At 36.8% G+C, this 104062-nt stretch overlaps 1 protein-coding gene across 5 annotated transcripts; it reads right to left on the bottom strand.

Moving 5' to 3' along the window:
* Positions 1–5487: 5487 nt before the first annotated feature.
* Positions 5488–89271, bottom strand: CAMSAP2 (calmodulin regulated spectrin associated protein family member 2). 5 transcript variants are annotated; one of them, XM_082054802.1, is made up of 18 exons: positions 88496–89271; positions 76409–76668; positions 46919–47080; positions 46209–46292; positions 40498–40530; positions 36557–36698; positions 33677–33816; positions 24320–24413; positions 23154–23247; positions 19422–19492; positions 18848–18917; positions 15895–18100; positions 14663–14799; positions 13882–14102; positions 12763–12862; positions 10830–10945; positions 9101–9219; positions 5488–7583 (listed from the first exon to the last, which is right to left on the bottom strand). In XM_082054802.1, the coding sequence occupies exons 1-18, from the start codon at positions 88632–88634 to the stop codon at positions 7275–7277; spliced, it is 4497 nt and encodes a 1498-aa protein (XP_081910928.1). In that variant the 5' UTR covers positions 88635–89271; the 3' UTR covers positions 5488–7274. The 5 variants fall into 5 exon arrangements, with proteins under 5 accessions (XP_081910928.1, XP_081910929.1, XP_081910930.1 ...); XM_082054803.1 differs by having other exon boundaries at positions 12763–12835; XM_082054804.1 differs by lacking the exon at positions 40498–40530.
* Between the last annotated feature and the right edge of the window lie 14791 nt (positions 89272–104062).

Genomic DNA, 104062 nt, shown 5'->3' with positions numbered 1-104062 from the left:
CTGTTGCAAAAAGAACGCATTTTTTTTTGTAGAAATCATGTATATATGTTATGCATATATTTTATGAAGATGTAGTGATATATAATTTGACATGTGGTTACATTTAATGTGTTTTTGTAATTGCCAGAAGATTATAGCATCTAAGAATGACCATGATGAACAGTAAGCAAGCTTTCTCTGTGCTTGAATATAGCTGTGAGATGAGATACAAAACTGTTAGAATGCTAGTACAGCACTTGGGCAAAACCCACATGGGCAGGCCACGGCAAAATGGAGATGGTGCACATTTTTGACAAAGGATGTAGCAGACACCTGATTATTACTATAATGATTTTTATTTTTAATTATGCATGTGTAACATATGTTAGTATTCCAGGAAAGGTTGTCCGGGATTTAACAGACACTGTACTGGGTTCTCTGTCATGCTGATGGTTAAAAACCACAGTGAGTTCAAGTCTGCTTGCAAACTGTTTTGCCGAGGATCAGCTGAAGGGCAGAGGGGAATCACACTGTTATTCTCTCTTTTCTGTCTGAAAGGGAATGCAGGGAAACGTCCCGAGGGCTGCCTGGCCAGGCATGCCACCTGCTGCACAGCAGCAGCTCCGCCAGGGATGAGCAAGGAACTTCTGTGACGCTCAAGCCCCAGCACCGCATCCCAGGAAGCTCAATATGCCAGTTAAACAGTGAATCCTTCCGGTTACTTAGAAAGCTGTCACTTGTTGCTTAGTTGCCTTTGGAGGCACTGATTAATAGGAAATGTAATTATAGAAATGAAACCATTTCCCAATGCATGTAATAGAGATGATAAATCAGAGGGAGTGCAGAAAACCAAGATGACTTTAATTGTCTGAACAACGCTGTATGCCTGACCTTGCTGAATGTACACTTAGACTAGAAAAGTCCATTTTAAACTTTGTTTCATCTACAGGACACTAGGTAAACACACATATGCTTCTAAATTTAATCTTGATTTCACAATGGTGTTACTGTGGTTTACTGCTCTTTTGTGCAATAGTTTTGTTTCCAGTGGAGGTCCTGAGATCAGATTTGTGAGACTGTATCTCTGGAAGGCAAGAGTTCTGGGGTTAAAGAAAGGTAATGCTTCTCCCCAGTTCTGGACCTGAAAGGATGAGTGAATTCTGAATTTAAAAGTATTCTGTTCCCTGCTCAGAATGTTGGGCCTTTCACAAGGAAGTAGCAAATTCCTATAGTCTGGAAAGAGATTTTGAGAACCAGGTACATCAGGAAGTAGTATGGAAGAACAGGTAGCATTGCTTGATGCACCTTCTTTGGAGGGAAATCATACTACTCTTTAAATATTTGGAGAGGGTAGGTAGTATCTTATTGGAAAAGGGCAGATGGAAGACCCTGTTCTCTGGCTGTTCATGACTTTTTACTCGGGCATAGAAAGATGTCTTTGGGATGGTCTCAGCCTGCTTTGAACTCCCTAGTCATTTGTGCAAAGAAGGTAACTCCCATGAAAAGCACAGCTGTTGGGTGTGGGGTTTAGATAGCTTGAAAATCAGGATTAGTAGAAGAGGAGTTCTGCATTGCCAAGTGACAAGGTGGCACTGCAGTCTCTTCTTGGAAATTGTGTGACTATTTTATACACATTGCATGTGGCCAATGGCAGCAGAGCTGGATACATTCTTAGAATCATTCCCCAGTGCTGACCTTGTACAAGATCTGCCAGTGGAGTCCAGCAGTTCATGCAAAGCACCTTTGTGGCATCCATCATAAAAATGGGCCTGATATTTAGTGATTATAACAGAGCCATTCAACTATTTACATTTTATATTATGTTTACATAACCCTGTAAAAAGTTGCAAAAAACCCCAACTCTAAAATTTAACTTCTGGAAACAGTTTTCACTTATTTTGAAGATTTCCAGAACTTTAGGGTGACAATTCAGCAAAATTCTTGCATAATCTCTAGGAGAATTGTTTATGTCAGCAGCATAGCTCCAGTTTCAGGTAGCTGAAACAAGAAAAATTCTGAGCCAAGTATAATCTAGCTTCAGGTAATTTAAATAATTGCAGGCTTGTGGGGCCTTGCCAGGTCTTGTAATGCAGACATTTAGATCAGTGATGATGGAGAAAGGATAGGATAGAGCTGCCTTGATGGAAGGCTTCCTATTAGCTTTTAGTCTTTCTCCAATGCTCTACTAACAGATTAACAGTGACATAAAAATGCCTATAGGTATTACTTTGTATGTCTTCATAAAGATCACATAGCATTAACTGAAAACTTAAAACACATCTTACCTGAAAAAAAATTATTTCACTATCTTGCTTAAGAAATTTGTCAATGGGTAATGAATTACTCCCAAGTATTTTATACATCCAGTCATATGTAATGTTGCATAAGAGTCTGAAGAAAGTTTTAAGTAACATTTTTCAGTGAAATGCTCAACTCTTTTATACAGTTTTCTATCTTTTCTTGAAATCGTACTTGTTACTAGCTTTTCTGAACAGAGGCAGTTCTGTCTGGCATCCGTCAGTGTTATCATTGAAATGAGAGATAAATTAGAGCTGGTTTACTTTCTTGCTAGAAGGAAATAAGCTACAGTAATTTCACTACCATATTTAACTCTGTTGTGGTTGTCTAAATAAAGCGTGATTCTTTTTATATCTGTGTGTAAGCAAGTATGTCAGAAAGTATATGTGCATTTATGTGCATGCATACACAGACACACTTCACATCTTTTTTCCTAAATAGAATAGTTTGCTTTTAAAAAAAAATTGCTTATAAATGAACAAAGATGCTGTGCATGTTTTTTTCTGCCATCACCCTGGAATAAGATAATTTGTGTGGGTTTTTATTTTTGTTGTTATGGTTGGTTTTGTTTTAATTCTTTAGAAAATATTAAAGCAGATATAAAGGGCTTCAAACCACTTACTCAGCTCATTCAATTAGTAACCAGGCAGCAAACACACACTAATATGTTATTTGAAAATATTACAAATATTTAAATGTTCAGTCCTTACAAAGCTGTGTCTTATTTATTAAGTTGTTGGACAAAAAGACATCTAATACCTACATCTGATTGCTCCAGCTGGATTTGAGGAACAAAACTACTTTTTACACACCTTTCTGTGGTGACAGATCCAAAAGCTTAGGTTTCAAGTGTAATGGAGATGCTTATTCTGCAGTTGGGAATACCAGATCTCTGCACTGGATCCCACAGCAGCACACATTTTGATTCACAAATTCTGTACAAATTCAGACACACAGCACAGTCATGTTCTGTCCAATTAACCGAGGTATGCTCTGAAGTTTCTCAAGTATGGTGTTACTTGCTGAAGAACACAGAAAATGAGGCCTGTTCTAAAGACTGTTTGTACAAAGGCTGTTGTTAGACAAAAATTTTGAGCTGGGCTCACCACTGTAAAAATAGCTTTACTGGGTGCAACTGGGTGTTTGTCTTCCAACATAATTCCTTGCTTGTGTGAGCCTGTTTGTGATGCCATACAGGGAACCAATTGAGCTGGCTGAAAAACAACCAGTTTTGCGGGGGAGGGAAGGCTATTCATTTTAATCCACATTAGTTTTCAATTTGCTACTAAAAGCTCTGCTGTTAGATTTCCTGTATTCTTGAAGCTGCCCTCTAAATAGCTCTGAAATGTACAAGTTCTTTATCTGCCTAAGTCAGCTCAACAATTCAGTCTACCTATTGACAAGGCAAAGATCTCATATCCCCTTCCAGCAAGTCCTTGCTCTACAACACAGCAGTATAACACAAAACCCCCCAAAAGGCATGATTTGGACTGGAATACATTGCTCATCTACAAATCTGGAAGAGAGACCTTATTTTTTTGGATACTATTTCTGTCCAGGATTGTACCACTAACAAGTTATTTCACTAAAAGTCCTATTCTTTATGAGCTGTCTTACTGAAGAGAAGGCTTCTGTTCACCTTGAAAACATCCCCATCTGAAGCAATCCCATGACTGCAACCGGTACATTTCTGTGGGTTTGGAGCAACAGAAGGCAACAGGGGTTTACCAGTGCACTTGCTATTGTGAAACTCCCTTCTCAAGAGGACAGGTTACACCGCGGTGTTCTCAAGGATGACATGAGAAGCCTAATTTCTTCAAGAGCCACCCTCTGGTAACATCAGAAAACTAAATTATACATGAAAGTAAGACAAACAATGGGGAACAAAAGAAGAAATAGAAATTATAGGAAATAAGCAAAATTTTTATGTTGCTGAAATATGAGAAGAAACAACATTTAAACATTATTGTGAACTTTTTATAGTTTCAGTTTATATTTAGAAGTAAGCAAGAAAACAAAAAAAAAAGTACTTTTGGTGCCATGCTTTTATTTAAATGAAAGGAAAAAACTACACTGTACCACATAAGTAGCAATGACAATATTTTACAGCACAGCATTTGAAAAAATATGGAAGCTATGCTCCGTAGAAGTGGACAAGTAAGCACACAATACACTGTACATTTTTCAACAGTGCCCATTAAATCATAATTAAATAGCTGAATTTGGCTTTAAACAGCCAAATAATAAAAACTAACAGTCATACTAACATTAAAAAAAAAAATCAGTAGCTATTATGACTGTTAGAATATGAAATCTTGCTCAAAAAAACTAAGACGAGTTTGGCAATTGAGTTGTAGCAACAATAATAATACCCCTGATGAAAGCACCAGTGTGTTCTGAAAAGGTCAGTGATAAATACTGGCCTTTATGGAAAGCTTCCTTTTTTTTTTCCTTTTTTTTATTTTTTTAAACATGATCCCAACCAAAGATCCACTGTAATTAGAAAATTTGCAGGCTTAAAAAGGAAAAGTGTATCTAGCTTTACTTTTCCTGTATTAAGTAAAACTTTATACTGCGAGCAATGAAATTTTCAACTGCATTATTCACATTCTACTTTTAAACATTGCACAAATCTCTTACCTGTTGACAAACGTAGATTTCATAATACATTCAGATATATTTAAAATTACTGAAAGAATTCCTGTCATGTATTTAAGCTCACTTTGATTAGATTGATGTGTGTGTGTCTTTAAGGTGTTGCAAATTTTCGGTTAAATCATAGTACAGATTTTAGAAATAAAACACCTCTCATGATACAACTTCTTTTCAAGTTATTCACCACATGTGTTATCAGTGAATTCCAACCTCCTGATTTCTTGAATCACTGTATATGATACACAGTTTCATATTGTTTTTCAACATGCTCCTACAGTGGTATTCGTAGGAACTGTCTAACAGGCAGAATGTGCAAACCCTCTTCCCCTTTTTAATATTTATATCTTATATACACAATATGTATACACTTGAAATATAAGAGTTACATATCCTGGTGATATACATGCACACAGTAGGAATCATCTAACCACAAATAGTTTTGAGCCACATACATATTAAACATGTATTTTAAAGTGTTTTTTTTCTTTTTTTTTTTTACAGTTTTAACAAATATACATAAATATAAGAACATAAATTACAGTAAAACTGACAGCATTTTTGAGAAAATGTTTATAATCAGATGCATTGATGCCTAAGGCCTTATAATAATTTAAAAAAAGTACTGTTCTAAATTGCTAAATGACATCTCATTCCTGTGCATCTTTTGTATAAGTAAATGAGCACATCATAGTAGTGAGAGATAGTTTCTCTCAAACCAGTTTAATGAGAGAAACATGAACATAGTTTTAGTCTCCCCATGAAACAGAATGGACTACATACTTACAGAACAATACTGTCTTATGTTAATGTAGTTGTCACGACACTGAAACAGAACAGAATCACAAATCATTCAAGTCTTTTCCTGAGAATGAGATTTTTTTTTTCCCCCAACAAATCCTCTGGTGTACATTATCAAAATAGCCACAGATTTAGGGAGGCTTCAAGTTTGTAGTTTCTCTTTTTTTTTTTTTCTTTTTTTTTTTTTCTTTTTTTTCAGAACAGTGCTATGTTAGAAGCAAATTATAAGAGAAACAAACACTGAAACGGAATAGTGATCTATAAAATAATCAAACACTGTTTTGAAATAAAATGCAGCCCTTTATAAATAATACTGAAATCTGCCTAGAATTTGTTGTTGAGAATGGCCATATTATAAGTTTATTGAAATGTCATTTAGGCTTTTTTGACATATGTATTTAAACTCACTAAGAGTCACAAGACATCATCTGTTAGATCACATCAAGAAAACAATTTACTAAGCCACTGAAAATCCTTAGCAGAAGCCTGTTCTCTAGAAAATTGATTTACATCTGAAGGCAGGAAGAACAGACAGTGGCCTGGATCTTAAAATCAATGGGAATTAGATACATGACTTCTGAAAGATCTGTGACTTAGTGAATTCTGTGATTCTTCTGAATATTTTTAGTGTTCTGTCAGGCAAACCTCAGGGATCTCGTTCTGAGTTTCACAAGTTCCTTCCTTGGAGCAGCAGTGCCTGACCGCGTGTTTGCTCTTATCTGGAACAACGCAAAATAATGCATGTTTGCTCAAACTGCTTTAGAGGTCTACCTAGTCTTTTTACTTTGCATTTTATTGGTGTCATACACATGCACATGGTCAGACACTACATCTCAAATGGTAACTTACTGAAACAGGAATGATTGCACCACCTAATTATACCCTGAGTTTTTAAATAATTCATTTGAAGGAAACTTCAAGCAGTTCAAAGGCTTTTCCTTTAGTGTTTAGTCTACAAGCAAATCAGTATTATTTAATTGAAAAATAACTATAAATACTTAGGGAAACGAATCTTGATTGTGTTACGGCACACAATAAGGATCTTGCAGAACAGACCCATTCAGCTGCTCCTCAGTGACATACATCTTATCGTTTAGTCTTTATAGTAAGTCAGTATGCAAAGTTCAATGGTTTTGAGAATACTAAGTATTTCTTTAGTGAAAGAAAAAATATTTCCAGACAAGCACAAATACAAACATGTAAGGCAACAGATGTAACAAAAATGTAGTTTGAGTCACTAACGATGAACATTCAGTGCTTCAGTGTATCTAATCAAAATACAGAGCAAATATACTCCATATTGTATTAGCACATACAAACTCCACACAAGTCAAACATTTCCGTAATCACTCAATTATTCGCCTAAGCGGTAATCTTCTGCACTCCTAAACACTGTGTTTACATTCCAGTTGGACATGATAATAGAACTTGGTGTCCAGTTTTAAGTTCTAGAAGTTTTGTTGGCAACTAGAAATCTATTTCCTATAGGCAGTAAAGATGAAGTGCAAGTTTATCATAATTGTCTGAAGCAAATTCTTCCCCATCTACGATGCCTTCGTGGGTAAAAGTTTCTTAGGAGTTACAGGTCTCTTGGTTTGCCACAAATGGCTGTGGATGGTGATTGCATCAACACTGGCAGATAAAGTTTTAGCAGGTATGTGGCTAAACTGCTTCCTGTCAGAGTTGTATTTATACAGTCCCTCTATCATTTTCTTTGTGATAGATTTGGGACCTATTCCTGTTAATTTATTGATTTCTTCAGTATCAGGGCAGTATGTATATAGCGATCGGAACTGGCAGCCCGAATCCCGGAACAAGATTAAGAAATTATTTGCATCGGATTTTTCCATTTCCTTTAAAAGAAAAAAGAAAAATATTCACAATATGAATTTTGCATTGTAGTCAGAAAATATTCAGTATCATTAGATTGTCATTTTGAATTTGTTTTCTATTAGAACTGAAACTTACGTCTAACACTTTCCACAAAAAGACCTTATTTTCAATCATTACCATTTGCTAAGCTTCACCTATCTGAACTTCAGTTAAGTAGCTACATTTCTCAAGCAAACCCTTATTTATTTAGACAATTTCAGCTACACTTGTTTAGTTGTACTTCAAGAAGAGACATCCTAACAGATTTATTGTAGACCAAATATAAATTCTTTGATCTGTTTCATCAAGCAGGTCTAACAGTTGCAAGTTTGGCAACAGGTAATTTAGATCTCTCTAGATGTGCCTGAAGGATCCTCCAGAGCTAAAATGGGGTTTCAATCACCCCTAAATCCATTCAAGTTTGGTCAAACCATAAAGTAAGTAGAAGTCTTTTAAGCAAAAGTTTTTTATTAGCTGAAATCTTCAGATTCCTGTTCCACTCAACACAACTTCTACAGGACAGGTACCCTGAACATGTACAGCTCCACCAACTGACGTATGCTGTTAATACATCCTCAAGTTAGGTGTAACCTTTTTACACCTGTCCTTTCCTGGGATTTCTGGGGGTTACCATGCTCCCAGTTATATGAACTGAAAGAGGCTGTCTTGATTTCTCACTTGTTATTTCCCAAAAGTAGCTGGAAAGGCAGAGAAGGCAGCAGCTAGACATGAATGCAGAAGAATTACAAACAGAAGAAAGGGCAAGAAATGCTGCTGTGGAATTTGCCGTGGAAAAGGATTTAAATCCAGATTCCTAGTGCCTGTGTTCAATGATCTATTTAATCTGTCAGATCTGTCACAGTTGGTAAAAGGAACAGTTCAATTTCTCTCAGCCCTCAAGCTCCAAGTTATTCCTTTTGCATGGAAACACAGCTGGTCCCTAAGTTCTCAACCCTTAAATGTTTATGCATCTTCAGAAAGGTTTATACCAGCATAAGACAAAAGGCTGGAAGACACTCTTCTGTAGTAGAAAGTCCTAGATTTGCCCTACTGCTTGGAAACTGCAGAAAAGCGTAGGAGGGATGTACTTCAGTTCTTTCTGCTCACGCAACCAGTGTGCTTTAGTTCTAAAGGTCCCAGTCCGAGGATCAGTACGTGCAAGATGAATATTTTACATGTTACAGAGACGTTTGTGAGCAAATTATAGAAGTCTCCATAATGAAGTTCCCACATTAAACAAGCAGTAACAATTAACATGTCAATTAATTCAGCTTCCTGTGCTGTACATACAATGCAACAGCTGCTTTTTCTACAGCACTAGAAAACCTTTCTGGCTACACAGGAAGCAAGTCTCAGAAGTTAATCAAATCTTTCACCAGGGGCTGCCATAACCTCAGAAGGTCCCTTTCAATATTTGCATTTATAGTTGAGTGTCTTCCTAATGCCCGACTGTGATTTGATGTAGGTGTTTATGTGTTTAGTGGAAAAATACCCTTACCTCCAGTATCTTTTTCTTTTGACCTTCATTTACTTTTCCAGCCAAGCAGCAATGTGCCAGCGCATTCTGAATTATATACTTATTGGATTTAGCACTGGGTTCTTTGAAGAGCTTTGGTCCTATGGAGGAGGAACGACAAATCAGCTAAATTAATCAATAAGCCAACAAAGAGTTACTTCGAATACTGTGAAGTGCTTCTGGTATGGATCTTTTGCATGCATAAAAATACAAATCCAGGAATAAAATAGAATTAGGCTAGAGACCACAAATTTCACAAGCAAATAAAATGTCATTCTTTCAGCTGTTACTGCATTTGCTTACAAATGTGTCTTTCATTATTAAATCATTATTATTGGCAGTCTTGGGAAATGTATTTTCTTTCAGAGGACCTCTTCTATGAACAACAAAACTTTCTGGGTTTTTTTAACTAAAATTTCAGTCATCCAGGAGGGAGCCAAATCTTTTTCTTCATCTACACCTGTGATTTCAAAGGTGAGAGGCAAAACAATGAAGCTGATGCAGTGCTTAGAGAAATCTCCTCTCTTTTAATTTCTTAAATATATGTATACTTGTATCATTAAAAAACAAACAAACCAACCCCACAACATTTAAGTACCAATTCCAAATCTTAGAAAGGAGCATAACATACAAGCAATTAACAATTAAATTTAATATTGCATCTCAGTTTGTCCATGCCTTGGGAAAAAAGCCTAGAATCAACACAAAAAAAGCTGTATGAAATCTGACTGTGAAGATATTAAAATATGTGAAAAAAAGCCTTCTGTTCAGTTCCTAAGAAATGTATATTCCTTAATTTAAAAATAAAGGTCTATAATAATGATTAAAAGACGATTTTCAGCACTATGGCTCTCATGAGAAAACTCTGGAACAGCACCCAGGCAAAATCTTACTGTCTCTCCTGTGATTTAATTGACATACATGTGGCATAAACTGACACAAACTGACTGAAGTTTCAGGGTTTAAAAACAGGCAAGTAGTTTTTGATTTTTAGAATGAACACTTTGCCTCTCCAGACTTTAGTAATTTCAGCAGAAAGGAGATAATCTTGTTTTCAAAACAAACATTTCCCAGCACAAACAGAGCTACACGGGCCCATCAATCAAACTCGATCTCCCTAAAAGTTATTTTAGTCTCTACCAAACAAAGTGATATTAGGTGGGCAAAAATGGAGCTTTTATAATCCCGATGATGCACATACTGTGTATTTGGAGAAAAGGGATAAGTATACAAATACTATTTGATTCATAATATAACAAAGAATTAGAATTCAGATTGTGAAGTTTTTAATAAACAACAAAGGATCTGTTTGGAAACAAAGGGTGCAGAATACTTAAATTTACATTACTAAGAGATTTTTTTTTTCCCCTGTTGCAATTTGGTTTTTGCTTTTTGTAACTCTATTCTAAATTGAGCTTAAATTTCAACTCTTCTTGCCTTGCTGTAGAGACTCCTGAAGTGCACAGTGACCTGGGAGCCCATTTGCTGTTCTGAGCCCAACTGCGGTTTGTTCTGGTTATACCAAACGCTACTGGGTCAGTACTTTTATTTTGGATTTAAAATTTTAACCCTGTATTATTACCATCTATTTTAAAGACATTTCTGTGGAAGTGTCCTCAAGTTTTACGAAACCAAATAAAGATAACTGAAAACTTCTCATGCATAAAACCACTAATAGCCAGGTACTTTTCTGAATATTGTTGCTACTGACCTGTGTATTCTGTAGCAGAGGCGACTGAAGAAGTTGTAGATGCATTTTCCCAATCTTTTTCTCCATTACGACTACCACAACGACTTGGAGATAAAAATCCTTCCACAGACTCAGACCTAAACATTAATTTTAAACTCTATTAAAAAAAATTCAATATGAAAGGAAGGCAAACTGTATTAGGGTAGAACACAATGATTTGAATTGTAGACTATAAACCTAAAAGTACAGTATTTAGACAAGAAATTAACAGATAACTGAGTTCATATTCTGTATGAAGTATTTTGAGTGATGCAAGAAATTGGTATTTAGGTGAGGCAGATGTTAGAATGATTTTGAGCTACATCTGAGGGACAGAAACCTAATGGACATTTTAGACTGTAGAATATTATTACTAAGTGGGAATACTTCTACAGTGCTACTAGCAAAACAATGTTCTCTCATGTAGCAAACAAACCAGTTCTTGGCAGAATGATGAATGCGAAATAAAAATTTAATTAATTTATACTTATTACGGTTGGCAGTGAGAACTGCTGTATTTAAGACAAAACAATTTCCTTTCTCATTTTTGTTTTCACAAGCAGCGACTTGTGTGTTTTTTAGTTGGTGGTGTGGTTTGTTTTGTTGCTTGTTTTTTGTGGGGTTTTTTAAATTATTGTGGCTACTAGCAAAGAATAAGAAAAAAGTGGTATTATAATAACATTATCTGCATGCTAACTTCCAGTAATATAAGCAATAGCTGAAAATTGAATTTATAATCTAACCTACACTTCTTATGACTAGCACTTGCATGAAGAAGAGCTGAGAGGTATCACTGAAATTCACTCAGTGTGATCATCAAAAGACAAGGAAAAGGTGAAAGTATGGGTTTGGAAAGATATTGAAAATTTTTTCACCTCTGTTACTTTCAGCAATCTGTACTGAACTTTATCACATTAAAAATCTCAACCCCCTGAATCAAATCCAAAGCCAGAGGTTCATTACAAGCATAGTCTCCTCTAAAGTGTGTGTAGATAAGCTAAATCAAGCCTTTTCTAATAACCAATATAGCTGGAAGAAATCCGCCTTTCAATTAAAAGTGATCACTTGAGAGATGACAAGAGATATTAGGATATCTGGGTCATCATATTAAAGTTTCTTATGTAATAACAAGAGAGTTCTCAAAATATCAAAGAAATTGAAAAGTCAACCACAACCAGCTGCAGGCTTGTCAGAGTTGATGATCGATGCACAGCGGCCATGGAAAGATGACACGTGATATTGTAAGATGTAGCACTCCTTATCAAATCCCTTTTCCTAGTTTGCCTTTCTTTCCTATTTATTTTCCATTAAAAACAGTATTCCTCTGAATAGAATTAAGTAGTTATACAGAAGTAATATTTTTCCTCTGAATTCTAATATAGATTTTGTATATAAAATTAAGAATTTTTTATTATTTTTATATCTTCTTATTTCATTTTCAGGTGATTTTTAATGCAAAATAAATTCAGGTATTTAGAAAAGGCTGAAGTCCTAGTGAACATTTAATACTACCCTGTATGACTGTTAAGGGGCTAAAAAAAAAAAAAAAAGAGAAGAAACTTCTATGTTAAAAAAAGAAAAGCAGGTTTATAGCTGCACATAGCATACAGGTCTAATAAAATATCCAGAAATTGAGACTTAAATACAAGCAGGTGAATTGAAGAGGCTGTGTGAATTGCATTTTGTTTTGATCTCACTTATAGCTGCCCAACTGGTTTACCTGGTAAAATTTGTGAAACAAATGATCGTGGCTTGGCTTCCTGATGCCTGACAGTGCAAACAATCAACATCCTAATGTAGGAAAACATACCTGTTCTCGGAGTACACAATATATACATGACCTCTTTAAAATTCATGCTAGTTTATACAGCTGATCATCAAATTTTATTAAATAAAATGGTGATTTTAGCTTTACCTGGGTGTTCTCTTGCCTGACTGCACACTCTCATTGTCCCCTGTATTCAGCGATGCCAATGAAAGACTAGATACTGAAAAAACACGATAAAGCTGTGAACCTGGATAAAAACAAAGTTAAGGCTTATAAACCTATGCAAGTAGTAGAGTCTGTTCATTAGACCCAACACCAGCATCAGAAAGTCAGTAGGAGCTTTTATCTAAGAGTCTGACACCCATACTTGATATACCTGCATGCATATGGGGTGCTCTTCAGCTATTTTAAACACTTGCAGACAGCCAGGCACCTACAGCCCCCTGGGGTGGTCTCAGACTACACATCAATGTGAAGCATGGACATGGGAATATTTGCAGTATTGAATCAAAGTTAATAAGTTCTCATAAAACAGAGCTTAAGAGACTTAATTTAAAGCTTGGGATGGATTTTTGGAAGGTGTTAAGGCAATACCTTAAATTACACTAGAAGATGGAGGAAAGCAGCTAGAGAAAATAGAGCAGAATAACAAGGCTATGCGATGCTGTAACAAAAAGGATCACTGAGCAGTCTGGTTACCTTTTTCTAATTGTAAATTTGCAGCAATTCTTCCAATCATTACTACAGTTACATGATATCTAAAAGAATGCTAAATTGTTCCAAGTGATTAGTGTTGTTATGTTCATAACTATACATGTAGCAGGTGAGTGAAATAGAAAAAACACATGAAATACAAAAGTAACTTAAATTTTAGTTTAGTCTGTATTAGTGGGAGCCTCAGTACTCTTAATAATCACCATTTTATTTATCCATCTTTTATCTCCCAACTTTCATTCATTTTAGCTCTACAGGTGCAAGAAGAGATTAATGAAGAAAACACAGGTGTGTATGAAACTTGCAACGCAGGTTGGTGCTTCGCCTGGGTTTCCATACAGTTAACCTTTTTGTTTGTTGGTATATGCATGCATGCATAGCAGGTAAGTGACATTCATCTTTTCATTTCTACTGGCAAATTTTGCTTTCCAGTTTGGTCACGTGTAGCTTCAGTTTAGCACAAGACACTAATAAATGCACGTGCTTGTTAGTACCAAGAAACAAGCTGGTGTTCTAGCATGAACAGACTCTTTCCACATTAACGTTTGTTACCTGGTGGACCTTTGATTGGCGTCTTAGGTGATTCAATATGATCTCTATGAATAGACTTTGGACGTGGCTTTTTTTGTTTGATTGAGAGGGAACGTGGCTTTATGACCGTATCCATTTCTTCCATAAGCTTTAGCTGCTTCCTTCTCATATATTCTTGCTTAATAAATTCTCGTCGTGCTCGTTCATCCTCCTTCTTCTGACGTTCTTCTTCTGTTTTGCGTCTAAAAAAAATTATCAAATCAAGTCAGCAGTAGAAATTTTCCAAATTAACAGTTGTAGCTAGCGCAGCGAGGACAACACATGCAACAGATTTTTGGACCTTTGGAGTTCTCAGACACCAGCAAGGGGAATATATATATCTTTTTCTTTTTTACAATTTTCAGACAGTTTAAACTTTTTAGGATACTGTTACTACTAAAATGAAACTCATGTTTATTAGCTTGACTGCTGTAACTGAGTGAGCCTTGTGCATTCACGCACAAAGAAGCCCAAAGCGATGTGCTGTCCCTCCGGACACAAAGCGCGGGGCAGCGCTCTGCGGAGCTTCGCTCAAGCCAGTGGGACCCACATGTTGAGTCTGAGCTACAGACTGATGCCACCTGCTGACTTTCCAGGACCAGGTGGCCTGTGTCATCAGCTGGGCTCCTCAGCACATCTGGCTCTAGGATTAAGTATCCTGCATACAAAGATGCAATTTTTGGCATAGAAGTTACACTTCTAACTAAACCAGATGTTTTTACATTCAGTTACTGCTGATTTGGATCCGGACATGCAATTTTACCTTGTCTCTTCCTTCTTATGTTCTAGTTCCGCTTCCAGCTGCTGCTTTCGAAGCAGAGTCTCTCTTTCCCTTCTCAAACGTTTCTCCAACAATGCTGCTCGCTTCATTGCCATATCATTTTCTGCCTTTTGATCATCCTAGCAGCAACAGTATTTGAAGGAAAAGGAGCCAAAAATATTAAGATCTCTGAATTCAGCAACAGATTTTGCTAAGTCATTAGATACTCAATTCTGTACACTGGGTTGCAATATCCTAACATACTTTTGCAGTATTTGAAATAAATTTATTTTAAAAGATTTTTCTTAAGACTACTAAAAACTTTTCATAAAGGAATTTTTCCTTCCAAAGTCAAACATAAAATTCAACACTGATATCAGAAAACTTGCTAAGTGAAATATTTTAGTTTAGAGTCAGATCCCACACCACATCAACTCCTGTGTTCAGCTTCAGAAGATTCTATGTGTATGGAGATGAAGGTAATTTATCACAAAAGCAATAACTATGCAGCATATAGAAGTAACTTCTGCTGACCAAACCAGGTATTTTGTGAACAGACAACCAAGTTGCCCCTCAGACAAGTGATAGGAGGTTTTGGGGTATTCCAAGATGGAAATTCAAAAGCTTGATGGCTTTCAGTGTCTAGACCACTCTCACACCAAGTGCATTATAGTTAAAAGTCTGTCTGAATATACGTCTTTAATAAGACAACAGGGAGTGTCCCCAAATACCAACTTCAAAAGGGAGTCTTGAAAGACTGTACTTCCTTAGCCAACCAAGTGACGGAAAAAGACTTTCCACAGGACAACATTAACAGTCTGCATTTTTAAAAAATGTTTATGTACTTCAAAAACCTTTTAGTTAAAGCTGGGGGTGGGACAGGGAAGCAAGGGTGAGATGTGAGATGTTTAATTAAGGTCACCAAAGCTTATGTTAAAAATAATTCTATATTCAGCATACATCTTCCCTCACCCAAAACCCCAATCACTCTTCTACATGAATGAATGAAAAGGGATACTCTGGCAAGCTCAGAACTGCAGTATGGTAGAATATCACTACTCTCACGACGCCAAATTAATCAAGTGCACAAGATCCACTTCTACATCTAGAGTTACAGAACCATCTGCTCTGACTTCAATCACTCTGACTTCATCCCTGAAATCTGTATCTGAATTAACAACTTCCCTTTCAAAGGAAGCTTAATAGCAGACATATGCATCCACTAGTTTTCTTACCTTAAAAAAGAATCCACAACACACTTTCTGGTCATCCTCAAATTGTTCTCTATCACTCTCACCTTCATATTTCTCAACAGATACTTCGCCTTTTTCTGGTGGCTTCAAATCTGACAGGGAAACTTCAATTAAGTTTGCTGTTTTGGGAGCTGGTGTTGGTACAATGGGTTGGCTTAGCTGATCTTCATTTGGGGTGAGGCAAACAGTTTCTGTTATAGGCTGAGATAATACTTCAGAAACAGTAGATTCAATAGGTTTAATCTCCTTTTCCTCCAACTTCTGTTCAGGCTCTTTCTGCAATTTTGGTCCTTCTTCTTTTGCTACTTCTTCTGAAGGCTTGACTTCCTTCAAAAGGTTTCCCCTTAACTGAGGTTCACTTACATGCTCACCATCATCTCCAAAGCAAACAAATGATCTAGTCTGAATGGGAACCTGACTTGGAGAAAATCTCCTCAAACGGGGAAGACTATCCACAGACCGCGGGGCAGTCAAGGTTCGGTTTAGAGGTGTTATTTTCAGTTCATTTGGCCTAGGAGTCCTTTGCATTTTAATGTGAAAAGAGGCATTCTTCCTATTGGAAGACTGTGGAGATTGATGTGTAGAGCGAGGAGATTCCTGTGAGAAAGGCGCAACAGGGGATGGAGTTCCAATTTGCCTTGATGAAGACTTAAAGTCCCGAATCTGCTTCTGAGGAGAAGGCTGAGGAGGAGAAATAACCCAAGCCTGTTGCTCTCTCATCTGCATTAACATCTCCTGTTGAAGGGACAGACGTTGCATTTCTTGTTGTAGAAAGTGTAGGGAAGAATTTAGTTTTTCAATAGATTTTGTGTATTCTAAGAGGTCTCCTTCATTTAAATTTTCTTCTGAGGGGCTTGCTAAATTCCATTGCTTTTCAGCATCCATAGGAGTAGCAGGAGATTTTGACCACTTGCCATGAGAATTTTCAGGGTTTCCTTTTATTAATTCTGAAGTCTTACTAGGTTCATCCAATTTTTGAGTTTCTTTTTCTTTCAACTGATTACTGTCAGTGAATACCTTCTCATCTTCAGCTCCTGCTGCTTCTTCTCGGAGAGGCGATACTCCATCACCTTTCTTTTTCACAACATTAAGAAATGCCGTTCTTCCCATTTTCTGCCGCTGCTTTGTGAATGCAGCTTCAACTTTCTTCTTCTGCGCTTCAATGGCTCGCCTCTTTTCCTCTAGCTTCATCCTCAGATGTACCATTTCAGAAGCCAGTAACTGTGTAGTGTCTCTTCCTTGTGGAACAGATGCCTCCTCAGGAATATGAGTCCAAGCAACCACATGAGGGATGTTCAGCTCAGAACCTTCTGGCGTGGTTTTCTGAGAACTGCTTCCACTGCTTCTACTGTCTGTGTGATTCAGCTTCCTGAATTTCTGCTCTGCAAAGCTAGTCATTTTAACCCCTGAACTTGAAGAAGCACTACTGCCTGCCTGTGATTTAGTACTTACTGAGCTGGGACAGGGACTTAATTGATCTCTGTGGTTGCCAGCTCGCATGTCATAATCCTGGAGAAATTTAGATGGTTCTTCCATGTCAGAGTCCATGCTTACAGTATAATCCCTCAATGAAGAATCCTCGTCCATCGTCTCTGGAATATCTTCTGAAGGGACATGTATTCCAGTATCTACTTCTGTGTTGTCAGTCACAGGACTCAGAGCACCTTTTGTGTCTGTAATTATATCAGGGGTAGACTGATTTGGTTTAATGTTTGAATTCAAGATACTCATTTCCTGATTGTGAAGAAAGAACCCATTCGTAATTTGGTCTGATTGGATAACTCCAGGAGATTTTTCAGTGTCATGAATTATTTGCAGAGCCTCTTCAATGCTTGGTGTCTCAATCTGATTGCCAAAGTCATCCAGAACTGCTCTGTTTTGCAGAGCTCCATTTGGAAACCTGTAGTGGCTGCTCTCATTGGCATTTTTTTGATTTGTGTTAAGAGACTGACTGGCCTTTGAATCTTTATGAGCTATCACGTCCTTTTCCTCTTCAATATCTTGATTTCCCTCTTCTCCATTTAATGGCCTGAAGGACAGACTTTTTCTATGTTTCGGCATGCGGTTGATGTTTGCTGTGAGGCCTTCATTGCTCACTGATCTCGTCATTCCTCTGTTTGGAGTAGTTACTGGAATGCTTTTTTCTTTGTCAAAAGAAATGTCAAATGAAACTCCATGTAGTGATGACCTAATAGAGATTAGAATAAAGGGAATAACTGAGCAACTCATGGCTATTAACAATGAAATATTCACAGTTTTAAAATTATTTTAAGATTGCAGCATTAAGGGCACTGTTAGGTGTATTTTGCCTAGCTTCATATGCAAACATAATAAATACAAAATACACAATAAAACAGAATATAACAACATTTTCTTTAGAAATAGCCAACACTTCTTATTATGTTGGAATCAATTCTGGGCACTTTAGGAATATAGGAATTGCCATAGTAGATCGGAAGGAAGGTGTGAAAATTTGCACTTACTGAATAACCCACCGCTATAACTCTTACCAATTTAAATTCGTTTACATCCTACAGATTAAGAGTTTATTACCGATCTAACTGTTCTTACTATCCACAAAATAATACAAGTTTAAATACTACTGAGCTCATTAGCCATGAGTCTTACCACTGCTAGTTGATTGCATGAGTAAATGTGAACATATTTAATCCCAACCATTCAAATATCTCAAATACACTTCATTTCAATGTAAAAAAAAAAAAAAAAAAGGTGATTTATTTCTGAAGTTTGTTTCCTATTACTGAGTACTTGATCCATGATACAGTGTTCTCTTTCTTTTTCTACTTTTGCAAGTTGCTTACAAGGACTCTTTATTACAGGATTCTGAAAATCCAAACTCTAATGGGGCATTTATTACTATTTATAACCAATACATAATCATTTTTTAACCAACTTGTATGGTAAGACTACTTACCTTTTTTCTTTGGGCCATGTCCCTACATACCCATCTACGTAAGACATTGATGTGGACCTTTTGATGACTCCTAAGTGAAAGTAAAATAGAAACCAAGGTAGCTGCTATGGAAATATGATTTTAACATCACCTCCTGTTGCTTTAACAAATTAGTTTGCTTCATTACTTAGAAGACTGAGATGGCAAAAAAATGATTTTGCATTAAGAATACAAGCTAAGTCACTTTCATCCTGAATATATATTACACCCCTCATCCCTAAAAGAATTTACTATTGAGTAAAATGTACTACAAATACTATTAAAAATATACTACAAATACTTGTTGAAAGCTATATTCCACATTACCAAAACAGAAGTCAAATTAAAAAAAATATACACAATATAAGAAGTAGAAACACAAACTTTCCATTTGTACGCTTTATAAATTACAGAACCCATTCATTAACCTTTAATGTAAAACTCTCCTAGTAATTTCTGCATAAACACTGTTTGAATAAATTTAAGTAAGATAGCAATTTACTCAGAAGACAACACCTTGTCTCATTGTTTCTTCCACCCATTTGTAAAGTGTTACCTGGAACAGATGAATAAGGCTGTTGGGGTGTTTGCAGTTGCTGAGATGGTGTGTAAGTTGGACTCTCCAATCTATAAAGCAAGAGACATTAACTTATAAGAAATACATCACATCATAAGGGCAACCAGACTTCATGTCCTGGGCCAAGACAAAAACAGATTTATTTTTTGTGACCGGGAAGAAAGGAAGGTGTAATTATTTTATTGAAATACTAACGTATTAACTAAAAAGAGAACACTTATTACCTTTAACTGGACCTAGTGCAGATAGACATAAAAAGTCAAAAAGTTATTTCTCCTACACAAATGGTCACTGAGCACTGATAGTTCTGTTAACATATTTGTTTTCTGATTTATTTAATGTAAACGTCACTATTAGAAGGTTCTCATTTTTAGGGCTGATTTTAGCAAAAAACCCAAACATAAACATGAACAAAATGAGGCAGTTCCTACTGGCCTCAAAACTGAGTGACTGCAGCTAAGATCACACACTTTTCATGCATCTCTCTTTTCAGTTGCTTAGTCTGAAATTTCTACTTTGTGTCTGGACTGAAATACACACTATATGTGGATAAAGGAGATCATGGGACAGATAGGAATTTATAACTATAAGAAACATATTGACTACTAAAACAGTAATTACAAAGATTTCCTCTGTTTCTACCTAAAACAGATACTTTTGTTTGTTTATCGAGAAGGTCTGTAATAGACTAGCTGTGTTAATCCAGAACAGGATTAACATAATTCAGAGTTTTGATCAAGGTGCTTCTTCATGATCAAAGACACGTGCACAGAGACGCATGCATTTGTATGTAAAACGCTTCTACAGAAGCCAGACTTCAAAACCACACTGCATTAAATCCTTTCACGTTTTGAATTTTGTTCACAGAGTTGAAGAGCATGCTCTCAAACTTCCTTTTCTCAATGTGTAATTTGCAAAATATTTGTTCAGTGCTTTTATAGTTTATATGCAGTATGCTCTAGAAATGTTTCTAAATATTATTTGTGGGAAGGACATTCACATCAATTTACGAAAAATATTGTTGTTTTACAATCCACAAAAGCATCTTTTATAAGCATATACCAAATTACTCAAAAAAGGTTCTCATATATGCCTGATTTTTTGGTGTTAATAACACTACACACCAGCTACATGACAAATCTGTTTGGAATCGCATTTGAGATTTCTGTGAAAATTTAAAAATCATAAAGTCTATAACTTATCTTAAAAGAAAAGCATGCATTCAAAATTTCATCCAGTAGCCTGTGAAAGTTTGCTACCACAAATGAAATCTATACACTTCATTTCTCAAAAAAACACTGATTTGGGCAGCACGACTGTGGTTCCATGGCAACCTCAGCCATCATAACCACTCACTGCCACAGTCCCACTCCCTCCCCTGCACTGGATCCAGCTCTCCAGCCTGGCCTCTGAGTCACTGCAACAAGCTAAGCCAGCAGAAAAACATTCGCTTTTTCTGACTGCCTTAGTTTTTTCCATCTCTGTACACTGAAATGACGCTGTCAAACAGCCCAGGGGACAGGAACGTGCAGTTGGAACAAGGAGGAAGGTCAGAAGCAGGACATCCTGTGGTCGGGTCTGCTCTGCCAAGGAACCTGCAGCCCCCGTGTCAGATTCCCACCGTCTGAGAACGCTTTTTAGGCGCCTCCTTTGTCCTACAATGCCGTGAAGTATCATCAAGTTGGATGAAGTACATTGGTTTATGAGGATTACTCTCAACACTCCAGCACAAATCCATTTCCATGACTTGTACAGACATTAAAGCAGTGTGGCGATGAGATACTAGAATACGCAACCCACCACCCACAAGGGGTTCACTGTAATTTTTACTGTGTCTCTGAATAAGTCTCAGGAAACATGAGCAATACTACAAAACACCTTAGTGGCGACTTAGAGACTTAAATTTGCAATGGTAATGGCACTAAGGAACATAAGTGCTTTTGTAAGTATGAACTGAATTCCGATGCTTGTCCTAAAACTTCCAGTCAGTTCTATTTAGAGGCCAAAACCATCTACACAGCTAAAAATGTACACAGAGAAAACACAGGTTTAAGTTGATGAAAAATAGAATATCTTACTGACAAAATTTGTTAGAGAAGGGATAAATGCAGGGTTAATGGCTTCAGCTGCAGGGATCTAAAAAGATCTGAGTAAAACACAGTCAAGACCACAGATAGACTTGTGTTTTCTCCAGTATTCACCTACTAGCTTTCTTTAAATGTAAAGAAAAATCTTCTCCACAGTGATCGCTACAGCACAAGAGAAAATACGGCACAGAACTCTGTTCCTTAAGTCTAGTTTGTTTTCAAGTATAACTGACATTATGATTTATTATCTTCATAGAAAATCTAAAAGATAAGTCACTGAAGTTTTTTTTATGAAGGGCTCTTAAAGGGGGATGTCAGGTTGGAACCCACATAAAAATAGTGATATTTACTGCAAAGCTTTCTTTGTTCTGTTGGACAGTCATAGTTACAAGTGTTTGCTGGACTGCCTGCAGTGGCTTTGCAAAGTGCAAATGGCCTTGGAAGTCCCTGTTCCAAAAGACATCTTCTAAACTACTGTTTCCTTTTCTCCTGGTTTATATGCTCAGTTTACACTAAAATAACCTCATTGTCTACAAGGGAAACGTTTCAGATACACACAGGAAAAAGAGAGTCAGAATCATAGCATTTAATAATAGTAAGAAATACTACTCCCTGACCAAAGTCAGCATCGATTCCTAATGGCTAAAAAAAAAAATTAAAAATCCCCAAATCAACCAAACACTCCCTGCGCACAAACCTCATTGAAAAACAACAGAAAAGGCTGACTGGGATTAGCTTGGTTGGCAACCAACGACTTGCTGAATAACCAATTAAAATGCTAATTTTGTCCTTCTCCTCTGTATCAGCTCAGACACAACGAGTAAACCTTTGCCCCCAAATATAAAATATAATGCAATGCTACTCCTCATCCACTCTGTTCACACCACATCACTGGAAGGCTTTCTTTTCCCTGTTAAAAGATTAAAAAGAAGGCCTAACATGCAATTTCTGCCTCTTATCAAACAGGGGAAACAGGACACTTTATATCGCTTCCAAACCTGTAGCATTAATATTAAAAATAAAGTTTCACATGTATTTACAAAAAATAGAAATAATGCAGAACATATTTAATAAGCAGTTAGCTTTTCATTCTTGATGCTCGCAAGACTTGGGAAGTTCATTGTAAGTATTTATTTTTATCTATTTGACCTTCGTGGTACTTAAGTAACATAATCAGACCAAATTAAAATGCCCACTCAGTGGTTTTCTTGCTGTTATCTTAGTTTACTTCCTTTACCATTTTTGAAAATTGGTTGTGAATTCCAGCAAAATAGCTCGCTCAGAGCAGACTTGGTCAGCAGCCCCTGGTGAAGCTGAGGAGGACAAGGAGGCTGTGTGACACTTCCCTGCGGAATGGTAAGGGTTGTTTTGGAAACTGGTGAGACAGCAGCGCGCTGGCCGAGCTGCAAACACCAAGAGTGCAAACGTGAACATGCTGCCTGCCACCCACGGGGCAGCGGGGAAACAGCGAAACTACGGGATCTTCCACCAAATTCTACAGATTATATTGGGTGACTCGATCCTTGAGCATTACAAAAAGGCAACAAAATGAAATAAAAGACTGTTTGTTTTTTAATGGGAAGGAGAAGATTGTGAAACAGTACTAGTGATTCTCTGACATTACCTGGCTCCGAAGTCAGAACCAGATGGGCCATCCACATAATTTCTTCTGTTAGCATTCAAGCTGTGAGCAGAAGCTGTATCTTTTGTGGGTTCAGCTGCCAGGAAGAACAAAACTCTAGTTATTACAGTTTAGTATTCAATTAAAATCCATAGTAGAAAAGCTGTCTGAAATAACCTGAAATAATTATTTCCAACAACTTAAAAATTTTTCATTGGTTTCCTTATTTAGATTAAAACCCAGTTACTTCCTTTCAGCTTTACCTCTTCCAAAGTTCCCATATGGGCTCTAATTAAAGGAATGGAGAATGACAAAAATAACTAGGGAAGGAAAGAAATAATAAAACAAAAAACCTGAAAAAGCACCACAAAATCAAAAGCAAGCAAACTTTTCAGCAAAAATAAATATTCTTCTTCTGGAATAAGTTTTTCTAATTTTTTTTTTCCCCAAACCCATCAACTGAATTTTCAGCTAGAAAATAGTAGTTTTATCATATCCTAAATTAGTTAGCAATGATTAAAAGACTTAAATAAATTTTTTATGCGTTTTAAAGCATATAAATGAAAAAAGGCATAAAAGCCATGCAATGAAAATCTATTCCTAGCTCTTGGAGAGCCACTGATAGCACTACTGTATGAATGTTTAAGCTACCATGACTCTATACTCATTAACAGATCTCAAGAGCTACCTGAGGTGGATTTTTAAATTCCAGAATTTACTGATGGAAGACTGTGCCTTTGCACCCAGGTACAAAAAGCAATTTTACAATTAACTATCTGTCCACTTTCCCCAGATCTACACTCCTTTATCTCAGCATAATTTCCTCAGCAATACAAGCTCTTCAGGCTAAATTCTGTTCTTAGCTCCTTATTATGTTTGTAATCCCTGCATGGGCATAAATGGATTCTAGGCTTGTTCAGGTCAGGAAAATTTGCAAGTGATTATACCACAACAATTCAAATGAGTTTTTGGTAATAGATATCAACATCTAATTATGATTTATGAGATGAAGATTAACATGAGGAAAGAGTACTTTGCTGCTTCTTAAAGGGGGTTGTATGCCACCAAATCCTGTTAGCTAAAATGTTCACTGTATTTGTGAACACAACGGCAATCTGTACACATACATTAAAAACATGCATATTAAAACTGATCCTTAATATAATTACCTTGGGGATGCACAACAACACGAGGTTGTACAAATGATGGCTTCACCACTTCGAACCACCAGAACAATTCTGCCATGAACACCATGTAGTTGCTCTACCAAAAAAGAAGATATGTTTATGGTAAAAGGCAAGCCTACAAATAAATAGATTAAGCATTATTTGGGATACACCTCTGCATTTCATCCAGTTTACATTGTCTTCTCTACTGATTTCTCAGAAAGTAAGATCAGTAAGACTGAGCTGCAGCACCAACTATATGATACACATAACCTGACCAGATGGTAACCGTTTGGGTTGAAATGTTTCATTATAAGCACATGCTCAGAACCTGATGTCTTTATACATGGCAGAGAGGTATGTGGTGGGTGCAGAGGGATACCTGCCCAACGGATTAGCCATTTCCATTCAAAAGAGCAGTGAAAATTCCATCATTTTGCAAGGCTAGGCAATAAGATTTTCAGAGCCCTTTAATGTGAAAAAACTCTGGTAGCCCTTAGTTTCATTGTAGGAATTTGGAATCTGACTTAGGCCTCTGTGTCAATCACATGCTTTTTGCCACATTTGAAGATCTAGCCCAATTGACAAGTCTTTAGTGCAAATCAAAAAGCAGCAGCAGTGTTTGTTCAGCGCAGGTTTTAGCTCCAAAGATCACAGTCCTGAGCCGCTCCGTCCACAAGGTTCAGCTGCTTCACATCTAGAAATAGCAGGTGTGGGAGGTCAACGAGCCCAGGCCTGAGCTGGGCCTGGCAGGTGCACAAACGCGTCAGCCACCTCACCACATCCACACAACAGCACAAACCTCCCTTTATGTGTTACATTGGGAGACCATTATTAAACATGTTTTTAAAACAGTTTAAAATAAAGTCTTTCTGACATAAACCCCAACAATGTCTAGCTAACAATACTTATAAAACCAAGCATCCTTAATCACTTTTTCATGCCATTAACACTAGTATAATTTCAAATGTCAGTTATTTTCTCCACTTTGTTATTTTCATTTAACATTTGGTACAGCTTAAATGGGAATATATAAATTAACAACCTCACTGGTTTAATTTTTGCTAACTAACAACACCACCAAGAGCAGCTGCAGCTTATAAACTAACGTTGAAACCCAGAAATATATTTCTGTGGGACCTTCTTTAAAAATAACGCTTTCTTAATATTGGTCTTGTAAAAATTTCTGTACTTGAGAAAATTAGCATTTCTACACTAAACTATGAGACACTCTATTTTTCTTGGAGAATGAAATTAAGTGAAAATAGTATCTTAGAGAAAGTGGGAATTTATTTAACGATTTGTTTCAGACAAGAGTTTTAAAGGAAAGCAATATCTCCTGAGTTTTGTGGTAATACAAAACTATCAGAGCTGATGTAGAAAAAAACATTGTTTATTTTTGGTTTTTTTTAGAATGGAGTCAACTTCTACATTTTCTGTGGCTGAAGGTGATCTTCAGTATAGACTTTGCCATTGTAGATATTAGCCGAGCAATCTTTATACACAGGAAACATTCTCATGAGCAGAGCATGGGACATTTTTCTAATTTCCAGCCCTTTGTTAGCTGGGATGCTTTCCTTTGTCTCCCAGAAAACCTTGCTGCAGACTAAGAACTGCATTTGGGCTCCTGAAATAAATGCATATGGTCTTTAAAATTAGTTTAAACTTACAAATAATTTACTTATTCAATTTCACATAACTCTGCAGGAGAGAGCCATACATATCAACATGTATGTTATTTCCTTTCTAAAGGATTTTAGAAGAATAAGGAGTATTAATTAGATAAGAGCTAACAAATTACAGAACTCTAAGATTATAGCAAATGATTTAGCTGATGGTTCTTGAACAAAAATAAGATGAATTCTGAAAAAGTAAAACCAGTGGTACATGGTTTCTTTTTAACTTTGTCCAGTGCAAAATTTTTCATGTTGACTCAGGCACACAGAGCTGCAAAGTCTGGATGTTTTCTGTCATCAATTCACCAGCTAGAAGAGGAAAATCTAAGCAGAAAGACAAAGCTTTTTATGATTCAGTAGGAAATAGAAGAAAACTGCTTTGTATTCTCTGATGGACTCATAAACTTTCCACTGCATAACTACATAAATACGAGACTGCTCACATTCAATGTTCAACTGTGTGTTTAAACACACCTGGCATATGCCCACAGAGGGTGTACTCCAAAATTGTATCCATACTATGTAAGATTTCTATGAAAGACTTTAACAGCTTCACTATGTTTTCAGTCCTTCAAATGTCAAATTCCACTGTTGCACTAGTTTTGTTGCCATAAACATGAGTACCTCAAATCTTGGAGTGTGAGCAAACGTTTGACAAAAATTCTAAAAACCCTGTTTTATTTCAGAAATAAACCACAAGCATTAGGGGAAAGAACATATAATATATTTTTTTTTAATAAACAAAAATTTACAACAAAAATGTTTAGTAAGTGACATAACCTCAATTCTGTATCAGTAAATTTTTCTGAAGCTTTTAATTCAGATTTCTTTTTCCTGAGTATCTCTAATGCAGATAAGCCTTTAGTCCAGCAAAGGGATACTCGTAGACTGAAAGCTGCTCATACACTTACGTATATGGTGAAGAGATCAGCCAGATGTTGCCATAGTTATTACATACGAGCTATAAATAGACCAGGAAAAACCCCATCTCTGCTTATTCAGCACAACAGAACTGAATGAGGAAAAACTCACACCAAAATCTTTTCCATTCAGTGAAAATGTTCAGCAGAGTATTTTGGGATCACACACTGATTTCATTAGCAAGCGATATACATGAAGAAAAAAAATCAGATGTACATCTCAGACAAATTATGATTTAATACTACAATTTCTAAATATCACAGAACTGAATATATCACATTTTCTACAATTTTTCTCTTAATATTTTCCTCTTCTCCCTACCTCCTCTCAAACTTTTGTATGTTTTAGTTGTTTTTTTACTACCAAAAATGAATTACAAAAAATTCTAACCATAGCTTTGTCTTCATCTGAAATAATACTTTAAATATCCTAATTTCTCATGTTTATGTTGAGATGCTGCATTTAATAGTGTGACTGTTTCATGCATATTCCTTCTGAAAATATCTTCTCTGCAGTCCTGAGCTACTGCAAGACAGTTTTTCCAAAAAAATCACCAGAGCAGTATTTACTGAAGTAAATATGAAACTGTTGGCTGCATAGTCTGCTCAGAACTGAGGTTGCTTTAGAAGTTTGATGGTGAAACATCATGATGGAAAGCACATTTTCTCACAAGTTCTTTTTAGTCAGAAAGTGTTGTTAATAATGATAATCAAAGGGGAAGATTGATGATCAGTAACTTAATTTTTTGGAAAAATGAACTGTGAGTCTGTAGGAATCCTGGGACCCCAGGCTAGAAAGAATGTAGATATTATTTCCAAAGATTTTTGCCTTGATTAAGCTGACAAAAGTTCTAACAGCTCATCACATGATTATCACTTGCACTTATACGCAAAAATATTCAGAGGCATAACAGGATTTTAATAGTACTAAAAAATAACTAAGCTCCGAGCAGTTCAAACTGGCTCAAAACCATTGAACAGCAGATGGCAGACTTGCAGCTTCAAAGATGCTTTGATTTGCCAAACATTCTGATTTCATTTTTTTCTATCTGATATTTGCAGACTAGTCATCAGTTGCATGTAGCCAGCTGCACTACTGGTTGCGTTTTCTCTATTGCATCTTCTGGTACTGTATGATAAAAATAAAAATCTGTAAAACATATTGGGAGATCATATTTTGGAAGAAAAAAAAATTCCCATATTCTGAGTATAAAACCTAAAGTAATTAGTTGCTTCTGTATCAAAAGGAGACAAGCTAGCTCATTTTATAAAATTTTATACAAAAAAGATAAATTATTTTCTTTAATGTCTCTATTCCCCCTCCACAATTTTAAAAATCACCATTAATTTAAAAATCAAATTTCTTAACAGAAATAGTACCTCTACTCTTGCAATTTAAAATAAATTGTATCCTTCTAATATTTATAGGTTTTAGATCCACATACGCCTACAAGGTCATATATGCAAGTGATACAAATTATTTGTAATCTGGTTTAAATCCAGTACAATTTAATGGAAAAGCAGCCATAGACTCTTTCAGGCATTTGCTCAAAATGAACATAAAAATACACTGAAAAATGTATAGCATGATAAACATTAAATCTGCTGTTCAGCAGGCCAAGAAAGTTAAGTTACCTTAAAGGCAGATCCATAGTTTATATGTCATAAATCCAACTCTCTGGAGAAGGTCAAGCTACAGTTCTGTTTATGATCCACGCACTACTGGTTTGTCATGTCTCCTACCACAACAACTCCAGCTGAAAACTCCACTATCTCTTATTTCAGAGCAGAAAAAAAAGAAGAGGGAAAACTGTCCGATTAACCTCAGTGAAAGCAAACCACGCTGCTTCCCTCTAAATAATGACTCAGGAACATCTGGTCCCTCTCAAGAGAGAAATTCTCTCTTGAAGAACTGTTCCCTGGTAGAATCTTCCTTTTCATTCCTGATCCCAAATCCTTTTAAACCAGCCAAATGGGAATCCAGGGAAAGCTGTGCAACACTTGTGGACATTGTGTAGCCCTTCATTTCTATGATTTATCTACGTGACATATTTGAACTCTATTTTTCATGTCTCTGAGGACATGATGCTGATTATAGCTTCTGCTCACATTGTTTGCAAAATCACCATCAACATTAACTTAGAAAGTGCAAGTATTCAAAATGTTCAAATATAATAAAGATTTTTAATATAAGTTAACCCTTTAGAGATATTCTGTTCAATTCAGCAATGGGAAATAAAAAAAGTTCTAGAACCAGCCTATTGAGCCTTTGATAATGCAAATGTTCATTTGAGTATTGAGTATTTGAGTATTGAGCCTGCTCTGGTTAGTAACTTAAGTGTAAAAATAAGGTACCTGTTCCATGTGCTTAGTTGTAGTTCACAGTCTGGCCCACATCTAGGTCAGAGGAACACCCTTCATAGACAAGAGACAGCAATCATCTCTCAGATTGCTTCATTTCACATGCAGAAGGCTTTCATCCCAAATAAATGTGACTTCTGCATGAGTTCAGGTGAACAAGCTCTGCAGTCACCAGCAGCAAAGAGTGCAAGGAGCCATACTGAGAGACAGCAAAGTCCCCCAGGAAACAGGCAGGTGCAGAGACCTGTGGTTCTGTTGAGTCCCCAAGAGTCCCCACACAGCACAGCAGGACTCGGCCACATCTGCACAGGGCAGTGTCAGCAACAGGCTGTGAAGCCCTACCCACACAGGCAGGACCTGTTCTATGCAGACAGAGTACACCATTCTACTTCTCTCTAAAGAGAGAAGTAACCCCTTGACACACTTTCTGGACACCTTCCCAAAAGCCCCTGGTAGGCCAGTATGACCCCTTACTTCTGGTAGGGCTCTGGGTTGGCCTCCAACCCAATAAAAATGACTGAGCACACGCATGTATGAGCTGTGTGAGCAAATGAGTGCACTGTGTGAACTGATGTCTTATTAACAACGGATTCCTTCTATCAATACTAGCAGCTGAATTAATAAGAGGTTTTCTTAATATTGGTTGTGGTCTCTGTCTCAACCTGACTCAGTCCTCTATGAATGAAAATGGAATGTACAACAATATATGTATGTAAAAAGAGCAGCAAAAGTTTAGGATCACTATTTAAAACAAACAAACAAAACAAACCACCACCAAACAACAACAGCACAAACCAAAACAAGCAAAACCAACAACAAAAACCCCAAACGCCACACACATTTTTGAAGGCTCAGATAAAGGAACACATATGAAAGACAATAATTAACTGTGTGTGAATTGATTCAATGCCAAGTTCCTATGTGAACTCTCAAATCATGGCAAACATCAAATGATCCAAGCTGTCTATCAGTACCCTCTTTGATAGTCAAGCTCCCAAACGACTTGTTCTTAGGTCTGAACCCTATGATCCTACTAGAATAAACTGGCAGAGAATGAACTGAAAATATCATGAGAATAACCAAATACAACCATGTTTTTCCTCTTTTAGAAATACTTTAAACATAAATTTCAGGTGACAAATGGAACATGTGAGATACATTTTTTTTCTTTCTATTCAGGGTCTGTACACGTCCCTGATGACATTCTTTCAGGAACCATACATTTCCTAAGACCTTTATTCAAGCCACATACTGACTATTACACTGCAGTGCTAATCAGTTGTTGAGCCAAGCAATAAAGAACTTGCTACTGTTCTGCAGGGTGGTTCATGCTTCCTGTGACTGCACTTCATGCAACTCCTTTTATTTCTACAGTCTTGTTCTTTGGATAAGCAGAGCATGTGTGTGCCAAGACACAATAAAACACTTCTGTCAGTTCTGTATAATTTCCCAAATACAGGTGAAGAACAAGAATTTTTTTTTTTTTTTTTAAACTCTTTCTCAGGATAAAACAGCTTACAAGGAGAAAGGAAGAGGGAGAATCAGGGAAAAAAAGCTATCTGCACAACTGGAGAGAGATGCAATATTTTCTGTTCTTTCCTCTTGTTTAATACGCAGGGAGGATTCAGAAAATATTATGATTATTTTTATATAGTCTCTCACTACTTGTGCTTGCCTGTCTCAAAGGAAAACAACCAGGAACCAGTATGGTCCCTTGGTGGTGCCTCAAGCATCCATGGAATGTATTCAAATATTTTTTTCTTTAACATCAGTAGCCCTGCCTTAGTAAACATCTTATGAAGAACTTGACAAATGTATTTTTCTTAGAGGAGGAGAAATGGGTGAGGAACAACAAAACTTATTTTCAGCTTCGTTTGATTATGAGACATTAAAGCTGTCTAGAAATCCAGACAAAGCTTATTTCTCCTCTGTGCTGAGACAGAAGCAAGCCAACAGTTTCATCTGCTGCAAAATCTGAGAGCCTATATCAAATACTCAGGATGCCTGTTAAGTGAAGTTTTAAATTAACCTGACTTTGTTTCTGTGTGTTTTGATGGGAAAGCCAAAACTGGGCACAGCCACCTTGGTCCAGTCCTGCACTAAACTTCCGTATCACTTACTATCTACAGCCTGCCCTGACTTAACAGGACAGTGCTGTGTGCCCAGTAAAGAACGTGAGGTATGCACTTAGTGCTTGATCACTTTAAAAGAAAGAGGCTCTGCTCCCGTCCTTCTCAAGGACTAGCACAACGTCAGGATACCTAGTGCAATTCCTGTGCCACACAAGGCACAGCATTGTCATTCCAAAAACTCAGGTAATTTTTTTCTTGAGGCTTTTTCCAGTAATGTATGAGCAGTTTCGTTCTTTTTATTCTTTCTGTCACCACTATGAATGTAACAGACTGAACCAAAAGCAAAGGGCTACCTACAGTGCAGTAGATGTCACCCTAAAAACAGAAATTCTTGCTGATTAATAGAGGAATCCTGAAACAAAGACACATTCTTCTATAAGTCCTATAACTCGATACTATCTAAGTATTGTAGACTGAGATAAAAGAGACAGCAAACCAGTTTAATTCAATGGGCAATATTTAACATATCCATTTACAAGTTTTTTCAAAGTGACAATAAAATTCTTAGGAGAATATGTACATTTATTAAAACTTGCTCTAATCAGATGCACTGGAAAACTAAGAAAGAACTCCTTTAACTGTGAATTTATTTTGAAAGCAAATTAATTCTTAACACTGGAAAAACAGTTTAGAGCACTAGCCAAAGTTCTCGTGCCAAGTTTTAGAAGAAAAACTTGGCAGCCTTTCTTTGTAGCATTTACATCTAAATAAGTATCCACACCACAGCAACTTGTAAAAACATGATCACAAAAGGGCCTTCTCAGTTCTAGAAATACTCTGTCTTTTAAAGAAATCTAAATCCCCTCTAAAAACAGTGTTCAGAAAGAAAGCAAAATTATCAAGTCTGTAGTATTTTAAAAATGTAAAGTCTGATACATTGGGATATTGACAAAATAGTTAATATAGTTACATTTTTCAAATTGAAACTTGAGAAATAATTCCAACCAGTACTATAAAAATGGCCTCATTAGTTGTCATGAATTAAACCAAAGAATAATAAATTCCCTTTATCCTATGTGTCTGTAAGCAGAGATAATCACAATGCAGTGAACGAGTCTCACTTACAATCACTGAATATGGTTGTAGGACCATATGATGGGAAACCACAGGCAAGGGAGACTGCAAAGCAGCAGGCGCTTTGCAAGCAGGTAGGTAGATTACTGCACCTGGAATCTAAAACCACCAAGAGCTGACTGAAAGCAGTCACTGTGCAACTTTGCATACACAGTACACAACAGCCACAGCTACACAGTCTAGACTTACTGGGCCTGACCCTACTGCCCTCACTCACCCTGACAGCTCGTTACTTCTTTGAAAAAACAAACGGGTTTAACCCTACAGGAGAGAACAAAATCAGGCTCTGACCTCTGTGACTCAGCCTGGGAGATTGCTGTAAAAGTCCTAAAAGCAGTGAAATGGCCTAGATATTTAGACCCAGCTATTTAGACTCCATAAAAAATAATATTCCATTTCCTAAAGGCAGGCCGACAAAAATATTAAGCAAACTTTTATACAGAAGAAAGTTTTAGAAAAACAGAAGAAAGAAAGATTAAAGTTACAATTAGGCAAGAATTAAATCACTCCTCCTCTTTCCACACAGGCTAAACAAATGACAGAATAAGCAAAACTTCTTTTCTTCTTTCTGAAAGGGTAGTATCTTAGAATGACTGAAAAAAACACCTTAATTTCTTATGAAAACAACTGTATTTGTTGGAATTCTATTCCTGCTTGTGTCCAGGCATAAAATCATTAGAGTCTTCACCAAAATGAAACCAGAAGTTTACACTTTCACAAAAGTGAAAAAGCTTTAAGGTTAAAAACCATAAAATTATTGTGTACACAGAAATGAGTAAGAAGGGTGCGTAATAATTCCATAAACAACTCTTCAGTATTTTGTCATTTCAAGAAAGCCTTAATAAATTAAAACTAATGCAGATCACTATTACATTTTAACAGGAATATCACAGATTACATGCTTTAACTAACAACTAATTAATAAGATAAAGTGTGAAATAGTTTCACACAAAATCCAAGTTTTGATAAATACTTCCACAAGTGCTTCTTAAAAAACACTTTGAAATGACCAGAACAACCGCCAAAAGAAGGTGGTTTTATGTGCTGCTAAATTTGTGTTGCATGCTATACCACAAGAGACACAACGTGCTTTTTCATACAGCCATATAGTAGCAGAACAAAAAAATACTACAAATATCATTTGCAAAACAGTCCTGCAGATGCTGCTTGCATTTGTATTTATTTATTCATTTTTACCTTTATTGAAGAAGCCGCATAGAGCATATCCTCAAGACTGAAATGGCAACATTGGTTAAGGTATTCCTGACAAAATTCTTGAATCAGTTGTAGATTATACAGGCTGTCAGCCAAAGACATTGTCTCTTTCAAACAAATATCTAAAAAGGAAGAATAGAAGATTAGATATAGTTATAGATTTGGAAAAAAAAAAAACAACAACTTTTTGCTTTGCTGGATTCTGGAGCATTTTATGGATAAAACCAGACTTTTTTTTTTCCCTTCTCCCCAGGAGGCTTTTATTTTTCTATTTCAGAAACTTAAATGACAACTCTACATTTTATCTTTGCATTTTTATATCTACAGACATTTTTCTAAGCCTGAATTGTGTTTTTTCACTACTGACAGGTTTATTTTTTTTCTGAAAACAGAAGTAACGCTACAGGTAAAAGGAAGAACTGAGTAAAACAAAATTAAATTAAATATAATTCCAGAGCATGCATCAGATTTTATGCCTAAAGCAACAACGTATGACAGTACCCCACAAACCAGTTTTAAATTGTTTAGGATAAAAGGTTGCTTCCAACAAGGAATCTACTTTGATGCTGGCAGGAAAAGGATTCCCATCCTGCGGGAATCAGACATATTTCATCATCTCCGCCATACAGATGATGATCAATGGAAAAAAATGTTTGAATAAACTGATCAAAATGGGATTAAATTTAGTAATGCAAAATATGAAGTCACGTGTCTGGATCTAATACAATTCTAATGTGATTCACTGGTTGAAAATGATATAGAGTAGGAAGATATCGTGTATTAGCCAACGTAAGGATGTTTGTGAGCTTTCAGCATCATGCAGCCATGAAACAAAGCAAACATGATGTACCACAAAATTTACTTCCAGTAGCTACAGAGAGACACTGCACAAAGCAGTAACGAGATGCAAGTCTGGATATCTGTGCACAACTACAACCATCTGTATTCAAGAAAGATGAACCGAAACTGGACTAGTTGCAGAGGAAAACTACTGAGGATAATAATGAGAATGGAAATCTGCTTCAGAAGGGAACACTGAAAAGGTTTGGTTCAGTAGCCTGTGCAAAACAAGAGAAAGGAAATATATCAAAAAGGTAGACATCAGATTAGGAGGAGCTACTCAAGCCAAAGGGCACTGCTGGAAGAAGAAAGGCATGTGGACAGGCTACAAGCACATTTGGGTAGAAAATAAGATTTAAAGCCATGTAAAAAATTGAGCTCTGCAACAGTGGGGAAGAAGAGTATCGATTTTAAAGAGCTGGACAGTTTTAAGACAAAACACAATAAATTCATGAAAGGGATTATGTAATGTCGTACAATGGCCAATTTCTTGACTCACTGACATAGGGAGTCCTTTCTAGTCCTGTATTTCTTGAATGTAACCTAGATTTGAAAGTTAAATAAAGTCTTAATGAGAAGAAACAATCTATTTCAGACTACAGAGAACTCTAGATTAATATTTTTTCTTTTTTGTTAATGCATTTTCAAGCATTTTTGCATATGCATTTTTGTGACCTGTCTTCCTCAGTTCCAATACAGAACCAAACCTCATTGAAATTTAACATGCATCAAAAATTATGTAATTTAAAATACACGCAATATGGGCAAAGTCTTTTTTAAAGTGCTTCTAGCCACTTCAGAGTACCTTTGAATTTACTTCTGAGACAAAGACATGCACATTTATATATCTTTTTGGAAGATGATGTCAGGACATCTAACAAGAAAGTTAAAACTAAAGTTCCAAAGCTGACATGTGCCATGTCTTGTTTACAGGAAGAATCTGCTGCTAAGTATATATGTGGTCATGCAAGGTATACAAGATCTTTCAGATCGTCTGTATTTTCAGCCATGCTAGAACAGTAAGACGGAACTAGGTGTTACCCCCATTCAACACTACTCAAGTTTTAACTCTTCCTCAATCCCATACAATTGTATATGTTTGGCTGCAACATGTACGTAAATTCAAAGTTGTATTTTTCAAAATTCACAATCCGAAGAAGAATGGCGAATGCATCATCTTAGTGTCTTTCATCTTCAACACCTACTGTGCTGGAAGCTTTCTATAAAGTGTTTGTGTATAATAATTCCAGGTTTCAGTCCTTCACAAGCTTTATACCCCTGTTCATATTCCTGGATTTCTCAGGGTGCTTCTGTGTAAGTGTTCCCACGACATCAAAGGTATCACAGACAGAACACAGGCAGAAAATGATGGGTGTTAGCTGCCAAGACATTTTACAACTACATGAGGCTCTTAGTTGCCAAGAGGAAGATATGACTTTAACCAGGCCACTGAGCAAAAGAACAAGCTGAAGCTGCTCGTCATCACAATTACCATTATAGAACAGCATGACACCAACACATTCTACACTATATGTTTTTGTTTACTCTATAAACAGCACAGGTAACTATCAGGTGAACTGAAAGCCCAGAATGCAGAGCAAATATTTGGCATGCAGTGCAGCTATGCAAAGCTTGACTAACCTCTTCCATGTTTTATATCTCTAAGGGCTCAGATTCACAACAAAGCACTTATGCAGCTTCAAGAGTAAAACTTTCACAGGTGGTTTCACATTTCATAGAACAAAGGCAAATGTGTTGCCAGAGTCAGATCTGTAATAATATATCTTAGTCTGTTTATATTAGAGTGATAAAATGAAAGTAAGCACAACATGGAAGGACACCTGGGTTCCTTTTATTTAAATGTAAAAGTAAATAGGCACAAAGTTAATATTAAACCCACCACCCTCAAATTATGCCTCTTGTGTGTCATATTCAAGCACTTGCCTTGACATCATTATCAAACGCAGACATTTAAACTTTTATGAACATATGTTTACAAGCTGAAAGACACGTTAGACATACCCTCCAGTTTAACGATATCTGGACAGTAAAAGTGGATCAGGGCTGCGAGAGCACAACCATCTGTGCCATCTTTCAGCAGATTCTCCACCAGTGGAATGCAGGGCAGCTGCTTAAGCAACGTCTGCTCCTTCCTGTAACGAGCCTACAATAGAGAATGAAGAAATTTAGAGAGACAAAGGCTCTGAAACATATGAAGAAATACATTCATACTGTAGGTTTTACACTGTTAGTGAAAAAGCAGTATTCAATAAATAGCTGAATATTCTCAGTGTTAGATTTCTTAAAACCATTCCTCTTATGCCCCACTTTGAATGGCACAAATAACATCTAAGAGGAAAGGAACCTACAACGCTAATATTGAACATTTGCTCCAAAACTACCAAGTTTTGATGATCTCTGTGCATCATGATGCAATAAATAACATAATGTACCTTAATTAACATTCAACATTCATTGTTGTATAATCAGAAATTATTTATGTGTGAACACAATGAGACAAATCCTTAGCTGGTGTAGCTTCAGTTTCTTGACAAGTCAAATGACTCTGGGAAGTTAATACACCTAAGAATCTTGTCCAAAATCTCATTCATATAAGTGTCTTAATGACAAATTCAGAAACAAGCAAATCTGCATTTGACTGCCTCAATTTTTATTACTAGCATGTGCCACTATAAGCAGTCATAAACATGGAGAAGCATTAATGGTCAGGTGTTATGACCATGTAGTGGCCTAATTATAAACGGAAACATTTTGAAAAACAACCTGGTGTATAAAGAAATAATTAGTTCAGAATGCCAAGATAGCATTGATCTGCACTAAATATATTTTCCATGGGTGTGCATGTTTGGTTTTTTGTGTTTGTGCGTGTTTGGATTTTTTTTTTTTTTTTTGGGGGGGGGGAGGGGAGGAGGCGGGGAGGGAGCCCTGCTTAAAAAAAAAATGGTATTCATCATTCTTAGTTTCTTTTCACTTCTTCTTGGGAAAACAAATCGAAGTGGAAAAAGTGAAGTTTGTTAATATTATTTACTAAGACTTATTTTAAAAACAGTACTGAAGGATTACTTTTCATATGACAGAAGGGCTTATGATGCCAAGAGTGCTTCCCCATTTATTTTCCACTATTTTGACTCATCTGTACCCACTAAACTGGAAGGCTTCCTGTAGGGACTCCAAGAAGGCTTTGTGGAGGCTCCTCTTCCCAGCAAAGCTGAAGCTGGTGGCTCCCATCTCCTACTCCCCACCTTTTGGCTGTGCTGGAGCAGCTACCGCTGGGGCTGCATGGCCAAAGCATCGAACCAGCTACAACACTTCTCTCCTCCTCTGTTCCCGCAGTGAGTGAGTGGGCAGGGCTGGAGGTTTTAAGGGTGGGGTGGGAACCGTTCAAGCTCGCTTTACTGGCAAGAAATTCTGTGGAACCACAGACTAACCCTGAAGGCTATACTTACTGTCACTGGATTTCTCACAAGGATCAGACAGGATTATTTCTAGTGAATGTCAGTGTCCTCTAACTGGCCCAAGAAGTCTAATCTGGCAACAGTAGACACATCCGCTGTAGGAAAAAAGGGCTTGTATTTGGCCCAGAGAACTTATACTTAAACAAATTAATATTTAAAAAAAACCCCTGAGAGTTAGTCTTTATTTTATACTTGAAATGTATTGGAATTTGTGTGCCAAGTATGCTGTATAAAAATGAAAATGCCGGTTTTGCATGCTATGGGAAATATTCACTAATACCAAAGAAAATCATGTTAGTGTTTCATGCATTATTAATATTCTTTTCCCTGTGTTAGTAACACTTCCTACTATTTCTAATGAAATAGGCCAATTATGCTTGCAGTGAAAGTTCTTCCTTTTTCCCCCCCTCTACAGCAATGCAATGACCCACTACAATGAAAATCCTGTAGGTTTCAAATACCATGTTACTACATCCCTCAAAATGACTGATATTAAGCCTATGAAATATTCTAACTAAAGTATGAAATATGATAAAAGATACAGTAGACAGATGGACTCTAGCATCATGGTCCAACAAACTCTGTGTAATCTATATATTCTTTTAAATAGCATATTTTTAATGGAGTGTTCAAAAACATTTGAAATCGATAATGCAGCGATCTCACACAGTAAACCTTGTGGAAAAGTCTGTCACTTTAATGATGCCTTTACTGGCCTTATGAACAGTGCCTGCAGATGCTGGAAACTGTGTCATATCATTAAAGTAGACCTAGAAAGGGGACTTAATTCATTGTAGAGTATGCCGGGCACGCTACTTCAGGAAAAATAAACTTATATAACCTGATATACTAGGTTCACTAGGGTATAACAGGCATTCTGTTTCAATTTGGTTGAAAAGATAAAAGAAACACTGCTGAAAAATAAAAGGCATTGCTAATCACACTGCATTTTTAATAAACTTCCATTTGAAGAAATTGTTCTCATCAGTTGCAATGTTTGCTAATAAATATGGATGCAATAATGCAAAAGATGAAGCTCTTTTTATTATAAAGCTCTATTGCTAATTTAAACGTAAATGATAATACAGGCATCTTGTTTCTGAGGTCCTAAACCAGCCCAATTTAGCATCTTTGAGCTTATTCCACTTAAACAAGTCTAGGTGTAGTAGAGACACTCGCATATAAATAAGGTTGGCTACAGATGAATCTACAGCAGCTCAGCTGCTCTGTCTTAATTGCTGTCTGAGTTAATCACTAATAATGAATGCTCTTATGCATTAACCATATAGTAGATAGCATGTTATAAATTTACTTCTCAAAGTAAGTTTTCAGCTGCCTGTATGCTCAGGAAAATCTGTCTCCCTCCAAAACCCTTGCTCTGCGTAAAGGGAAGAGATCAGAAGATGGTTGAACTGTCAGAGCAGCCTGAGCCTTCATTCTAGTAACCCTTGGCTTTCACCTCCTTCACTACTGAACTGACAAACTCAAAGCAACATAAACACCTTGAACTAGTGGTGTTTATGGACACCTGGCAGGCAAATGAGTTAGCTTTGCAACAGACTGAATATTTTATATTTGAGTATCATTTCTATGAAATGGAAGAGAATCATTAGTAAGCTAATACTTCAGGCAAAAATAGAACAAAAACATTCTGAAACTGCTTTGAAGTAGCCACCTTATTTTGTAGAAATGACACAACAATTAAGTGTGTTTAAATTTCTGACCACAGACAGTCTGTTTTTTTGCATTATTCCCTCCATTTACTTATGCTACCTTAATTCCAAAACAAAATTAAAGGACCATACTGTGAAGAGCACTTTATTTGTATCACAACTGTAATAGATAGCATTATAGAGAAATGGCCCATACAGCATAAACTGTTAGGAATTTGAATAGCGATTAGTCTGCTGAAGACAGTACTTTTACTCTGATTTTCCAGACATTAAGTAATTTCTGTTACTTATGTGCAACTGCCTTGTTATTTTTTAATTCTCTTTGCAATGTATGAACAGTCTTTTACTAGTTGTGACAACAAATATCCAAGTGACTGCTAGATCAGTTATTTGGTAATCCTCAGATGAAAGACGGATCAGAATTAGTTTGGTATTCCAACCAGAAGTACACAATTCTGCATGCATCTGAACAGCTGACTGTGTTGTTCCCAGCAAAACCTGTTGTAGAATAAACAATCTGAATGCACTTCAGGGGTGGATTACTATATGATAGAGGAAAGCACTGCCTTATACAAACCCATAGAGAGCCTGACTGCTTGAAAAGTAATTCCTCCTCCAGCACCGTATCTTATGTTTATTTTGCACAATTACCTTGTAAAATAAGCTTCTGTATTATGCACACCTTTGTAGAGCAATCTTTTATAAAATTGTCTTGTGGAAATAAATGAAATGAATGATTAGACCAGCATGACATGGACAAAGCCATTCCCAAAATAAGCTATTTGATCAAAGTGAAGCAGTTGGGCGAACTTACAGGAACCAGTTTCCAAAACCATTTGCTAGGAGACTTCAGAGGAAGCAGTAGGAAAAAAGAATAAAAGCAAAAAGCAAGGAGAAAAAAAAAAAAAAAAGGAACAATTTATCAGATTTCATAAATTACTTTTACAAAGCAAGTCTCTTTAACATTCTCAGTTTTGTATAACAGTGAATTATAATTTAATGGTAAGATTAGTGCACTATAACCTCTGCATATTAAGCTAATTAGCAGCAATAACACTGGAGAAATACGTCTACAGTCTTTGTAGATCAACATTATAATTCTCCCACATGAACAGATAAGATTTTCAGATCAATGCAGTTTTACTTGATGCTTTCACACATCTAATTGTACCCTACATATGCAATTTGACTGAAGAATTCATTTGACACTTGAAGTCATGATATCACAAGCATCAAAATGAACTCCAGCAGCACATATGGGGAAGCAGAGAAGCTAAAGCAATGAAAAAGGGTATAAACACACTGTAGTACAGTACAACCAATTGCAGTGAAGTTTGCATTAGTTACTTCAAGCCAAACAGTTATGTTTATAGCATTTAACAACACTTTTAAACAATCATTTGACAGTTTTCAGAACAACCAGAAGTGCAGGCAGTTATATTTTTGCAATGACAAATCACATTAGCATCAGCTGCATGATGTGCAATGACCTGAAATGTAGATGGAGTTTTGGCTACTGGCAGAGAAATGATCAGAATTGATACATAAAATTCTAAACTCATATGTGATCAAAAAATACCCCACCAAATTATAAATTTAAAGTTCTACAAATATAAAATTTGACCTAAAAGCTTAAACCTAAGCACAATGAAGTCAGTGAATTTTTCTTTATACTAGTCCTTCTGTTATTAAGAAAAAAACCCATCGTGTAGCAGTATTATAAATATGCACAGAAAACTTTACCACTCTATTGATGTCATTGTAGAAGTTAAAAAAAAAAAAAAATCAAACCAATTATTGAAGTGCAAGGATAATTTTTTTTTTTTTTTAAATGAAATGTTTTCTGGAAATGGTGAAATTGTAGTTTTAAAACTACTATGGAAAAAACTGCTATAGAAACTTATTATTTTATGTAGTTGTTAAAATACTGTGCTTCTATAAAACCCTGAAAATAACTGCAGTAATTAAACAAAGCTTTAATATAAAAAAGTACATAAAATGTACACAAAAAGGTGTGCATTAGTAACAAGACTATTCTCAACATTCTTCTCCATTTAACTGGACTGTTGAAGTGAAGAATCCCAAAGGTACTCCGAAGAAATGAACCACGATATGCACATTCATGTGTGGCCACCCCAACTAAAGCACTTGCCATAGGGTTCAGTTTCACTTCACCTCATTGAAATGTAGTCAATGTATGGAAAAGTACATGAAATTGAAAACAAATTATCTTAATTTTCAACTGCAATCAGGAATTCTAAACGACATCATAAACAAAGGTTTTAGGTAAACAGACTGGGATCAGATCTGGGCTGCCTATCTACTTAACACTGATCGGAACATTCTTTGATTTATCAAGGCAAAGTGTATTTAAGACTTGGACTCAGAAGGTCCATCAATATCTATTCAAGGACAGGCTGAAGAACTATTTGGAAAAAAGCACACATTGGTTTCAGTTTCAAAGACTAGTTCTGTAACAGCACAAACTGAACTCAAAACTAGCAATCCAATATAGATATTTTTATTCATCCACTTGGCTGAAACTATGGTTGGAACAACTACTACTATACTTCAGGAAGCTGAAAGACAGAAGATGATCAAGTTGAAAATTCAAACAGACTACAAGATTTATAAACTACACTTTGTGATAGTTGTTGCATTGGTGCTTTGTATCAACAGGAATCAACCCTTTTTACCCTGAGACTTATTAAAAATCTGTCACTATAAAGCCAACTGAGCAGAGAATCCTGACTGACTTCTCCTAATGTTTAAAGGCAAACCACCACCAAAAAAACCTAACCACCAACCAAAGAAAAACAATGACAAAACAAGAAGAACAGAACAGTCCCTCAAGTTGAGAGCTTACAGTTTTCAAGATTTGTTTAATCCCTCTAACAGAAAGTTTTACACATGACTACAATAAATTTAACTCAGTATAAATTCATCCTACAGTGCAAAAAAAATGTAGCAATTCCCTTCATTAAATACTTGTTTCTGCTGTCTTTCCTTGCACCGTCATTTGTGTTCATGCAGCTGTGCATTAATTGCATTAATTGGATCAAGGATCTGATCCTGCTGCAAACTTTTCTTCTTGGCAGGTTAGCTTTTGCTAGCAGTGTGGATTTATGACACATTAAATTGAAAGTGGAACTATGGCGTTAGTGTTTTACCTTCACACAAAAGTTGCACTGTTAAATTTTAAAAAACTTTTAAACAATTCAGGTCTTCAGATGAATACTCTTACATTTGTTCCTCTCATAGGATTTGCATTGATTTGGCTTAAATATGTTAAGCCTGATTCAGTCCAAATCACAAACACAGATGGAAAAATAACTTTAAGAGAGCTTTGACTACATTGAATATCAGTGGTTTAACCAGTGCAACCATACATTCACCACATACTAATCAATGGAAGCCTGAAAATCAAAGCTATTCACTACAAAACTTGAAAATCCAATTCTGAAAGAAGATGCAGAGACTCTACCAGAAAAAGACGAGGTTACCACAAATCACCGGCTGATCAAGATCCACAGAGAACTACCTGGAACTAAAAATCATATATACTCCTTCCTTTTCTTATCTTCTACAGGAAGCTCGCAGCAGAAGAAAGTGAAGGAGAAGAAAGAAAAAGGCAATCTCATAACTTGTTAATACTGGTTTTATCCAGAAATAGCAAATAGGTAGTTCTTATCAGTCACATCATTTATTAATCTATATTAATAATTTATTAATTTATATGATGCTTGTAATTTTCAGGAATGTAGAGATTTACTGTTCATTGCAAAAAGGTTCACCGTAGATTTGTAACAAGATAGTGAGGCATTAATTCAGCAGATTTAAGGATTATGCCGAATTACTTTTCACAATTGATAAATTTATGAGTTTATCACAGTAGGAAATTATAAAATAATTAAAAATCCTACACAGTGACTTTGTTTCCCCTTTGAGTTACATGACTTTGCTGCTTCTTGGCCAGAAATCAAAACTCAAGAAAAGCTTTCCCTAATGACTATAACAAGCTGTTCCCATGTTTGATTGGCCATCTCTCCAGATCAGCAGAAGAGGCATTCTTCATTTATATTTAGTTGAGGTTCAAAACCTGACCATACCTTAGAAACTCTGAAACTTAAATATTCAATGATGTTTGGCTAGAGCACAAGGGAGACTGCCAACCTTCTTAAATTTTAAAACGGAGTCATCACCTTTTGAACTGCTAACTATGTTGGTAACATGGGAGAACCTCAATTACAAACCAGAACTCCAACCTGAAAAGGATGGTGGAACATAGAAAAGAGGCACAATGAAACATTCCCGTTTCCCTTCATGTTAAGTTTAAAAAAACAAATAGAAGCAGCAGTTAGAGGTTTAAAAACATCAAATAAATTAAATAACACAACTGAACTCAGATACTGAGAACTAAGCTTGAACTGTAACATAAGCATAAAAAAGGCTATACTTCATATAAATATAATGTAGGTTTTCCATAAAAATGGAAAATCATGTAATATTACTTTAGTTAATACAAAGGCAGAATTCGATCGCCCCCCCCCTTTTTTTAATTTAAAAAAACCTACTGATACTAATAACTAAACCCAGGCACAGCATGACATGAAAAAACAACCAAGCAACAACAGCAAAAAAAACACCCACAAGATAATCACACTAATCAGTATTCAGATAAAAAACTGTATACGTATTTCTGCAATATCCAAATCCGGTATAAGAATTTAGCTACAGTTATTTCACAGCTTTCAGATATATGAGGCAGGGTCAATGCCATAAAGTAACAGGATGTGTCACTGATTCTGTGCTACAGAAAGAGGAATGCATGGACTAATGAAACATGGATATAATCACAGTAAAACATCTGGATATCTGCAATAAATAGTAGGAGACACCTGACAGCAGCCAGACCATAATTTTACAGAAATTCCTGTTAGAAACTCTGCAACTGATCCATCCAATGGATCTGGATTCCAGTTTTCTCTGGAAAGCTGGCATGCAGTACGATCTGCAGTTCAGAAACCCAGGTTTTAGTTACATTGTTTCTAAATCTCAGTCAACTCTATGGTGCAATCACCATTAGCTTCAGCAAAACTAAGTGGAAACTTAGGAAATACTGTGAAGCATATGACAAAAAAAGGCTGATATTTCAGAGTAATAAATTAGCCATCTATAATGTAAGTGAAAATAAACATTACAGAATTTTTGCAAATACAGATAATTTTATGGCACTGCTCTGATAATAATGTTCTCTTTGCTATATTTTTGTTTACCATATTAATACTCTAATGTGCTTTGGATTTTAGAAGTTATTCTCATCTTTCAAAGTGACCTAAACCGCATAAAAATTCTTACTATTATTTTCAGGAAAAAGAAAAACCACTAGAGGACAGAGGATCATAGGTTATCTCTGCATCCCCCATTTACTTGGTTTTACCTAAATTTGAGAAATGGCCTTGTCACAGACATCTTATTCTCCAGACGTCTATGTCATTACCACAACTGAACACAGATTAAATTTTCCATATCAATGCATATGCATCAAGGTCACACCTCTTTTTTTTTGCTGAGTCACATACTTACTAACTAGCCTTCATCATTCTATACATTTAAAAAGAAACCACAAGGGCAGGAACATTCACTGCACTCCTGCTTTTTGAAGCAGAACTTGTGATGTATGCAGGTGACCCGCAACTCCTTCAGAGCAGCACTGAGAGGAGGAAGCTGCTGACAGGAGAGCTGAGTGGGAAGGGAACCAGGATCATAGCCCTGCAGCAGCTCAGAAACCTGCTCTGCTTTCAAGCGGAGGGTGATTGAAAGGTGTTCAAACCAATTACCAATCTCCTAATAAGAATTATATCGCAAGGGGATAAATGATCTCATTCTGAAGCAAGCAATTTTACATACTCCGGGACTGCACACTACCCTTCCATATTCTATGTGTATAATGCTGTTTAATTAACTGAGCTCCACAAACAAAAGGAAAAAAATCCTGTTAGGAAAGGGAATCAAACATAATTGGTTTTTATTGTATACATTACGAAACCTGTCATCAACCAGTATTCTGGATCATAGCCAGAGCATGCTTCCCGTGCTGCCACCGAAAGATTTCTGAGATGCATGCGATTCACATGGAAAACAAACATTTAAAATCATGAACAAAAATATGGGTCTTTTCCACATCAGATCTGCCTACATTTTTAATTAATTTGAAAATATTAATAATCTAATAAATTCCTTAGGACTAATATAACAGATATTTCCCTGCTGTCAAAGATTTATTTGTCTAAAGGGACAACTGGGAATAAAAAGTACAACTCTATTAGTGTTACATTTAAATGGATATTTTCATGGAAGCAAAACTATTAACAAAATGACTACTAAAAGTTTGCTTTCTTTAACAAGCACTCAAAAGTTCAATGTTTGCAAATGTATATTTACCTATACATATTATATGCAAGTAGTTTTTATTTACAGATATATGCTTATTCTTGTTCAGAATATTTTAACTCCTATACCTACCTTTTGACCTCCTGCAGATTCCGCACTGTGATGCTCTTTCAGTTTTTGTTCCTGTTCCATTATGTCTTTCAAATGTTCATTGACCTAGAGACAAAACAGTTTATTCAGTGGTCTGTTCTAAGAAACCGGTCATAGAAATTTTGTTTCCAAAAGGTCTATAAATCACTACCACCAAGTTAACTGAAAAGATTCAACAAATATTTCAGACTACAACCCTGAGGCATAATCAGTAAAAGTCAATGTTTCAGATGCAGTCTGGGGTCACTAGTTATTAGCTTTATGCTGTACAAACTAACCTGCCCCTTATTATGCTTGATCACATGCAATTAACAGTGAATCCTGGTTACTTGATTTGATTAAGCAATGAGGGCAGAGCACTGCAAGTAAGATGTATTCAAATACAATGATTTAAAACCAAGGTATTCTGTTTGTAAGTTACACAAAACAACAGAAAGCCTTGAGCAGCTGTCAGGGCATCTCAACGTGACAGTGACTGCTAAGATGTCATATGTATGTCATATTATAGTATTTTATCTACACTTCCTATTTATTAGGTTCACATAACATGCAAACTTTGCTTTTTATTATCCATCCACAGCAGATGCAGGAACAGTCTGTATCAGACACTGTCTTGATATACATACATAACCTACCCACTTATCTCTAATTGAATCACAGAAAATCACAGCTTGCTTTTCCAGTACTCGTACCTTGTTTATCCAGAACATGACGGCATCCTCAATGTCATATGGTAGATCTGTAGCTTGGAAGAAGGATGAATACTGCTGAGTGCACGCAATCACTTTCTCCACGCTGATCATCTCTACAGTATATGCCATCATGAGAGTATCAATCATGGCCAAGTGAGCACTCTACAAACACAAGCAGCAATACCTAATTAGTCTGCAATTCAAAAACATCACTTTAAGTATTGCTTCTGAACTTAGTCACATATATGCAAAGATCAAAACTGTAAATGCTACAAGTTTTCTGTCTAGAAGTCAGTTTTTGAATGAAAGACACACATAACAGATTGGAGAACACAATAAAAAGCACGGGGACATGAATTTAAAAAAATGGTTCTTGCAAATTAAAATAGCTTGTGTAAGAAAATTAACACCAAAAAATAAAGAACTAGAAATAGAAAGAGTAAGCAATTTTAATGATTCAAGCATTACATCACTTTTTACAGAGCTAAAGAGGTCTTTTAAATTTGTCACCCTAGCGAGAACAAAAGCCCCTGTCTGATCAATGTTATTTGTACTGGAAATAAAAGCTGAGACTGCCAGGTAAACAACCTTCATCACCATGGAAATGCTACATTGATAAGTGGAAGCTTATCTATTTTTAAATTCATAACCCAGGAAGAAGACACAATAATACTAACTTTAAGTAAAAAAAACAACATAAAAGAAAATACTTTTCTTCTAGTAAACTTATTATATTATGCAGATGCAGCTACATATGCACATCTAGGTTTAAAATAAGCATATATTGGTAAATAAAATACAGCTTCTGTTAAAAAAGGAGGTATGTTTCTCCTAGTGTCATTATATATTGAAAGACAATGGCTATTTCAGTTTGTAATAATTAAAAACAACAAAAAGAGGATGACGACCAGGATTTACATTAGATTGTTGTGACTGAATAGATGGTGGTTTGTAGAGGCAGTGCCTACAGCTAAACAGACTTGTTTCTGCTTCATGATAAGAACAGCAACAGCTTTTTAAGCATTAAGCAACATTTCCCATGAACATGAACAATTACTTAAGACAGTATTTTTAAAAACATCACCTTTATACACGGCTCATGATAAAAAATCCCAAACACTTGTTAACACCATCACTTCCGTTCTATAAAAAATATTCATATAAACATCTCACAATGTAGCTGTAACAGCCATGGCAACAGAAGTGAACATGAGTCACACAGCAATACTCTGTCTAACCATTAGAGTTAATGTAGTACTTCCACATCATTTACTGCAGGAAAAAGACAAAAAAAAAGATCCAGAATTTGTGCTGCCCTTAGTGTTTTTATCATGGCTGAAGGTGATGATGCTGGCCTCAGAAGCAGTCAGCAGCACACACCCTTTTTTAAAATGCCATTAAGTTCCTTTGACCAAAAAAAAAGGCAAACTATACTTTATCTACTGAAGACATTCACAAAAATGTTCCCAAAAACCTTGCGAGGGATTGCAGAGCCTGGGTCAGCCATAGGCAGCCATGCGGCTCTACGGAGTGTCCAGCTCCGGTTGCAGAAGGGCAGTTTAGCAAGTGCCAAACGGGAAGGAAGGAAGGAGGGAAGACTTGGATTGTCTCTGACATCCAGGGGTCATTGCTCTCATGGTCTTTCCTTGCTGCATCTTTGTTGCCCAGCCTCAATGGCACCTGGGTTAAAATCCTGTGCCATTTCCAGAACCTCCCCAGAAAATGAAACAGAGGTATTAAAATAGCAAGAAAATGGTTTTGTTTGTAAGAGGAGGTTTTTTTTAAAATAGTAAATTGTAAAAATAAGAATTGGAGTCCACTTGCACCTATTATCCTGAGAAAAACTAGAAAATTGCCATTTTTCCCACTTAGCAAAATCAAACTTTATTTTATAAATAATTTATTTACTAATAAAAATATTTAAAACTATTAACACCTATGGACTTTTCCCCCAGAAAACTGCAAGCAACTAAATGAGTACTTAAGGTAACTTACATCTAAAATGGTGGTGATTTTGTTTTGGGTGGTGCGTTTTTTGTTTTTTTTTTTTTGGAGGTACAGAAGGAGAAAACTATTTAATTCCACATATAGCTGTACTGCTTTTCTTCTGTGTATTCGGGAAGGAGCCAGACAAGCTACAATCTTTTACATCTTTTAATTCACTATACTCAATAAGATTAAATTTAAAGCTGCACTACAAAAATAGTAGCCTACTGTTCAAAATAGAGAGTTTATCAGCATAACTGCTGAAGTTCTCAAAAAAAAAAATTTAGAAGTTCTACTGATAGTAAATCAAGTTCCATTTCCTGTACATCTCTCACTGAACAGCACATTTTAGGCACAGCTAAAAAAGCAAGAGGGAGAGATCACTTTCACTGGTCAGATCCACAATTATGACTGAATTATGACACAAGAAAGCAACATTTCATATATGAGGGAGAAATACAGATCATGTTCTGAGCTGGGCAGAAACCAGGATCAGCTGCTCTGCAAAGTCTCCTTGCCCTGGCCAGCCCTGGAACACAATGTCTGAGGGAACTCCCAGGAGCTACTGACAGGTACACTGAGATGGGACTCTCAACGCTGCTATTTCCTCCACTGTGTCAGCGTTCTGACACACAGCACAAAAAAAAACCCTGGCAGGATTTCATGCCATCACATACATCTCACATCCAGAACTGCCACAAGGCACATTTGAATGAGGACACTTACTAAAACAAACAAAAAAAAAAAACAAAAAACCAAAACCAAAACAAAACACCATTTATTTTTTTTAATAATTTCTAAAAATCAGTACCATATTAAATTACATAGAGTAAAACAGAAAACTATTAGAGAAATACTAGACAAACGAACCAACCATGATCAACACAGCCAGCAGCAAACACCACATGAAGTAATACTGTTTTATCACAAAACTTGTTATGCAGAGATTCAGCTTCAGCCGATTTAAAAAACTCTTTTCATTTTTTGACCATTTCACTTCAGTGGTGCAAAGTATTAAAGTCTTACATGGCACACTACAAAATATATATTAAACCTCAAATAAACTCAAAATGCTGGATTCTTAGTGGTATTTTCTAACACACAAATATGGTTTTGTCTTGCCCAGCTACACCCCACACAGAAAACAAGAGTTTTAACTCAATAATCTTTACAGTCTCTGTACGTAAGGTTCTTACTGAACTATTTAGCAGTAGAAAATAAGGCTGTGGAACCTACATTGCAGAGCAGAAACTAACTAGTAAAGAAGCTTACTGAACTGCAGAAGTAAAGCTATTCTGAGCATGACTGCTAATGCCTTCTCTGCCTGCCTGATCTCTGATTACAGAGCCTGCTCCACCTCCAGGTTGCAAACAACCTCATTAAGAGGTGTCCTAAGCAAAAGGTGTATATGATACTGTACACACAGGTACTTAGGGATAAATACCACATATTATAGACAGCTCTCACATTACTAATTAACTACTAATGATGTTTCTCCTATTCCATTCAGCAATATCAAAGTCTGTAGTTCTCTTTTGGCCTGCTCCCTTTGGAATATCGCAGACAGAACCAGTTCCCACTATGGTACTTGAAGGAAGGGGCAGAAAGAAAAGAGTATCTAATTGTTATCCTCACACATAAATAAATACAGTCTTCCCTTAAGTCTTTCAATAAAATGAAGTCCCTTGGTCTCACTATGCTTTGGAGAAGAGATTTGACCTTAGTCGGGATATGGCTTTTGTAAACAGGAATGTGTACTTCTGTTCTTATGGAAGCTGGTTGTGCTTCAAAAATTTTATTGGCAAGAATTTTGTGAAGGAATTTGATCATATTTAAAAGACAAAAAAAAAAAGTCTTTATATGGTGGTTCTTGCAAAATAAACACATATTTCTAGCTAAATTCCATACAGATTTTGCCTACACTGGATTAGGCATTTGTGCAGAGAACAGATCAGCTCTCTACAATTACCTGGGAGAATACCTACATCACCTTTGTATCAATAGCTCTGCATGTAACCAACTGTTTCTACCTGCTGAAAACACGTTTCAGATCCAGATATTTCTCACAATACAGTAAGAACCAGTACCTTGATACAGATGCTTCAGTTAACAGTACAGAGTACATACAAGCAAACACTATGATAAAGCATATGTATTTGTATTCCTAAACATAACTGATGTGTTAATGCTAACTGTAAGTAACATTTCTTAAACTAAAACTGAAATTCCCATTAATGTTCTGCCAGTATATACCAGTTCTTAAATTAACATTACATTTCCTTTTATGATTATTACCACAGATTGTTATCAAGCCAGAGCAAAGACAACTAGAAAGAAACAAAGCAAGAAAGAGAATACAATAACTAAGACAGAGATCACCCTTACAAAAACAGTCACTGAACTGATAACTGCTTCAGCCCCTGGGTACCCATTCCCAAAGACCCTCCCCATAGGTAATCCAAGCCTCAAATGAATCTGCTAGCTTAATGAGATACCACCTAAATGCCAAATCCCAAGTAAGACTGGAAAATTGCAGAATTCCAGCTAGGGGAAAAGCACAGGCCAAGGCTTCATACTGCAGGAGATGAGGAAAAAATTAACAAGTAAATCCAGTAACTCTTTAAAACTTCAAAGCTATTGCTCATTTTACTATATGAATGCTGGTGAAATGAAGACAATTCTGACACCACAAAGGAAACAACAGTTTTAAAAGATTTTGATCAACAAAATGGAGCAGTCTGAACTAGTCAGTTCTGTTCTGTTTGATGATTTTTGGACCTAATTCTTTTCTAGCCTCACACAGTACTTATGCCTAGTACAATTTTAAAATGACCCCAGTTGTTTAGTTATTCTTGGCCTGCAATGGAACGATCATGTTCAATTACCTCCTCACTGCATTTTCATAAGAAACAAGCGCTTAACTCTGATAAGATGCTTGTCCAGCAAGAACTGGCATTACTGAGTCATGCTAAATACATCCCAGCAGGTTCTGCAAGGTAGAAGGAATTGTTTTTATTATATTTCCAATATTTATTATAACCTTCTGTATTTGGTTAACTTCCAAAATTTAGTAATCAATTACGTGAATATTTATAAAACATCATTGTTTGACCTGCTACACACATCTGACATGGGAAATTGATTCACTTCTCAAAAGAGGATGTGTTAAGTACAGATACTTGCAGAGTTAAGCACTTTGATAGCACTTCTACATTCTTTTACCTAAGGTTTCCTCATAATGCTTGTTAGAGAAGTTAATAACTTGATCTATTAACTCAACCCTAATTAAATACTTAACAGAAATTCCCTAATTCTTTCTGAATCACATAACAAAGTGAGACCTTGCCCCGTTGTAGATCATGCTGAAACAAAATACCCGCATGACATGCACTGGAATCAAGAACCAGCAAATGGTGCTCGTCACATTATTTTATTTTGTCATATTTTATAGTTTCACACTACCTACTTGGATTTTTTAAAAAATATACTTAACAATTACTCCAGAAGTTGCCTGTGTCCTATTTACTGGAAGAATCAAGTGCCTAATGGTAAAGACCACATAGGAACTTTGGTGCCTTTATACCAAGTACTCTGTGTTTCAAACCCGAAACATTTGTAGTTGAATAGGTTAAACTAAAATGAGAAATTAATGTAGGATAACTGAAAACAATAAATTTATAGTATATGTTATATATATGTAGTTATATTTTGATTAATAACACCAGCCTCAAAATTTCCCAGAATATTTTGGTTTTGCAGATAATTAAGGATTTTCCTAGTTCACACTGTCAAATCCCATCCAGATAAACCACAAAGATTCCTTACAAAAACGTATATTCTATTACATATGTGCACTGTCTCCTTGCTGTTATGCTCTGGACACTTAAACCAAGGAGAAATAATTATATAAAATACCCTCTGAATTTCTTCTGTCACAACAATCTCCCCCAGTCTTTGAAGAATACAGGAATAGGAAAAAGACAAACAGGGCTTTGGTTATAAACCAACTATATCCATATATAAATAAAAAGTAGATCCTTCGTCCTGACTCACTCATACCTGCATAGTAATGACACTAAAAGCAGTGATTTAACTCCTCTGGCAGCTCAGCCACAACACCTCCAGAGGCAGCGATCGCCAGAAGTATCCAAGCCTGTTCTGCTCAGAACATCTGCTGGAGGAGCACAGCCCTAGGAGCGCTGCAAAACTACCACTTCCCCATGGAGACGCAGGAACGGTGACAAGACATGGTGGCTGGCTACAGAGTTGGGGGTGAAGAGTTCATGTTTGTGTGATGTGCTATGAGTATGTAAGAAAGGGAGTTAGAAAGGGCAAGAGGGAAAAGAAGCTGAGGTCCCAAAATAAAAATAAATGTAGGGCTGGGGTACTAGTTCTTGGAGTTCAGAGCAAAGGAGAAAAAAAGAGGCACATCTTCTGCGGCGCGACTTGGCCTGGCCCTGTTTGAAACTGCACCACACACTGCTAGTTAATCCATTTCACAGCTAAATGTTGATAGCTACTTTGGAATGGCAGCTTTTGTTGCTCAGGTAACTGATAGAACATGCTTTCTGACTAAGCTGCACTTCTATTTTGCCTTTCCTTGATATGAAACTAGTTAAGTTACTCTCACACTTTATCTTACAATACTTACAAGGCTTAAACCATTGAATGAACGTAAAAGACTCATCTGGTGGAAGTTAAACCATCAATTTCATGTCACAACAATAATTTATTAAGATTTTGCCTGAAGTAACACAGAGGATGAAATTTTACATAGTTTACATAGCTCTCAACATTTAGCACATCTCTTTCTACTGCCCAGTGGCCTTGGGTTCTGATGAGCTAATTCTAATAATAAGCTCTTCTCCATAGTCCTAATGAGTATGGGAGAAAAAATGATGCTTTAATTACACTGATGAATAATACAATATACTGGTTTGTGACAACAGACTGGAAGGTTGATTACTCATTGCATTTTAGGATGAGTCAGTTTGAGATAGAATGTGAGAAGTTCCTAGTTTTCTACAATTTGTTGGAGAAGAACTCAAACAATATTTGACCACGATAACTTAGAAAACTAGAAAAACATAGACGAATGCCCCTCTCGAAGCAGGTCCAACTAGTTCAGACTTCTCAAAGACTTCTCCAGTCAAATTTTTAGTATCAACAATGAAGGAGAATCTACAACCTCTTTGGGCAACCATCTGATGTCTTCCATCATGTTAGAGTTAGCTGGTATTCTTCTCCATACAAAATCCCCACCTCATGGGGAATATATGGCTAAATTAAAAGGTAGAGAAAGACTACATAGCTCTCATTTGCTTCAAATGCTGAGCTCTCAAAAATCAGTATTTGCATCATGCTTTTACTTTTTAAAATAAAGGTAAACACAGAACATGCTCTCCTACAAGAGGAGAGACAAAGTTGGTGGTTTCCTCATTTCTCAAGCCAAAAAAGAATTATAGTTGGGCCACATAATCAGTGGAAAACTCCAACTAAATTCCAGGATTGCTGCTAAAAAGCCTGTAACTGACCCTAAGCCCAGCTGAACACTGCAAGTTGCCATGCTGCTCTAGTGCAATATAAATCCAGAGTACCTTCAATAAAAGTGTAAAAAGACACAGAATTTAATCCAGCATAATTAAGGTTACCACAATAAGCCTCAGGTGTTACAAGACTGTGTAAGAAGTTGAAAACAAACAGGATGCTATCTTTCAAAAGAGGGAAACAACCAAGAATTTTTGCATGAAGTGTCAATATAAAATGTTTCTACATTTTCATCTGAACAGGCGCCTTATAATTACCCTTTTTTTTTTTTTTTTCTTCCTTCCCCTTATGTATACCCTTCTATGTCATTGTTTAACGTTTCATTTACTAACACTATGGTGAGGAGGCTGCATCTGCACAGTTCTGGGCCTGGCCTTCCAGGGGAAGATTCAACTCCTACATTCTACCCAGTTTCCTCAGGAAATGTGCCTTCCAGCAGGAACTCGGGTGAGACTCTCACCAAAACACTGTCCTGGAAATAAAGACTTAAATTACTCAGGGAAGGCATTTTAAGAACATAAACAAAAGATTTGGGGTTTTGTTGCAAAACATCTTCATTTTTGAGAGGTGACCGTCCTTCTTGGTCCGAATTCATATTATTCTTTTATGTTGGGGAAACATGTATCTTTTATCATCTTAGATAAAACAAAAAAATTTAGTGTTGAATCTAATTCCTCTGACATGCAAACATCCAAGACCTAAGGACAACATCATTCTATCACATGTCAACTATCACCATATTTTTATAAAGCTGCTGTTCAAGAAAGTGTTTCTGTGATTTTCTTTTTTTAACTGCTAATGTACAAAACCCTAGTTTTAGGACAAACCTGAGATCTCCCTTAGGCTTAGTTTTTTTTGTTGAAAATATTGGCTAAAGAAATAAAAATATTATGTCTGGTCATTCCAACATACTATCCTCAAGAAGAGGAAAGCTAGCTTCCATTTTTATATGAAAGCATATTATGAGATCTTCCTGTATTTGCAAATGAACAGGCTCCTGATAATTTCCGTGCTGTTTCTTTATTAACCATAAGAAGGACAGAAAAATAAGGTCATCATACTCATTGTAAGGGCAGTTACATTAAGAATTTGAGTTAGTTGTCCTTTTCCTCAAAGGTTTAGAGGAATATCACATTTATAGACCATAACACAGCACAGTAAGACATGAGGAAGAAATTGACCTCGTCAAACAGTTTCTTCTAAAATAACAGCCAAGGTCAAAAGAAATTCCCCAGTCTCCTAGGTAAATGAACTCTATCAGCAGCATTAAAGAAATTAAAACAGACACAGAAAATTATACTCATCACAACAAATCTGTTCCTCTATGGCTGTTAATGTAGTAAAACCTTGTAAGTGACAAGCTGTTGACTAATAGCATTACTAAATTAGACAGCTGACCAACATTTTTTCATCTACTTATTAAAGGATTGCGACAGGTCAGCCACAACAGAGGCTGCTGAACAAGCACGTGGTCCACAGTGATGTTATAGCAGAAGTGGAAAAGGAACATTATAGTTGTTTTGATAAATATGTTCAAAAGTCTTTCCACATGTTTGGTTAATCTGGACTAAACACCAAGGTTCAAGACAGATCTTGAACCTCCAAAATAGGGCTTCTTCAGAGAAAAACTCATACATACGCACACGCGGGCACAGAACAGTTATTTTACTGTAAACTTTATGATCTCTTTTTTCCATCTTCCCAACTAACTCTGTACTCAGGTATATAATTTATACTTAAGAGCAATCTGTGTGCCTTCGTAGAGATCCTGCTATACTAATAATCCTTTTGAATAGATTACTTGCCCCCAGGGATGTCCACTTCATCCAATGCTGTAGATCTTTGCAGGACATCTGGCTGTAGTCCCCATCACTGTAAGTTTCTGCTAAGCACAGGGCCACAGGGGCCCCGTCTGCATGAGGAACTGCTGCAGATGAACAGGAGCAGACAGCAGAGGGTTCTGCTGAGGACAGGGTACCTACAACATAGACTTCTGTTGTCAACTATCACCCCACTTTGAAAACAATCTGGAATTTGAGCAGCATACCAGTAAGGCAATGGATTGTCTTCCTATCAGCTTTTAACAAAGATGGGAAGGTCAATGAAATAGTAAGTAAAGCTTTTAAGAAAAGTTGCTTTGGTAAAGGTGTGAAAAATATAGATATGATGCCACCTTCAATAAGTACATCTTCTTTCCAAGAAAACTTACTTTTTAAAAATAAAAAGGCTAATTAGCTTGTGGTCTACATATAGAAAATACTAAAATGTTCTTTGCCAAAGAATTAAAAAGGAACAGGAGACCATTGTAAACTAGAGGCTACTTCTCAGTTAACTGGCAGCCAAGGTAAAATGATGCCTGTTCTCATCCTTTACAAATATCTGTTTGAAAACTGAGAATTTTTATGCCATAAAAAGGGATTGTAAGAATCTCTCTTCTCCCTTCGGTAAGAAAATAACTGCCAGTTTGTAAGTCTATTTAAAGATTAAAACAATAAAACACACTACCATGTTCTCATTCCTCATGCCCTTTTGGTTCATAATGTCATTCCAGGAGGTGTTACATAATTACTAGCTCTCAAAACATTCGTCTCAGTTGCAGCAATAGCCTATTCACGTTGTAGTAAACAACTATTTTCTTTGGCAAAATATCACTCCTTTTCTTCCCAACTAAGCCAAGCTGCATAAGGGAGCAGGGTGATAAATGAAACAGAGAAAAGAGCTAAATGGAAAAACACAATACAGAAACATGAAAAATGGTATCTCCTATCCTTTCATTTTCAAATTAACACACTTCAATGACTTAAGATGGTGATCACTAGAATGTAAGTATCTGCTGTGCTTCCAAGAACAACAGTAAATACCAACAGTATTATTTGAAACCTCTGCTACAAGCACAAGATATGTCAGTACACGCTGTGCAGAAACCACACAAGCTTTCGCACCACGATGAAACCTTTGCTTCAGCAAAAGGAATGATCCCCATAGCTGAACTATTACATCACCTTTTAGCTGTGAAGAAGAGGCGAGACAAAGGGAAGGAAGGAACAGGAAAGCAAAGTGTTCAATAGCTATCCTTAAATGATGAATTCAGAGAACAGCAGCCTATTAAACATGATGTCCCGTCAGCAGCGTCACAAACTGCCACCGTGGGATCACTGCGGGCCCCAGGCAAACACCACGTCAGGGCACAGAGTGGTTAAGAGCTCAGAGCTCCTGGCCAGAGCCAGGCAGCTTGATTGATCAGCTACACCATTTCATCAGTCAAATGTGACAACCACAGAATAAACATCTTTGCTGGGCAGTTTGGCTGTTGAACATTTGGAGGATCTGAAGACAGTTTTGTTTGGAAGAGCTGAAGAATAAGGTGATGTGAACAGTAAGGACTGCAGAGGAATGACATCAAGCCAGGCCAAAGTCTCCAGAGAGGTGCAGCTACAAGAACTTCATTGATGTTGTTTTCAGTGGGACTGAATAAATAAAAGAAAAGTAGAAACTGTTGGGTTTTGAACAAAAGTGAAAAGAATGCTACAGTGTAGGATGGTGACACAAACTGGAAAAATTGAGTTTTGACTCTAGCAAAGCAAGCCTGTAGTCACTAAAAGACACCAATCTGAAAAAGCTGCTACAAAGCCCAACATACCTTTAAGTCTCACCACTAAGTGTATGCAAAATATCAATATTCAAACGCTTCTCATCTATATGATGTACACAGCATATGAGACCCTAAAACTCCATCAGTCACTCCAGTAAATCAATTAGTACAGATCCACACTGTGTATCCACGTATTCTGATGATGACCGAAGTGCATGCTTGCCTAATTCCATGGAACAGGATTTCAGATCTTGTTTGAAGATTACAATGAGAAGGCAAGAAGAAGGAAAAAACAAAAGAAAAAGATATTTCATTACTTTCTCAGAAGTCCCCTGGTAGCCAACTGAATGCTCAGAACTTCACTCCTGTGTTAAGTAGTGTTGTGATCTTTAACTTGTGGATGTTTGTCTTCAGACAGTGATGTCTGCCATAGAAGTAGCAACACCTCATTTTGCAGCCATGGTAAAGAGTCAACAGGAGCCAATTTTAATGTATTAAAAGTGCTACCTAATGCTAAATGAACTAAAACTTAATGCTCTTTACATCCTTAATATCTCAATTCCCTACTTGTAGATTTGGCCCAATAACACTCTTCCATATTTGTTTATTTGTATACATTTACTCAAACACACAAATACATCTATAGGAATCATCACATCAGAGTAGCTTTGAATGCACGTAGCAAACAATATTACAACAGGCCTTAAACAATGAGAATGAACCAGTCATTCATGAACCAGGCATTCAAACAGCGTTATCCTTTTGGGATGTGAATGAGCCAGGATGTCATGTTTGGAGACTGGCATCATGCTTTTGACAGAGTCCCAAGACTACAAATGAAATGAAAATATCACTGTCTTTTCCTACCTTGCCACTATTTGACATTGCCATTAATTTTTTACTCTTCGTACACAGTGAGATATAGAAATAATATTACCAATTTTGTTTTTACGGATACTGGTGTCTACATTAAAATAAACGGTTTGTTTTTAAACATTATTTTTTATAGAGCAATCATTACTAACACCGGTTGTTTGATTGTTCCAGAGATTTGCTTAACAAGTCTTGTTCAGCTCCTTATAAACTTTGAAACTTTTCATTCGACTGTTACCCTGACCCAACAGGAAAACTTGCCATTACACCCTGGTATTTCAACAAGGTACTGGATGAAACAATTTACACTCTCTCGTAATGACTGAAAATGAATTTACTGACAAGATGTAGTAGTGAATGTATTCATATTTGCAAATATACTGCTATATAATTATGGCAAAACATGCTGCTTGATAAGATAAAGACAAAACTCTTTAAAAAATAGTTTTTTATATATATATATATATATATATACACACACAGACGCACACATATAGGCTCAATTTTATAGTCTCCTCACTCAGTCTCCAGATTTTATTCTGTATTTGATTAATTTAATAAGCTTTTCACTGAAATAATAAGCAGCCCAACCTTAAGCACTATCTACTGTATATTGAAATTCATAGCACACTAATCCAGAGAAAAACAAGTGACCTACTAAGCTTTCAAATTCCACCTCAAAGTATCATTTAGCTTTCAACATATAATCAGGTTCAAACTGCTTATGCAAATGCAACTAATTGCATCCTCTAAAAAGGCATCTGAAATATGTAAAAGATTGCAAAAAGAGTTTCTGTAAATACGGAAGAGTCTGCTGTGACATGTTTTTTCACAGCAGCAAGTACAGAAGTTAACCTTTGAGACTGAATACTGGACTTAACTTTAAGAAGTAGTTAAACAACTCATAACAAAAAATAATGTTTAAAATTACAGGAACAAAATACCTTTCCAACTTGAAGTGTATGCATCTTGATGGCTCCAATGAGTTAGATTATCTTCAATGTACAGGGAAAAGGTGAGATTTTTAGATGTAAGATAGAAGCATATGAAGCAGAGAACTTGTTTGTTTAATTAGTTTGCGACACCAACTACAGATAGAAACCTAAGTCACTTTGTCCCCTTTGCCCCCATTACGTTAGGGAACAATCATTACAATGCTGTTATAAAACTAACCTTCTGAAAAATCCTAAAACTATGAGAAACCTACTTAAAATATTTGGCAAATGACTAATTAATATCTTGTAGCACCTATCACATGCTCAGTATTACCCTGACATTGAAAAGAAATCCATCCAGACTCACGCAGCTCACCCTAAGACTGAGACAACAGCAACAGATTAGGTGGACTGCACAGTATTTTTTTTCGTATTAACAATATATTGTCTTAAATTAAATCAGATTTTAAAAATAACCTATATTCACATAAAAGTGAAATAGTTCTTTCAAAGAACAGTGTTACAGTTTGGGATGAAAAGAAGTGCAATTCTGGGATAGACATTATAAAGGAAGAATAGCCTCAACATTTAAGAATTGTAGATGAAGATCTTAGTTAATTTCTTTCACTAAAAATACTGTAGAAAACTGTGATTAACATGTAGTCACAGAATTTGTTAACACACTCTAAACAAGAACTAAAACTAAAACTTAATTGTCACTGGACAAGTTCGTAATAGGAAATAACCTGGAATGTTGTTTTATTAAAAACTATCTACATAAAAACATTCTGCCTTTTCAACTGAAATATGAGTGGCAGTTTTGAAGTCTATGTGCACTGTACAACTTTGCACAATTGTTAAAATATTCGTCACATAAAAATGCCAGACAAAGTGCAATTCTGTTATTATTTTTACATTAGTTCTTCTAGTAGTAGAACTTATTTGAGAAGTTTGGTAACACATCCATATCAGGTCAAACAAATAAAATCTGGAATACAAATTCATTTATATTTTCTAGTAATTCAAATACCTTAATACAGATTTACATAACATTTTTTCTTGGGGAAAATGTACACCCTGAGACAGTATTTATTATATTCGCAGGCTTCAGACAATGTTTAGTGAAAAAAACAACTCACTCCCCACTTGAAGATTTTTTTTCCTCATACTTAAGCAATACTTTAAGATTAAATTCTCTGAAAGCCTCTGATACTTCTAACAAATATTCCCATTTGGACATGTCAATTGTTCTGTAAATAGAAGACTTCCAATCAATCTTTCCTGCATATGGACCTGCTATTCTAATGAAAAGGGCTTAGAGGACAGCAAATTGTTACCGGTTTAGTTACAATGTTGCTGGCAGTGCAATGAAAGCAAGTCCTGAAGCTACTTACTGAAAAATTTGTACAGAAATTTTCTTGTTCTGTAAGTCCTGTACTTTGCCAATTAAAAAATAAGACAGAAGTAAAAGGTTTTTCTCCCCCTAATTTAATGCACAGCAACCTAACACTTTTCAAAGGAAGGCATTTCCCTGAGCTGTGCACCACAGAATTTCATTTTCACCTTGTTACTTCTCAAAGCCAACTGTAGCTTAAACATTTTAACACTGAATTCCATATGAACTTAGTGCAGTACTAGTCATTGGAATCAGTTATCACTTTAATGTATAACTAGAGTAATATTAAGTAATAAAATTTTTGAAGTTCAATTATTATTATCTATGGCTTTTTTTTAGCACAGTGTTTTCCTGTTTTAATCATAATCCATTCTTTTGCCCCCAGAAATTCTAACAATAAGGTAAGAGATAATGTCATGTTTAGTTGCCAACAGATTAGCAATGTATTATTTTAATCTGTAAAGTATCATGTACACTGATGCCACTGCAAGAAGCAGAGGAGGAGAGGTGGGAGTTAGGCTGTGGGTGAAAAAAATTTATCATCCTTCTGGAAAAAGATATTCCTGGCAATCGGCTTTATCACAGCTCACCTACACACAGATCTGGAGGTATCTCCTTTATTGGGGTTGTCACAGGCTGATGATGCCTTTTAGATAATATAACTGAAGCACTTTCAGGAAGCATCTCCAAGCACTTAGCTCTGGTTATCTTTTGGTAATGAAAACGAAGAAAGTGGAAAGAAGTTCAGTTGGTCTACAACAATGACGCTTTGTGGACTGATGGACTGTGTACTCCAGTCTCTCCTCCCACCCAGCCACCACTCTAAGTCTCCTGAAAGGTCCAGTTCCTACCCCGAGCCCTCTAGTCTCTCCCATTTCTCCTCAGACCTACATCCTAAGGGACCTTCTTGAACTATTTGCAATCTGTGCTGGCTCAAGAAGGAAGTTCAAAGAGTCCATAGCCGTTTGGTTTGCATTTCAGCCTCTTCTTTAGCAAAGGAGTGAACTTAGCTGGTGGACTAGACAAGAGCAAGCCATCTTCAATATCCTTGTACAAGTATTTGTAAAAGAAATAACCAGAAGAAGATATCAGCCATCCTTAAGTGAGACAAAAGATGAACCCAAAAGATCATATATAAATAAATATATATATCTATATATATACACATATTTTCAAAGAAGGTACAGAAGCAGTGCAAAGAACAATAAATCAGTAGTGTATGCCTTCAGGAAAACTTAAATGCAAATTTAGTCAGTGATTCTATTGGAAGAATGGTATTTTTCCACATAAAATAACTAGCAGGAAAAAAAAATAAATCTAAAAGCCTATAGTTTGGATAAGACAACAAAAGGGACAATACAATAAAAAAATATTTTTAAAAATAATATGAAAACAGTCTTGCATCATTTTAACTTTAATTTATTCATCAAGATGGTAGCTAAGTTGAATATTATCTAAAAATAACTATGAACCAAGAGCTTCATACAGAACAAAAGGAGGTAACTGGCAGAAGAGACAAACAGTTCCCACCCCAGTAAATGTGGTACCTTTCCAAGTGACACCAAGTGCTGGCCACGTCTTGTGCTGCTGCCCAAGGTTTCTGCTGTAAAAAGACAACTAGTAGCTCATTTCTCGTTTGGCTGAGGATGCTCATTGTGTTTAAGGATAAGAAATAACAGCCTACAGAGAACCACCTCAATTCTATTACAAGTACACATAGTGGCCTGCAAGCCGATACAAGTATCTTTCACTTTTTTTCAAATGGTTCTAGCTCTGTTTTCTAAAAGGTATATTAATTATTGATCTGCAAGTCTGCCAATTGAATGCATAACCTACAACTTCAGAGTCTAGAGCAATTCAGGAAAGAAAAAACATTAAATCCCTTTGTAGTTTCAAAAATATAAAGAGGAGCTCTCTCTATATATTCAGCTATTCTATCTGTAATGCTAAGAACACGGAGGATGTTCCAAAAGACTAGAAGAAATGAAATGATGGCTTTTTTTTTGGACAAAAAGTCAACAGACAATACAAATAATGTTAAGGCCCCATATCCTTCTTTGGATCTCAGGCAAAATAATTTCAGAGACAAACAGGCTGACTTACTAAAAAAGATAATAAACAGATAAGGCTAATTAAAACATGAACATATAGAACATAAGTCTCTTTTTAAATTAGCTTATAAATGTAACTGAAAAGTGTCAGACTGTCATTATGAGTGCAAGGCATCTGACAATATATTTGAGATTAAATAGAATTTTTAATGCTGGACACATTAAACTGATTTATAATCCAGCCATTTAAGCTGAAAATGCACAGAATCAGTAATGTATGAATAGGCACATTTTCCAAGAAACACCACAGGGATGAGTAGTCAGCTCAACATCTCTTACTGTTTTACCAATGGCCTGGAAGAAAAACTCAGTGATCAGGTTTGAAGAGAATGCAAAATTTGAGAGAAAGGTGGCTAAGGAAGATGATGAGTCAAGGCAGTAGAGCAATCAGTTCTCCCTCTAAATTTGGGAGGGTAAGAAGAGCATCAAATAAGACACATTGAAATGGAAGGTCCCATCTAGTTTAAAAAAAAAAAAAAAAAAGCAAGCTAGAGTAATCAGAAAGGTAATAAATTCTCCAGTAAAGAAAAGGCTTAAAGTTGTTTGAAAAAAGGAACCTAAAATAATTGACACTACAGCCACATGTATGATAAGAGCATAATTGCATGTAAGGCATTAAGACATCAGATCTTGTTAGAACAAGCAAGGCTGTATTATTCTCCCTCCCCCATAATCAGTTCCAGCCAGTAACACCAAGGCACATGTAGCCTGCCACAGAAGTGCTCGGCTTCCCTCCATTCTGGGAAAACCAGACAAATTATCCCTCAATGCCTAGAGGCATATGGGTATTATTTTTTTTGTTGTTGTTGTTGAAAGTACATAGTATTTCAGCAAGATTGTTTATTTCCCCAGAGCTTTAATCTGGAAAAAATTAGAATTTTCAGGTTTATGCATGTGTTGACTTAGAGAAAATACAGTTCATTATGCTAACCAACAGTAAAGGAAAAACCTACTGCAGCATGCCTGGGGACACCATAACGCCTCAGAAGACACTGGAGTAATTTGACTGATGCCATTATTGTCCAATTACTATACTAAAACTGATAGCAAGTTCAGTAAGTAAATTAATTGAGTAGGACTTTTACCAACAGGATTTTCTTCTCTTTAGTAGTTTTTTCACTAGTGTCTATACATATTTCTTAATCAACTCCATCGTTACCACACTATTTTAATTCCCAACCACATAAACTTTCTCTGTATTTCTTCCTGTTGCTGAAGAAAAATTTAAAGGAAGAGTTTGAATAATCTCATTCTTTGCAAGTACCTATTACATACATTTTACCATAAAAAAATTCGGCAACACGAATTATGAGTCTTCCCTGACAAAATGATACACTGAATTACATTACCTTACAGTCTATGAGCAATCAGCCCTTTTTTTTTTTAACTTCTTATAAACAAACATGTCTTTACAGGAAACTTCTAAATATCATTAGATAAGGTTGATTTTGCTTTTGAGAGGGAGGAATTAAGAAGGGTAAAGAAAAAAAAAAAGAGTAAAACTTGTTCAAAATTGTGAACTGAGTTGTCTTTCCCTTAACTTTTTGTCCATTCCATTGTTTCACTTTTATGCATTTGGATTTTTTTTTCTTCCACAAAGCAAAGGTGTTAATGTACAAAATGCTTAAAAGTGAACTGAGCTCCTTGCAAAAGCTGGCTGCCATCATAAAACAATACCACAGAAACATACCACCCACAATTACAGAATTCTATGTAATAGACCAGGAAGCTTTTACAAATGTTTATCCCCTCACGTCAGGCTCTTAAGAGAAATCAAGCACAGAATATTTTCCACCTAAGCACGTGTCACTAATGCATGGCATATTCATTTTCAAAATATTCTTAACATGATGGAGAAAAGAGTCATAAACAAGTCTGTATTAAACTTTTGCATCAGGGTGGAAAACACCCAAGTAAATCACTGACCAGTGGACAGGATCTGAGTTAGAGATCGGTCAGAGATGGTTACAACCCCTGAATGTGAGCAGACAGTGAGCACCACACTGCCACGGGAGAGACAGTTCACACAGGTGTGTGTCAGCTGCTCGCAAAAAACGCACCAGTACCCATCGTGCCCTACAAGCTTTCACAAAGACCCACTTAGAATCCTGGGTCCAGTTTTCTGCACAACCTGTCAAGAAAGACTGGCACCAAAGAGAGGACACTGGAACAGAGATAAGGTTTGGGTAAACGAAGTGGGAGAGCGACATTACCTGCCCACTCATAAAAGGCTGCTACAAAAAGGAAGGAAATAAACCGTTCTTCATGATTGTAGTAGACAGCACCAAATAAGGGGCTGATACTGCAGAAAAGATTTAAGAAAGAAATTTAATAAAAAGGAGACTTTCTGATGGTAGGATTCTTCTGACTGCTGATATGACAAAATGAAGTCCTCATTGCCTCCAAATCCCAGAGGCTAATTCCCAAATTTTAGGTCAGCAGGCCACTGTTAGCAAAAAGGGTGTAAGGTGGTACGACTTCTGTAAATAAACCTCTCAGCAAATGCTGTTGATACAGATTGCATTTTCCAGCTGTTTTCGGCAGCACTTAATTGGTACCTACTGCAGTAATTTGTTGCCTAAATGCCACTGTGTAATTTACTTCAAAATATATTTTACTTGTATCCTTTAATAATACAACAGATCTCAATGTCATATTTAAGAAACATAAGTGTTTCTATATGAGATTTCCTACTACACACTATACACATACACATTTAATAATTACATCATGTAAAAATTATTCTGATTCACCATTACATGCTTACCTAATATCTACATGTTCACTCTGCTTTTCTTGTAAATTTTATTCTTCCAAAGTTCATAATAATCTCTAACCTGCCACTTTTTCATCAAACCAAACAGTTTAAAATATTTCAATACACACATCAAATTGTATATACTTTCTTCATAAACACTGACTGCTATGTGTTCTAAATTGTGTTCCAAACATCCAAGTTAAAGCTTATAAAAAGCTCTTGACATTTCAGCTTTTGAGAGATGTCATCAGTCTTGACAACTGACTGGCTTGGATTTCTAGCTACTGTTAGATAATAATACAAATTGTAATAAAGGTAGTAATTTTTAGAAGATTGGAAAAAGCTAAGTTGTAGAACCTCTTTCTGACAGACTTTGCTATTTATCCACTGGTTTTAGAATCATGGCTTGGGAAGGCAAAGAAATATGTTATACTGGGATATACCCTTCCTAATGACCTTTTGATGGCTGGGGAAAGGCTGAAAACCTTCTACATTTGTAGCAGACATTGTGTTAAAGAGCACTATTACAGTCAATTTATAACTTAAATAGTATAACAAGTTACCAGATAATGTTTTAATACGGCCTTATATTGTTTTATTTACATAGGACCAATTCTATTGGATTTTTGCTTTGGGTAATTTGGAGATATATTTCCGCAAGGTAATACAGTTTCCTACTAGTTCATATAAACATAATAGTTCACAGAAAAACTACCAGTTCATATAAATGACCGAAGTACACTGCTGTTTACTGCATTTCTGTAAGTGTCAAACAAAAAGATTCACACTACGGAGACCTTACAAGACTTCGTTCAACTTTAGTAAACAAAACTACAACAACAACAAAGAAATCTGATAATGTTAAATTCCACAGAGTTTTAAAGAACAGAGATTTTAATGTTACGAACCATCTACTGTGATGACAGAGTGCACTCTTTGCTGATAAACATGGGCAGATTGCCAGGATCGTGTGTGCAGATTAGCAAACACTGATTAGCAGTGCTCTTTTGTACTATATTGGAGCAGCTGCTGCACAACCTTGAGTACAAACTATTCCTTCAACAGCCAGTGGGGGTTTGTCCCCTTGTTGCTGTGTCTGTACACTACCCAGCGCTGGTAGTGAAGTTCTCCTTATGTTTACATGACAGACCCACACCTCCTGCTAAAAGCACTCACTATTTTCCATAATAGGAAGAAAGCAGAGCTCTTAACCAAGTCACTGCCTGCCACACCACCAGGCAAGATCTTTAGCTTTCCCCTCTACAGCACGCGGGTATTAAGAAAGATGCCTCTTAGACTAATTTAAATATACTAATGGATGAAGAAATACCTTCTAGGTAGTCTGTACAATAATTCATAGATTATTTTCCTAAACTATACTCCAAAAATATACTTAACCTAGTAGAAGACCATTCCTAAACATTTATTTAAATAACCTTTTCACATATTGAAAGAGATAAAAGAAAGTTCACAGCAGCAAACAAAGAGCCAAAAGCTGAACCACACTACTCATCAGTGCTCTTGAAACAGGAAGAAAATGTTCTTAAATTGTGTTTAACAAAATAGTATTTCTATCAAGGTTAATGGAAATACTTCCTGACATTTTTAGAAAACATTTTCTGTATGTTATCTAGCATTCTTCACAGACTTTAATTCATACGTTTCTCTTTCATAATTTATACCTCCTTTTAACTGTTTTTCCTTGTTAAGCTTCAGGAGTGGCTTTTTTTGGTCTGTTTTTCAGGTTTATTTTTTTTGGTTTTGTTTCCCCCCCCTTTTTTTTTTTAATTAAGCCACCTCACCCCCCTGCCTTTTCCTGTTCCCCTCCAGGTTAACAGCAGCATAAGAAGGAACACTAACTACAAATACCATCAGAAGCTCTTTGGTTCAAAACGTTGTTTTGCTCAAGGCAGAAGAATACCAACTATTTTTTTCCAGCCCTCACAGCACCCCGTATTTCCTAATTAGCAAGGAAGCAAACAAGACAGACAAACATTAAAAAAGACGCAGTGCTTTATTTTCCCATGAAAGGCACGAGACCTGACTTCATGAGGTACTACCTTTTCCTGAGGTACATGTTCAACTATATTGCCTGTCATCATTCCAACAGCAGCAGTTTAGTTGATTTAGTATATTATGTATCTCAGTTGGAAGATGTGCTTCAATATTCTCTCCCCTTTTTAGTAAAATACAAAATTATTGCCACAGTTTTACATTAAAATAAATATGACATAGCACGCTGGTATTTCTGAACATTACCTACTATATTCACCTGTCAAAGGCAAATATAGGGCTAGTTCTGTATAAATCATGGATTTCATGGCAGTTCTGAGAACACACTTCCAATGTAATACAAACAGCACAGTCTATTCAATAGCTCTGAATCCTACAAAAGTTGCTGAAAAGAACAATCAGATTTTGTTATTTTCCATGCAAGGATTGTTAGTGATACAAATTTGAGATGCCAGCTACATTGCTGGAACCCTGAATAAGACCAAAATGCTACATAGATTTTTGTACTAAAATTAAAGAAGAAGGAAGGAAGGAAGAAAAAACAAAAACAAACACACAAAAAAACAAAAAATGCACAAACGCACACACAAAAACACAACCAAAAAAACGCAAACCAAAACAGAAGTCCCCCACAAAAATAAAAATTAAAGCCAGAAAAATATAGAAGGCTTTCAGCTTTCTTTTATGGGAGAATTGCAAACATGGATCAGGTTCTTAGCAGAATTCTTACTTTCTGTTCTTTACAGACATAACCTTGGTGTCAGTGGCTCTGCTGCCTTCTGCATTAGTTGCTGTGCTTGGTGCACAAATTGAGCAGACATTCCATGAAAACCCAAAGGATGTTGCAGAGGACTCTGTGGTTACCCAAGTCTTCCACAAATTTCTGATACAGATATCTACTTTATCTTCTGGTGTTAAATCCTACCTTTAGTTGGAGACAGTCCTTGTTAAACAAATTTCAAAACTGATGCTCTAAGAATATATATCTATTTTCTCCCACAAGATATCTTCCTAATAAATAATGGTCCTTTACTGCAATTTTTTCTTTTCAGCTCTTCAAGGACTAAGATACACACAAATAAAAGTAAGCAGAGAACAATCTAATGATGTAATTTTATTTCACCTCAAGTTTCTTTTAACTGGCTTGGAGAAACACAGAATTGACTCAATTTAACTGCAGCCAAACTAATCATTTACAGGGCAAAAGAAAGGCATTACTAGCATATAATCAGTCATAGAGCTCAGTTTCAGAAGAGGAACAGGTCTAGATTAAATACATTATTCAGTCCCAGAAAATTACAAAAATAAACCAAACCCTAGTATGATTCACACTGATAACCTGGTGTTTGTTTTGCACACTACTAAATTCTAGACAAACATACCACAGAACACATTCCGAGTCACTGCTGCTATTTACATGACACAGAAAAAAAACATTTTCTACAAACAAGACAAACATAATTAAAAACAATCAGCAGGCAACACACAAAATCCTCAGGCTATGAGTCAACATTAACTGCATAAAAAAAGCTAACAGGATACTAAGAAGTTAAAATGGTAAGAGCAGAATAAACTTTATGAAGAGTTAGCGCAGTTACAATGACCCAAGTGTGAACTGGCACTGTGTGCTCAAGGGAGCTTGGTACCCACACAGATTTACTACATCAAACATGTTTGTGCAACACTGACTTAAGTGACATGGCTATCTGACACAAGAATACAGCAAAAATACTAGATCACTGTTTTCAAGCAAATTAGAACCTTAGAAGGAATGTTTGTGAAGAGATGAGTCTAAACCCCAGTGCCTACAGCAGAAATCAAGTAAAAATATGGAACATGTAAAGACTACATTATCCCAACCAAAACCCCAAACTGATTGGTTCTATGTGGCACAAGAGACTCTATTAGACTAAACACAGGTTATGTTTCACCGCTATATTTGCTTTTTTTAATCTTCTGTGAAACATGCTTCTATGCAAGATGCTTCAATATCATGTCAGTTAATATTAGAATCTGGTGTTCTAGCAAACAAATTATGGTATCTACTGGGCCAAAGTCAATTAACTGCAAATTCTTTTTATGTATCCTCATCTAAGAAGTAATTCACAATAGCACAGGAATGGAAACTTGTTATATCATGCCTAAAACCAGAAAAAAAAATTCTTCAGGGCAGAAGCCACATCTTATTTCTTTGTTCTATGAAGTGTTTATTACATTTTCTGTTGCCTTACAGCATGAAAGTGCAGAGGCTGCAGCATGTAGCTGCAAGCTGACTAAGTGAACTGCTGGACTCCTTCGCCAAGGATAAATACTACTGTGATGAGAGGGACTGTCATTTCAAGTGAACGCAGTTTGTCAGAGAGACCAAAAATCCAGACTGCAGGAGGAGTTAACCACTTACTATCTGCTATCTTATCCAAAAAGAGATGCAGGTTCTAGCTGTGGGTACAAAACCAGCACTATCAATTCCCCTTCTTTCCATGTACGTCTGGCTAACTCAGCAGTTAGCACTGCACAGCAGAAACGCAGAGCTGGTGCAAAGGTCCCAGGAAATGGCTCAACCCCCTTCTCAGGGATTTCACTTCAACCAGCTGTACCCCAGCCCTGTGAAGCAAGTACCCCTTGCAAGGTGGGCTAAAGCAGGTGCCATTCTAGAGCCCATCTTCCAGTTCAGCTCCTGAAAGAAATAGAGTTCCCGCTCCCAAAATGACTCCACAATGCAAAGCAGCAGTGCAATAACTGGGAGAAAGATAGAGATGTGTCTCAAAAGCATGCTTCACATCAGTACTAAAAACCTAATACAGGCACACCTAATTAGACCTCAGTTATAGCCCCGATTCACAAACTGCTACAGAAAGAATTATTGACAAACTTCCCCACAAGAGACATCTTCAACAAGGAAGGTAATTTGCAGCTAAATGGATCAACAATTTGGATGATAGCACACTACTAATATTAAAAACCCATACACATGAATCACATGTGGAGAGATAACCATTTTTAAACCTACCAGCTATTATGGACTTATTGCTGGGGTTTTGCTGGAGCTCTTTGCATCTTGGATTACAACTGTGGAAGTGCATGGAGGATTTAAGTGTTGCTTGATCAAGGACAGTACTTTTCAAAAACAATCATACGTGAGTATAAGTTTAAGGTAGCTGCTCAGCTGGCTGACATTTTTCTGTAACAGTATTTTTCCAAATTAGAGTTCAAATTTACACACAAGTTACACTTTTTGACTGCATTATGATTAGTACAATTTTTGTGTATTGAGACGATGATACAAAGAAATATCTGAAAGTATGGCATATTTCCCTAGAGGTAGTATTTATAGACAGAGTGTTCAATAACCATTTTCTAGTCACTAAATTTTATTTAAAAACTAAATCTCTAAAACTGTCTTTTTTTTTCCACACCTTGCAAGACTAATTTTTTTTGTAAGTCAGACAAAAATGCTATATCAATACATGGCACAAAACCAGTAACTGTCTATAACATTACTGTATCCATACATCCCCCAACACACACTGAATTTAAACTAGTATTAAAGATTTTACATTATTACCCTTCAAGCTTGACATTTAGTTGTTGTTGGTCCTGCCGCATTGGGGACAGAGACCAGGCAGGACGGAAATCCACAGCTTGTGTAATTATGCAGCTTCAGTTTCCCTGCAGAGTATCAGGCAGCAGAGAAAGAAGATGCTGATTCTTTATTACTTTCCTCAAATGGCAGAAGAGCATTGCAGGGATTTGGAGGAGGGAAAGCATTTCTTAATTCCTCACTGAATCTATTTATTCTTCTCTCCACTTGAGGCAAATTGACAGAGATCACCAGCATTTGAATACAAAATGGCCAGAATTCTCAAAAGGATTTGCCCTGTCAAATGCATTATTCATTTGATATAAAATTATTGGCATAATGCAGAAATGTGTCTAAAAGTCTCTTCTGGTTCATCCAGTAGGAACGGATATCTACGTTTTTTTTTTAATATAAAGAGATAAAATATGTATATGAGAAAAAAAATCCAAATTGGCTTCCTCTTGTGTACCAGACATTTGAAGGTTTAAGTCAGTTCAGCACATGAAATAAATGTAAAATTCAAGAGAGAGAAATCAACATGGAAATATAAAAGTAAATCTTGACTTGAACGTGATATATGCATATTATAACTGGAAGCATTAAAACAAAATTATTGCTTAAGTATCAGACCCATGCTGAATTTTAAGCCATTTCTGATTTCTATAACCTGTCAAAACCTCGCATATGATTTTCATACGGAAGTACCTGCTTAACACAGATATTTTTTTTAATGTGATTTGAAGTTGCCAATTGAAATAAGTAGCTTTGCTCATATTTTTGCAACTTAGCTTCCATAAACTTTAAGCATCAGGTAATTACTTTTGTACTCCTGACTTAAAGTACAATTTTCAGGAGAAAAAAACTTGGGTCCTTGGTTCAACACTGTTTCAATTCCAAGCTCTAGACTATTTCTGCACTGTTTAAAGACTAATGTAGCAGAGCCAGGACCACCTGAATTTCAACCTCGAGAGTAATAACATAATATTTGGTTCTTTTGCTCCCTAACAAAAATAAAAGCAACAGGGTGATCCTATAAAATAATAAGATTTAACAAAAATAAACATAGAATTAAGTTTTACTAGTTTGTAATACAGCAAGAACAGAAAAGGAGGTACCACTGAACAGTTCAGTAGTGTTATCACAAGATGCAATCTCTCAGGAACATACAGTTTCAATTACAAGTTTTTAAATCAGAACAAGCCTGAATAATAACCTAGCCAGAATACCTTATCCTAGAAAAAAAATTAGAAATGTTAACAAACCAAACATAAGACAGACTACAACAAACCAGACCTCCGCACCCCTAAACAGGGGAGGCATTAGCAGAAGCCTTTGCTCCTGTTCCTGTGTGTTATTTTCCTAAGTGCCTCTTTCCTAATTCCATCCCAGGTATGAAAACTGATTGTATATATACATACACATATGTATATATAGATATACACATACAAACAAAAATTTGCAGCTTCTCAAATTAGATACTGATGCAGCCAAGTCAGTCATGACTAACGAGGAAACCAACATCTATCCTGTGTTCAGTGCATAAACATACACATCCATTTCCCAGACTTTTATATATAAGGTGCTTCCTAGAAAAAGGTTTAGCTATACCCAAGAAACAGAGAAGGTCAAAACTTGACATGCCTGCTTTAGAAAGCAGTCACACACAAAGTAAACCAACAATTAATCACCACAGCCATCACTGCTACAAACATACGATACTGGGAATCCCAAGTCCATTGACCGCAGCTACATGCATTATAAAGCACAAGTAAAATGAAAACATTCCATACTCAAATCTCTTTCCATAGTTTCATTTCATAATATAACTCACCCCTTTTCAGCTATAGATCCACAGTACATGTGAGCAGACAACAAAAAATATCCTCTAACAAACACCAACATATTTCCCTCATTTATGGGGAAGACAGGCTAACAAGAGTAGGACTACCATACTATTTTCTATTATATTACTCGAAATTAGATTGAACATAGGATGAACACAACCTGGTCTACCAGAGGAATGTATGACAATTACATATGCAAACTTTCTGTTCTACATAATGGAAAAAGAAAAAAAAATCATCCCATGCTCTAAAACGGGATATACATCTTTGTAAGACTTGTAGAAATTGTGGCATATGGAACACTAGGAAAAGGTACTGGAAGACACCAAGGGGATAATTTCAAGACTGCCAGTACGGCAACAGCCAGATTTGAAATTCTCTGACAACTTTGCTAACTGTAAAATAAGGAAAAAGGTTGAGAGTTCCCAACTAAAATGTAGCATTGCTGCGAGGAACTTGCAGAGGGATATGAACATGGCAGGACAAAACAGAACTCTTGGGCTCAGAATATTATTATTGAGACTACAGTTTCACAGCCAGTTGTTTGGTAGCAATTGTTTTTACACACAGCTGCCCTTCTGCCCAAGCAGGCTGTGCTTTGGCTCCGGTGCTCCCTCATTGTCACAGCACAGCTGTGTGTGAACAAGCCCACCAGCAGCAGCACCTTCAGCTGGTGCTGGTCCTGGAGTGGGAACAAGGGACCTGGGCAGAGCAGGGATCTGGGCATGTCGACTGTTACCCACACCAATGTCTGAATAACTACTTGCTGGACTATACTTTAAACAGGAAAGAAGGACAGAAGCTCAAGTATAGGGGAAATACAAAACTGCTATTGAAATGCATTTCAAGCAACATTAATTACAGAATTGAAGATGAGCAAACCAAACTAGAGGGTACTGACATTTTCTCAACTGACAACTCTGAAAAGAGATGTTTCTAACAACTACACTAGAAAGGGATCAAATGAAAGAACAAACAAATGGGAAAACCAGAGGCTTGTAAATGCAAGTCTTCCTTCAGAGACAAGAACAATATTTTTACAGAACTTAATTCTAACAGTCAGGAAGCTTGTTTCTTAACCTCTTCAATGCTTTGACTTCTATGAATGTTATAAATGCTTACTGCTAAACCACCCACGACTGTTGCCAGTGTCCTGCAAATTTATCACTTCAGTACATCTTTTATTTGCTATCCATAGCTTCTTTTACTAAAATGCCACTTGCTCTTTGCTGAGCTCCTTTTTAAAAAGGATATCAAGATGAAAAGAGAGAGACCAGCAAAATTTATCTGCATTCACCAATCACAGCTTAATGATAAACAAAAAGTGTCTTGACTAGTTTTATTACTACTGTTGAAATATTTGTATCTTCAGCTCTTAAGCATTCTATGAGCAAGAAAGAATTTTCAAATAAAAAATAAAACCAAAGTGGATGCAAAAAATTTAGTCTTTATATCACAGTAACTGACCACTCACTGCCACTTCTAAAAAACATTTGTATAAACTAGGACACTTAATACTTGTTGGCTATGCTGTAGGGAATAAATCATTAATTACTAATTAGTTTTGATGTCACACCTGTAAAGGCTCTGCAACTACTTAGTTGATACCAACTGATCAAACAAGAGGGAGTCTCTAGTCATGTTCTGCCAAATATTTGTTAGTCTCCTTAAATGTTAGTAAACAAAAGTGTTCATTTCACACACTTCCATTCTAGCAGCAGGTACAGGTCACTGACCATAAAAGTATCAAAGGACTTAAAATAGAGCAGTCAGACAACTCCAGATGGTAGATTCAAACAAAAAGACCTTGGGAACACTAGACTGCAAAGCATAGATTCGGCCAATGGATGACAGAAAATTCAAGGAAGCCCTTAGTCTATTAGACAGTTTATTCCCTGTGTCCAATGTAGTATAATCTGAAAAGACCAGATTGTGCCATAAATACCTCCAAGTATAGTAAGAACATTAATTCCACTGATATCACAATAAAATTTTCTCATGATTTAAAATGAGTAAGCTTAAGTTCCAAATTAGAACTGAAATTGTCAGCTCAACCTTTGTAGTCTCATACTTCGTTTATTTATATATCATATGTTAAACAATAAAGAGTGAAAATAAGTTTAAATATTTTAAATATAGTTGAATCTTATTCAATCATACTGTCATTTTATAAACAACCTACAGAAAGAATTGGCCATATGTAGCCATCCTCTTTTACAGATAATTTCTTTTTTTAACTCAGCTCCTATCAAGGAAGACGGAAGAAAATCTATGACTTAAGAGCTTAGTAATAGAATCATTCATCTGTTGAACTAATGCTTTAATTAGCAGTTGTGTAAAGCAAAGACATATTATTAAAAGTCTCCATGAAAGAATACAACATTGTTGTGTGCTTTACCTTGACTTAGCATGTAACTAGTGTCTATTGAATCTTATTATGTTGAATTGCCCATGTCATCAAAAGCTTTTAACCAAATATTTCTATAAGGAGGGGGGAAAAAAAAACCCACCCTATTTTCAAACCATTTTTCCAACACCAAAATATTCACTGACAGTCAGTGCTGTAAAACTGAAATAAAAGTGATCGTGTTGTCACTGCTGTTTTTTAAAAATGTAACACCTGAACTAAGCAGAATGATACATGTTTTCAAGCGTTAGTACAGTGGAAATGCACCTGCACTGACAGTTATGATGAAACACAAAAAACAACCCAAACCAATCATAAGCCTCCCAGTAACGACTCACATTGACCTCTTGAGAAAAATATTTCAACACAATGATTCATGTTAAAAAATAGATATGTAGTAAATGGGAATACACAGAAGAAACATAACATACAAGTTTTAAATGCTCACCATCTGAATTGGTTTTTTGTGAAGATCTCGTTCAGTCACCAACTTTTCTTGGTCAGTCACATAAAGGCCTTTTTGTGCCAGAGCTTGTATAACAGCATCGTGACCTAGAAGTGGTTTTGCAGCATCACTCTTGAGAATAAGGCTCCCAGCGCGACAGTAGAGTTCTGCAGACAGCAGCAAGTTAACAACAGGTGGCTTAATGTGCTCCTGGTCGTACTGGTCTGTGTAAAATGGTTCTCGTAGTTCTTCTGGAACATTTTCTACAGAGACAAAAAAAAAGAAAACAACACATTAGTCAGTATCAGAAAGGATATAGTATTAGGCGTTTTTTTAGATGTATGAATACAAAATTATGTTAAAGAAAGCATATTCAAGAGAAGGTCAGAGCCTGTACCAGTCATCATGATACAAAACACTGGGGAAAACTGCATACAAAGGTAACACTTGAACTATAAATAGAAACTTACGAAAAATTCAAGAATCATTCCACATTGCAAAGGCCACACCAGAAGGCCAACCTGTGGTTTCCAGCACCATTTAAAATTTCTTGGTTTCTCCAAATACATGCCCAAACATTCTCATTTCCTTTGGCATAATGTTATATAGGTCAGACATATAAAGGCAGAACAACATCCATTTAAACACAAAACTCTGCCTCTATTACAATAATAAAATGGAAATGGAACATTATATTTTAGCACAGAATAATTTGAGATTAAAAGGGAAACTTTCACTCAGCAACCTTACAGGTTTCATATACACACAAAAAATTTGATTACTGTACTACTTATTTCAAAGGTCCTACATCACAGAATGATGACAATCCAGCAGTTAAGCATAAATACATGGATGTTTTACTAGAATTAAAAGGACTGAAAAATAGGAGAAAAAAATATTTTCTTCTAACAAAACATTGAATTCTTATTTGTCTATTTGTATTACTCACTTCCCTTAAAACTGTGGCTTCCCTCCGTTTCCAGCGAACTGGCTTAGCACCCACAGAAAACTATGCAAGATTCTATCAAGCTCATGCTGAGATTGTAGCCCCCAAACTAGTATTCCAAGATAATCTAAGAGTTTTTCCAAATACGTTACAACACAATACAAGCAGACTATACTTAAATAGTTGACCATAAAAGTAATAGTTAAAAATTAAATATGGTACTAGATCAAATGAAATAACCAGTGAAGTGGAAAATTACTTAGACATGGTTTCAAACATCACATTTCTAGACATATGCACTGCAAGATGCTCCATTTTCCTTGTGTAAGAATTTCATTCTCCATTGTTGTAAAATTAGTTGAGTCAAAAGCATTTAAGGGATAAAGAACATATGATTCTTTTCCTGAGCACGAATGGAAAAGCCTGTTTAATTGCTACAAGAAGAAAAAGCGTATTGGAAAACAGTGATTCAACTCAAGGTTTCTATCCCCTTTGCCTTCAGCTGGATAAACGGCTCAACAGACAAGGTTTGAAGCAGAGGGTGAAGTAAACAGCCCAATATGGGTGGAGTAGGAGAGAGGAAAAAAACCCAGAACATGCCATCACAAGATAATGACATATTATCTTCTTCCTTATACATATTCTGTTGCAGTTCATTTACTTCCATTATGGGCTTTGCAAGAAGAGCTACTGGCCTTCTGGCTGTGAAAGGAGAAAATATGCATTATAGAGTGCAAAAAGGAAAAGAAATATTACACATACTTTCTTAAATGTTTTCAGGATGGTAAAAAATGGATAAGAGATTGCTTCTTATTTGTCAATTCAGAATATAAAGGGGAAGAGAGGTATAGTTTATAATTTGCTTAAACAAGAAGCCTAAATTTGGCTAGAAAGCTGACAGCTCTGCTTTAGAACACAGATCAGAACATACTGTCAGCAAAAGTAATTTGCCCTTTAAAATACAAGCCTAATGCCTAACAACATTACTTATTTTACAACAACATTACAATATTTTACTACTAACAAAAAAAATCTACCAGTGCAATGATATTGCAGTCTTCTCTTGTGCTTCTCAGCTTCACTTTCTGACTCTATAGGACCTAAAGTCATACAATAATATAAAAAGCACTTATAATTAAAGAGCTCTGTAAGCTTCTAGGTATATACTTCCCTTGGTCTTGTTTCCATCTATCTCAATTCTACCTGTCCTTCTTTCTTTTCTGTTTGCCCCTACGTTGTCAATTTAAAAATTAAGCTCATTATTTCTGAAGTCCTTGATGATCCATCTTCACCTGGATGTCAGGAACTCAATCATCTTCACAACTTTATCCTCTGTAATTCCAAATGCAACTTTTAAAGCATCTTCATGCTATTTCCTCAAGCTAGAGAACATTAGAAAACATATTTTGTAAATATCTCATGATGAACATGCAGTAGATTTTGCCTTTTTTGAAAACAAAACATACCCTTTTTGAATGACATAGGAAGTTAGATAGGGTGGGGGGCAAGAGAGAGGAAGAGAGAAAGCCATTCATAATTTCTTAGAAGACCTTAAAAAGCCACACTCCTATATGAAAAAAAAAATCTCTTGAAGCAGGAGCAGTTAGCTACGCAGAAACTGAAGTCACACACTCTTTGTTTTAGATTTACTGAAGACACCAACAGATTAAGCCTGAAAATTTGAGCCAGAAGAGAAATCCAAAAAACAGGAAATGCCAAACCCATCAGTAGTTTCTGATCTTCTGTACCACTGAAACAGACCCTAAATTGACATAAGATGCAATAAATGCATTTATCACTAAAGAAAGATATCCACTACTGGGGTTTAGTAATAAAAAAAACTCAACACGCTTAATTGTTTGGTTTTTTTTTTTAAAATCAAGATTATAATTATCAAAGGAAAACAGAATTACTTATAAAGGATATTTTTGCTTCTGAAAAATACAGAAAAGACAAAATTGGATGCATGCAATTTCATTTATTTCACTGGTTCTGACAAAAATCTGGAATGGAAACTTCCTAGTGTTCACAAAAATAGAACTGGAAAATACATTTATTAGGGAAACAATACAGAAGCAAGGAGCTAGGAAGAGAAACTGTTACTACATATATATTCTGAAATTATTTTTTTAAAAAGTGAAAGCATTCATATAAGGAATCCCTGCTGCAACAAGATCAAAAGTCTTCACAAAAATTCCCATCAGAGTTCCCTTCGCACAGACAGAAACACATGCACTTTTCCCCACTTAGTGTATCAAACTGTTTGATACCGGAATAGATCTTCATAGAAGATTCAAACCCTGTTCTCATTTTTGTTACAGTTAAAAAGAAATGCAGCAGCTAGACACAGAGGAAACTCTTCCCGTTACTGATCTCAAAGCAGCTGCCTTTCCAGGGTCAGCATGCATTGTCTCTGCAGCTCTGTGGAAGAGAATTTCAAGGCTACATCAGTTCTCAGCAGATTACCAGAACAACCAACAGGGTCAAAACCCTTCATTAACAATTCTGGCAGGATTGACGATTGTTAGGCGGACAAGAATCCTAATGCTAATTCCCAATATGTGCATTTTACCAGTCCCTTTGCCCAGCTAAGAGTCTTCCAAGATTAAATTCCAAAGCAGATGAACAGTTTTAAGATAAATACCTTGTTGTACATAGCGCCTTAAAGTACAATTTGACCTTGAAATTTGTGGCAAAGTACAGCAAGTGGGTTAGAGAGATACATTGGGGACACTGCGTTAGCAGGGAGTTGAGCACATGAAACAGGGATGAGACCAAGGGAGTGTTTCTGCTGGCACAGCGGTGGGGGTCTCACAGCGCTCTGCCAGCCCACTCACACTGTGCAGCGGTCACGAGCTGCTACAAGGGAAATTTCAAATGGATAGACGTAAGAAAATTCTCTGCAGCGACAACAGTGGGGCACAAGTTGCCTGGGGACCCGCCTGCCAAATCACCATCCACCAGGAATTTCAAAACTTGAGCAGACATGGCCCTGACAAACCTCTGCTGACTTTGAAGCCAGCTCTGCTTGAACAGGAGGTTAAACTAGATTATCTCCAGAGACTGCTTCCACCCTGTTTTTTCCCTAAAATTGTCAACATGACAACAAGTTTAAACTTTGGAAATATTTTTTGGGTATATGTTTTTTTTTAAAAAAAAAAAAAAAAAAAAAAAAAACACACAGAAAAATTGACATTTTGAATTCTGTAAATATTGAACTATGAAGAGAATACATTAATTTAATGCACAAGTTCAACAGACAGGGAAAAAAACAAAAAGGAAATACCACAATAGCCTAAAACAATAACATAAATTTAATAATCAGGCTAACTATAAAAGAGTATTCAACATAACTTCATGGTCATTTTTCCATAAATTATAATAGACCCAAAAGTCCTCTCTTTGGAGGCTCTCTTTAGAGATGACCAAAGAAAGGACTTATTCCAAGCTTTAAAGCAAACAGCGGATTATTATTATTTCATATGATAGAACTGTAAATTAACTTTCCATTGAAAAATACCAATTTAAAGGGAAGGAATCACCTAAAAATAATTCATGGCTACCACCCCTGAATTTGCTTTTAGAAGCTGTTTTATAAACAAACCTCTCAGCTCAGGTAAGCATTAATTACTCCTTGGAGGATGGTATAAATTCCTCCTTTGGAAAAAATTACTTGTATTAATGTGGAAAGTCTACACTTTCTTTAAAAATAAACTGGTTTTTGTTTTTTTTGTAAAATTTCCAGACTTCCACACAGATGAATACAGTCCTTTGAGTTATGCAACTGTTGAGTTTTTCAAGTTTAAAAGAGTGAACAATCCCAGATTTATGAATGTTTGCATTAAGGAAGTGCAAAAGCTTAGAAGTCTTTGTCAACAAGGTCTCTCTTTTTTTGGAGGATAATATGAACAAGTTAAAATATTTCACCATGGGCTTTCTAATTAAAATATATATAATTCTTGGGAGCTACAAGGGCACATTAAACCTCAGCCTAAGAAACTTTCATCTCTATAGGTTACTGATGACAGTCAAGAAAGGCACTAAGAAAAAAAAAAAGTCTAGAAGACTTTGATATTTAATACAGAATTATCTCATGAAAATTCTGACTAATACCTCTAACCACTCCCTAGTACAAGCCAGTAGATGAATTTATGCTGAATCTTAAAGGACCTGCAGGACTGCAAAGTTATGCTTTTGCCATAAGGTAATAGTGCTAAGTTACTTTATTCAGAGTCCCACTTGCCAACGAGGACTCTGGTGTCACATTAGCCATTTGGGCACAAGAGAGAAGAGCTACCATGGAAGAGTTTGAGGACAGAGAACACAGAGAAGTGTAATTTATATTATTTTGCTTCTGATGAATTTCTACTGTTGCCTCAGCAGAAGATGGAGACACTTCAGTTTGCTATTTTATTTTGGAGACACTTTCGTGGGCTCTAATGGGTACTCCAGTTCTAATACTTACAGACCATTAGTAATCCACAGATCAAACTGATGCTACTGAAGAAAGAAAAATTATTAAACTATATGTTCAATCAGGAAGCAGAAAATTAAATGAGGCAGTTGATATTAAAAAATAATTTTTACTTTTTGGTTTGTTAAAGCACTCTGCTACTTACGTTGTTCCTGGCTAGCAGGCAGTATGTGTATTCCTGCCTAGGGGCAAGTATCTAAAACATTAATTTCTAGAAATTTATGGCAGACTGAATTTCAGTGTTACACTTCTTAACTTTGTCCACCTTACTAAACTGAACCCTACCGTCCTGCCCCTAGATGCCACAAAAATAGACCACTATGCACCACTTTGACAGCAGTTCTGCACTTACAAGGAATTCCTTATTAAAAACAAACACACATCAAAAGCATTTAAGGACAAAACATGCACAGGTTCTACCTTCACAGCCCACCCAGATTATTTTTTGAGCACTGAGAATTACATAAGAAATGCTCTACTGAGTTGCACTAATTGTCCATCCTGTCCAATATTCTGTCTCCAGCAGCACAATAGGAAGCGCTACTAACCCAGCACACGGAATGGGGCTGGTAGGGGCATTTCCTACTAAAACTTGGAAGAATAACATCTACTCTATGAAAACCTGCATCTTGATTCAGGTTTTGATAAACAAAAGAATGACTTAGAATTAACCTTGGCAATAAAGGTATCAATTCTTACTAGCATAAATGCCTTCAGAACTTTTTTGGGGAAAGGTATGAGAAATATAAGGATGACAGTATAGTTATAATCCCACCTCACCCAGCTAGCACCCAGACGACTCTGACAGTCAAGATATTATTTAAATAGCATGTGAGATGGGGCAAAAGATTGTTTCAGAAATGTAGAGATAAATGCTTTTCTTGAGCTCTTGTAGGACTTAGTTAAACCAAGAAAACTTTTTGCTAGCCATAACTACATAGACTTGAGCTGACACATGTGCTTTGGTGTCCGGTTTACAGGTTCTCTTAGCTTAAGACTGCTAAGAGAAACAGCTAGAACTATACAACTCTTATATTATGCAAATAGTTTTCAAACACTACATTGCAGCTCCATAGCAGAAAGGTTTATTACTACCACCTGGTCCAGTAATAATGTATTTTCCAACAAATAAAAGTGTGTGTGTGAGAAAAAGAACTCATTTTTTCTTGCAAAGTCTTGTAGGTATTTCACTCCCAGACCGATTTTCCAGAATGATCAGCAAAAACACTCATTCATAGCCCTGAGTTTACCAAAGGAACTAGTCAAAAGTTACTTCAGGAGTGGAATTGTATCCAGCTTTGCTCATTAAAATCCACCAGCTAGCTGTATAAGCGAAATGACGTAACATCTCATATCAGAAAGGTGATCTGTTCCTGATTAACAGCATATAAATACTCCTGAAGTTTGAATGGTTTTGGTTTGAAATGAGAGTCACCTTTAAATACAGAATTGCAGAAGTAACACAACAGTTTACCCTACATCATGGGTGGATGGAGAGGAGGTTAAAATATTTCTGCAGAAGTAACTGTAATGATTGTCAAAAAAAAATATAAAAGAGAAACTAGGTATAGATAGAAGAAATATATCTCATCACTTGCCTCACCTAGAGCATTTGGCTACAGTCTCTTCATCAAATCTATTCCATTCTGCAGACAGGCACTTCAGTTGTAAAGACAAATAGGCTGAGAATAGGCTCAATGACATGAAGTCACAGAACAGATTATGAACAACCTCACCTCAGGTCTATCATGTAGTAAGAACCCTGGCAACTGTTAACTTAATAATTCATCTTCCCATACTTCCATACATGGAGTCTACAACCTCAAATGACTATGCCAAACCTAACAGGTCAGAAACTCTTATAATTTTATGTATTTTACTTAAAATTTTAAAAAAATCTACATTCAAACCACGATTTAAACATGTTCTACAGAAAGGATTGATAAAATCAACTTCTAAGTAGACCATCTCAGTTGATAATTAGTCAAATCAACTGATTTTAATAGGATTTACCAAAGCATCTATTTGTCAGCAACTATTCTAGAGAGGCGATGGAAAGGAATCTATTAAAAGGAAAAATCCTCACAAGTATCACAAACATTTGCTTTTATACTCCAAGCTCTTGTGCAAGTTTTTGCTAGCTGCCATACTGAATAAAAGAAATATGGTCTGCTAGGAAAAGATTAAAAGACATTCTGGCCTGCAACACCCAACATAACAGATGAGAATATTTAGTTAAAACTTGTTTCTGTCAGATACACGATGTTCATTTCCTCCCTTCATGGTTCTACTGGCAACATCTGCAAACAGCGCTAAGAGGCTGCATATGAATTCTGAAACTATTAATCATCAGGAGAAAGCTATTTTTAAGTTTCTTGGGTAATGTTTAGTTGCAGATTATGTTATTTGTAATCTACTGCTTCAAACACCTATAAAGGATAAAACTAATGTTAAAAGGGTGGATGGACTATTTTATTTTGACTGCGGAAAACACAACAACGTTTAGGACAAGCATTCAGACTAGTGCAGGTAGTTTTTTTTAGTTTACTCCTGTCAAAAAAAATCTCATGCTAAACCAGTGAAACGTATTACTGTAACACGATAATACATTGCATGGATAGTACAATGGCACCAGATTTAACTTGATTTTAATTTTTTCCCCATAATTTTCTGAGAATCATACATGTCAGACATAGTCTTAACTATTATAAATGGGATGCAAAGCTGTCTGAAGAAAATTTCCATGACTATTCAGAGGTCCCCTATCAAATGGGAATAACATGTACTTCAAGGTTCAAAAATTAGTATTTTCATCTATGCCAGCTGAGATTCTAGAGAAGAGATTCCAAGCTACAATGGGATTGAAAGCATTTTGAAGGACAAAATTGTAACTCAAGATGATTTTGATAAACAGAAGGAGTGGTTTGAAAATAGGATGCAGTTATATAAGTATAGATGCAAAGCAGGAACCTACAACTGTACAATTACAAGATGGGAACAACTGAGTAGGCAGCAGTTCTGCAGAGACAGATATGGAGCTACAGTGAATCACAGACTGAATGAGTCAACAATTCTAGGCTGATGCAAAAAGGACAATAATCATATTCTAGTGATTAAATGAGAGTATTATAGGTTGGAAAGAAGAAGTAATTTTTCAAATCTACCCTGTGCCGGTAAGGGTTTAGCTGGACCATCAGATCTAGATTTAAGTACAGAACTCATCCAAAGCCAACCACTGAAAAAATACAGGGGGGAAAAAACAAAAACAAAACACCAGACATACAAAACACAGAGTCCAAACCCACTAGACTTACAAAACGAAGTTGAAAAAAGTCTTTTTTATTTTAACAGTAAAATAGAGAGGACACAATGTTTTTATTATGTGGAAGGTGTTATAAAGAGGTAAGGAGCCCACCACTCTCACAGTTGCTGGACGTAGGACAAGTAGTGGGTTTACAGTGCAGCAAAAGACATCAAGATTATTATGCTGTTTAACATCTAGAGATAAATAAGGATTCAAATAGACTACCAGACATACCATGGAATCTCTATAATTACAGATTTAAAAAAAAAAAAAAAACACAACAGGCTAAACAAACATCTGTCAGGAATGATGTATATTTAGCTCAGCCTGTCTTCAGGATGGCAGATGGATAACAAATTTTCTAGCCACATTTTCTATGACTACAGTAGAGTAGAAGACAAAAAAATTCACACTTCAGAATAATGAAATCCACTTCTATTGTTTTAGAAATTAAAAAGGACAGAGTAACACAACATCAAGACTTTTTTTAAATTATGCCTGTTACACTTTTAAGTTAAAGTATATAATATCAACACAGTTCAATCACTTCTTTAGAAAGCAGTTTTTCTACACTGAAATGGTTAACTTCCAGCAGAGGGCATTAATGCTGAAATTTAATGTTTGCAGATTTAATTTCTAAGGTCAAATATTCCCACTTTCACACTTGTTGTTAATTTTATCCTCTTTCAGTTACTGTAAGTTGTTTTGTAAAAATAAAATCATTTAAGTGACACATTTCACCTGACCTGTCCTAATGTTGATAGATTTTCTTGTCACAAAACACCAAGGCATGAAATCCTACACTCCCCTTAACACTTTAAATATGACTGCTGTCCTTAATTAGTATTTCTTAATAAATTCTTCATACAAGATGCCTTCAATCTGACCTTTAGTATACTTGTACTCTCATAAGACACCTTGCTATAATAATAAGACAAATTACTTTGAATGCGTTACAGGCCAGACTACTCTTGCAGCTTCACTGAGGAAAACAGCAATATATAATTCATCTTTCAGTTTTTGGATGCAGATATCAATCATTAGACACCAAAAGCCACTACTAAATGTTAAGGAACAGAACCTATTTCAAAGTCTTTTTTTAATGAGAGAATTATCTTCACCACACCTAGCCAAGCCATATCCACAATTTTGATTGTATTAAAATATGCTTTTAAGAATGTGATCTGTGTTCACTGAAAGATGTGTCCATTTGATATATAAAAATTTCATTTCTTCAATAGATATATGACTGCAACAATTTCAGCTTTTCATTAATCAAAATGAATGGCATTAATTTATTTCAGAGAGGGTGAGGAACAACTCCTCCACTTCTCCTGCCCACTTAAGGAATGCCAACATTTCAGGGATAAAAAAAGAAATTAAATGTGGCATTCATAAACATACTAATCATCCTTTCTAATTCCTTTGTACAAATGCAATAGGTAGAAAGCATGACTGAGGTTGTGATCTACTCCAAAGAACCAAAACAAATAATTTAACAAACCCCAACTTCCTTCCTTCTTAGAAAAGGTGAAGGTCAGTTCTTCTGTTTCGCTCCAAATATAAAGGAAACAGACATGTACTGCAGACATGCAAGTCCTGTACATGCTTCCCTGCTTCAACCACAAACTCTTCTTTGGGGCTACTAGTGATATTAACCTAGTGCAAGAACAGTGAGATCAGAAACACTACAACTGTGTATGTTAACCTCTCTTCCTACTATTACATTATGGCAGTATTTAGAGGGCAGATGGAGCTGTTACATCCTCTAATCATGCTTCATTTGTGCATCTCAGAACTACCATAGTAATGAAGAGAAAGACTAAAGGAATTTGCTTTGGACCACACTATAGAAAAGTAGCAGAAAAGTACCCTGCAAATTGCTTTACACATCCAATGGCAACTCGACCAATATAAACCAAGACACTTCAGTCACAGGCTGAAAATTTGTCAAACTCCAGTAGAAAAACATTTTCAGGTTAGAATGCTGGGTTACATAATAATTGCACAAGCACCAAGCTACCAAAAAAGATAATTATCTAAAAATATTGAACCAAGTACTTCCAAGAATTTTCAATACTACTGTTTTTACCTCTCATGCCTGCGTAGCTAATGACGCCATACATAAAAATATTTTATACTTGCCGAGATTTCACAAAGGAAAGCAAGGAGAGTTTATTGACAAATCTTTATATGGAAACAATATTTTGATGGTTTTTCTCTTTCTAAAGTGAGGAACATGCACTTTATTTCAGTAGCTACTGACCTTACTGAAATTTCACAAGGTTTGACTACTTTGGAAGTAGTTTTTTTTGGAAGCACTACGTCCAATATCATCAATTCCCAGGGGCACCAAAAAGGTACACCTTTAACCCTGTTCAAATACATAACAATGCTCTGGCCCTAAAAGCAAAAGGTGCAGAATTCCAGAAGGAGGAACCTTTTCCTGTTATTCTACAAATAATACGGGTAAATATATTGACTGTTACTGTCTAACTATTTTTTCAAAGAAAAACCTTATCTTTAAACCACAGAAAATCAAGTGATTAATATACTACAGATATATATAGATATATATATATATATAGATATATATATATGGATATAGATAGATATATAAACGCACAGCTTGGTAAATTTTCAAAAAGCTTCCTTCAGAACTCTGTAAGTCTGGTACTCCTCCAGGCCCAACAATATTTCAGGCATAGAATAATAGGTCTGGTATTCCTCAAGGCCCAGGTTTTCAAAGACAGAGCAGTAATGCCTTTCAGAGGCACTACAATCAATTCCATTTACGCTCACAGACAAGGAGAGCCTTCTGTATTGTGCAGGCCAAAACCTGGCATTAAACGCTCTTTTTCCCAAAACCCTCTTACTGCTTAACCTCTCCAATGGCTGCAGGCACTGTCACACATGTCAGAACTAACAGCACACATCCATTTCCACTGCTAGCCCACAATTCAGCTCCTAAACAACGTTAGAAAAATTTTCGAGACGACAGACAAACATGGATTGATGGTGTTTTTTCACATTCTAGAAGTGTGACCCGGGGAACACATAAGACAAAATTTATAGAGCTCGATTCATTAAATAAAATCGCAGTAGCTCCGATACCCAGAAATCACTCACTAATAGAAGCGGTGGTACTACTCCAAAAAGATTACATGGTAATCGAAGGAAAAACAAAAGACAACCAGAAAAACCCCACAAGACGTGAGAGAACGAAAAGCCGAGGGACCAGCCCCGAGCCCTTCCCTGCGCACCTCCCACCCCTCCCAGCTCCAGGAAGGACTCGCACGTCCTCAGGAGCGAAGCAACCGAGCAGGAACCACCATCAAAGAAAGGGAAGAAGAAGACGCCACCTACCTGTCCCAAAGGCTTTGGCCACCAGCCAGGCGAGATTACAGGCGATTTTTGCTCGGGAGAAATCATAATGGTCAAAGGGTTTGATGGCAGGAACAATGAAAGTCTTCCTCATCTCCTTGGCGTCTGCAGCATCCCCCATCTTCTCACAGGACCCCCGGCAATTCCGAACTTACATGGTGGTTCCTCCTCCTTCCGCGGCCGGGAGAGACGGCTGGGAAGGCGCCGGCAGCAGCTGAGGGCAGCGCCGAGCCCAGCTGTCCGTAAAGGGCTAACACCGCCTCCCGCCTTCCTCCGCACAGGAATGTGGCAGAGCCCGAGTGTCCTCTTCTTCCTCCTCCTCGCTCTTTGTCTCAATTCACTCACGCCGCCGCCCCCCACCCTCCGAAAAACGGCCTCCAGTGGCCCCGGTCCCCCCTTCCCAGGGGAGCCCCTCCGGCCAGGGCTGGGCGCGCCAGGCCGCCGCGGCCGCCAGCCCCCTGGCGCAGAGCGGGAGCCGCCAGCAAGGCCCCCGCAGCCGCAGCGGGCCGGGACGCGGCCCTTCCTGGCCCCGGCAGAGGCGCCGAAATGTCAAAGCGCCGGGGACCGGCCCCAAAACGCAGCGCAGCTCGCCCCGCCTGAGCGGCTGCCTGCAGCGGGCCAGGAGCAGTGCCAGCTACCCCGCCGCTGTCCCGCGCCCGGCGCTGCCCCAGCAGCCCCTCAGCACGACGAGGCGCTCCCGGCTCCCTCAGCAGCTGCCGCTGCGGTTTTCCACCCGCGGCTGCCGCACTGGATGGGCGAAGAGCGGCTGCGCATGCGCTGACGCCGCGGCCGCCGCCGCCTCCCCGCTCGGGCGGGGCGGGCCGCCCTCCGCCGCTGGGCGGTCACGTGGCCGCCTGCTCCTCAGAGTGGGATTCTTGGCGCGGGGCCGGTAGGGGTGGGTGTCATCGGGTGTCGGCTGGGGGCGCCCAGGGAGCTCAGGCAGGTTCAGCCCTGTCTTAACCCAGCGGGAGACGGGCGGAGTGTTTCCCGCCGGTAAGGGGGTGCCCGGCTGTGGGGAGAAGGGCGGTGTCCCTCGTTTGCGAGGCCCACCCGTTGCCGCCGTCGCCGATTTCCACAGCAGGGCTGGGCGGCCCTTCCCGCGCGCAGCCTTCCCGCGCCTCTGCGGCGGCTTGTGGGCAGGTCGGGATGGGCCCCGGCGCTGGGGCCACAACGATCCTCGGGCGTGAGGGGCTGGGACGCTGCGGCCCCTCGCCGCGGGGACAGCCGGTGGGCCCGGGAGCGCCGCCGAGGGGGCGGGCTGCTCACCCCTCCGTGTGTGCTTGTCCTTTCTGCTTTAAGTTGCGCCTATATACACCTTGAATACTCCGGTTGAAAAATGACAGCCTTGAAATGGTTCAGGGCCTGCTCACATAATAGCTGTAATAACAGGCAGTAGTAATAATTAGTGCTAGAGACCATCTGCTGTGTTGCTCACGCGTACCTGGGCTGTTTTTGGAGGTGTGTAAAGTCACTTCAGCAGTGGCCTGTGTGGAAAGAAGTGTTAGTCACAGGAGGAACGAGTAACTGGGTGATTAATGTCTTGGGTTCCAGCAATTAGATGAGTTGGCTTTGAAGTGCGGGTCTGAGGGGGTGGCCGTGCCGGTGCCCGTCTCTCCCTGCACGGGCACCAAGTCACTGGGTGACCAGCAGTGCCAGAGGGTACTGAATTTGTGCTTTTTGGTAACGAATACTTATTGCGTTGGTGTAATATAGAAGCATGCCCTCCTTCCCGCCAGCCTGGGTGTTCTAGCAGCTATTTGGTAAGACAGTTCAAAATGCTAATTTCTTTTTATAGCTAGTTTTTTGTCTGGCTTAGCTTTCTTGGATCACTAAAGGACCGCTCCTGGCTTACAGTAATTATTAGTTAACTTGCTGCTTTTTTTTTTTTTCCCCCTTTGTGGTAATTTAGCAAGTGTGTTCCCAAACTGTTGCAGTGGAGGATGGCTGGCTGAGGTTGGTTGGTTTCATTTTTTTTTTTTTTTTTTAAGCCCCACTGAGTCTGGAAAATAATATTTAGACACAGTCGTGGCATTATACTAAGGTTTCAAATAATATTTTATCCAGACTGTTTTATCTTTGTGCTTGAAGTGAACTATGAATCAATCTGGAGAAAGATTTTCCATTGTTACGTGTCTGTGTATGCTTCTAGCGCTTCATGTGCACGCCGATACAAATATCATGATTATGAGGCCATAGTGTACTCTACAGTTTTGCTGACATGAATCTATATTTACTAGTAATGAGTAGATGAAAGGGTTGTGGAAGTCAACATTGGGAGAGATTATTGTTGACTATATCCCCATATGCTCTCTGGGACGGGATTCCTAAACTGTCCTGCATACCACTTGTAAGTGGTACATAGCTAGCTGCAAAACTAGAAGCTGCTGTTGGCAGTTTTCAGCAGAAGGGAGGGGAGAAGGAAAGTTTAGAAATCCTTGCTTTATCACACTTATGACTGAAATTCACAGATCCTCTACAGCAGAAACAGGAATAATAATACCAAATTAACATACAGGTGTGACTTGGGAAAGTGTTCTCTATTTAGAAAGAGTACATGCTTAGTTTTCACCAACTAAAGTAAAACCTATATTTGCTTGTTTTCCTGGATTTTTTTAATATACTTTGGAAATAAGTTACATTAGATGCTTAACGTTATTTTACTATATTTTTACATTGCTACTATATAACTAGTTTAATTATTCCTATATATTTAACAACAAACACATGGAATTCATAAGCTTTAAAACCTCAAGTGATTAGAGCTACAAAAAAAGAAGTCCCAGATCCCAAGTCTTTTGTTTCTTGTTTATCCAAAATAATAGCTAAAAATTAGATCAATCTGCGGAAAACCATGTTTAGCGAAACTATAAGGCAACATTATTTAGGTATGATGGGTATAGGACCCACTTTGAGAGGTCAAAAGATTACAAACTAGTACCCATAAAATTACACAAAACTTTCAGAAATGGCTTTCTTACAGAAATGTGTCAGAATCCAAGTAAGGAGTCATCAGTTATATTTAGTGGACTCCTGTATTTATCATCTATTTCTGTGCATTACAAAACAGCACCAGTATGTAGGTACTGTACATTGGGACTAGTGACACCTACCTGAAGCAAATAAAAATGTGGTCTGATCTTCCAAAATTTTTGCAATTGTGAGTCCCTTCTTACTTAAAAAAAAAAAGTGAATATTTCTTTAAAGAATGCATCTCAAAAATTGCAATAGATACAGTTATTGGTAGGTGCGTTTATAAACATGGCTCTCAGTCTAATTTAAACTAAAGAAGTTTTTGTGGGTGCAGCCTTTGTGCCGATTAAACCTGTTCAGAGTTGCAGAACAAAATCTAAAAAAGCTGTCTTGTGGTAACTGCCATCAGTGTGTTTTTTAATTTGCTCAGTGCTCTTAGAAGTGAATGCATGAATATAAAATCTAAGATGTGTAAGTGAAAAAGACGATATCACCACCAGTTGCTGGAGTTTTTGTACCGGTTCTGCTTTTACAGACATGCCAAAATAGGATCTTGCTTATTGCATTGTCAAAGATATCAACGGTCAACATGGAAAATGATTAAAATTTGCTCTAATTGTTCAGAATAGAGAAATATAAAAACTGAGTGAGGAGTCACCCCCTTCTGCTCAGCTCCTGTTTATTCATCTTAAAATATTTTAAATAGTGTTAGTCTCTTCTGTACACAATCTTTCTTCTGCAAAGTGTTTTATACTTTAAAGTTTATTCCAAGTGGAAGGCAAAGTATTGAGGATTAAAACAAGCAGCTCACAGACTTTTTCTTTGTTTTTTTTTAACCTTCTTTCTCCCTTCCTTTCCCCTCCCTTTGCCCCAAATTAGAAACCCATTCGACTAGTTTTATCCTGTAGTTACATCATAGGCCTGATTCTTCACTGTCATGTATCTGGCCATTTACACAGTGGGTGCACCAAGCCTGCAGTCAGTCTCAGGCAACAGGAACAGATACGACCATGAAGCAATGAATAATGGTGTGGATGACAGTTGTTGCTAATAGTCTTAACCTTGGAAGATAGTGGAATAAACCTTGACTAACAGTTTTATACCTCTGGTTTTTCACTTGTTTTAAGATTGACTTGGCTTCTGGAGAGGCTATGTATGGAGTAGATGCCCTTAGACTAAATTCAGGCGAACACTAGGTTACAGAGTGTGTTCAAACTGCAATAAGATTTCATTGTGTAATTTCTTCCTTCACAATGCTTGAATATCAAGGTAAAGTAAAATGTTTTAAATTAGCACTACCACTACTGTTTTTGTCATGGCAAACTTGGTGCTAAGTGAACAGCTGGCTTATCAGGCTACCATTTCAGATTAACTGGTTGTATTATGGCAAATCCGTAAACACAGCAGTTCACAGCAACTATTCTGTTTCAGGCCTGATGTTGGAAAACAGTAAGGGATAACACCATGGGGATATTATCTTTAATTGCTTCTGTCAAATTTGCCTGTTTGAGGTGATCTCATCTATTTTCCTTAGCTTAAAGGATATCAGTCGTGGTAGAAATGGTAGTGGTTGAGGGGACGGCTGCGCCCTGTGGCCTGTAACCTTAGGCAAAGAGGCAGCATGCACAACTTGCTGTGATACTGTCAGACTGGCAACACACCGACCAAGAACCAGTCATGTCCCAATGTGACCCTTATGAAACGTGCTTGTTGACTTCAGGAGGTTTTGTGTTGGTTATGTGAGGTTGAACAGGTCATCTGTAAATGATTCTGTAAGGTTATTACAGGCTAAGGATGACTTGTGAAATGGAATTACTGATATTCCAGCCTCTTAAACTTACTATATTTTATTAAATATACTTCTTTATAAGTAATGCTAAAACCAGTAAAACTGTAGGAGTTAAGAAATTATGTTTTTAAATAGGTATGAAATGCATGTATATATTTTCTGCAAGCTAGGAGTTTTCTCAGAGGATGGTTTTGAAAGGGAGCATGTTCTTCCTGTTTCAGGATGATACAAAAGTACAAGAACAGTTACATAATTATTGTATTTAAAATTCTTCTATTAATTTGTAATCAGAAAGTGCTGAGGCATTTAAAAGGGAACAGTTTACCAACTGTACAGAGTCAAAGGGAAAATAAAGCTTTGTATGACATTTTACTTGGATTGTCTGTGATTTTTGATATGGTTAAAAATTAAAAAAGGAAAAAAGTGGGGTAGTAGCTACTTTAGTTCATTTTCTACTGAGATGTGCACAACCAAAAAATCTGCCCAATGTCAATAAAATGTGGTACCTAACAGTCACTTCTCTTAATACTTGGATGCTACTGATTTCATTTCCTGATCTTGTCTTTGACCTAATGTAGGTCTGTGAAGGGGGAAAAGAAATCTACATCTCTGCCCCTAGTTCCACTGAGTCACCAGCCAGGCAACCAATCTGTCCTTTTCCTGTGGTCTGTGAGAGGCAAAACCTCTCAACTTCCTCATCACCCATGGTGGTTGGTTGGTTGGTCTCTTCTCTAGTTACTTTGGTGTCTTCTTTTCTGAGATTTTAAAATTTATTTTTAATTTTTTAATCTGGTTTTCACATGGGCTGCTTTTGTGTTCTGCCCATCTGGAATTGCACTCATGCTAGGGAGTTTTAGATGACTTTTCTTCCTAGGTGTGCTGTGCAATACTCCCGAATTCCAGTGCTTTCTTTTTCTTGACATTCCACTGTTGCTGGGTAATCTGTAAAAAGAGCAAATACCCTGCTATAACTGATGTATGTTTTTATAAACTTTAAAACATATGGAATAGATCGTACCCTTAAATATAACCCTCAAATACTAGAGCTAGCTTAGCTGTACTGTAGAATCAATGTATGGTGGGAAATTGATGTTCGAAAAACCACTTTGTACAAAACCAAAATGCAATGCTATTGACATGATGGTAGCTGTTAGATAATGCTTTATTTACATTCCAGAGGAGGATGGGCATGCTTCTAGTTTTCAAATCGTGTGTACAATTATAAGAAGCTTAAATCAGTTAGCAAGACTTTTTCACTAAGTCTGAATGAGAGTGAATACTAAATTGTGCACTTTTTCCTGTTGAACTGTACTCCATTGAAGTGACTGGCTGATTTTTTTTTTTTCATTCTGCTTCTATATGTGAAGAAAGATCTGAATGTTCATAAAAGCGCATTTGTTTTGAGCACATACATGATTTATTAGCGGAGCATGAATAGACTTCAGTTTCCCATCTTTTAGCCCTGCTTTCAGTTTTCAGTGAAGCACATGTGTGTCTGAATGAGTCCAGCAGTAAATAGGAGAGAATGCTCTGTTAGAACAGTAAAATTATGGTGTCATTTAGTTGCAGCAGAATTATTTTTGGAAGGGGCAGTAGTGAAGATGGATGAGGAGAGTGGGGAAAGCAAGGGAATAACATAGGAGACTACCAGATGAAGGATGTTTTTCTGTATATCTTCTTTGAAACATCATCATCCAATTTTTCACTGAATTTTTAGGCAATTTCTCTGTTTCCCTTAACTTACTGAGAATTTGCATGTTATTGAGGAATGTTTGATGATTTCTTTAGGGAGCAGGTGTGAATAGCTGTTACACTGTTTAAAAAGTAGCTGCAAAAAAATGTGTATCAAAGATTTTTATTGTAACAATTTATACATAGTGTTTATATAATTGTGTTTCTGGATTAAGGGTGTCATGCAGAATTTTTGAATTTGAAGAAAAAACCTGGAGAATTACTTTCTTCTAGGAAGTCGCAAAAGAGTAATTACCTTCAAAGGGTTTATACACCTCTCTGTTTAATCTGTCCTTGTATGGTATTCTTGCTGTTTAGTGTACATGGCTCTGTTAAAGCAGAGGGTGTTGTCTCAGCTGTCCCACCTGGGCGGGGAACCAGTCATGGCACTTTTTGGCACAAAGAATAGAAATGTCCATCTTCATCATGGGTGTCAGAAACACAGCCCTCTCTTTGTATTAGCTATCGTAGTTAAATACAGGTGAAGGAAAGGGGCAAGAAGGCTGAAATTTTCTGTTTAGGGAATGTTTGAGCCCTAGTGATGGCTGCTGCCCTGGAAGCACTCTGAGACAAACTACACTGGGACTCCCACTCCTGCAGAGCACTTCATAGTGCCCCACAATCTGGGGTTTGTTTTATCAGCCACAATACAGCCTTTACAGATGGTAATTTACTAAATGAGGGAAATATCAACCTGGGGAAGAGTATGTTAGTAGTCACTGTGTTGAATCAAGGGGGATGATTCCATGAAACAACAAAAAGTGACTCCTGGAAATTTTGTATAAGAACAGGGAATTGGTGAGGTATATAGCTATCAGTTTCCTTTTGGTCTGGCAAGTCGTCTCTGCTTGCTTCAAGCTCTTTTCTTCTTTTCTATTAGTTCTTAACAGAAAGAAAGCAAGTGCCTGTTTGCAGAATGTAGGGTAACAGAACAGATTTCATTGCAGTGAACCACTATGTTGGTGTAGGTCCAGCTTGTTCAGCTGAGTGTTTTGCTATGCATAGGGGAACTGCTGAAATTGGGTACTTGAGAGTCTGTGTCCCAGCTGGTAGTATGCTCTTTCAGAAGCGGGAAAAGCAGTAAGTTGTGGTCACCAGAAGAGATGGGGAAGCAAAACTGGCTCAGTAAGAAAGTGTATCCAAGGTAGAGGGCACACTGTCATGTTTTGTTCTCACTTACCACTAAGGTCTTAAGTGGTATTGTACTGGTATAATTAGGAATACTATTTGACTTATTTGAAAGTGGGATACTTGAGCAGAAACAGATGAAAAACTAAGAATTATAAATTCTATTTATGTTGTCATAGAAGTTCTAGTTAGGGGCCAGGATATCATGGTGGAAATGCAGAACAACATGATGAACCATTTTAGTTCGGAGTCAGAATGATAGTTTTAGATATTGTAAAATTAGGCAAGTGGTAACAAAAAAGGCTTTGGTATTATTACACTGCTCTTATTTCATTACTTAAGAGAGCAGAAATAACCTCACTGCTGCCAGAGAGCAGGTTTCCTGTGTGTCAACACAAGATTAAGAGCCATCTGCATGGAGATGCTCTGTGTCTCTGCTTCTGCTGGGTCTCTAATCATTAAAGGAAGACATGTTGTGCTTACCGGGGCCAACACCCTCTTGTAACCACTGACTACTTTTGTGGCTTCTTGCAGAGCAGACAGTAATGCAAAATCCTTTTCACTAACTTTCCTTTTTTGTTCCAAGTTCCACTGATCTGGTAGGAGCTCTTTGTTCCTGTCTCTTGTCTGGCCAGCAATGTTTTTTCCATGTTTGGGTTGTATAGTACAGTAGTGCTCTACTTTCATTTATTTACATTGGTAATGTCAAGGGGAGCTGTTTCCCTGCAGCTTTAGTTTACTCCAGAGCTGAGCAGAATTGTAATCTGTGTATGATCACAGAATCATAAAACAGTTTGGGTTGGGAGAGAGCTTTAAAGGTCATAAAGTCCAACCCTCTGCCATGAGCAGGGACATCTTCAACTAGATCAGGTTGCTCAGAGCCTCGTCTAGCCTGGCCTTGGATGTTTCCAGGGATGGGGCATCTACCACCTCTTTGGGCAACCTGGACCAGTGCTTCACCACCTTCATTTTAGAATATTTCTTCCTCACATCCAGACTGAATCTCCCATCTTTTAGTTTAAAACCATTACTCCTTGTCCTATTGCAACAGGACCTGCAATAGGACCATCTTTCTTATAGGCCCCTTTTAAGTACTGAAAAGCCACAATAAAGTCTCCCTCTCTTCTCTCCTCTGGGCTGAAAAACCCCAACTCGGCCTTTTCTCATACAAACTCCTCAAGAATGGTGAAGTCCTTTTATACCCCATGTGTTTGGCTGAATTGCAAATAATCTCAAAGGAACTGTTGTTCCATAGGATTACTTAATTTTAATTTGTGTTGAACTGTGATGTAGATAGAGATATTCTGGGGGGATAATGTGCTCTAGGCAAATGTTCCTGAAGGAAAACCCAAGTTAGTCAAGATGAGCAGAAGCATTTCTAAGCTGCTCTGTCTCATGGTCTTTTCTGGCCCTATTCCTTCCCGTGTTTCCTTTGAAATGAGCTCAACACATACATTCAAAACTGTTTTATAATTTATTGATGTGTTTGATCGGCTCTTCCAGTTTTGAATTGCTAGGAGGTTTCTTCACCTTGGGCATAAACCTAAGCCACTACTTTTTCACAGCTCAGCCAACAACACAAGCATAACCTTATTGCTTTTTGACATGTAGCTATTGCTTGAAAGAGTTTCTTTAGCCTGGGCTGCAGTCTGTGTATTGCCTGAAAGCTAATCTACATCTTGCTAGTTGCCACAGGAAACAATATTGCTTTGGCAAAGAACTGTTCAAAATGACCTTGTCCTTATGGGTCATGTGCAAAAAAAGAAAATGGGAACGCTGAAACTGGACTTTTACACAGCTCGAAGCTTTGAATCATTTGGTTAAAAACAAACACAACCCCACATAATATAACACGGAAATTCTAGGCTTATGTTTTGTAAGAATGTTATGTTAAACTTAGCCAATTTTTTCACAACCTGGCCTTGTACCCAGGTCAGCTGAGTTGTATTAAGAATTAGCACAGATTTAATCCACTGAGTTGTTTAGCAGATAGATTCCTATGAATGCTTCATATGCATTTCATACAGTCTTCCTTGAAAAGAAAATATAGTGGAGTCTTGACTGTACAGCACAAAAGTCTCCTTTCACACTGCAATACTTAAGACTTATTTAATACCGAAGAGTTAGAAAACATGCAATGATCTGGGGTGCAAACTTACTAACCAGAGGGTTTTTACAAAAAAGCAACTAAAACAATAATAAAGTTCTAAATAGTTTATCTTATTTAGTGTAAATTTAATTTATTCAGAAACTTGAAAATGTGTTTTAAAACTTTTAATCTGAATTCTTTTGAACCAGGCATTATCGTGCTGGATTTTTTTGCAGCCAAGTTACAAATCCCCCAAAAAATAAGGTTTGCATGGAAAGTTCTTGGCAGATCTCTCTTGGAACAGTTCAAACAAAACTGCTTAACAAGGAGGCATTCATTATTTCTATCTCGTTATCCTCTGTTATTATTACAGTCACCAGCTGTAAGGTTACTGGCATCTTTGAATCTTTCTAATAAAAAGCATAGGGAGCAGCCATGCAAGGGTGGTAGCGAGAGATTATGTTGCATTTTTTGAGGCTTGCCTTCTTTTTCAATGGCTATTGTGCTTTATCAAGCTGAGCTAATGCATTGTCTGCATGTTCTCGCAGCAAACCAAGTTTAGGAAACTAACTGAATTTCAGAAGAACCAATCTGTTGATTTAACTTCAACGGTCTGTGGTTCCCAAGATGTGATTCACTGAAGCAAAAGCTCATGAGAGAGTTAAAGGATTTATGATTTTTGAACCTTGTGATGTATTCTCATCTCTTTTGTTTATCTTGAATACCGTAGTCTCATATAATTAGTGTTTATTAGTATTTTCACTTACTCAGTGCTTTTGAATCCTCAGTTCTATCACACCTTGACTTAATTTGCTGATATGTCTAGCTTAAAAGAGAAAACAAAGCACTCTCTCTTTTGTGCCATAAAACTTAATTACACATACTGAGTTTTAGCTGTATCCCTTAAGGCAAAAGTATGTCAGTTTTATATTTTCATGTTTAATAGTATGCTTTCTTACAGAGTTTTATAAGAACAACATTTATGAGAAAAATCCAAACAATATCCAGTGTTTGGTCCAGTGCCATTCTCAGACTGACTGGAGAAGCCAAGCCGTGTTCTGAGAATATCTTCATCTCTTTTTAGGTAGGTGGGAGTTTGGCTGGACTTACATGAGGGTATGGAGTGGAAGCTGTTTGCATATGAGTGATTTCTACTTCTTAGGTTTGCACGTAAGGGGATGTTTTTAACTGGTGTGCTGATTTAGCTGGAATTGAGCTAGGAACTCATTCATTTTGTTTGAACTGGGTTTATCAGAAGTATATAAATAAGAAAGCTATGTGAGAAATATGTAAGTAGAGCCAAGGTTTGACATGTAAGTATTCAGAGGTGGACTATTAAGGCTTAGGGTAAGATCAGTTTTGGATTTACAGAGTCTTGGTCCACTCCTTTTGTACCCAATCTGCCTTTGGACTGATCCATGGGACTTTGGTATTCCCAGGTTGGGGTATATCCTAAAGTCTTTTACTTCCTCACAGACTAGGGACTTTGTGCCAGACGATAGGGATAAATAATGCTGAGACCTGCTATACAGTCCTGTTACTTTGTTGTTCTTTGATCTGTGCTTTTTTTGTCTCTGTAGGATGACTGTTAACACATTTATCTATACAGTAGCCTTTGCCTGGGAGGGCAGTTCATCTTTGCCATGAGGGAATATACAAGTGTGAGGACTAATTTAGTTTAAATATATTATCAGATTAATGCTAATTATTTTCATTGATGAAAGAAGAAAATAAATAAGCCAGTGGAATTACTGGAATTTTAAGGTATGTTTTCATTTACAGAATACAAAGGTGCTTTAACTCCTTAAAATTTGAGTAGTGTATCGGTTCTGTAATGACTTGATCATTGCATGTTTAGTTATTTTGAAATTCCTACCACTTAGGAGGCTACTCTAGATCATTTTTACATATAAATGTTTAGAGAATTATTTTTGAAAGAATTAAAGGGGTAGGACAGTATTTGAAATCATAGTTAAATGACACAGTGAACCATTTCTGAGGCAAACAGAACCATGTGATCCAAACTATTTGTCTGGGACATAATTGTCCGTTGTTTTCAAGTTTCAGCATGGTAGCTTTCTGTTGGTAGGTTTTACTGTGAGTTAGGTGGTGTCCATACTAGTGCAGCCAGTCTAAACATTGTACTGTGTATTACAGCTAATGGGAGAGAAGTATAGTCATGCTAAGACCAGATCCAGATTGGTCCTTTACCACTGTGTTATTTTCTAAAGCTAATGAAAACCATGGGCTCCCAGGTGATAGAAAAACTTCAGGCTGTTGCAGATGGCCATACATTATTTAGTAGGGGGGAACTGGCAGGAGACTTTAGCCCTGCTTTTCTAGCTTCTCAAATTTATGTGTTTTGGAGTTTATGAAAAAAAAAAAAAAAAAAAAAGCATTAACCATAGCAAATGTAAACAGCCTTTTCACTCATTCTTTTCTATGCATGAAAGAATTAAGTTGGGAAGAAATACATCTAGGGAAAGAACAGTGAAACTGATGAACATATTTAGAAGATAAAGTAAAAAAATGTTTTGCCTTTTGAAATTAAAGCCATCTGGTGTACTTGGTGTACTTTCCTGTTAAAAAAGTCATGGACAAACGAACTACTTAGTGACCAAGTATTTATACTGCATTACAATCCTTTTGGAAAGGATTCTAGCTGAAGGTGCAACTCTTTTTGGTAAACTAAGTCACAATTATTTTATCCTCTGTTCTGCTTAGCAGTCATGTACAGTGTCTTTTTTAGCACGACAAAGATCTGTGCTAGTGCAAGTAAGGCCAAGTACGCCACAGGTCTGCAAAATTAATATCAGGGACCTGCAGTATGAGTCAGTGGAAAAAATATCCACAAGGTGTATTTTTTTAATTAAACTGTTAAGGCTGCCTTGAATACTCTGTACACAGAGAGTGACGTTTGGCAAATCTAAAAATCTGTAGGCTTGAGCCCAACAGTAACAGTCAGAGCAGTGGTGCAGGGAGACATAAAGGAAGCTTCTGACACCCGAATCCTGGAGCTGCCAAGCGCCCCTTGGGAGGATCCTCTGGTTTGAAACAGCTCCAGTGGCTCCCAAAGGCGTTTGTCACAGCTGGCAGGAACTCCATAGTGGGGACATCCTGAATTTGGTTTCTACTCTGGCAGCAGTGAGTTGGCTTTTTGTAGAAGCAGTTCTAGCCTTTCCATGTCCTTTAATAATTATTGTGTGAGGGATTCAACTAGGCCAATTTGAGATTTGATGCAGAATCAGAATAGGGACCAAATGTAACGTATGAAAGCTAAACCAAATTATCAGCATTGGCACAGATTTTAACAAGATAACTAGTAAAAAGTCTAGTTGCTAGCAGCCCTCTTGCATATTTTCTAAATCATTCTTACTACAGTGGTTTCTGCTCTCAAAACCAGAAGTGCTGGTAGGAGCTTTAGAGGTGGAAAGGGAAATTTATTATCCATTTTCTCAAAAGGGTTACAATGTTCATTTTTCCTTCAGTCTGTCGCACTAATGGTTTACCGCTCTGTGCTTCTACCACCCGTCTCCCTGTAATAAAAATGCAATGTACCGGAGCATAAACTGTTACATTTATCACACTTTCTAATTAATTAGAATGGTCTTCATCTCTTAAGAAGTGATATAATTGAAAGGAGAGTTTATTGAAGGGGCAGGTGGAAATATATATGAAAACCACAGATCATCTGCCAAGATGGAATTTAGTAATCCCTGTTGTCTCTTGTGGATTTTTTTTTTCTTCCTCCCCCCATCCTTTTGTGTGGGACCGCGTGGCAGGGGGGGGAAAGGGTTTAATTTCAGTAAGTGCATTGGGTGGGAATGTTATCTTGGTTTTAGAATAGATGTCAATTTCATGCCTCCAAACAGTCTTATTAGTTGGAACACAAATCTAAATAGCAAATTGGTAAGCAGCATTCAAATATAATGTTTTGTATCCTCTTAGAAAGAAAAATAGATTAATACGAAATGACAGAATTTTTAATTCTTAATTCTGCACCACAATGTTATATTTCAAGATTTATTTAATCCTGTTAATTTCCACCTGAATTTTCTAAGAATCAGGGTTCTCGATTAGTGGTTACTGAAGTCCCTGGAAATTTGCAATTGTCTTCGCAGTCTTTTGATCAAGTCCTTGTTCTGTATGTCTCAGAAACCTAACAGAGATTTGTAAATTAGTTTAAATTATTCGCATATCCTAAAATCATTCATTTTAATTGGAAAAAGCTACTCTGTATCTTGTACAAAGAAGCTGGTAATTGTATTCGCTGTAGTTTTTGCAGTTGTGCTAAGGCTATGGTGATATTAAATCAGGGGGCCTTGATTCTCAAAGGAAATATTACATGCAGTATTTGAGTATATAATCATATACATTAACTATGTTCATAATTTTTGCATGATTTGTCCTGTACAGTTATTTCCCCATGGACTAGTGGCATTTAATTCTGGAGCTTCAGGGCAGGACCGCTTTTTTTTTTTTTTTTTAATTCAAATTTTATCACAGATTCTGCAGACACTAATATTGACCAAATAAAGAGAAGACTCAGGAAGCCTGAAAATCTTACTCCAAAAAAGTGTAGGTGCCTGTTGGGATTAGGCAAAATGACAAAAACTGGGCCTCAAAGTAAAAATACTGCATGCACTTTTTGTACTAAATCAGGACATTCTCTATGGATATTAGCAGAATTGGCTAAGTTAATGGTTAGCCACCATTATTTATTTTTTGATTACCCAGATTTTTCCTGTGTGTTTCCTTTAAAGCTGTAATTCAGAAAGCAGTGGAGTCATTGACTCATTGATTCGTTCAATGAAAGAGCTATTTATTAAGTATGCTTTGGGTTAGAGCTGCTGTTGACTACCTACCTACAAATTTGCTGAGTGGCTTCAAAATCCCAAAACATTAAAGAAACAGGAAAATATTTAGTTTCATAGCATCAGGTTGAGCAGACACAGGCACCAATCCCCAAGTAAATGTGCTTTGAATGCTGTGTCTTCTGAATGGAAACACATTCTCCCTCCCTTTCACCCAAGCAGTGGATGTTTTATTAACTCCAGTCATATGTATTGTGGCACACTTAAAAAAACCAAACCAAAACAACAACAACAAAAAAAACAAAGCAAACAAACAAAAAAAAACAAAAAGGAAAACCAACCAAATAAAAAAACTGAAACCCAACAACAGCAAAACACCAGGGAATCTCAGAGTGACATCTTCATAAACTTCATGCTTTTGATCCATTATAACATTAAAAAACATTAAGGCACTGAGATTCCTTAGTTCAGAATAATGATAAATAGGATACATATTGAGATTTTTTTTTTTTGATAGCATAATGGAAAAACAAAACAGTTCCTCTTGATGAGACACGTTCTTTTGAGGCATATTTTAATTTTCAGATTTGTCATTACTGACACTTGCCACCTGAGGGAGCGATGGATTAGGTGCTATTTGCACTCTGATTTGAGTCCAGTCTCACTAATTTTGCATACACTGGGAGCTCACTCCAGGTGGAAAATTCAGGCATCACATGAGGATATTTTGGGTACAAAGCAAACTTGAAATGCACTATATTTAAATGGGCTGGAGACTTTGTCTTTGGGATGTATTTATCTGTTGACTGGCCATGTGGAACCTGAGAACACCTTGCTTGCCAGATTCATGGAGAGGTGCCCACAGGTTGTGCTCTGGTACCGCTTTCAATTAATAGCATCACTCTGACAGGTGTCGCTGTGGAGAGACAGCACATATGCTACAGTCAAGCAGCTCTTTGAAATGCTTGTGATGCTGTCTCTGAATTAGTATGCAGAATGCCCGTTTCTTTGGAATCTGGTGTGCCTGG

The sequence above is a fragment of the Streptopelia decaocto genome, assembly GCF_964273445.1.
Source record: "Streptopelia decaocto genome assembly, chromosome: 5".
Lineage (NCBI taxonomy): Eukaryota > Metazoa > Chordata > Aves > Columbiformes > Columbidae > Streptopelia > Streptopelia decaocto.
This window is presented reverse-complemented; position numbering and strand designations above follow the sequence as displayed.

Coding starts and splice junctions, on each gene's coding strand:
- CAMSAP2 (XM_082054802.1), bottom strand. CDS start 88,634: ATGGGGGATGCTGCAGACGCCAAGGAGATGAGGAAGACTTTCATTGTT. Junction 40,531..46,208: donor AATCTGCAGGAGGTCAAAAG/GTAGGTATAGGA, acceptor CTTCCTCTGAAG/TCTCCTAGCAAATGGTTTTG. Junction 14,103..14,662: donor CATAAGAAGGAAGAGACAAG/GTAAAATTGCAT, acceptor AATTTTTTTTAG/ACGCAAAACAGAAGAAGAAC.